Source organism: Loxodonta africana, chromosome 8 (genome assembly GCF_030014295.1).
Source record: "Loxodonta africana isolate mLoxAfr1 chromosome 8, mLoxAfr1.hap2, whole genome shotgun sequence".
Classification (NCBI taxonomy): Eukaryota; Metazoa; Chordata; class Mammalia; order Proboscidea; family Elephantidae; genus Loxodonta; species Loxodonta africana.
In genome coordinates this window covers 56,547,688-56,669,583 of record NC_087349.1, presented here as the reverse complement: position 1 = coordinate 56,669,583, position 121,896 = coordinate 56,547,688, and the positions used below count along the sequence as shown (strand labels likewise).

Sequence of the window (121,896 nt, the reverse complement as noted above, 5' to 3'; positions counted from 1 at the left end):
TCTTTGCTCTTTAGAAGCTTACCACTGTGAAAGTTTGCCAAGTCTCTGGAGATGTTCAGGAAGAGAATAACCCATCACCTGCCCTTGGTGATTTAATCACCTACCCAAAGGCAAAGCCAGATACTTTCCTAAGTTTCTCTTGTAGTTCTGGACTCAGTTATGAATATTGATTAGCAAATGATAAAACTAAAGCAAGTGAATTGGTTCAAAGTTAATTAGAATGGATTTAAAAGCCTTCTCTCATTGGGGCTTTTATAACATTGCTAAGATAACTGGATATGCGGATAATATTCCATCTTATATACAGACCCATTTAAAGTAACCATGTAGAAGTACAGAATATTAACGCATAAAAATAGCTTCAGCATAGATTCTTGAGCCCTGAGACCGCAGAGTGTCATCTGGTCCATTTGCATGTGTTCAGGCAGGATACACCTCAATCTTCAGACATTTACCAAACCCTGTTTTAAGACTTAGTTGCTGAGCTGTGAGTAACATTTAGAATTCCTTTAACGATTAGTGGTTCAAGAAGCAGATCTTCCATTTCCTTGAACAAAATGTCTCAGTAAGGCTTTTAATTTGCCAGAATTTTCCTCTCTTCTTATTAATGACTACCGAAAAAGCTCTGTCTAAAATAGCTTGTGAATATTGGTAAATTTGGGTGGGAAGGGCAATATTTCCTTTGTCTCAGATGACAGATTTCTCATTATGCTTGGTTGGGTTTTAAATAAGAGAAAAGTCGATAGAAATTATGCAAATCTAAACCTTTTGTCAAAGAGTAAGACTTTATTCATTGCTTTATTCACGGGTTTGGATGAATGAAGAGCCGTGGAGGTTATAATCCACACTTCCATCTTCCTGGCACCTCGCTTTTCTTGGCTTTCCCATGCTTACAGCACTTTGCTGAAGAACTATGGAGCCCAAAGCTCTCAGGCTTGGCAAGTAAGTAGGGACTAGGCAAGAGAAAGTATGAAATTGAATGTTGTTCAAGTACACTGACTGAATTACTTCCTTTCTCTGGCCTCTGCATGGTCTGCTAACCAGTTTGCCTCATAGCTTTAAGTGGGAACTGTTTTATTTTACCATGATAAACCTGGGTTGGGCAAGAGAGCCTATTAATATTTAAACTAGAGAAGACTCAGAGCACTTCAGATGCTGTAAACATTGAGAAAACCAGTGATAGTCAAGCACACTATTAGGCTCTGATATATTTTTTGTCATTCTGGCTGGGTTCCTTAGATTCCAGAATTTTTTGCAAAGGTGGATAAGCTCAACCAGCTATATTCTGGAAGGATGAGATGTTAAGTTAGTGTAGTAAAAAATAAATGAAAAACCTATCTGTTTGAAATGGCTTATGTAAAAGAGATTTTATAGCTGTTATTTTCCATACATACTCTGAATGATTTTTTAAAAAAAAAATTCTCTAGGATCACATGTTAGATAATGCATTCTCAAATTGGCAACAGAGCGTGTGGTGAGGAAAGAGAAAATGACGAGAGCTGCCAGTTAATGCATTTTCAGTGTAGTTGCAGGGCATGAAATACAGAGGCTGTAGATCCAAAATCCAGCTCTCAAAAAGAGTTTTCTCAAGACGCATACACAAGCTTAATTGTCTTGTTTTAAAAGATCTATGATCAATTTGATTGTTGGAGGCATCGGCTGTATCTCTGAACCACCTTCCTCGAACTGTCACATTCCATCAGTGGGCTTGAGTTTATTTTCTCTCCTCTCAGCCTTGCCTCAGCCTTTGTCCTGAACAGATGCTCATTCTAAGCATACTTAGCTAGCACTCCTGCCAGTTTCAGTCACAGCAAAATTCATTTCTGTCATCTAGTGCTGTTCAATCTGCTACCCAATCTACCCCACCTGCCCCTCAGATTTCAGGTTCTTATTTGAATATGAGAATTCAGGGACTGGTGAGCACTGTTGTCTTGGAGTATCTGGTGGATTTTGGAATGATTGATTAGGTTGCTGACTCAAATGCACGGAGAAAGAAGAGAAGCATTTCCAACACCTGACTCCTCACTTTATTTCCTTCAAGGCCAGCCCTGTTGGCATTTGTGCGTGTATTCATTATTTTGGAATGTTTTAAAAATAGTATCAGTATGTCTTGATTGTCTAGGTCCTGGTAATTCAGCCTGTGGGTTCCCTCATAGTCTTGATTCTCCTTTTCGTAAAGGCAAAAGCTGTATCATATTTATCTTTCTCTTGGTAGCGCACTGACCAGTGGCCCTCAAACAGGTATGTCCATATCTTAATCCCTAAAGCCTCTGAATATGACCTTATTTGGAAAAAGGATCTTTGCAGACTTAATTAAATTAAGGTTCCTGAGATGAGGAGATAATCCTAGATTATCTGGGTGGGTCCCAAATTCAGTAACAAGCGTCTATATAAGAGACACATAGAGAAGACAGATACAGAGAAGGTGATGTGAAGATAGAGGCTGAGATTGGAGTGATGTGGTCCCAAGCCAAGGAAAGTTGGTAACTACCAGAAGCTCCTAGGAGCATGGAACAGATTCTCCCCTGGAACTTCAGTAGGGAGCGCTGCCTTGCTGACACCTTTATTGTGAACTTTCGTTCTCCAGAGAGACTAAATTTAAGCGTTCAATTTGTGGTGATTTGTTACGGCACCCACAGGAATGAATGCACTCTATTCACGGCTCCTGGCACAGGACCTGGCAGATTGTTTGGTTCTCAGTAAATTTTATTACATTAATAAATGACTTTTGACTAAAGGGTTTACAGGGAGAAAATAAGACTGCATTGGTAAGAATAAGCCTTTGCAGTTTTAGCTTATCCGTGTTTTCCTGTTCACGCCTTTATTTAGTTTAGTAAAATATTCAAGTTTAGTGACCAGCCTCTGTGCCTGAGCATTGTTCCTGGGACTTTGGGAAAGCATAGGAAGATAAAGTGTTCAGCACTTTTATTGCTTCATTCAGCTATGAATAGTGAGAGTGATTTTCCAGTGGAATGACAAGACACTTTTCCAGCGTCCTTCGTAGTAATTAAGATTGTATTTGGAAATAAGAGCCATCAGACCTTCCCTGGCAGGTTCTGCATTCAAGATATAGGAATTCTCTCCTTCTTGCCTCCAAGCCCTACTTAGGCAAATTCTGGACTGCTGTACAAATGTGGCTTAGAACAAAGAGTATCTGTGTTGTCATCTGGCCGCTGAGATGGTCTGATATTTATGGTGTTGCCAGTCAGTCTCTGGTCATTATGACGTGCAAGGAAGTGTGGATCTGGTAGGGTAACAACTTGTGGTCAAAGCATGTATAGATATAAAGGGAAGCACAGTTAGACCATTTCTTTCAACATTAAAAGTAAAAACGATTTGAAATCAATATACCCGAATTACCTTCAGCGGTTCAAAAAGAACAAACCATTATCCGCCGTGCTGGAAAACCTTGAAGGTTTTATTGTCAATAACTTTTCATTAATACAGATGCATTTTATTTTGTGCTGAGAAAAAACAATCTGTTACACAGAAAGTAACTTTAATATACAACATAGAAACTCATCCTAAATTAGTTACAAGGACCTACAAAAAACTTCATAGGAAAAAAAGTTACCTAATATTGCCACCATGTTTTTTAGTAGACTGACCCTGTCAGACCCTGTCAGCACTGCTCAGCTCTGTAAACAATGGTTATTTCCATGTTCTTGGGATTTGTTAATAATAGGGGCACTAAAATCAGCCTAAAAAGTTCTAGCACATCACTATTTACTGTACAGTCCTCAAAAATAATTTATTGTACTGTTTCTAAAAAAAGGTACTAGGGTTCTTTTGCTCTGTTTCCATATTCTGGAGCTGCACGTGAGCACTTCTGTCTAAAAGTCTAAAAACACGATAACTGAACTGCAATTCACAATCACAGAGATGAGGTGGTGGAGTCAAGGACTTCCCGCCCGTTGCACACCGTTGGGACATACGTGCTTGCAGAGGCTGGAAAACACAAGCGGGACAGAAAACTCAGTTTTGTGGGCCACATGGGTAATGGCATGGATAATCTCAGAAGCTAGTTAAAATTAATTAAAAAAATCATTTTAACTTGGCTTTGGAAAATGCCAAATGATTTAATGATGTAGTAGGTAAACTTTCTAAACGTGTTCTGCTAAAAATTAGTTTGCATCCTGGAACACACCTCAACTAAAAGTCTAAGTGTCTTCATTGTTGAAAAAAGTGACTTGTGGCTTTAAAATTAGCTTTGGTAATCTAGAAACTGGTTAAAATACGATTTGTAAAATTGAAAGCTCACTGTCCTCTTCTTATAGATTGTTACCTTAATGACTATTTTCAATACATTAATGAATATTCTGGTCAGAGATGACTTTTAGGTAACCCTATGAGTCATCTGTGAATTCCACTGCATTGGAAAACGTGCTGATATATTTTCATTGTTCAAGTGGATAACCTTAGTGAAAACATTAGGGAGGGCTGGGGCTGAGTGCTTTAATTTCATGACAGTTCTCAGAAAAGAGGACATTTGAAGGGATGATCCTCTTGTCAACGACAATACCGATAATAGGGTCGTGGTGTAAGTTTAATATGAGTATGTACATTCTTTTTTCTGACATTTAGTTTTCCCAGGTATAATTCTTAGCTATTGTTGTTTCTAAGGTTTTGTTTTTATGAAAAGTCTAGGTACAGACAAGTACCTAGGTGTATAAATGTTTGCATTTCAAGCAAAGTGGGAACCAGGGGAAGTTTCAAGAAGGAAACAATTTTTTTAACCTGAAGAAACGCCAGAAATTGTAAGGCTCGTGGGCAGCTTTGTTCTGGGGCAGGTGGACTTTCTGCTTCTCAAGCCACCTTGTGGCAATGACCATTATCTACCTCTGCAGAGAGAACTTGGCTCAGGTTGCGAGCTCCATATGACAGGCGTACTTACTGCCTTTGACATTTTGACTAATTTATCTTCTCCAGGATCAAGTTTTATTATGTCTGTGCAGGTTTTTCATTTTCAGAGACTGAAGAATGATGTGGCATGGAGGTAAGTCTAGAAGAACTGGTATGTTAAGGCCCCTCTCTCTCTACCTTGCACTAGTCTAATACCCTCTCTATCTACATTCCTTAAGATTGTATCAAAACCTACTCTGGTGTTCCCAGGCTATTGTGGAACTTGGTGGAATGCTGTTGTCTCAAGTGTGCTTTTACAGCCTGCCTGTTCATTGCATTCTAATTTCTTAAAGATTGGATGTGTTTGGACTAGGTAGGTAAAAAGCATAGGGACTGCATGGGAAACCTTCAAGTTCTATTTTAAAACAGTCTTTTACTTACAGCATCCCATGGACATCATTATGGAAGTTTACAGAATAACTTTGAGTCATTGTGCTACTTCATTACAGGGAATGTCCTATGTCAGAGTATCTACATTCTTTGGGAGGAAAATAATACAAATTCAAGGTCTTTCTATAAGGAATGACACCACCAAACACATAAGACTTTTTCTGCAGCTAGTTTTTCCCTAAACACTTTTTAATGTGTTGGGGGGACTGTAACTTGTATTTTTATGCTTCTTTTTTACTGTTTCATCTGTAGCTTTTGCCAATATACTTTATTATGTAAAAATTACTCTCATTTTTGCACACATAGTAAAGGAAATTATTGTTTTATGAGTTTACTATCTCAGTTACTTTGCCTTTCATAAATATTTCACATATGCCTCCCATAGTAGCCCATCTGTTATTCCCCAGGGTAGTAAAATATGTGGAAGAGCAAAGAACTATCATTTTTGTGTGTGGATGTGATGAGCTTTTGTTATTATTTGCTGAAATTCTCATGAGAGTTTTAATGGGGTAACTTTAGCCCATTTTCTTAAGTGCGGTTATGAAGATTCCTATAATCACCCTTGCTGCCAGAAATAAGAGGCATGCAGGCTTATTTTTGGCTTTCCCGAAACTTGGGGTGAGTAGCATCTGTTAGTTTACTCTAGGCTAAGGTGGTGTTTTGTTTTTTTTTTTTTTTCATTCAAAGTGAAAACTTGAAGCTAGCTGAAAAAGACCTAATAGTTCCACCATTGATCACAAAAGGGCAATTCACACCCATCAAAAGGCATATTTTGCTTCACAAGCTTGGCAAAGCATTGGAGATCAATGCGGCCAAGTGGCAGCTTTGTCTTGCTCTGTGAAATCTACTTCTCTTCCGCCAGTAATGCATAGGCTGGCCAAGTTTTGGAGAAAATGACCCTATATTTTCAGGTGACGGGCTGTCAATCAATGCTAAGCATATTCATTTAATAGATTCTTATGGATGCCAAGTCTGTTATTCAGTTTAGTGGCTGAAACTTGGTTCCTGAGAATCAGTGTGTTACTATAACTGTGTAATACATCAGACTCAGGGAAAAAAATAAACATTTAAACAGAACAGACATTCCAGTTTGCCCCAATCTGTTTCATTTCCTTGCTCTTGGTGACCCCAAATAATTTTTCCCAGGATGTTTGCTTATTTAAATGTTTTAATGTCTGGAATCCAGTTTCCACTAGCTGTCCACTGCCTTGTCTTTCCGAACCCATTTTAATGTTTTAATGTCTGGAATCCAGTTTCCACTAGCTGTCCACTGCCTTGTCTTTCCGAACCCATTTTATTACTCTTTACCTTATTTTACTTGTGCTAGAGCCCCTTGGTCCCATTCCAGAAGTTCATCTGGTGATTACTATGTCAACCGAGCAGATGATGACATTACTAGCCACTGGTTTGATAGCCTGGGATGTCAGAGATTTCATGTGGAAAACACAGACTCCATTATTAAGAAATATGGACTATTTTCTCAGGAGGGTGTTTTCCCTTTATGGCCCAAGTAATGGTCTCAAACTGTTAATAGTAGATTTGAGATAAAATTATATTCATTATAATGTAGAATAAAATCTGTAAGCCCAGGATTTTGTTCCCAAATATGGAGTAAGGACAGTATAAAAGCAAAAACTTCTTCATTCTGTGATTCATTTCTTGTGAGACAAAAGCTGTGGAAATAGAAATGAAAATACATCACGTACCTTTTTTATAACCCATGGTATAATGTAATTACCCTAGCAAAAATTTCACTATGTGCTTTACTACATTTTACTAAATTTCAGCTACATGCCTTACTACATTTTTACCACTGTATGCCATCTTTCTAATGTTCTTCCTCTCTCTCCTCCCCTCAGGAAGTATGAAAGTGGATGTCCAATGGATAATTGCAAATGAAGGGATTCAATAATTTCGTGTTCTATTCTACACATTCTGTATTCTTCTCTTTTCCTCTTAGTTACCAAACATTTCTGGTTTCTCCTCTCTTCTGTCCAAATGTGTTCTCAGACAAAGATCAGAAACTCATTCACCCTGAAGTTCAAACAGCTAGTCTTAGCTGCGTGTGCTACTTTGCTTAGAGGTTAATTCTGGAGTCAGAATGTTAAACTCTCATAACATAATGGCAGGCATTAATCATCTTCTCTAGTGGAGCTAATCCTGCTCACTTCATCTTCGAATTATGTACCTTATCTGAACACTTCATTAGCTTCCACTCCTACCACCCGGTCTAAACCATCAACACCTGAACTGTGCAACAGCAACCAAAGCAATCTTTCTGCCTGCTCTCTATGTTGTTTTCTACTTACAAGGCCAAAATTAGGCTTTAAAAGTCAGATCATGCTACACGTCTGTTGAAACCCTTCCAGTGATTTCCCATTTCTCTCAGCAGGAAAGCAAAAATTCTTAACAATGGTCTCTAAAGTCCTACATAGTCTTCTCCCTCTCTGTCCTCATCTCCTGCCACTTTTGCTCTTCTTCATTTCCATTCTAGCCACATTGGCCTCTTTGCCATTGTTCAAAATCTGGACCTTTGTATTTGCTATTCCTCTGCCTGAAATGTCTTTTCTGGAGAGATTGGCATGGTTCACTCCCTTCATTTCTGTCAGGTCTCTGCTCAAATATCACCTTATCAAGGTCTTCACTGAAGACCCTATAGAAAGTAACCCTCACCTTCCTAGATGCCTTATTTGCCTGTGCCCCATGTTATTTTATCCGTATCACTTATCACCGCTTGATATATTATGTATTCTTGGTTTGTCTGTTTGTGCCCTCCTCCCACATTAGGATACAAGCACTATGAAAGCAGAGTTTGTCTGTGTTGTTCATTACTACTTGCCCAGTGCCTAGAGCTGAGTCTGAGCCCAAATTTTTCTTCAGTGAGTGAGAGAATCATCCATCAGGTTGGTCATATTTACTTGATAAGGGGCCCTCTCCCAAAGCCTCTGAAATTATGCCAGGTAAGGCAGGCATCTTTACTTTTTTGCACATGAGTAGGGATCTCTCTGCTAAAAGCATATAGTCCTCTACACTTTGGAATGTTCTCCAGAGAATTCCACTTAAGCAAATGAAAAGGAAGTACAAAGGAGAAATGGAGTATAATAAATTGATGTTAGACCCTTTGTCTGCTTTGTTTTAAAGTATTGACATCTGAAATTAATATACAGGCAGCTAGAGCTCTCGTGGTGCAGTGGTTAAGAGCTCAGGCTGCTAACCGAGAGGCTGGCAGTTTGAGTCCACCAGCTGCTCCTTGGAAACCTTACAGGGCAGTTCTACTCTGTCCTATAGGGTGGCTATGAGTTGGAATCGACTTAAGTACAGTGGGTTTTGGGTTTTAAAGGAAGTTAATAAATAGAAATGTATATGACTCTTTCTGGGCTATCGAGTTTATTATCATGTTCAAGCATGTGGGGGGGCAATACAATGATACTTGTTTTTAAAGCACTGTTTAGATGGCAGCAATTATGCCTTTGACAAATAGTCACCATTAATAATATTCCTTTGTCTTCATCAAGTTACATTTCTGAGAACCCTTATGGGTAGCCTGTCTGGAAGATGTCTCCTCCGTGTACAGCTTGGTTGTGTGAACCACTGAGGTTTCCTCCCATGGACATGGTCTATGTCTTGAACTCCCTGCAGTGAGACTTTTGAGAGGAATACAAATCTGCATACATGCTGAGAGAACAAGATGCTGTCAGGTGAGGGGCTGAAAGGAAAGCATCTAACTTTTTAAAGAAGTCACTGCATTTGTAGATGCTAAGGCTTTCAGTGTCAGAATTATCTCTCAGATGAATACTGTAACTGAGCTGAGGCAGAAAAATCCAGAAAGGCCAGAGGAACCATATTGCAGCTTTTGGGAACTTTATCTATGACATCAGTTACCCATTTCCTTAAGGTATGTAATAGATAAGGTCCTAGTTTATTCACCTAAATATGAAGCTATTAGATAAATGATCTTCAGGGTCCCTTCCAGATCCAGTCTTTGTGGCCATTGCTATTAAAGAAGGTGGGCAATATTTGGTTGGGGGAAAACCTAGGGTAATATTAGAGGCAAAGGGAAAATGACTCAAGGATTGGAAAAGAGCATTTGTGAGACAGATAAACAATGGAAATATGAACATGGAAGAAAGAAGAAGTAGCAAACATCAATTCTCTAATATATGTAGGGTTCTCTGCTACAGCTGGAGACTCGCTGTTCTCCAATCCTCAACAAGGAAGGGAGTGAAAGAGAAAGGGATGAGGTTCTTAGGAATGCTATGGACATTCCTTTCCAAAGGGAAAATGGATTGACATCTATCTGATTTGGGTGCACTGGATGCGTTCTGCCTGGAGCAGAAGGCCTAACTTGCTGAATACTCCAGGCTCCTCCTGCGTTGTCCAATGAGGGCTTATGTTTATAATATACTTATGCCTGTGGATTGGAAGACCATCAATTCAGTCTGTGTTGCCAAATAGCTTGCTAATTTGTGTTGCCAGGCTAGTCCACAGTGTCATTATGGGACTCCCTGAGCTTACAGTATAGGCATATTACACTGTTTTTCTGGACTTGCAGTGTACAGGGAACTTGGGCATTATGCTTCAGTTTTTTTCTTCTATAAAGTCATGTTCAGACTTCACTAGGGGCTTGCTCCCTTCTCCTTGGGTGTCTTTAAAGGCTCGGCCACTGATAGGTGCAGACTCTGGCCATTATGGACTTGCTTTCTGTTGCTGTGGCTCTGTGAAAAAATTACGCTTTCTGTGACTCTGGGAGACTGTTCACTTGATCTTTTTATACTCCAGCTTCCTTTTTGTAATGTGAAAACACTTTGTAATAAAGAATAATTCTATTAATTGAGCAGTTCGTGCATCACCACCTAAACAAGTGACTTTTTGAAAAGGTTTTGGCAGAGAGAATCAATTTCCATATGCCTCCAGTTCCTCCAGGACCCAAACTCAGGCATCATTAGTTAGCAGAAGCCTCTTGGCTGATCATAATTGTAATGACATACATACATCTGAATGATCACCATGAGCAAGAGAAACACATTTCCCAAGGACCAAGTATATAACAGCTCTGAATACTATTGGGCATACTTCATTCCATATCTCTCTCCCCAGTCTAAGCTGATACAAAACCATCTTAGTGCCAACAACATTCTGACCTGCATGAATCCTTTAGGGTTCTATGGTGAGTAACCTCCTGTGTACACCCAGCTGTCTCCTTCAAACTGATAAAATTCCACTTACATTCCCAGAATATGTTCTTGATTGCCTATAATTGGGAACCAGCTCTGGGAAGCCCCTTTGCTTCTAAAGCTGAACAAAGGAAAGAAATGACCCCTTTGCTTTCTCATCCAAACACAAAGGATGTTTGCTTCTGCATGCGGGTGTGGGAGCACCATTACTGTATGAGTTTAGAATTTCAAGATCTCTGAATTTACCCTGCCATTGGAAGGAGCATTCCCACTTTCAGTAAATGTTTTCTAGTGGCCAGGTGCTTCTGTGTATATGAAGTCCACCACTGGGCATGCACTCTCAGCCTGTCAGTCTTCCCCCTCTTTGCTGGGGAAGGGCTGCCCTGTTACATTTTGTGCCTTGCTGGAGAAATTAGGGCACTAACGTGATTGCTCACCCTGTGATGCTATTTTGAAGTATCCTTCCTAATCGACTCAAGGCAAAATTGTGAAATAGTCATTTGTCTCTGTCATTTGCAGGCTCCCTTTCCTCTGTCATGATTCCTCTCCCCTTTTTCCCCTTCGTCCTTCTGTCAGTTAATTTCTTCTACTCCATACTACAGATTAGTTGAAAATGGCTTAAAAGGTTGTCCCCTCCAGGTACGTTTATGCTTTAGAGGACTCTAAAGAATTCAATCAATGATTCTTTAAGGATAGTGTTTCAGACATTTGCAGGCCAACAAGAGAGAGCATTTTGTACTGGGCCATTATCCTGGGATCCTTAAGTTCCCACTGCCCCTCAGCTGGTTCTCTACTGAAAAAACATTGTGTTGTTGATGTAGGGGGAAGAGCTATTCCAGTATTTTCCGAGGTGTGTGCCATGGGATGTTACCTGGTTTTACTGACGTCAAATACCGCCGTGAATAACAAAGTTAATTTTTTTTTTTTTTTTAATACAGCAGGTCTCAAAACCTTTAACATGCAATAGGTGTTATGGATTTCCAAGGGAGTATGCAGAATATAGCATTTTCCATCTCATTTAATTATCTTCCTCTTTTAACTTTTCAAGAAACACTTTCAGCACTTGTGTGACATACAACATACGCTGCAGAACACCAACCTATTCCAATTCTCTAGTTTAATGAGTAAATGGAGACAGGGGGCAATGAAGGGATTTGCTCAAGGTTACCCATTGAACTGGTTAGTCAAGATTAGAGACCAGGCTTTCTGATTCCACAACATGGTTGAAAGTCCTAATTGCAGTCTTATGGTTTAATGTCTTTCTTCCCTATACCTAGCACTTAGTGCCGTCGAGTCGATTCCTACTCATAGCGACCCTATAGGACAGAGTAGAACTGCCCCATAGGGTTTCCGAGGAGCGCCTGGAGGATTCGAACTGCCGACTCTTTGGTTAGTAGCCGTAGCACTTAACCACTAAGCCACCTATATAAACCCCTAAAACAGAAACTGACTCTTTTGTGTACCAGTGTATCCCCAGCACTCAGTGCAATACCTGGCACACAGTTGATTCAGTATTTACTATAACTGAATCAAGATTTTTCATGGAGATGTGTGTTGCCTGTGTCCATTGCTTCCCCTCCGAGCCTCGTCCCTACTACAATGCTTTTTATGAATGAGTCAGTGATGAGTTCTATACTTACACTGGGAATATGTGGTCCCAGTTCCGCTGACACTGAACCTGTTGAGGTGCAGTCTGTGTGTGACCACATTCTTCTGGGGTTGGAACAAGATGATGTGCACCTTGGGTGCAAACAAACAGCCCAGAACCACGAAGCCACTCAAGCTGACAGAGATGCACATGGTTGTCGTCTGCACCTACAAGAAGAAGTTGCCTAGTAAGTGCCCAGCTGTAAATTCAAGAAGGTATCTAACTGAAGAGGACATTGAAACAAGACCAGACCCTGAAGAACTGTGAATCATTTCTGTTCTTATTACAGCCAAACTGAGACAGCCATTACACTGAGTCTTCTGAGTTTGAGGTGTTCATGGAAACATTACTTAGGATTTGTAAGCAAACACTATTTGTGTGGGGTGTTCCTGGGTGCTTGCCAAGACTTCACATGGGTTTTCGTGTTATGTTTATCTTTTTATTTTTGTATAAAGAAATTTCTGCAGAACCACTGAAGTCAGAATCCTAAGCAGTAAAACCAAAATATTCAGTGATGAAGTGGCTAGATTGCTAATGGTTTTAGTAAGTGACCTTGGCCTTTTATATGTTTCCATCTGCCCTTTTTGCTGGGAGCTCTGCATATCAGCAACTGGTTTATGTATTCACATTTGGGGGGCACTACCACATTCTTTGGAGCCTTGGGTGGTGCCAGAGGTTAAATGTTTGGCTGCTAACCAAAAGTTCGGCTGTTCAAATTCACCAGCCGCTCCTTGGAAACCCTACAGTTCCACTCGGTCCTACAGTGTCGCTGTGAGTCAGAATCAACACAAGGGCAACATTTTAACCAACTTTCTTCTGGGGTATCTTCTCTTCATTATTTCATTGGCATCTCTCTGGAAGTTTGATTCATCAGGTACTCATTGTTCAATCTTTTTGTTCTCTAAAAACTAAAACCAAACCCGTTGCCGTCAATTCAATTCTGACTCATAGTGACTCTGTAGAACAGAGTTGAACTGCCCCATACATAGAGTTTCCAAGGAGTGGCTGGTGGATTCGAACTGCCAACATTTAGGTTAGCAGTCATAGCTCTTAACCACTGTGCCACCAGGGTTTCATTTTGTTCTCTAGGCATCTATAAAAGGTGTCTATAAACCCAACCTTGGTAGGGAATTTTCACTTTTTCTCTCTTTGCTTTCTGTGAAACTATACCTTGGAACTAGGAACTCCTCATTCTCTCCCTCTCACTCTCCATCTTCTCGGATCTGATAATTTGTCTTGGCTTCAGTTCCCACAGATTAGCTGAAATATCCCAAATTTATCACTTTCTATCGGATACTGAAAAATGGAAATTAATTATTTCCTCTAACAGTTTTGTGAAAATTTACCCTATTTACTCAGAGTCCCCTGGAATCCTAGTGATTTTAGATTTCTTTTTCATTTCCCCCCAGACAATGCTGTTACCAAACAGTGCCCTCAAGTCTCCGACCTTCCTTTTTAATTAAGAAAAGCTGAAGTCTGAACAATTAACTGGAGAATCCACAAGACTTTAGAAAGTTTCATTCTGTTTTTTGATTGAAAAAATTTCAGGCTACAGTTCAGCCCTGAGTTTTACTTTAAATGTTGAAGACATAATCCCTCTCTACTACTTTAAAGCTCTTGTCTCCCTTAACTACTCCAGTGCCCTCCTACTTGGAGCCCGGAATTACAAACTCTGTTCCCTTTAGTCAGAATCTCTCTGATACTGGTTCCAGTTAGTTAGTTTACCAGGGAAAAGGCTACTATCTAATTCTATGATGTAAAAGCTTTGATAAATTATAACATATCTGTAATAAATTTGAAATCTTTATATTATTTTTACAAAGCCCAAGTATCAGTCTCATAGTTTCAATTGTCCAGTTTCTTCAGTAAGTTACACTCTTAAAAGTTTGTATTTTCTACGATTCTCTGCTCTGATTCTAGAGAGACTACCTAAAACTTCCTAAAACTCCCAGTAACACATGACAATCAGTTAATCACTTCCTTCTTTTTGGCTTCCTCAACACGTCTTTCCGCACTGGCTATTCTAACTCTTAGTTATCTTTTCTGCGTTTTTCTCCTAACTTAAAGTGCTAGAGTATCTTAGACCTCAATTTTAGATTCTCTTCACTATCTCATTGAATTCCATGGCTTTAAATATCTCCTATGTTGATGTCCAGTAAGGTAAAAATTTGACTGACAGATTTGGCAATGAGGATGAAATGCTGATAAACACACATGGCTTTCTCAAAGAGGAAGTATGAAGCTTCACCAGTTGATTAACGGGATTTGAAAGAAGTCCACGGCAAGCGGTGGAAACATGTTAACCAAATTGTACAGTCAACTGGGCAAATAAATGGTGCTCCATTTTTTTTTTAATGAGGCAGAACTGGAGAGGTAGTTGCAGGCTGAGAAACAGGAAGTAGGTTCAAAGAGAGCTGCTGGAATGGTGCCCTGATTGTTGCTAACTCTCCTTGAGGGTTTGGGATGAGGGGTGAGCTGGGGTGGAATTCTTTTCCAATTGATTCAGGCCCACTTGATTGTAACAATAAGTACTAGGATTTGTCCGGAAAGGGCAGATGGTTCTCCTTTTCATATAACAGCTCCAGGGATGTGTACCTACACTGAGCATGAAGACAGGGACATTCACCACCACCACTAAGGCAGAAACCAGGAGAATAATTTGAACTTTGGTTGGTTGCCTTGGGGAATTGAGGGGGCAGGGCGCATAATGCTTATTAAGGAAAAGTGGCAACAGGTGGACCTTCATGCTCTGTTTAGGGTGCTTGTAATAGCTTCAATTCTTATTTAGGGGCTCTCCTTCAAATCCATCCTTCAGATCGAGGATAGGTAAGCTTGTGGTATAGTATGAAAAGTATAGATTTGGATCAGAAAAACTTGTTCTGTTATTTCTTAACTGTGCTACCTGGGAAGTTGATTATCCTGCGTTTGTTTACTCATCTCTCCTGTGGATATTATTTACTTTCCAGGGTGTTAAAGAGGAAAAAAGAGATCAGGTATTCTAAGTATCTAGCAGATTAAGGTCTCAGAAATGTTGATCTAGAAGGGCTATCTTTTTTTCCCCCACTCTTAGCTTTCGTCATGTCACTTTTTGCCTAAGCAAACAAAAGAAAACTAACAAAAAATTCCAAGATCTTGAAGCTCTTAAACATTATCTAATGAATTAGTCTGCCTGGTTACGCGATCATGAGTAATCTGGCCTGGTTTCCAATTTCCATTCATTTCTCGCTAGATCCTCCCCACACCTACCACTGAGTAAGACTCATATCACTGCCTTCTGATGGTTTCATTCCTGTCTTGCCTCAGGAATATTCCCTGCTGCCTCAAATGCCCTTCTCTTCATTCTCTTACTACCTTAATTGTACATCAAGGTACCCGGTAAAATCCTACATTTTTAGGGAGCATTCCTGGAAAGAATAAACTTTTCCAATTTAACTTTTCTTTGCAACCTTAGGCATTTAGAGCCTTTCTCACCAATTTAATTATAAACATTCTGTGTTAATCTTGAATTCTTTCATGTTTGACACTTTTTTCCCCCTGCTGGGATATAAGACTGGAATAGTGCTTTATATTTATTTATAACTCACAATAGGTGGCAAAGTACTGAGCCATAAAACTTTTTGACTGATAACCAAATTCCTTCCGGCAGCTCTTGAATTATGGGATGCTTTTCTAATTTTTTTTTTTTTTTTTCTAATACTGCTGATTCTATTTGCACTACGTGGTTTCCCTCTGGGAAACTTTAAATACCAGACTTGTTCTGGATGTACGTAAGTCTTTCAAAATAAGGGTTGGTCCCATGTTCAAATGCTTAGAGGAACCACACAGGTTCATAAGTGAAAGGAGACAGGTGTAAGAATTCAGGGAGATGTGGAGGCCATGAGGAATAGTGTTCTGCCTTGAGGGGAAGGCACTAATAGGGTCTAGCTGATTGTTCCATGCAGAAATTTGAGCCCGTGTCTTTCACTTTGCTAAGCTAAGACTTTGGATGTTTATGAGCAATTTCTCAATTTTCTAACTCTGACAAATTTGAAAACAGTGCAGGTCAGACTGTGAGACGAACATATCTGTGAGACAAGAAGGGTACCTAACGCATGCATTAGAGCAGTGGTTTTTGACCTTAGCTGCAAATTAGAGTCACCTGGGAAACTTTGAAAAATCCTGATGTCTAGGCCATAGTCCAGGCCAATTAAATCAGAATCTCTGGGGGTGTGACCCAGGCATTAATATATATTTTAAGGCTCTCCACTTGATTTCATGTGCAGCCAAATTTGAAAACCACTGTGTTGGAGGCTTCAGTTTACCTTTTTTTTTTTTCCTTGTACAAATTTGGGATTGGCATTACCGGTAGGGAGTAAATGAGGCCTCAGACAGCCTTACTGTGACTGGATGCCTAGTATGTGTACCTTAAAAACTCAACTCTGAAACTTCTGCCCCGTCTGCCTTACAACTTACGTCATGTGATGAAACCTCTGAAATCTTCAAATAATTGCATCGAGTCTCTCTACTATATCATCATGTTATAAGTCATTTTTTCTGTTTTAGAAATAAATGCTAATTTGTCCAGTGAAGTTTAATTTTTATAATGTTATGCTTACTCTCAGCAGTATTTTCTGCTCTATTTTTTTGCCAGTTCTTTTGACTGGTAGTTTCAAATCATAGGCCTAAAAGCAAAAAAACCAAATTGATTGCTGTCTGGTTGATTATGACTTATAGCGACTCTCAGGGTCAGAATAGGACTGCCCCACAGGGCTTCCATGACTGTAATCTTTATGGGGGCAGACTGCCACATTTTTCTGGATGGTGGATTCGAACTGCCAACCTTTGTTCAGCAGCCGAGTGCTTAACCACTGCACCACCAGGGCTCCTTAATCAAAGGCCTAGGGCAAAATAATTACCATTTTAACTCGGCACTCCAAATCATGTCCACTAAGAATGGCTACCTAAGAACTTAAAAAGAATCCTTGCAGATTTATAGGCATGGATGTGTATATAAAGACAAAAGATAGAACCCTCAAAAAAACCAAATCTGGTGCCTTGGAGTTGATTCCTAGCAACCCCACAAGACAGAGGAGAACTGCCCCATAGGGTCTCCAAGGAGCAGCTGGTGGACTTGAACTGCCAACCTTTGGTTAGCAGCTGTAGCTTAAATACTGCACTAAAGATAGATAAAACCAAAAAAACCAAACCCGTTGCGTGTCAAGTCAATTCCGACTCATAGTGACCCTATAGGACAGGGTAGAACTGCCCTATAGAGTTTCCAAGGAGCACCTTGTGGGTTCAAACTGCCAAGCTTTTGGTTAGCAACTGTAGCTCTTAACCACTGTGCTACCAGGGCTTCCAAAGATATAGATAGAGGGGTATTAAAATACATCGACTCTGCTGTTGTTGTTAGGTGCTGTTGAGTTGATTTTGGCTCATGGCAACCTCACGTGACAGAGTAGAACTACCACATAGGGTTTTCTTGGCTGTGATCTTTACAGATGCAGATTGCCAGGTCTTTCTCCTACGTAGGCGCTGAGTGGGCTGGAACCACCAACCTTTCAGTTAGCAGCCAAGCACTTAACTGTTGTGCCATCAGGGCTCCTTACATTGCCTATAGTTCTCCATTTTAATCCCCAAACTATAAAGGTTCTTTTAATCTAACCTTGGATTATGCTGATCTAGTTCTGACGTTATCTTTTCTTGCAGATTTCCAAATTTTTTATATGTAGTTTTAGAAAGCCTGATCATTACCCTAACATTAAACTTATGTTCATTTTATTGTTCATCCTTTAATGTAGCATTGATTTCAGTCACATGGTTATGTATAATGTAATAGACTAAGTACATTAAACTTTCTCAGTCTTTTGGTTCCACGCTTTAAATAGCTTTCTCTTCTTTTTAAGCCGTAATTTGCTAGATTTTGGCAATGTAGGAATTGCCAACAAAAAGATTTGTGGACTATTACAAACTATGGAGGCATTTTGTGTAACTGTGGTATAACAGGGAAATCATTATGTCTCCGGGAAATTTTAATCTATGACTACTTAGCAAATGCAGAGGATAAAAACTAACTGCCTCAAGAGAAATAAATTCTTACATTTATTCATCAAAGCTGCTAAAATCAGAGTTTAAATGCGATAACAACTGATGAATAGTTTCAACAATTTGAGAAACTATGAAGAGATGACGAACTCTTTCTTCCAGAGGAGATGGTAATTACGTGGAAGCCCAGAAATTTGAACTATTTATTACTAAGGCTATTTGATTAATGCCTTAATTAGGTTACTTAGATATGTACAGTAAAACTTTTAACTAGTTCAAAGGACTTTTAACTAGTTTAGTAGGTATTGTATTTTATATAAGAATGTAAATTAATATATATATTTTATTAATATGCCATATCCAAAGAATATATATATATTTTCCTTTGAACTAATTAAAAGTTCATCATACCTTATATACTGTATACGTCTAGAGCAACTCAAATTGAAGAAAGGATATAAGACAGTAACGTTGAATTTTTATGTTTTAGAGAAGTAATGATGTTTTTCTTTAAGCCGTAAATGAAAGTTTTTAGATCTTTAAACCAATCCTGGCTTAATGTTGTGAGTGTGTTTTAATTTACAGGTTGATCTGTGGTAGCCAGATCCCTCTTGCACCTAATTTGAAGTATTCTCACTAGGTTCTTAGTGGCTTAAGTCTTATTCTCTTGTAAATCATTTTTAAAATTTAATTAAACATTATATATATGTGTGTATGTGTATAAATCATAAATATATATTTATGATTTTTCTCCCACTAGATTATAAATCGCTTGAATGGCTATGCCATTTATATTTATTTTCTTCTCCGTGTTTAGCACTGTGTTTTGCACATAGTAGGCACAGTGTTTTGCACATGCTTTCAAAATAAACTAATTTCTACATTAATAGAGGTTGATGATGGCATTTGTAATTACCCAACTAATTGCTGAGATGAAATAAAAGGACCGTGTTTTAAATCCTGGACAACAAACACTGGCATGATGAAAGAACAAGGAAAAGAAGAAACCATTCAAAGACTTACTCTGTAGTCACTAGATGTCACATAAAATATAGGGAGGAAGGCCAACCAGATGATGCATGTGGTGTACATGGTAAAACCAATGAACTTGGCTTCGTTGAAATTTTCAGGGCATTTCCGCGTTTTGAAGGCATACACAGTGCATAAAATCACTAGGAGCACATCGTAGGTAAGGGAAATCAACATGCTGGAATCTTTGACGTTGCATTTTAAGATGACTGTTTCCCGTTTCTCTGGAAGGGTGTGTCTCCTGGTACCTGGAGCCTCCAGAATAAGCCACACAGACACCACAACAATTTGCACTAGTATCAGACCCAGGCAGATGAAAACCTGAGAACTGGGGCTAATAAATTTTGGCCTCTGAGCGCCATTTTTGACTCCATCAAAAATGCGAGCAATGCAGTTTGTCTTGGTCAGCAGGGCCGAGTAACAGACAGCAAAGGAGGTCCCCAGCCCTAGTCGGCGCAATGCGCAAATGACTGACGACGGCTTCGCAATGAAGAAGAATGTCATGCAATAGGACAGGCCAACCCCAAACAACAAAATGTAGCAGAGCTCCCGGCCTGATGCTTTGACCAAGGGTGTGTTGTTGTGCTTGATAAAAACAGTCACAACCATGCACGTGCACATAAAACCTAGGCAGGCTATGGTGACTGGGCCAATGGCCCAGGCATCTTCCCACTTGATGTAGTCCTCAGGGAGGTCAAAGCAGCCAGATAGGTCTGCAGTGGGCCACTGCCCAGGCCCGCAATCCATACAGGTAAACTCATCAGCCAGGTATTCGTAGGGCTCGCAGGGGATGCAGATCCAGCAGCAAACGTCCCCTGGTTGCATGTTCTTCATTTCATTGGGGGCACAGGGGTCACTGCACTGGGAGGTGGGAATTGCCTTCCGGGACCAGTGGATAGAGTCGACATCTAGTGATAGGGTTTCTGCCCAGTGACCAACCTTCAAGTAGGAATACTTGCCACCCACATCCTGAAAATTGAACACGTTGTATCGGCCCATTCCATCTCCGAAAGTGTCAAACTTGACGATGCTATCTGCATCTTTATTTGGGTTGAATGGAGCTGTGACATATAAAGTGAAAGGAAAACAAAAACAAGAACACTGTTTAGGTGTCTTACATGTGATCAGGCAATTTATGTCATACTTAACAAAATTTAAATAACGGAATGGGGATTGCAAGGCTGAAATAATTTACCGGTTATCATTGAAAGTTATACAACAAAAGCTACTAGAATACACGTGCATTCATAAATCCATTCATTCAGCATTACTGAATGCCTAGTGCCAGAGATAATCATGAGTACAATACAGTACCTGTCATCAAAGGTGTTTACAATGTAACAATGAACTAGAAAACACAGTCACAATTCTATGTGATGTGTAAAGATTCTTTCCTTGAACGATTTCACAATTGGAATTGGGCATATCTTTGTGTCTCATCATCATAAGAAATTTATTTATGTACAGCCACCAAAAATGTTTCCCATCTTAAATATTTTAATGAAAATATTAATACGTTTTCTTGTTCAAAATGAAGAAAAATTTTATCACTATAAACACTTGATATGCTTCTCTTAAAGAGTTCAAATGATACAGGAAATTAAAAAAAAATTGAAATCCGTTCATAACCCTTTGACCCTAATACAGCCACTTGAATGTTTTGAAGTAAATTTATTCTGACTATAAAAAAAAAAAAAACAAAAACATGTGTCTATACATAGCTGCCCCTGTCTACATAAACACAGCATATCCTGAAGTCCCTAACAGTTTGTAGAATCTAGGTCAGTTCGTAGAATCTAGTAAGTATGCTTTAATGTAAATTCTTAAGTGTACAGGATCAGTAGCCCCTAGAGAGATGGCCTGATCTCAATCTTTTCCTTCCTTACAGCTCTGTGAGTTCCTAACAGTAGCACAGAAAGGAAAAACAAATTAATCTTATATGAAAATATCCTCAATATCATTCAAAATAAAGAAAAATGCAAATTGTAGTAGACAGAATAATAACCCCTCAAAAGTGGTTATTAAGTGCCCACATCTTAATCTCCAGACCTGTGAATATGTTATGTTACATGGAAAGTGTGGATTAAGGTTGCAGACGGAATTAAGGCTGATAACCAGTGACTTCAAGATAGGGCGATTAACCTGAATTATCCAGGTGGATCCAGTGTAAGAACCGAAAGCAAACCCAAACTCGTTGCCATCGAGTTGATTCCAGCTCATTGCGAGCCTACAGGACAGAGTAGAACTGCCCCATAGGGTTTCCAAGGAGTGGCTGGTGGATTCGAACTGCTGACCTTTTGGTTAGCAGCTGAGCTCTTAACCTCTGCGCCACCAGAGCTCCTGTAATATAATGACAAAAATTCTTAAATGTGAAAGAGGGAGGCAGAAGAGTCAGCATTTGAGTGATGCAGTATGAGAAAGACTCGACCAGCCCTTGCCAGTATTGAAGATGGAAGGGGGCTATGAGGCAAGGAATGCAGGCAGCCTCTAGAAGCCGGAAAAGAGGAGAAAATGGTTCCTCCCCTAGAGCCTCCAGAAAGGAATGCAACCCTGTCAACACTTTGATTTTTAGCCCAGCGAGAGTCATTCTGGAGTTTTAAGCTCCGGAACTGTAAGACAATAAATGTGTGTTGCTTTAAGGTACAAGGTTTGTGGTAATTTGCTACAGCAGCAATAGGGAAATAATACACAAATTAAAGATATTTTGTCTGTAACAAATATTAATGAGGCTGTAGGGAAGCAAGAACTCCCACACACTGTTGGTGGGCGTATAAACTGACACACCTCCAACAGAGGGTAATTTAACAAAATCTTTCAAAATCACAAATGCATGCAACTTTTAATTTAGCAACTTCAATTTTGGGAATGTATCCTGCAGATAGTATACAGATACTACAAATAGTACTTTTGGTGGAATTTTGTATTTTACTATAAGTTTGCCTACTACTAAATTTGTTTTGTTAGATTTGTTAAGTAGGTAACAAAATATGGTTTAATGTCTAAATCCTTTAAATACATAAAACACGTTAAAGTACTTCCAATAAATATATTACAAATTCTAAATAGAAATCCACTGTTAGACCGAGTGTCCTAATTTTTAGTTTGGATCTAGAATGAGAAAGAATAAAAAGAGATCTTAGAAGAAAAATCTGGACTGTATCTGTCAAATAGTCCACATACGGGAAAAATCCTTTCCTTGAATGGTTTATTCCAAACAAAACTCTCACTGGGGTAGTGAGGAGGCAGGTAAGAAAACCAAGACCTTTCCCTCCAGGTGCTGCATGAGTGATTTCAAGTGACACAGCAGCTTGAAGCCCTAGTGTATTGATCTGTTGCCTCCTAATGCATTTACAGTTGCATCTAAGTCAGATGACTCACTTGGGAAATAGTTTAAAGTCCAGTGAACAGAAACTAGAGTCAGTAAACTCTGGGGAGTTTCTTGTTTCTCAGGTTGAGTCACACGAAGGGAGCAAGCATCATTTAAAATAGAAAAATAAATCACCTCTACCCTTTGTTGGTTTTGCAACAGCACGTATAGAGCCCAAACTAAATGGGGAGAAAACAGCTACTGGCAGGTAACAGATTTTTTTTTTTTTTTTAAAGACTTACAATCTTCTCCAAAATCTAATTCCAAACCCCTCATCACTCTAGTGCCCCAAAACCAGGTCCTCATTTTCAGAAGAAGCCTGATCTGGCCTCCAGCCAGGAGAACAGCTTCTCAGGTTTAGCTTCTTATTCAATTAGTTCTGACCTTGGTTTTGAATGGATTTATTTGAAAGGTTTAGGACCAATGTGACTAGTCCTCCCAGGGCGCATTTGGTAGAGATGAGGCAAGTCTATGTCTCAAAAATATCATTGGTCAATGACAAAAGAGAATTAAACTGGCCATTATTTTCTTCTCAGACAGAAGTCCAATTAAGGCCATAATGTGGCTCTTAGCAGTAATGGGAATATTACTGCCACTGTCTGGGTTCAGGTTCATAAATACCAGTGAAGATTTCAAAAGCTGCTAGCAGCAACCTGGCTCCAGTTTTATAATCGGGGCTTCACTAAAGTTTCTGTGAACTAATTTGGTGAATTGCAATAAAGACGCAGATGAGAAGACAGAAAAAGCCATCTCCCTTGAGAGTCCTTGTGATTATATTCATATAAAATTTGATATCAGGCAAAGCTAGTCCATGGTATTAAAAGGTGTGATGGTGGTAGATGAGGAGGAGGGAGAGCACAGTGTTAGGGACAGGAATAGGGGTACAGGGCCAAGAGGGCAAGAATCCAAAATCCTTTGACTAGAGCAACAATTTTTTTTTTCTTTAGAACGAGAGTTATTTAGCAATAACCAAAACCATCAAACCCACTGCCATTGAGTTCATTCTGACTCATAGCGACCCTATAGGAGAGAGTAGAACTGCCCCATAGAATTTCCAAGAAGCACCTGGCGGATTCGAACTGCCAATCTTTTGTTTAGCAGCCATAGCACTTAACCACTACGCCACCAGGATTTCCTATTCAGCAAGAAGATTGGAAAAAATAAAATGAATTTCTACCTGTCAGTAAATAATTTGCCTACTGATTAGAAACAATATCATTGAAGCATTTCTCAACAATTATTTATCAACTGAGACCAACAATTGGACAAAACACCTCTTAGGTGTCCTAGGTGCTCAGTCTCACATATAACTGATCAGCAAGTATCTAAGGTGCATAGTGAAAGTGAATTTGTGATATTGAAGGTATTTTTTCAAGGGTGTTTATGGCTTTTGAAAAGGACTCTTCAGTTCTCAAAAGTTAACAGGGTTAATGCTTCATTATATACTTAATGGTTTTCCCTTTGTAGCTTCTACATAGTATTGTTGAACTTTACAGCACTCAAGAAAACTCAGAAAGGAGCAAGGTACTCTTAGACTAGGAATAAAGAATAGGGATGCAAGGCAGAGAAAAGATCAGTGAATGATCTTTTATGATCTTTATGATTCCAATCTCCCCAGCTCCACCCCCAATTCAGGGATCATGGTTCAGGGTCTGCAGGTTTTTTTATTTTAGCAGGTAGTCTCAGGTGATTATTGAATCTGGTTGGAGGTCCTGTTAATGTGAGTTAATGTTACTACCACTTAAAAAAAAAAATCCTCTCTTCCCCAACTCCTGCCCTCCTAGTTACATATTTTTCTGCTTTTCTCTCATCCCCTATAATTAATGTTTAGATTAAAAAAAAAAACTTTCTATTGAATTATATACAAAGTGAACACAGGCAGATAACATTATGGGTATTAAAAACAGAATATTTCCAGTACCCTTGCTCCTGTCCCTACCACTGTGCTCTTCCTTCTCCCCATCTACCACCATCACACATTTTATTACCAAGGACTAGTTTTGCCTGATACTGAAATTTACATGAATATGAAAGTATGTATTCTTTTGTATCTAACATTTTTCTTAAATTAAGTTTTGTGAGATTCACTCATGCAGTCAGGACACTTTCTTATTGGTTCGCTTTTATTGATGCATAGTATTTTACTCTAAGACTGTCACAACTTATTTATCCATTCTTGTATTGTATTGATGGACATTTTTTTTCCCCTTTCTTTTCTTTAAATTTTTTAAGTAATGCTGTGTCTTTTAGTTGGATTATCCCAAAAACAAACTCTGAGACTTGATTTGAGTTTAAGTAGTTGATTTGGGGAAGAACTACAGCCAGAGTGCTCCTTAGAAGCAAGGATGATGAGACTCCTCTCACATACTTCAGACATGTTATCAGGAGGCATCTGTCTCTGGAGAAGGACATCATGCTTGGAGAAATAGAGGGTGAGCAAAAAAAGAGGAAGACCCTCAGTGAGATGGATTGACACAGTGGCTGCAACAATGGCTGAAGCGTAACAACTATTGTACATAGGGTCGCTATGCGTCGGAATTGACTTCACGGCACTTACCGACAACTTAAGAAGTTGATCTGGGAGTTCCAGCTGCTTCACATCTTTAATATTGTTAGCTTTTAATTTAAACCATTTGGTGGAAATGTATTGGTATCTCATTTTTTTGATGGTTAGTTTTCAGCTTCCTGGCACCTAATGATGTTGAGTCCCTTTTAATAAATTAATTCCACATTTGGATATACTCTTTTATAAAATGCCTTTTCGTTCTTACCTATGTTTGTACTGGATTTTTCTCTTTTAAAAATTGATTTGTAGGAATTAGTTATATATTTCTGCATATAAGTCCTTTTTAGATATATATATTGCAAATATCTTCTCTGACTCTGTGCCTTGCCTTTCACTCTTTTAATAGTGCTGGCGTAGTGGTTAAGTGCCACAGCTGCTAACCAAAGGGTCAGCAGTTTGCATCCGCCAGGCGCTGCTTGGAAACTCTATGGGGCCGTTCTACTCTGTCCTATAGCGTTGCTTTGAGTCGGAATCGACTCGAGGGCACTGGGGTTTTTTTGTTTTTGTTTTTGTATTTGTCCAGCAAAAGAAATGCTTAACTTTAATTTACAAATTTATCAATTTTTTCCTTTATGTTAATGTTTTTAGAGTTCTATTTAAGAAATCTTTGCCTATTGCAAGATTATGAGCATATATCTCTCTGTTATCTGTTGTTGGCTTTATTGTTTTATTTTTTGCATTTAGAAATAAAGTAATCTGGAATTGATTTTTGTGCATGGTTTAAAGAAGCGACCAGGATTCATTCCCTCTCCCCATTTCAATATTTAACTGGCCCAGTACCATTTATTTTAAAAAATTGTCCTTTCCTTATTGCTCTTCAGTGTAACATTAAGTCATAATTTTAGTATGTCTATATGTGTGGAATCTTAATTCTCTTTCTGGACTCTATTCTGTTCAACTGATCTATTGATTCGTTTTTGCACTAATACTTTAATAATGGCTATATCTTTTTAACAAATCTTGATATTTGGTAAAGTCCTCCCACTTTGTTTTCCTTCAAAAACTTGTTGAATATACTTAGCAATTTGGATATATATATATTAGAATTATCTTATTAATTTTTATTTTAAAAATCCACCGGGATATTGTTTGGAATTTCACTGACTGTAAGGATTAGCAAAAAACTGCCATTAATAAAATATTGAGTCTTCCAATCTATGAACATGGTATTTTATTCCTTTTATTTAGGATTTTAACTTTTTCTCAACAATGTTTTATAATTTTCTAGATACAGCCCTTTAGGATTCATTAGATTTCTTCCTAGGTAGCTCATTTTTTAAAAAATGTTGTAAGGGGTATACTTGAAAAATTTTCAAGTTATCTATTTTTGAGGGCACTTTGGTAGTTTGTGTCTTTCAAGGAATTTGTCCATTTTATCTAAGTTATCAATAGGTTGAAATAAAATTATTCCTATAATTCCCTTATTACATTTTAATATCTGAAGTATCTATAATGATGTCACTTGTCTCATTCCTAATGCTGGTAATTTGTATGTTCTTTCTTTTTATCCTCATTATGCTAGCTAGAGATTTATCATCTTTTATTGCTCTTATCGAAGAATCATTTTTTAGTTTTATTGATTGTCTCTATTGTTTTTCTGTTTTACATTTCATTACTTCCAATCTCATCTACTTTCTTTCTTCTGCTTATTCTGGGTTTAATTTGAAGGACCAGGAACTTGGTGAGGTTAGTGAGGCACTCACCTTTGGCACCAAATTTAAGAGGTGCCAAAAAACTCAGTAATCAAGATAAATAATATTAAATGTAATGTTTTAAAAAGGAAAACTTAATGCAAAAAATCCATGAGAAAAATTATTAAAATCTTAAATAAAAATAGAATCAGTATTACTGGTTTTTCCTATTGTCTCAGCCTACAATAGGTCCTTGTTGACTAATTTTTTTTTTTTTTTTTCATTTCTAGGTCTGTTTCTATTGACTGATTTTTTTCCTCATTATGGATTGTACTTTCCTCCCCCTTTGTATGCCTGGTAATTTTTTTACTGGAATCCAAGCATTGTCAATTTAAATTGTATGCTAGATATTTTTGTATTCATATTAATATTCTTGAGATCTGTTACAGGATGAAATTAAGTTCCTTGGAAGCAGTGTCATCTTTTTGAGACTTGCTTTTAAGTTTTGTTAGCAGGACTGGAGCATAATTAGTCCAGGGTTAATTTTGCTCTCTAATGCCCCATGGATTACGAGATTTTCCCTTTTGGCTGTGGGAATAGGAACTTTTCCCAGCTTTGTGTGAACTTTCCAGGTTGTATCCTATAGTTCTTTAAGGTTTTTTTTTTTTTTTTTTCCCCCTTTTCCCTCACCTTTAGTAGTGTCCTGATGCCTATGTTCTGATCAGTACTCATCCAAAGGTTCAAGGGGACTCTGCAGGTTGTTCTATATTCTGTGGTACTCTGGTATATGAACTCTAGCTATCTTGGCCTCACAGTTCTCCAAGCTCCATCTCCTCAGCTCAAGGAGATTTTCAGGCTCCACCTGTGTTACCCCTCACTGCACTGTGCTCTGGAAACTTTATCCAGGCAGGGTGATGAGGCAATCATAGAGCTCATCATACATTTTCATTACCTAATGCCCAATTGTGAAAAGCATTGTTTCACTTATTTTGTCCATCTCTTTTAGTCGTAGGTTGAATCTGTTGCCCTTTCCTATGTCTTGACTGGATGGAGAAGTCTTTCATCTGTTTGAGGAGTGATCAGATAAGCTACACGATCATTTTATTTTGAGGGAAGCTGAATTAATGGGTTATTCCCTACCCTCAGACAACTTGTTATCAAAATTCTTTTTGTGTCAAAATGCCTTGCCACAAGTGACTAACTATAAAATGTGAGGATTTCAGGTACAATAAGTTTCAGAAACATATTGTGCCATTAGGTACACTGCTCATACTGTGTGCTAATATGATGTGCTGGGCATTTAACTTTCAGGGGATTTACTACAATATATTGGAAAAGTATCATTGTGTGCCCATCTCTTCACTAGATCCTAAGCCTCTGTAGTACAGGGACAACGTCTCATTCATCTTTGTATGCTCAACGTCTAAGGCAGTACTGAGCACATATTTTTTAACTGATTATTAGAATGCTTAGACTGATTAGAATCATCTCAGTGACTTAAACATCATCTCAGGCTAATGGCTGAGCCATAAAAAAAAAAAAAAAAAACAGAGACCAATTAAATATGAATCTTAGGAAATGGGCCCTGGGCACTTGTATTTTGACAGTTTACTATTTTATTATGTGGTCAAGATTGAGAACTACAGTCTAGGCCAGTGGCTCCCAATCAGGGGTGATTTTGTCCCTCAGGGCACATTTGGCAATGTCTGGAGACATTTTTTTGCCATGAATTGGGGAGGGTGTTGCTACTAGCACCTATGGGTAAAGGCCAGGATCCTGCTAAACGTCCTATGGTGCTCAAAATGTCAGTAGTGTCGAGGGTGAGAAACCCTGATCTAGGGTAATGAATATTTGGATTTCTACAAATATTTCTATAATCTCAACCCCTCTTATAAATTGAAAACCCCTATGCCAGATAAATTCTTTATGGTATTATTAGATTCGAGGTTCATACCATCTAGCCTTTATTTCTATCTAGTCATTCCCAGCTTATACACACTCTTCAATATTCTCCTTCCTACTCCTCTCCTTTTCCCATTTGTCAACAGTTTTCCTTACCTCTACTCTCACCTTGCCCCCACCTCTATCACAGACCTCATTGCACAGAGATCTCCATAGTTTCTTTTTTTCCCCCTTTTGAAAAACAGTCAGCTCAGCAGGATGTCTCCTTCCTGTCAATCACCTCCTAGGAAAGAAGCAAATTCCTGTCTTTAGCAGGAGTAGGTGACATACAGTCTTTTTATAGTACACTCACAGCAAGAATAACTATCAGTGGGAGAGAGCTAAGTGGGGTCTCTGTGGGAATTTGCTCCCATTTAATGTAATTCTCCCAGCACTAACCTGAGGATGGAATACTGTGTGACTTTGCAACCCTCACCAAAGGTTTTCAATTTTGTGAAAAGAAGTTGTGAATTCTGAAGACAAATGTAATCTATCCCCATGTTTTTTAATGCACCTATGTCAAGTAGAACATAGATAAAAAACAAAAACAAAGGCTTTCCCCAAAACGAAGCTGGATAGAAGTACATATGCAGGACATTTCCTTAAAAAAGAAGGCATGAGCTTCCCATCCTTCTCTCCTCAAATCGCTTCTCCACCTGCTGTGCTATAGATATAAATGTTGCAGAAGAGTGAAACTTGATATGGACAGAAGGTGAAAATGGCTGAGAAAATCCCTTTCAGAGAGTTTCTCTAAGTCAACAGTGCAAACTAGAAAACAAAAAACAAAAAATCCACATTTGAACCATGCTAGCAGAGCTAATATTTTTGAAAGACATACCCACAGTAACAAGAATACTTAATAAAATGAGCTTGTCCGTTTTTAAGCAAACAATATTCTTCTTTATATAAAAAGCAGAACAGCAGCAATTTTATTCAGGCTTCGAGGATGAACGTTCAAAGATAAGCACACCAGCTTAGCATGCAGTAGCTGAGATTTCTACAGGTGAAGGAAACTAGTTTCTCTTCTCTTGCCTTTTACATGCATGGGCATGCCTTTGACTCTCTGTGTAGTATCATGTACAGAGAATAAAAGAGAAAATAAACTACTTCTGCTCCCAGCATGCTGGTCTAGTGTTACATTGTCATGTTTTTCCTAAGCCACTGTAGCATAGCCTAGTCTTCTGCCTTCACAGAGAGGATTGCAGTATTGAGCAACATGATTTGAAGTGACCTTGTGAGGTCATCAAGCACATCCACACATTGTTAAGAATTTCCAAGCCTACATTGTTCTGAAAGGATTTCTCTCTCCCTCAAAATAATTAAGGTGACAAAAAAGAAAGTAATGGCTCTAAAATTTTCTTCTCTCTTTTTGCAACAATTTCTATTTTGTATTATTCTAAAAATAATGGTGTTAAAGGTCTCCCAAATCTGGCTATTTTATCCCTCTTTTGGAAATATTCTTGAAAATTTCTCAACCCCAGGAATCATCTTAGCTCATATGAGCCTTACTTTCACTCCTCCGCCAATTGTTTTAAATTAATAAGTTTGATAAAACTACTTGGTGAGAGAACTCTAACATATCCCTTAGGCATAACAATTACATATGTTTTAATTATTTTCCTGCATAAACTCCCATGTTTTCCATATGACATTTTTACTGAAAAACCATGGGATGGGGCATTGTTAAAACCCAGGACTCCACCCCAATAATCCTTGAAATCAATGAAGAAAGTTAGTAGTGGTGCATGTGAAAATGATAGTATTTGCATGTCAGTATCCAACCAGATGTGTAATTGTGAAGTAAACACAATTATCCTTGGGGATCCTCTACGTCCTTTTTCTCTTCCCCCTTTTTGTCTCAGCATACTTTCTTGTTCCTAAAACCCAAACCTCCTTGTAGCCCCATTCCCATCAAAATACTAGATGCTCCATACGTTCCCCTTTTAGGGATAATCATATTAAAAGAGATCATAGTCAAAGAATAACATCAAAGGACTTCACAGATAAACTGTTGATGATGGACTCTGGTATCTCAGTGGAGAAAGAAATTTGGGCAGAGGGTCTGCCCAACTTTCCTAAAATGATATTCTTTGAGGGAAGGAGGAATGCTCTTATTCTCAGAACATGTTTTAGCCTCCATTCTAAGAAAAAGGAACTTCTCCCTCTAGTTTCCATCCCTTCCCACCATCCTATTTTCCAGGTAGGAGAAGCAGCAGATCTGATTGATAGGCTCTAATATTCACGGGGCCATCATTTCCTAATGGGCAGGATCACTGTAATAAAGAGACTAACATCAGTAAGGAGGTGTCCTTCTGCCTCTAGAGGCAGGCTGACAGAGGGTCCAGTCTCAGCCATCTTTGTGCCCATCTTTGCACTGCTAGTCTCCAGACTGTAAGACCAGGTATGACTTGCTTCAACAACTCTGATCCTCCTCAGGCTCTCTATTTCACTTGCAGCAGGTGGGGAAGGAAGACCTGCCATTCACTCCTCACACATACGGACCTTTGGATAAATAGACTTGGAATCTGCTTTAACTATCCAGCCATTTAGATGGGGCTTGTGGGAAACCAAAGCCTTTTGGCTTCTGGTCTATGCCCAGTGCTCTAGCTATAATACCAGAGAAGTCATGTATGGGGGTTGGCGGTGAGAGGAGATATTAGGCACTTTCTCAGTTATTAATAAAAGTTGAAATTTGTTTCCTCTTGGCTGTTGATCCTTGTTTGTTTAGAATCCTGGCAAGGAAGAAGGAGAAGAATTTGGGCACTAAATCCCATCCCACAGTCCGCCCAAGCCCCACACAGTTAACCATCCACTTTTCCTGTTAGTTCTAGCTAATACTGTATCTTAAAGAAAACGGCAGAGGGAAATGAAACTCAGTTATTTGAAAAGTGATTTAACGATGGCATTCAAATTTCAAAAGTTTGTGTTCTTTCAAAGTTATAGAGCCTATATGCCATTATTGGGGGTGGGGGGAGGGGGCAGGGCAGTAGAAAAAGGAGAAGAAAACAGAGGAAACTGGGAAGAAGGGAGGGGGTAGTGAATACTGGCTCAGGCACCTTTGTCCCTCAACTGGATATGGATTGCTGCTTTTATCCCAAATCTGGTTCTTATTATGACCCGTTCAATAGGAAAAGCACCTTAAAGGTGTCTGACATATGGAAAGTGCTATGAAATAGTAGTCCATTATTATTGCTATGGACTATTCCAGTAGCCTCCTGTGAAATTTTTTTGTATCCAGTCTCTTTCCTTTTCTAGTTCGCATTGCTCTTAAAATGTCTTTAAGCCACCGAAACCTCCAGCATCTCATCATACCACTACATGAAGGCCTAAATGGCTTTCCTGTTGCATCCAGCAACATTGATGACATTTCTGTTTTTCTTGGGATAAAAATGTTCTATGGCAAACAAAAGGTTCTATGATCAAACAAAAGCGTTTCTTTATTGGATATGGGGGTTAGTTCTTGAAGAATCTAATTTGTGAATATGCCTTGTGAATCATTCAGAGAGTGACATGTTATATAGCCTTTCTTCAATATTTGGGCTGTCAAATTTTATTTATTTAAGGCTGCCTAACCTTTTGTGAGGAAACCCTGGTAGCATAGTGGTTAAGAGCTACGGCTGCCAACCAAAAGGTCGGCAGTTCGAATCCACCAGGCGCCCCTTGGAAAATGTATGGGGCAGTTCTACTCTGTCCCATAGGGTCGCTATGAGTCGGAATCGACTCGATGACAACCGGTTTTGGTAGCCTCTTGAGAAGGAGCCCTGGTGGTGCAGTGGGAAAGCTCGGCTGCTAACTGAAGGGTAGGCAGTTTGAACCCACCAGCCGTTCCGTGGGAGACAGATGAGCCAGTCTGCTTCCGTAAAGATTACAGCCTTGGGAACCCTATAGAGCAGTTCTACTCTGTCCTATAAGGCCGCAATGAGTCGGAATCGACTCCATGGCAATAGGTTTGTTTTGGTTTTTGGTAACCTCTTGTGGGGAGCCCCAGTGGTCCAGTGGTTGAACTCTCCGCTGACAACCGAAAGGTCAGTGGTTCAAACCCATCTGCTGCTCCTCAAGAGAAAGATGTGGCAGTCTGCTTCCGTGAACATTATAGCTTTGGAAACCTATGGACAGTTCCACACTGGCCTGTAGGATTGCTATGAGTCAGAATCGACTCGATGGCAATGAGTTTGGTTTGTTTAACCTCTTTTGTATTGCTGTGTCATGGAATTACACCCTCTACAGAGTGAAGGATCACCAGGGATATCAAAGTTCTACGCAATCTGGCCCACCCTAACCTTAATATTTCTACCCTGTCCCTTCACAACCCATGACTAAACCTCCCTTTTTGTCCAGATCCAACCTGTACTTTTCTACCTGTGAAGCTTTATTCATATCATTCCAACTGCTTTCTATGCCCTTTCTTTCCCTTAACCTGTTCTGTTGGTCTATTCCAACTCATAGTGATCCTATAGTAGAACTGCCCCATAGATTTTCCAAGGCTGTAATGTTTACAGAAGCAGACTGCCACACCTTTCTGTCACAGAGCAGCTAGTGGGTTCAAATCGCCTAACTTTGGGTTAGTAGCTGAGAGCTTAACCACCATGCCACCGGGGGTCTTACTCCCCTTTAAAAAAAAAACCCATAGCCATCAAGTCCATTCCAACTCATAGTGACCCTACAAAACAGAGTAGATTTGCCCTGTAGGGTTTCCACGGAGTGGCTGATGGATTCGAACTGCCAACCTTTTGGTTAGCAGCCCAACATTTAACCACTGTGCTACCTAGGGCTCCCCTCTTTCCCTTAACACCTGTAAAAGTATTCACATCCCTCAAGGCCAGCACATATACTGCTTCTACTGCCCTTGCTGTATCTCAACCAAAAGTGTGAATTCCCTTCTGTGAACTTGTGTGTAATGTTCTGTTTCTCTGGCATCTATCACCTTTCCTTTTACATTATAGACTTTTTCCCCTGTATGTCTCTCACCATTACTCTTTTATTGTCACTACTATGTTATGAGCTCCTCAACAGCAGAAACCAAGCTTCATCTTTCAAAAGAAAGATTATAACCCGGGATCTCTAGGCTAAATTAAGTTTGCAGAAATATCTTGTTTGACGTGTACTATACTTATTAAAATACTGAGAGAAAACTTTAGATTCCCTCTTCTCTTGAAACAGAGGTATCTGGTGACACTAGGACACAGTCACACTTGCCTGGTGTTCTACTTTGGCCTATCCCCACCTGGAGCAGGCCAGCCCACTTGTTGACACATTTGAATTTATAATCAATAGGTTCTCAAAAAACAATTGCATTAAACCAGGCGTAATTACTTCACAAATATCAAGAGAGAGGAAAAAAATTTCAATAGTTAGAAAATTATGGAGGAAAAGATTTCTTTTCAAAATGTGGAGAAAGGGAATAAGTTAAGGAAGTGTGGTGGTGAAATATGCAAGTAAACAAGCCATGCTTGCCCATAGATGCCATCTCTTCTGGGTCCCACAGTCCTGTGTGTACACCTCTACCAGAGTATTATTCAGCTTCCATAAATTGTTCATTTGCTCTGGGTCCCCATCTAGGCTGTAGGCTCCTTGAGGGCTGGGACTGTGTCATGCATCACTTTGCCGCTGGAGTCTGACAAAATCCAACCTTTCTTCACTACAGCTAGCTTCTTAACGTTTTTTTTTTTTTTTTTTTTTATTGACACCCATCTCTAGCAGAGGTAGCCAGCAAGATTGCAGGTGGGGTGGGACTCAGCTAATCGTAAGTGATTTGCAAAAGCTGGAGAACAGGACAATATTGGAGACAATATACTCCAATATTTATTCAGGAAACAGGCTGAATAAAGGGCAAAGCCTCTTCTAACTATAAAGAAATAGAATATATAATAAACATAGTCTAATTTAGGTAAATGAAGTCTGCAATATAAAGAACTGCTGTAGTTCATACAGTAATTATATGAACACACCTAAGTCATTTAACCAAGGCTCAGAAAATCAGCTGTCTGACAATACAGTGGGTACGTGATGGCAGACAATGATTCACTCATTCATTAAACAAACACTTATTAAATACCTACCAGATGGCCGACACTCTAACAATCATCAAGCTCTAAGCCAACAGTTATCGAGCACTTTTCTTTATATGCTAGATACTGTGCTAAGCACTCTCAATGAAATGTTCACAAAAACCACATGGATTAAAAAGCCCATTGCTGTTGAGTCAATTCTGACTCATAGAGACCCTATAGGACAGAGTAGAATGGCCCCAGAGGGTTTCTAAGGCTGTAATCTTTTCAATGTGCATCAGGGTTGTATCCTTTTACCACTCTTATTTAATCTGCATGCTGAGCAAATAATCTGAGAAGCTGGAGTATATGAAGAAGAACATGGCATCAGGATTGGAGGAAGACTCATTAACAACCTGCGATAGGCAGATGACACAATCTTGCTTGTTGAAAGTGAAGAGAGCTTGAAGCACTTGACTGAAGGCCACAGCCTTCAGTAGAAATTGCACCTCGACATAAAGAAAACAAAAGTCCTCCCTACTGGACGAATAAGTAACATCATGATACACAGAGAAAATATTCAAGTTGTCAAGGTTTTCATTTTACTTGGATCCACAATCACGTCCGTGGAAGCAGTAGTCAGGAAATCAAACAATGTAGTGCATTGGGCAAATCTGCTGCAAAAGACCTCTTTAAAGTGTCAAAAAGCAAAGATATCACTTTGAGGACTAAGGTATGCCTGACCCTAGCTATCCCAGTACCCAGTGCCGATGCCTGACCCTAGCTATGATATTTTCAATTGCCTCATACGCATATGAAAGCTGGACAATGAATAAGGAAGACAGGAGAAGAATTGATACATTTAAATTACAGCGTTGGCAAAGAATATTGAATATATCATGGACTGCCAGAAGAAAAAACAGATCTGTCTTGGAAGAAGTACGGTTAGAATGACCCTTAGAAGCAAGGATAGCAAGCCTTCGTCTCACATACTTTAGACATACTATCAGGATAGACCAGTCCCTAGAGGACACATGCTTGGAAAAGTAAAGGATCAGCAGAGAAGAGGAAGGCCCTCTACGGGATGGACTGACACAGTGGCTGCAACATAACGACGATCGTGAGGATGGCACAGGTCTGGGCAGTGTTTCCCTCTGTTGTATGTGGGGTTGCTATGAGTTGGAACCAACTCGAGGGCACCTAACAACAGCAACAATCTTTTTGGAAGCAGATTGCCGCATCTTTCTTCCATGGAGCAACTGGTGGGTTTGAACTGCCGACCTTTCAGTTAGAAACTGAGTGCTTAACTGCTGCACCACCAGGGCTCATTTCCCTGTGGGTTACTGGGATACAAATAAGTCCTCCAGGGATATCTTTGCTCTGGGCATTGGGAGATTTGAAGAGGAAAGAAACAGGAAGGTTTTAAGCATTTGTTTGGAGGGTTTCAATCTGGTCTGCAAAAAGCATGGATATGCTTTCCTGTCCTTTTCTCTCAGGAAACCTTGAAGCATTTTGAAGGCAATGATTTAGTCTCATTAATTACTGTAGGCCTAGCACTCAATAAATGGGTGCTGGTGGAATGAATGAAGGAATCAGGGAAAGAATGAATAATATAAAACAGAGAACAAGGAATGACCCCAAACATCAGCCAACATTGTAAGGAAAAATATAGTCATAACACCCTGAGGGAATGTGGTATATTTGGGTTTAATAATTCAAAGCTTTTATCTGAAAACTGAAAACGTTTGGCAGTGAAGTACATTGTCTGCTTGTATACTCAATACATACTACCTGCTGATTTTATTTGAAAAATCCAACTTAAAGAATTCATTTCTGTTATCTGTTTAAAAACAGTGACTTAAGAATGACAGTAACTCCTCCTCACCTCTCCACCCCAAGCACCATGGCTGAGGTCGTTATGCAAGTCAGAATGCACCCTGCCCTGCTATAAATGGGTCGGTTCTCTTTCAGTCACGACAAACCTCACTCATGGCTATTTCTAGGAAAAAGCATTAAATGCTTGAGGTTTGACTACCCAGCCTCCTTTTCCATAACATTTACAACCTTTCCCTATGGTATGAGCCAAATGCCTTCTCACATCAAAACTTGCTCACAGAAAAGGACGTGATTATTTGTTATCGAGACTAGAGTAGAAATTTCAGCCACATAGAGAGCCTGTGCATAAGTTCAGTTTGTAAAAGTCTGAATTCATATCGTAGAATGAAGGCTTTGCTCTAGTTAGTGGTCATCTAGATTACTTTTGGGAAAGTGGGAAGAATATATTCAAGGGCAGCAAGGAATCTTTCCCATCTCTAGGTTCATCTAGAATTTGGCTGATACCATCCTCACCACCTACCTTCTATTCCCATTTTATTTTGATTTCAGAGTATCTTCTGTGAAATAGGAAGGGGAGTTTGACTATTTTCACTGTAGCAAGTGCTCTTCACTTCGGACTTAATGACAGGCAACTATGGGAGGAGGTGGAGACGGTCTGTGATTTTGGCATTCAGGGGTTATAGCATTATACGTTTTGCATCAAATGCCCCCGAGTAATTGCACTGCAGAAATTGCAGTTTTTAGGCAAGTCCATTCTTTGGTTGCTGATCATAGCCATTGTGATGTGTTTGTGCCCCTAGGCCTGCAGGACGGCCCAGCATTAAATTCAACTCAGCCTCCCCATCTCTGATTGTGGCTGCTACCACAGTTAGTTTCCAATACCTTTCTTCAAACAGTTTCAAAATCGACCTTGAAGCATTTCCTTTGTCTGCTCTAGGGCGTATGATTGTCTGTCTTGAATGCACTACGTGGTAACTCATTTGAAGCATAGGCAATAACAGTTTTAAGGTAGCAATTGGAATACAGTCCTTTTTTCAAAACTTTTCTTGATAATGCACAATTTGAGAAAGAAGATATTTGCAACAACAACAAAATTTGTTGCAGGAATGGGGGAAAAGGTGAAAAAATTTTTCCCCCCTTAAATGTACTGCTTTCCACACATGCATAAAGAACGTACAAACTATGAAAGCTATTTCCTTCTTTTTTATTTTCATTCTATGAATTCAGAAAATGGCAGCAAGCATACTAGCTGTGATAATTGCAGTGTAAAGTGAAATGCTCTTTTCAGTGGAGTGGTTGGAGCTGTTCAAGCAGGCTCCATGGGGATACATTTTACAAGCAGACACATCTTAGAAGGAGGAACTCAGACAGACGGTTGGAGATCATTGTCCTAGGGCTAGGATGGGAGTGGGGAGTCTAAGACTTCTTTGTCCAGTTCTGATCAGAGGTCTGATCAGTGAAATCAATGAAGAGAAGCCTATGGTTAAGAGTGTGCATCTTCATGCCCAGGAAGGTAACCTACATCATGTGGCCTTGTTGGGTCAGGGCTTCCTCTTTCTTTGCTAATTATTGTATTTAGTTTCTGAAATTTTAGGTGCTGCAGGCATTTGCTGGGCAGTGAGACATTTGGTATGTATGCACCTTCTTTATTGGGTACTTTTGCTCTAGTCCACTCAGCATCCGTTCAGCAGTTCTTTTTTGAGAGTTTATATTTATGATTATAGCTGTACATGCATGCATTCGAGCACCTAGTATGTATCAGCCACTGTGCTTTACATATACATCTTATTTAATTTGACCCAATAAAGTAAGTCCTTATCTACGTTTTACAGATGAGAGAACTCAGTGTGAAAAGGGTTGAGCCATGAAACTGGTAAGTAAAATTCCAGAATCAAATCCAGACCTGTATTATATCAGAGGTTGTGTTTTTAACTCTAGGTGGCACAAACGATTAAGTGCTGGACTAGTAGCTGTGAAAGGTTGGTGGTTCAAACCCTCCCAGAAGTGCCTTGGAAGACAGGCCTGGGGATCTGCTTCTGAAAGGTCACAGCCTTGGAAACCCTATGGAGCAGTTCTACTCTGCGCACACAGGGCCGCCCTGAACTGGAATTGACTCAACAGCACCCACCACCACCACTACCACCAATACTCTATCCTATGGTATTCTGATTCTTGAATCCCCCGGTCTAATTTAAATATTTGTTCATTGTGCTTCCATAAGCACTAAGTAGATTCATCTGCCATAATCCTTATCACACACTAATTGAATTGTCATGAAGGCAGGTCTTTAACATAGTAAGCATTTCAATAATTGCTTGGTGAATGGGTGACTAGGGGTTACATGCAGGGCTGGTCTTACTTTCAGGCAAAATAGAAACACCTTCAGCGGGTGATCTGAGAATTTCTATAAATGGGTCTTTTTAGAAGGAATTCAGTTTTCTGCTGTTACTGTGGAAAGCAGTGATCCAGACTACGAGGAATACCAAGGTTCCCCGAATATGAGACAGTGTCTAAGGAGGCAGGCCCAGGGCGTGTCTGTGTATATGTGTACGGATTTAGTGCATGGACTACTTCAGTAGACCCAAATTCCCTTTCTGGCTCTAGGCTGCATACTAGATAGTTGCTTCTAGGGCACAAATGACTTCTGAATAAACAACAACAACAACGAAAAACCAAACCCACTACCGTCGAGTTGATTCCGACTAATAGCGACCCTATGGGACAGAGTAGAACTGCCCCATAGAGTTTCCAAGGAGCACCTGGCAGGTTCGAACTGCCAACCTCTTGTAGCACTTAACCACTACGCCACTAGGGTTTCTGACTTCTGAATAGATTTGTGTTATTGCTTTGAACATCTCATTTATTGATGAGAATTTTTGAGCTCATATTTGTGACTCTTGGACAGAGGATAAGCAGGAGATTGGAAACCTTATAAAAGAGCTCTGACCTATGTAATAAGCTAAGGTGGCATAAGTTAGAAAGTTAGAGAAGATGAGATTTAAATTTAAACAAATTACATCTTTTAAATTAGGATGAAGGGGGAAGTTGAGCAACTTTGTTGCTGTTGTCAGCTGCCATCTAGTCAGCCCCTGACTCCTGGTCACCCCATGTACAATGGAATGAAATTCTGCCTGGTCTTGCGTCATTCCCATGATCAACTTTAGAAAGCTCTACATTCTATCCATTTCCCCTGATTCACACATATTAATTCTTTTACTTTTCACAGCAGCCCCATGAGGTAGGTACCATTATTACCCCATTTACTAAAGCAGTTCAGAAGGATCACATTTAGGTATTTCCTGAGGAGATTTTTCAGCCTGGTAATTGATTTCCTTGCCTGCAGTTGAGATCCCCCAAAATCTATACCCCATAGTGCATCTGGAACAATTTTCCTGAAACCAAATTTGCAATACCACTATCTTGATCAAAACCCTCCAATGGAGATTTTTCTTCACGAAATGTAGTTTAAACTTCTCAACAGAACACTTGATGTCCTTGATAATGTGTGGGCCTAACACACACTGGGTGCTCAATAAGTATTTATTGAAAGAGTGAGTGAATAAATGAATTCCAAAGCCTAACAAGGTGACAGATGAACTCTAAGAAGTCTCAGAAAATCTGCAGAATGTTCCCTGTCCCCTGACCTCCAGCCTAAAGGGGTACTTTAACATTTCTGTAATAGTTAACATAAAAAAATGATCAAAAATATGTCTCAAAGAGCTCATTGAATAATGTTCATTAAAAATAGGTGGACAGCATACTAAAGTACACTATACAAGAGGGAACTGGGATGAATGACTGAGATATATTTTGAGTTAATTTTATACTCATAAATAAGATTGAAATTGTAGCTATGCTGTGATTTACCTCATTGAAAGTAAAAACGGAGAAGTGAGTATCTCCCCATCAGAAATCTAAAACTGAGTATAGCATAGATGGTAATGGTATTTTTACTTAACTTTCAATGATGGATCCTTTATAATTTAATAACAATCCTGGGAAGACATATTAGAAATTCTAGGACACATAAAGCCTTTAGGATTCCCTGGAGAAAGGTATTCATAATTTTAAGATTATGCTAATAACGATTGGATAATGAGAAAGCTTAAAGTTACATCTACTCTACACCTTGACAAGCTTCATTTCCTCTGAGCTCTGCCTATATTCTCAAATTGGAGAAAAGAATAATACATTTTTTTCTTTTTGTTTCATTCTCACCACACCAGCTGTGTTTTTCAGTGTCCTTGGCTGAAACTTCTTCACCCTATCTCTAACTATTGGAGCAACTCATTGTTGAGTTCTGTGTCTTTTCCCCTTTCCCTAGTGATCTTATGTATTTCCTGTCAGCTTAAATATGTTGTTGATTCTCAGATTTATTTCTAACTCAGAAATGGTTGCTGAAATACAGACTCTCAAATCCTACTGCCTACCAAATGAAATATTTGAAGGTAGGAACTGGTGTCTTTACTTATCAGTATATTAAAAAGTGCTTGGCTCTTAATATGCCTCAAGAAACATTTATGGAAGGCAATATGAGCATTATGGATGGGCAACATTATACTTCTCTTGATTTGTTTATTAATCACCGAAAGCTTCTTCCTTTGTTGGAGTGCCCATTCCCAGATCCTTCCTCTCCTTCAGTGCTTAACTTGCATGTTGCTTTCTACATGAAAGAACATCTTCTTCCAGCTAGAAGTGATTTATTCTCCTTCTAGGTACTCGTGAAATTTTATCTGACCTTTCTTATGGTATTTAGCTATGGATGAAATAACATATGAATAAGAGATTTAAATAATTTCAGTGCTGAGCAGATTCATGATAAAAACCCAAGCCTTCTCCTTGCTGCCCCAGCTTGGAATCTCTTCACTACCCTGGATCATCAAATCTTTTTGTTTGTTCTTCTCTAAAATAAGTTGGCTGTAGATATAAACTGAGAGGTGGAATTTCTGTTTGTGAGGAGATTTAATTATTTGTAATTAGAGAGACCTTATATCCATTTTTTCTATTGGGCCGCTATAAGTTGGAATCGACTGAATGGCACATGGCAACAACAATGTATGCTGGTTGACACAGTACAGTCCCTGTTTATGTGTGTTGTTCTTCTCTAACTATTCATAGTGCTCCTTTTCACGCTCAGAAATGTTCTGGGTGGTTAATAAACTATAGGTTCACCCAACTTCTAAAGATGTATGAAAGCTCAGTCTTTGACAATTTCCAAAGTGCTTTGTATACAGAAAGAATAGTAACATGGAATAGTAACATGATATTAGATATTATGTAAATAATTTCTCCCAGAATATACATTTGCATATCATGGTAGAAACTTAACTTCCCTTGATTCTTTTTGCTTGGTGGTGGTGGTGGGAAGCTGTTTCATTTTCTTAGGATCAATTTTGCTTATCAACAAACCATATTGTTACATTTGGATAAGGTACATAGCACAAAATCGAATGATCAACCAAAGACCATCTCTTTCGGGGTATTGAACAAATTATCAAAGGGGACTATTGACATTTAGATGTGATCTATGGACTTACTTTGTGGACTAAGGTGTGCCTGACCCAAGCCATGATATTTTCAATTGCTTTGAATGCATATGACAGCTGGACAATGAAAAAGGAAGATCAAAGAAGAATTGATGCCTTTGAATTATGGTGTTGGTGAAGAATATTGAGTATACCATGGACTGCCAGAAGAACAAACAATTCTGTCTTGAAAGAAATACAACCAGGGTACTCCTTGGAAGCAATGATGGTGAGATTTCATCTCACATACTTTGGACATGTTATCAGGAGGTACCAGTCCCTGGAGAAGGACATCATGCTTGGTAAAATAGAGGGTCAGTGGAAAAGAGCAACAACCTCGGTGAGATAGATTGGCACAGTGGCTGCAACCGGGCTCAAACATAACAACAATTGTGAGGATGGCATAGGACTGGGGACTGTTTCATTCTGTTGTACATAAGATCATTATGAGTTGGAACCACTTGACAGCACCTAACAACAACAACTATGGATTTCATGTGGGTGAGCTCTCATGTACATCTCATCTCCCTAATCGAGCTTGTCAAATCAAAAATTCTTAGTCCTTATGAGGATTCTAAGGAGCCTGGTGGCAAGATGGTTAAGCACTTGGCTGCTAACAGAAAGGCCGGTAGTTCAAACTCACCGGCTCTGCAAGAGAAAGTCCTGGCAATCTGCTCCTGTAAAGATTAAAGCCTAGAAAACCCTATGGGGCAGTTCTACTCGGTCACATGGGGTCATTAGGAGTTGAAAACTGACTCGAAGACACCTGACAACACCACGAAGGTTCTAAAGCATGTTCCTAATGTGAGGGCGAGCTCTTACAGGCATATACACGCTCTGTCCAGCAGATGGTGTGTTTGCTGCAAATTGCTCTTTTCTCTTCCTCTCAAGAAATTAACCACCAGATTTCTGCCAGAACCTGCCATATTCAGCATGACATATGATGCTGTTAAAATAAAATATAAAGGTTAGAGAAAGACCAGTAATAAGTCCTAGACTGAACATAGATTTCAAGAAACCACCTCTAAAAGAATCTAGAAATTAATAGTCCATAATATGATGAAAAATCCCAGCTGACATCAAAGGAACCTCTTGCCTTCTTTTTAAAGAATTCTGTTTAATGCATAATTCACTGAGCCGATGAAATATTCTGGGAAACTTTTGGATGGATATCAGCCTTTTAATTCGAAATTATGCACTCTGGGAGATGGCTGGCGCTGAAGGTGGCAAGCCTACTAGGTAATTTACAACAGTGATCAAACTGAAATTACAAAGGAGATTAAGACATGACTATAAACAGCCTAACTCCACCCTCAGGGCTACTAGCTGTTTGGTAAACAGAACAAGGGAGCCTGTAATTAAGAAAACCTATAATTAAAATTTTCAACCCTCTTCAGCTTTGTTAGGGTGACACTATGAAATCCTAAGAGAGGGAAGAAAGCTTCATTTCAAGTAGTCTTGGATGAATAGCTCTATATTTTCAAGGGAGCATGTCTCTTCTGATATTATCTACTCCATCCTGTCCTAGCTGTTTTTAAAATTTATATTACCCTTGGTTTCTGAGGATAGCTTGAAGTATTTTTTAAATCAATCACTGGAGGCTGAATGTAGAGGAGATAAGTACATTCAGACTGTGACATTGACACGGTCATATAATTTGGCATCCTAATTACAAACTGTAGGTTTTACACAGCATCAGTGACATCTGCACGCATCTTTTGTTCAGGCTAGACAGATATATATTTTTCCTTGAAGATTTTTTAAAGCCATCTAGTCTAGATTTGGAGGCCTGGTGCTGCGGTGGTTAAGTGCTACGGCTGCCAATTAAAAGGTTGGCAGTTGAAATCCACCAGCCACTCTTTGGAAACCTTATGGGGCAGTTCTACTCTGTCCTATAGAGTCCCTATAAGTCGGAATTGACTCGTTGGCAAGGGTTTTTTTTTTTTTTTAAGCCTAGATCTACGGGGAAGTCCACAGTAGGGAGCTAGGCAGAATGATGTAACAGGCAGGATTGCTTTAGCCTTTCTTCTAGCTCCTGGCTGCCAATTCCTCTAGACCCTGTCTTCATGGGCATTCCTTCAGAATATTGCTCTCAGCAACTCTGGCTGACAATGTAGCATGTCTCTTGGGAGGTTTTGAATTGCCAAGTCCTTTTCCTCAAGGGAAGAATGAAGTTAACACGATGGTTTGGCAGGAAATGCTGCTCTTAACCTGCCAAGTAGTCCTGGCCGCCATGACATGTACATAAACATCCTATCTAAAATCTGGAACTTTAATAGGGACCAAGGTGCAGCCTGTTAAACAACAACACATTTGTGTAGCACTATATACTTCCACTGTAATACTTCCTTCCGTGTCTGACTTATGCTTTGTTAATGCCTTTGATTTCAACAAAGCAAATATCCTAAGCTGACCCCAAAGGAATGGTCACTGTAATGTTAACAATGCTTTAAAAATGAGGTTGGTTAAAAATTCAACTGGTGTTATTGACTAAATGATGAGAATGTATAGGCCTCCTTTAAAAGACACAACTCTGCTTCATGTAGCAACTTGACTTGACTATAAACAGATTGAGAGATTAAGATATTTTGGATGGTGCCCAAGATGTTTCATTTCTAAAGACCAACGAAGCTGGAAAAGTGTTTCAGAGACTCTCAGAAACGTAATTAATTACCGAGTCAGGCCCTTAGAGACGTGAACTGCTTAAAGCCTGATATGGACCTTTTATCTAGTTAATTAGCTTAATAGTGAGAATTCTGCACTTTAAGCTGATGAATATAGATTTTATTACTTGAAACACAGTACAATGTATTTTTATATTACACTTTTAAACTAGGAGAAAATAATCTTGAACTCTGAAATAACTTTAGAAGTTGTAAGAATAATGAGGGGTACTGTGGTTAGACATCATTTTCTCAACCAAATTATACCTCCAAAGGAAAATAAAAATTTGAGTATACTGCCCTCCCAAAAGATCAATTTATTAAAAATAAGGGTCTTTTGGTGTTACTAAGGAGCTTAGTTTTTTATTATATAGAGCAAACTGGTTCTCTACATACTAATGAACTAGACTTCCCAAGATTGCTCATAAATCCCTTTGTTCCTAAGTCCAGAGTGACTGAGAGGAGTTTATGCCTACCTTCACTGCCATATGAAGTGGTAAAATGGTCATACTCTTCTCCTCCCAAATAGAACAATTTTTCACATCAAATCTGCTGAGGTAGGCTTGCTCTTGATGATCCCTGCAAATGTTGTGAGGAATTTCTCAGTAGATACATTCTTCTCAACAACCTCTTTGCTCACTTTGATACTGTTTAGAGTCTAATGAGCTTTGAAACCATGGAACCATCTGTGGCTTGGAACAAAAGTTTCAACAGTAACTCTTTTGCTGAGTGTAGCTTTTAAATTCTTGAACATAAGGCTAACCTCTTTTGGAATTAACATAAAGCCAACAGGTTTCAGGGAGTCCCTGGGTGGTGCAAATGGCAAATGCTGCTGAAATGCCTGGTGATATCCTCCCAAAACATCAGCCATGGAGCACAATTCACTCTGCCACGCATGGGGTTGGCTCGACAGCAACTCGTGGAGGTGGTGGAACAGTTATCAGAGGTAAATACTGACTCCTTAGCCATACGCTCCGAAGTTTCCCAGATAGTTGCTTTTACACTTCAGCACAATTGCTTAGGCTTCCCCATGTTGTGAGTCACTGTCATTGTTAATCCACTGAACCCTCCAATGCTTGCTGTCATACCCACATTGCAAATTGGTCACTTTTTTCAACACTTTAAAAAAAATCATCTCACTTCTCCTTTCTCTTATTGTCATACACATCTTCTTACTAGCACTTTTATTTATTTTTTTTATTGTGTTTTAAGTGAAAGTCTACAGCTCAAGTTAGTTTCTCATACAAAAATTTATACACACGTTGTTATGTGACCCTGGTTGCTAACTCTGTTATGTCAGCACACTCCTCCTTTCCACCTGGGATTTCCTGTGTCCATTCAACCAGCTTCTGTGTCTTTCTGCCTTCTCATCTCGCCTGCAGACAGGAGCTGCCCATTTAGTCTCATGCATTTATTTGAACTAAGGAGCACACTCTTCGCATGTATCATTTTATGTCTTACTAGCACTTTTAACATTCTCACTACCTTTCCCTTTCAAAATGGGGTAAGTAGATTTCATAGAAATAGTTCAACCTAACAAACTGCCATGGCTGTGAACATGATGACTGCATGCAATTGGGACAGTGTTTTAGGTCATAGTTTCGTTAATCTGAATAAAATTAGTAAATTTAAAGTCTAGTATACAGAAACTTCAACTGTTTATCTATAGATAGATATGTGCCTCTAGTTTCCTCATCCAGCAAATGAGTATAATGGACTGAGATGAAGGGAAGAGGAGAAGGGAGAGGGAGAGGGAGAGGGTTAATGAATGTCGGAGTCTCCAGTGCCTCCTGACGTCAATCAGAGTGACTCCACTGTAATCTGTTTTAAATATTGCAGTTCTTAGTATAATGCTGTTTAAGAAATAGTTCTGTAACATTATTAAAAATGGTGGAAAATTTTGACAAAATGATCTCTAAGTTTCCTTCCATTTTTGTCAAAAGGATCCACTCAGCGAGAAGCTCTTTGAAAGTGTCTTAGCATATGGGGTTAGACGGATGTGCAATAGCATCAAGGACATATTGCATCCAAGGAGATATTTTCCATGGAGGTAGCAGAGTGTCATGCAAACTATTAAATCTCTATTCATCTACCTTGAAGGGTCCTGGGAAGTGGGGGCATGGCAGGAAGGGAATATGATGCTCCAAGAACAGAGAAGGAAAAATGGCCATGAAGTCATGTAGCTGTTTTTATCATTTCTTTTAGGACCAGGCTAAAAATGGCTTAAAGTTCGAAAGTTGATTCTGTATATTAACAATCTGAAAAAATTTTGGAAAGACATAAAGCTAAATGTTTTTTTCTGGCTCTCAGCAGACCTTTACTGTTGTAGCTTATCATGAACTTTTACTCTAATGACAGCTTATGAGCGATGAGGTGGCATCTCATGTGCTGTAAACAAAATTTATGGTTGAAATGAATTGCTGTCAAATACTACTCCCTTCCCTACTTTTCACCTGATGTTTCCCTTATGGGGAAATTCACATGAAAAAAGATCTTCTGGACAATTTTATTATGAGCTCCAAATGAACAGGATAAAATGGCATTCTGGCCCATGTCAATTGAAGATGCTCTCACAGGACAAGAAATAGTATCGACTAGATGAAATTTTGATGAAATGGGGAAAAATGATTCATTCTTTTAGTGTTACTGAAAGATAAAGTGAAGAAATTTATTCAATGGTGATTTTGTGAAGAGAGATGGGAACTAATTCCAAACGGGTGTATTTGGATGTTGTTTGTGGGCAGACGTGTCTATTACAAATGAGTGTTTTAATTCAAAATTTCCAAGAAAAAGGAAGGTTCTTTTCAAGAAAGATTCTTTCATTTGATATATGACATGACTGAGGCCCAGAGACGTTGTGTGAATTGCTCAAGGCCACAGAGCCAGCTAATGATGCAAACTGAGAAAGCCTTCACATCTGATTCTCTGTCCGGTGTGTTTCATTTAGATCACAATGGTTGGCTGTATCCAAGCTACCTTGAATTAGAGTTACTTTCTACGACAGTCATTAAGCAAAGAATTGCTTCAGAAAAGAAGATATTTCCAAACTTACAGAGGGAATATTTTCACATATGGTGAAGTGGTTTCCAATTTGGAGGAACCAAGGAAAATTACCTTGACATTCTTGGTGAAGTGGGACAACACAATATGGAACTCCTGATGACACGAAATACATCACCATTGTTTTTCCTCAGAAAAAAAGCACTGACTATTCACAGGCTTCTAGTAGACAGCCATCTTTTCATTTCAGATCATACCCATGTTATTCCTGAAAATAAAGTTTGTGCTTTCCAGGTTTCCAAGTGATGACAATGACCACAATTATATGGTGGGTTTTAATATATCCTTTCTTAAGAAATATTGAAATGTTTCTAGTTTTTTGACCATCTTTTGACAAGAAATATGACCGAGTAAACCATCACAGGCCAGAATTTGTGCAGTTTTCCCCGGAATAGAAGAATCCAAGGTCATCACAAACCCAGGAGCAGGAGACCCCCGCTTGAGTTACAAGGCACTGGTGCTAGTTTTGGGGATCATTAAAGTGTCTTACATATTACACTTATACAAGTCACAATTTTAAAATGGTTTATCCTTCAAGTTTCTCTCAAGAGGCTTTGAACTACTCCTGCCCCTTCTCAGTCCTCAGTTGGAATTTGCATTCCTTTCAGTTATGTTTAAGAAGCACAGTTTTTTGGGGCATGGAATAAAAATCAACGAGATGCTGTATGTGAAATTAAAATGTAAATTACCAAACAGGTGTATAGCACTTTGTTATAGCCCTTAATGTATCCTGCTTATGTTATATTTCAAGGTATATGCTTGCCTTTCCAAGAAGACTAGTGGTTATTTGAGGGTAGTGATCACATTTCTTTGTCTGCTCTCCAGTGTCTGGTATAAGAAAGATCTTCCAATAATTTTTGCAGAAATGACTTAGCACTTTGATCAATGGAGCCCATAACATTTTACAGTGGTCATATCATTAATAATAAATCATTGTGGGGATGGAAGTGGGCCAACTTGTATCTCTGTTAGGCATAGGAAGTGCAAGAGGCCAGAGCAACCTGAGGATTGCCTAAAGTCACACGAGTAGATTAGGGGCTTTCTTCTGTGGGAAAGGCAGGTTTATACAGAGAAGAATATTATCACCATAATATTTAGGGCTAAGGAAATATGACTTTTTTTCTTTTTGTAGACACGATAAAAAGGGAAGTCTGGATTGAGAGTGTTCAGATTTCTGTAGAAACACACTGTCATTTTGTTTCGAGTACTTGTGTCCAGTCTTGAGTCTCAAGTATAAAAATTACAATTTAATATGAGAAGTAAATTAATCTGTGCTTAATTAGTATTGTACAATAGAAGGAATGGATCCTGGTTATAGGTGAGTGCCTTAGAGATTTAACAAAAGGTATACTCTTCTGGAAATTAAAATGGTTAAGAATCCTCAGGATTTATAGAAGATATGTATTAGGATGTCAATAGTAATAGGGCTCTTTAGTTTTTTCATGAGCTTTTTTGATGTGTGCCCATAATTTAAAAATGTACTCTATTCTAAATCTTTGATTGTTCTTGTCAGGTCTCTGCCCTGAGCCTATTAATGGTATCCAGTCTCATTCAGAATAAAAGCCAAAATCCTTACAAGGGGTCCTACGAGATCTAGATCCCACCACCTCTCTGACTTCACCTCCTCTATTTCTTCTGTACTAACTCCTTTCAACCACATTGCCGTCTTAGTTTCTCCTGGAACATATCAAGCAAGCTCTTACTTCAGGCCTTGCTATTCCCTTGCTAGGAATACTCTCCTTCTGTATTTCCACATGGCTTGCACCCTGTCTTACTTCAGGTCTCTGCTAATATGTAAATTGTCAGTGAGGCCTCCTCTGACCACTTTATATAAAATAGCCTCCATTCCCTCCCCCATCCCAATGAGACTCCCTAGTCCTCTTACTCTGTTTAATTTTTCTCCATGGCATTTATCACCATGTGACATGCAACGTATTTACTAACTTACTTATGGAACGTAAGTTCTATGAGAATGTGGCATTTTAGGTTTCACTGCTGGATTCTTAGGGCCTATAGCAGGGCCTGATGTAGAAAAAGTACAGGTGAAATTTCCCTGGTTCTTCAAAGTCCATTTTAATACCATTTCCCTCAGAAAGTCTTCACAGAGTGAGTGGAATGTAGACTCCCATCCGCTTTAAATACAACCAGCAATTCTAACCTTCCCAGAAACTGGAACACCTTAGTCAGGTAAAAGGTAAGGAAAAACATACCACGTCTACTAGTTCTATTTGACACTCAGCATATTTGGAGCATTTCTAAAATATTAATGGATGAGAACCTGGAGTGGCTAAGTGATATGACCCAAGCCACAGAGCCATGAAGTGGGGTTGATCTAGATTACAAATGAACTTTGTTGTTTCAGTGTCCTTTGCTCTTATTAGTGCCAATATCCTCTCAAGGCTCTTCAACAACAACCATAACCAAGCTGATTTTACCTCGCATTTTTCTGCTTTATTAGACAGGAATCATTAGACTATCTATTACCTTTAAGGGGACACAATCACTAGATAATGATCAAAGGACCTGAATTCTAATCCAGGAGAGATTCATTCTCTGTGACCCTGGATGAATGACTTCTCCTCTCATCCTCCACTTTTTCATCCATGAGATGGTAAATGATAGCATCTTCCCACCCTAGTTCACAGGTTGGTGCTAAGGATAAACTGACAGTGTGTTTGAAAGTGATTTAAAAATAATTACAATGATTACTAAGATTTTAGGGTTCTGAAGTTTTGGCAATGTCTTCATTTTAGCTTCTTTTCTGATGGGTCATCAAATGTAAGGGACGAGAAAATAAACTTGTCACACTGTGGCTTGAGATATGGTGAAAAGGGATGAATCTACACATTTAGTGAATCATATTCATTAATTCAGTCCCTGGTATAGTAGCTGGAATGACTAAACTTAAATTGTACAACGCCAGCAAAAAGAAGTGGAAGGCTGGAATATCAACTGCTTTTCTCAGTTCTGTTGTTAAGTTGATTGATCTTACTTCACTTCTAAAAGTGTGTACTGATCCTAAATATCACTACAATATTTTAAATACCAAAATTATGATATAATGTTTTCAGGAAAAATAATACAAATAATGTTTTTCTTTTCCTTTTCCACAATATTTAACCAGTGGATTAATTCAGCAGCAGAAGAGTCTTTCAAGGCAAAAGGCAGAAAAGAAACTTGATAAATTTTCCTACTGAAAAGGAAAGACTTAAATGGAGGAGGGATTATCTACAGGATAAATTCTTGGAAAGAATTTTGGTAGACAAAAGCAGTGAAGAAATCTATCTCTGGAAGCCACCCTTGGTTTCCTTTGAAAAGATTTTATTTATATTTTAACTGTTTAAAATATCGCTAAGATGACACAGTTCTTAATGAATAAAAATGAAGAGGATATAAATATCTGCATTATTCAAAGACTTGCTTTTTAACGACTGGAGAATGATAAGCTCTCTTTGTTTTCAACTTTTATTAAAATTGAGATAATCAGGGTTTAAAGTTTTATTGGACTATAAACAATTTAGGGACAAAGAAGATGTCTTTTTTTTTTTTTTAAGTTCTCCAAGAAGCTGGTATAGGGCTACTATGTGATTGCTGGTGACTTAATGGCCTACAGACAAAATTTTGTGATAGAATTCTGAAGTTCTAATTCGGGAAAGTACCAATGGTATTTTTAATTTTTCTTTAGAAATAAAACTGGATTTGTGATGTGTGCTATAAAACAACTACCAATGCAACCTAACAACATGAACACAACAAGAAAAATTTTCAAACACACCAAACAAACCCACAAAACTATTATTGTCTTGGATGGAAATTCTGAAAATTTCAGACTCAATATTTTTTCCTTTTCTTTTATCAATTCACTTTTAATTAACTCTGGAGGCTTGTAATTAGAATGAGAGAATGGGGTGATTGGGAAGACAAATGCACTCTTAAACAACATTTAAGGCATGGGTGACCTAGAGCATAATTATTTATTTTCTTTGCAATTTACTCTTGATTCTTGGAAATAACAGTATGATATTGCACATACTGATCTCAATCCGATGCTGTCAGAGAAATGAGTGAAGTATATAACTGTAGGCCTTGGCAATGAGTCATTCCTTATTGACTACACCATTATGGCAATTAATGAGAGTTAACAAATACCTTTTTGGATAATGAACATTTTGGGGCAATCATTTATCATGACTGTAACCACACATGGTAAGGTCAGCCAAGTGACAATGGTACTGTTCCCCTTTCCTAGGTACAAACCCATTTTTTTCTCTTCAGGTAGCAGCAGTGGAAAATAACATGTGATTAAGAAACTGATAGACTTAAGTTGACTTTGGAGGCCACTTATTAGTTTTGTGTCATTTAACTCCTTGAGCCTCATTTAAATCTATAAAGTAGGGAGAAATAAGATCTACTTACCTGACAATTTTTGTGAGAATTAAAGGGGAAAATATAAAAAAATGGCTATTGTCAAGCAGGTAGCAAGCAATAACGCTGATATCTTCTTTGTACCTACATACTATGCTACCTGTGCCTACTTCTCTTAGTATACCAAGGATAAACTGCTGTGTGGTGTAGTTATCTTATTGTCCTTACTAGTTGCTAAGCTACTTGAGGGCAGAATTTATTGTTTTAATCATATTTTTGCATGCTTTGTAGTACCTGGCACTGAATTACACTGAAAAACAAAGATTCTCTGAGAAGTTTCATAAATACAACACGATATGTTGCCTTCATTTATGTGCATTGTTTCCAAATCCCCTCCATGTTATTTTTTAAATTTTCCCCTAGCAGCACTATGTTTGTAACAACCAATTCACAGTTCCTTCTTTGCTTTATCATGAAGAACAAATTATGTAAGATGCTCGTTATGGTAAAACTTGAGATCTGCGGCTAGCCAACTGGTTTATCACAGGGAGAAAATGTGCAATTTTATCTCAAAAGGGATCTAAATAACCTAGGCCAATGGCTCTGAAGCTAATCTCCTATGCTTGTGTTCTATATGATGAATTCATTCTACAGCTAGAACAGAACGATTGGAATAATTCCCAATGGGTTGACTAATTAAAGTAATACACAGAATTGTCTTAATTTTGAGATCTTCTACTCTATTATGAAGACTTCTGTAAACTTACTGGGTATCTGAGAGGGATGAATAAATCAAAAGACACTTAGCCTGTTAGTATTAATCATCAGTCTTCGAACATTTAATTATTCTTGGTTCAGCAGTTTAGTGTGTGTATGGACATAATTTTGTAGTTGAGATGTTATTTTGAAAATTTATCATATGGCCAACTTTCTGCTAGTTATATTGTTTACAGTTTTTTTGGTGGAATTAAGTCTTTGAATATTCTGAAGTGTTACTCAATTAGTACCGTAACTTCTGGGACACTGGCACTTGGACAAGTGGATTTCGACTCACAGCGAACCCATGTGACAGCGTAGAACTGCCCCACAGGGTTTTCTTGGCCATAATCTTTACAAAAGCAAATTGCCAAATCTTTTACCAAGGGGCTGCTGGTTGGCTTGAATTGCCAACTTTTCAGTTAGCAGCTGAGCACTTAACCATTGTGCCACAATGCTTCTTGTAATTTAACTTGATGGAATGAATTATTTTGACTATCATGGTTTTGGAATGAACTAGACACACATAGTGTGCTTACATTGCCCCAAGGGTTTGATGTGAAGGATGACTAAGTAACCTTCCCTGCTATTGTTACATATACTGCCCAAAAAGTACTCTACCAGAAAAAACCCCTGTTGCCATCGAGTCGATTCTGACTCATAGTGACCCTATAGGACAGAGTAGAACTGCCCCATAGGGTTTCCAAGGAATGGCTGATGGATTCAAACTACTGGCCTTTTGGTTAGCAGCCATATCTCTTAACCACTGAGCCACTTGTAAATGTTTAAAGTAAGAGAGAGATGAGAATGGTGAGTAGTCATACCCCAACTTTGAGAAGGATTGGCCATACTATCCTGCTCCATTAGATGACAACCTAATCTCTTAAAGCTCTTTAGAGAAAATCGTCTTATTTGAGTATAAGATTGCCCTCCTGGTCAGGAAATTCTTTCCGAACTGACTGAAAATACTTCTTTTCTCTATGCTGGCTTTTCAGTGTGCCGTTAAGGATGAGTAATGGCACAAAGGTATATGAAAGTAGGAAAACACGTGTTTTCAATTCAACTGCGACAATGTGTCCAGAGATTAGAAACTGTTAGAAAAATATTGTTGTTCTGACCAAAAAGTCAAGAATATAAGCTAAGCTTATTCTTAAACAGCATACTAGCTATATTTCAGAAATACGTTCAAAATATTTTTCTTCAATCTCTAGACACTTTTGCAAGGGAAGTTCCTATAAATGCACCACAGTGTCCAAGTCTAGAAACATAGAAGAAGTAGTATAATTATTGTACTTTTTTCAGATTAGCAACGAAGTAGAATCCACTTCTTTCATACTTCGTTAGGAATGACTACTTTTTTTCTGACGAGATAACTCTCCAAATAAAACAAGATAAATTAAACATTAAGAAACAATAATAATAATAATTATTATAATTATGATAATAGTGATGATAGTCACAAGGAGCAACAGTAGCAGAAAGCACAGGCCAAAGTGGAAAATTAGGTTTCCCAAAGGTTGCTGTTCTCCACTGTGCAACCTTAAAATGGGAATCATTTCTCAAGCTTCTAAGACACCAAAGCACAGATGCATGGTGCGTAAACAAAGAAATAACCACAATTGTGGTGCCCTTTGGGGTTTAAATCTTATCCTTGTGACCCCAGGAAACTGACCAGAGAGAATGAGAAAGAAAGAAGTACAGGATATTTATCTTTACGTTTTAGAAATGCTTTTGATCAGCAGAGCTGGAACAAGTTTCTGTGCTTTTGTGAGAACTACAAATGTTCCAGGGGAGGAAGCAAGGTCAAGAGCAGTTTGCTCTTTCAGGGACTTCAAAGCCCATTCATCTAAAGATGCAGCCATTACCATTTTGGCGTCCTTGCTGTGCCTTGGATGGCTGTGTACTTTTCAAGAGAAGAGCCTTGCTGAGTTGGGGCCAGCTAAAATGTATTCCTTGTAGTGCAGTGTCCCAGAAAATACACCCTTCCTGGCCTGTGCTCTGTGATTACAGTCCCAACCAAGAGTGATTCTTGTCCCTGGTGGATGAGTCAGATGCAGAGGTGAGTGGGGCAGTAAGGCTGGACTACCCATTTTCTGCCTCTGCTCTTCTTCCAGGTGTGGAGAATTGTAAACATAAGAACAAGGTTGGACCGTCTCCACCAGGCTCCAGGTCTCTGATCTCAGTAGTCTGTCTCTTTTCTATTACCCAGAGATGAGTGGGCAAAAGAGATAAAACAAAAGAAAACCAATCAACCAATCATAGCTGTGTGTTCTATCCATCCCTATTATGACTACCAGACCAGCAGTAACAGGGAGCTGTCCTCTTTGCTTGTGAGTCAAGCCCTGGAAGTAGAATTTGTTTAGTGAGTTTAGATCTCTTCTGGGCATAAAATACATAACAGCTTTCCAATCCAAAATAGAACAAAACAAAACTAAAAACAAAATAGAATAAAAAGCTAAGGCAAGAATAATCTTGCTTCTTTATTTTGGGGTTGTTTTGGTGACTACATGCTTGTGTAAGCTCCATAAAGCAGTGAGTACATCTGTCTGTCTTGTTTACTCTTGGGTACCCCAGGGTCTAGTATAAAGTCTAAACATATCTATGGGATAAATGACTAGATTAGGACCTTGATGGTTTGCTCTGTCACCTGTGTTATGTTGAGTTGGTTCTGACTCACAGTGACCCTATGCACAACAGAACAAAACACTTCCCAGTCCTGCTCTATTCCCACAACTCTTGCTATGCTTGAGCCCATTGATGCAGCCACTGTGTCAATCCATCTTGTTGGGGGTTTTCTTGTTCACTGACCCTTCACTTTACCAAGCATGATGTCCTTTTCCAGGGACTGATCTCTCCGGATAACGTGTCCAAAGTATGTGAGATGTAGTCTCACCAACGTTGCTTCTAAGGAGCATTCTGGTTTCACTAAATTTCCCATTTTGTCAAGTTCTCAATTTCTCCATTCTCAACCATTCTAACTCACCCCTGTGAATCACACAGAGGACTGTTATGAATGCTATTCCTGAGATAAAATCTATTCAACACAGGGAGTGTCTTGGAGCACCTCTAGCAGTATGTTCAGTAAGTGGGAATTTTTGCTTTCTTCTTCTGAATTGAGTGTACTCTGGTTATCCCTTCATCTTGACAGTTGAGTTCATTTCTGTGTGCTTCAGTAAGTGAAGATAATAATGCTGACATCCTGAATTTCCACTTCTGTCAAGTGAGGAATAGGGGCAAGCTCATCTTTGAGGAAAGCCTTTTGTAACTCCATGATTTTATTCTAATCTACTTTCTGGAATGAGTATCAGAATAAATGGTAAAAGAGACTGTACTATACTATGAACACACACAGAGACAATGATATTGCATTTCCTTAATGTTTAATATCTGTTGCCACTGAGTTGATTCTGACTCATAGTGACCCCATAGGGCACAGTAGAACCGCCCCATAGGGTTTTCAAGGCTGTAATTTTTATGGCGAGCACTGAAGGTGAAGTGGTTAAGAGCTCAGGTTGCTAACTAAAACGTTGACAGTTTGAATCCACCAGCCACCCATTGGAAAACCCATGAGGCAGTTCTACTCTGTCCTATGGGGGCGCTATGAGTTGCAGTCGACTCCACTACACACAGCAATCTTTATGGAAGCCGACTGTTGCATCTTTCTCCTGTGGAATGGCCGGTGGGTTTGAACCACCAGCCTTTTGGTTGGCAGCCAAAGATTAACCATTGCTCTGCCAGGGCTCCTCTATTTCCCCTATTCTGTTTTGGGTAGTTTAAGCTTTTCTTATCCAGTGATGAGGATTGGAATTTTATTCAAAGTAATTCTGAAAAGTCACATGATACCAAACATAATTCTCAGTTAATATTTATTTTAGAATTCTCAAGACTCTTTCACATGGAAAATTCTTACTGAATGATTTAAAGAAGATGCTTGAAATTAAAAAAAAAAAAAATTCTAAGGTTTGGAATCTAAGGCTCAGTTTCCAAAGTTTAGTGTTTGATGAGCCACCTTAGCTCCAACTAATTGAGAATGTGGCCCAGGAGCACTAAAGAGGTCACAAAGAGGAGCACAGAAAGAAACATATCTTAAACCCCTTGATTGTTTCTTTCATTGCTTTAATAAATGTTGCTACAACTCTTAGTGTGTGCCAGAACTGTTAGGTATTTGGAATCAATGAGCTTAACTTCTTGGAGTCTTTGCATACTTACAAAGGCCGCACTGCATCAGGTGACATGGATGTTAGCCCTGGCCCCTGCCACTAACCAAACGAATAACCTTGGGCAATCACCTACAGTCATGGGGCCCTAATCAATTCATTTGTAAAATGGCAGTGGATCTTTTTTAGCTCTAACGGTATTTGGTTTTAAATTTATCTCAAATAAGGTGATAGAACATACTTAAAGAAGAGTCCTTTGGTAGAAACAAGCTGTTTTAGAACTCATGTACTTTTCTTTTTACATTTCATTTGTTAATGAACAGAACACATACCTTAAGTTTTCACAAAAGAATCATTTTACAAATCTATTGATTGTAATAAGCATTTATTCCTTCAACAAGCATTTATATAATGCCCGCTCTGTGCTAGAAACTGTGCTGAGTGTTTGGATTTGGAGATGAAACATATGTTCTCTGCCTTCAAAGAGCTCAGAATCTAGTAATGGAGATATAGAAGAAAATATGACTATGGGTATTAAATACTACTCATAATTCAACAAATATTAACTCAGCCCCTATTGTACTTGTTTGTTTGGGATATATCAGTGAACAAAATTAATAATGATTTCTGTTTTCATAGCGCTTACAGTCAAGTGTGAGGCATGAACAATAAAGAATAAACAAAAATAAGAACATATTAAACATAAAAAATAATGTGGTATGTTAAAAAAAAAAACAAAAAACCAAACCCATTCCCATTAAGTCAATTTTGACTCATAGAGACCCTATAGGACAGAGTAGAAGTCCCCCCTGGGTTTCCAAGACTGTAAATCTTTACAGAAGTAGTCTGCCGTATCTTTCTCCCATGGAGCAACTGGTGGCTTCGAACCGCTGGCCTTTTGGAAATAAGGGAATTAGTCACAGGGATATCTGTGGAAAGAGTATTACATGCAGAGAGAACTGGTAGTGCAAAAAGCCCTGTTTGGAAGCCAGGGTGACAAGAGAGCAGTAAAGGACAGAGAGTGGGCTGATCAGGTAAAGCCTTGTGGGATGTTGTATTTTGACTTTTACTTTGAGTGAAATGGGGGAACTCACTAGGGGGTTTTGAGCAGAGGAGTGACTTATGCTTTAAAAGAGTATCCTGGCTGTTGGGTAGGAATAGATTGCAGGGCTGGGCTGGAGGTGGGTGAGAGTAATCAGTTAGGAGGCTACTACAGAAATGCAGGTGATCGTGGCTTGGACCAAGGTAGTAGTAGTAAAGATGGTGAGAAGTGGTCAGATTCTGGATCTACTTTGAAGGTAGAGGCAACAAGATTTTTTGGTGGACTGGATGTATGTAAGCTATTAAAAAAAAAAAAAAGGAAAATGCCAGGATGGTCTGGAAAAAAGAGGAGGGGCACTTATCTCAGTTTGGGAAATTGAAGGAATGCTTCCTAAAGCAGGTATCATTTGAATGCTCAAAGGGCACAGGAATAAATGAAAGTGCCAGATAGGGCAGATAAAGGTGTGTGAGAGTGTTCTAGGTGGAGGAAGTAGTATGTGCAGAGAGCACAGAGGCAAAATTAAAGACACGATGTGTTTTGGAGAACTTTAAGAAGTCTGAATGGATGGAAGGGTGGATGCGGGTGTATGGCAAAAGATGAACCTAGGGAAGTAGGCAGTGGTCAGATTCTACACCCAGAAATCTCATTATTTAGAAGAATCTTTAAACAAGGTGCAGTTCTGCAAAGTCTGTTTTGCAAAAGAAGTAGTAAAACTGGATTAACTTCAAGCAAGACCCACTTTGGCCAATGCTGGAGCTAGGTAGTAGGAATGTACTGGGGAACCAGGGAGTATTTTAATCTATGTTAAAATTCTCAGAAGGCCTAGCTCCTTCATCCTTTAAGGATTAGAGCTTTTAGGGAATCAGCTACAGCTATCTCTTGTCAGAATAATCTTGGAGTAATTTCATTGAGTACAAGCAGATGGCCAGAAGAGGATTTTCTCCAACTGAATTGAGCAAAGATTGATTCAGTGTCTGCTAAGAGCTTGCTCTTGTGCCTAGTCCACTGCCTCAATATTCAAGTTAGAAAAACAGATACTATTTCAGAAAAAAAGGAAAACAAACCTGTTTTCAATAGGTAACTAGGAAAAAAAAAAAGACTTTACAATATCTTAAGGCAATAACATAGTATACAGGCTTATCATCTGTTACCTATTTCCAAGATAAATGTACATAAACTAAACCCATTGCCGTCGAGTCGATTCCAACTCATAACAACCCTATAGGACACAGTGGAACTGCCCCATAGGGTTTCCAAGGAGTGGCTGGTGGATTCGAACTGCCGACCTTTTGGCTAGCAGCTGTAGCTCTTAACTCCTGCACCACCAGGGCCCCACAATATATATACATATACATATAGTCATAGATTACTGTAAGTTCAAATTTGCATTCTATTCCATTTATTTGTTTATTTATATTTTCCTCCCTGGAGAGTGCTGGATTATCATAGTCAATTCTTCCATTAATTTTTTAAATGTACATATTTAGCTAATTCAGCATCTTGATATCTTCGCATAGTAATGCATTTTCTTGTCCAATTCTCACTGCTAAGAAATGTTTACTCTGTGGCTGGTCTAAATTCCCTCTATTTTTTGTAGTTTAAATCTGTTTTTCACCCTCCTAGTCTCTTCAGAGCTGGAGAATAACTGGTAATGTCAGACAAATTGAGAAGGCTAAAACAGTACTTTGTGGTTAGATCTGTACAGTCAAACCAAATTGGAAAATTGAAGCCCGTGATTGAACAAGACAGACAAAAAGAAAATACTTTTGTTTTATTTATTCAAATAATGGCCTTATTTCTTCACTTTTCTTAGCCATTTAAGACCCAACAGTCAGTAGAATAAAAGAAAATGTTTCGTTACATAAAACACTTTGCAATAGCTTTCTGAAATCCAGTAGTTCCCTTTATTTTAGCTGCTCACGTGTGGATATATTTGCATATTTATATGTCAAGGAGTAAGAAATGAACTAGAATAACAAAGTTAATTAACAGATGTTGTGAATAAAGATAAATGATTAGCCAAGGGTAGTCTGAAGGAGGGGGGGCAGGTTGATGCATTTTATTCGTCTTTAAGAATTAAGTGCATAGTAGATACTATTTGTGGATACCTAATCCTTCATTTATTTTTAGAGTAAAGATATTCAATAGGACTCAGAAATACTTTAACCATTTTTTTTTTACTGACTCCAGGATCCATTCTTATTTTCTGGAGATGTCAGACAAATGTCGATTGGTTGTTACTTTTATATTTCTTGTAATTTCTATATGGAAGGCACATGTGGGGATAAAGAGTCCCCCAATTTTTAATCTTTACCATTTTCAGTAGTCATTCCAATAGTAAGAGATGGTATCCAGCACATGAATAGAAAGCAATACTGATGTAATTGTTTTCACTACTTTTTACCCCCTCTGGGGAGAATGAGGAAAAAAAGATGTACACATATGCAGGCTGGTAATATTTGTGCTTATGTTCAAGGCTAGCTTAGGGGTTAGAATTCTGGAATAGGAGCCAATGGTCCTAGGTTCCCCTCTCAGTGCTACCAGTGATTTTGCAGGCCATTTGACTTCTGAATAACCACCTAGAAGGGAGATGTGAGAACTGCTACTTGCTGCAAATAGTATAACTTGAGCGTACAAACTTTTAGGTCTTGGATGGCAAGTTAATTGAAACACACTGCGCAAACTAGAATATGTCCCAGTGGCATGAAAGATTATTAGCAATTTAGGCAAATGAAAGCATTTTATCATTATAATGTTTTCATCATCAATGATCTTTTGTGACCAATAATATTACTTACCATTTTATGATTTGGGATTAAGCTATAGTCCCCAGAACCAATGCTTTTATGAGCTGATACCAACCGCACCTTAGTAGATACTGCAAGCCTCAAGATTTTGTGCTTTCTATGTTAGCAATGCATTGAAATGCAATGCTATATTTAGAAATATTTAGACCATAGTTAGAAATAATTGAGAGGTAGCAAAAGCCACTTTGAATGCATCTTTGTGTGTTCATTACTATGTTAGAATGATTCCCACCAGTCTCCAAGTTGCTTACACTCAGGCTTACAGAAAAACAGAAAGAGTCTCATTCCTTAAAATAACTTGAAAAAAATCCACAACTTTTAATACCTATATGGAAATGCTTCTGTATAGCAGAAGTAAACTTAAATGACTGGAAATCACCACAGTCTGGGTATTTTTCCCTTTTCACCCCTAATTAGGCTCAGGGAAAGCAGTGCTTTTTTTCTCCCACCCACTGTGAAAGTTATGAGGTTCTTTTGCTCAAATCACCCTCAAGGAAGTCTTGGAAGTTCACATTCCTTAGACAGTCACCAGTTCTGCTAAAGAAGATTAAATGCCCATATCGCACGTGTCATATCCTGCAGCGAACAAGAAAGAGAGAAAATGTAGCGTGGCCTACATTTGGAGGCTACCACAGTGGGGCGATCAGCCCAGCCCATGCCGCCTTTCGTTTTCATAGAACGTATCAGCCAAGATATTTACTCAAAAATTAGTAAGAACATCAAAAGCCACCCCATTACATCTTGGAACATTTGCTTAACAGTCTGAACATTTTTTTTTATGGCTCAGAAACAATGGTTTCTGGGCTGGGGGCAGAGGTATTTGATTCCCATATATAGATATAGATATAGATATAGATATAGATATAGATATAGATATAGATATAGATATAGATATAGATATAGATATAGATATAGATATAGATATAGATATAGATATAGATATAGATATAGATATAGATATAGATATATACATACATATTTGGGGATATATGTATTATATATATTTGGATCTATCTATCTACCTATCTCTCTCTATCTACCTACCTATCTATATCACTAACTCTATCTCTACCTCTCTCTCTATATATACAGGTGCCTTCCTGGTGCAGTGGTTAAAGGATTTAACTGAAAGTTTGGTGGTTCCAATCCACCAGCCATTCTGTGGGAGAAAGATATGGCAGTGAGCTTCCCTAAAGATTTACTGCCTTGGAAACCCTGTGGGGTTGTTATGAATTGGAATCCACTAGACACTGGGTTATATCTCTCTACCTATATTTGGAGATGTCAGTGAAACTGATCTGTGATTTCCAGATGAATGCAAACTGGTGCAAAAATGCAGACTGGTAATTTTTATGCTTATCTTCAAGGCTGGCTTAGGGGTTAGAATTCTGGAATAGGAGCCAGTGGTATATATATTTCCACCAGTGTGCACCATAGAAGACGATTAAGGCTGTTTACTTACCTGTGAAGTTGATTTTCAGCAAATAATCCTTGTACAACTTCTTCCCGTCCAGGATCTTCATAGCATCACAGAGCTTGGTGGTATTGGGGCAGAGGGTGCGTTGCATTTTGTGCAGGGCGTGGGCCATGGCATACACAGCATTCACCACAAACATGATCTTGGATTCTTGCTCATAGTTGCTGCTGTCAATAGCCAGGTGCTTGTCACAGGCGCGCCGGTGGTTCCTCTTGTTCTGGAGGCTGCACTGGAACTTCTGCTCCCAGAAGTCCCGGAACCAGGGGTTGCGGTGGTTATTGTAGGGGTTGAGGCTCTGGAAGTAGCGGTCGAACTGGCGGATGGGCTGCGAGGCCAGCTCCAGGGTGATGGCGCCATAGGCCACATGCTCACTGCCCTTGACGATGCTCTCCTGCGCACCCCAGCCATCGCTGGCCACCCAGGTGAAGGAGGTGTTGGCACGCCTGGCTGCAGCGATGAGCTCGCGGGAGTCGTCGCTGCGCATGAAGAGGACCACGACGCGCGCATTGGGCTTCTGCAGCAGCTCGCGGATCACACTGTCATAGGACTTGCGGATGTTGGAGCGGCCGACCTTTTCTGCTGTGGCGATGCAGATGTTGCGCAGGCGAGCTTCCTGCTCAAAAGCCTCGATCCCAGTCTCCCCATAGTCCCCTTCGGAGGCCACGGTGGACACGTAGGTCCAGTTGAAGAAGCGCAGGATCTCGGCCATGGCTTTGGCCTGGTAGAAGTCGGGGGGCACTGTCCTGGCAAAGTAATCGTAGCGTGACTTGTCGCTGAGTTTGGCGCTGGTGGACGCATAGCTTATCTGAGGAATCTGAAAGAGCCTTAGCAAGTTTGCCACCTGGAGGAGGGAAAAAAGAAAAGGAGGTTTTTTAGAAACTCAGAAGCAAATGATTGGATACGAAAAATGAATAACGCTCTACCTTAAACCCAACTCCTGTTTCTCGATAGTTGTTCTTGAGATGCATCCTTGAGGACTATATTTTGAATATTTGAGAGCAGGTTGCAGCAGGCAGTGCATGGTTTGGGAAAGGGCATAGTGGAGAAATAAGACGGTTATCCCTCCTCCCTTCTAAACTAGGGTAAATCCTGTTCAGGTGTCCTTAATTAGGTTGTCTTGCTGGTGAGTTACTGGGGTCCTGTACAGCTCAGCCAAACAATGAACTACAGTGAAATGGCCAAACTCAGTTTTCAGGCTATTTGGCTGCAACTGTATAGAAAGAGCCTGGGTGTTGTCTGATTCTCACTTCCCCCTCTTTTGCTAAATATGGCAATCTCTGAAAGCATTTAATTTGGGAACTGTATGCCACATGGACAGTCCAGATTAGACATTTATTATCTAGGTTAAGCAAAAACAAAACAAAAGACCAAAACAAAACCCTGAAATTTTATTTGGTCCACCCCAAATTTTGGGCATATACTTGTCCAAAGTCCTGAAAAGCTTGACTAACATTTTATTTATTTTCCTTTTCTCTTTTTTTAAAAATCTGTCTTTTCTTGGTCTACATGAAAGTACACAAATGCTATTTTATGGTATTTTTTTATTAAAAACAAAAAAAGGATGTATTGAGAGTCTTTTCAAGAAAGAACCACCTACCTGTATGTGCTCAAAGCGTATTCCAATTCAGAATTTAAAATTTCTTGTAATTTACTTGTCAGTATTTCACTGTTTTTATTTATTACAGAATAAAAATAGAAAAGTGAAGTCAGTTTTTCAAGGAGCATTTTATGCACCATTAACAGGATTTGCTTAACTATATTTACAAATATTTGGGTATTTAACCAGATTGTATGTATATCTAATGATAAATTAAAAAAAAATTCCATGCTACCTCCAATATCTGAAAACATCTATCTCTATATCGATTTTTGTTAAATTATGTAATGAACTAAGTGTATTTTAATCAGAAACTACACTGAATATTCCAGCTGTAATTCTGAATACTTTGGAATTTTCCTTCTGGAAATTGTGGTTTCAGGTTTATATTTGACATGTAGGAAGCACAGCTTGAAATAGGCAGCTGTTAGCAAAGAGCACAAGCAACATAAAACAACTGACATCCGAGTTCCAATTAATCATCATTTCATCTGACAGTGACACCAACAGCCAAGTTCATACACAGCCGCACAGCATGTTCTTGGAGATCGGGCCTGCTATTAAAATCAACACTGATGTAGCACAAAAATGTTTTCTATATCTTTTCAAATCCCGGTGGCTCTCACTTAATCACAAGTGGAAGAGCTGGCAAATATGGCACTTAACATAAAATATAATACAAATTTAGAAACCAAATCTTTCTTGTGTTTGGTAAAGACTTCTTATATTCTAAGATATGGATGATTTTGGTTGAATGGGAGTGGTTGGATAAAGTCTAGATAGAAAAGTCTCTCTCTTTTTCTCTCAGGACTAAGAGACCCTGGACAAAATTGCCTTTACTGAGTTATTTGAACATAAAAGTATTGCTTCTTTACTCAGCCTGATTGAAATTGAAGGTGGCACCAAGGTGGTACTGTCATTACTTCAAGAATGAATACTTGTCTTCCATTGGATTTATGTATCACTGGGTTTTCTGGGTGGCAGGTTTAAGGAGCCCTGGTGGTGCAGTGGTTAAAGCTATCTACTGTTAACTGAAAGGTTGGTGGTTCAAAACCACCAACAGCTCTGCGGGGAAAAAGATGTGGCAGTCTGCTTCTATAGAGATTTACAGCATTGGAAACCCTATGGGGTTGCTATGAGTTGGAATTGAATCGATGGCAATGGGTAGGTAGATGGCAGGCTTGGTATTGACAGCCCTGTCTGTGTCTGGGCTTGGCTTGATTATGGAGTTTCTGGGTAGCACTGGAGACTCCGTCTCTTTTTGATGCCAGTTTTCTCATCTTCAAGTTACAGTCATCAGGACCTGAACCCCTGAGGGAGACAGAGTATGAAAGGATCTGAAAAATGCCCGGAGACATTATTTTATGGCAGCGAGGAACCACAGTGAAAAGATCCTAAACTGCTGAAACTTTTTCTCCCTGAGGGGTAGGAGTAATGAGAAGCTGCTTAAGAAAATTTTTGTGTTTTGACTGATAGTATCCTGTGGCTTCATGTCTACCTCTCCAGGAAGTCTAGAACAATTTACAAACAAGGCAGACTATACAGGAGAATGAAGTAGGCATAGAATGATGGCAGTATGGAAAAAGATTCTCTGCACGAAGAATATTGAATATACCATGGACTGGAGGAAGAATGAACAAATCTGTCTTAGAAGAAGTACAGCCAGAATGTTCCTTAGAAGTGAGGGTGGCGAGACTTCATCTCGTATACTTAGGACATGTTATCAGGAGGGACCAGTCCCTGGAGAAGGACGTCATGTTTGGTAAAGTAGAGGGTCATCAAAAAAGAAAAAGACCCTCAACAAGATGGATTGACACAGTGTCTGCAACGAGGGGCTGAAACAGAGCAATGATTGTGGGGATGGTGCAGGACTGGGCCAGTGTTTTGTTCTGTTGTGCACAGGGCCACTATGAGTCGAACCAACTCGATGGTACCGAACAAAAACAACAACAACAATAACAACACACACACACACACAAAATAAAAAAATAAGGATAGTTAACATATCTGTGTGTATGTGTGTGTGTTTAATGAGAAAACAACAACCTACTCTAGAAAAAGGACATGTTTGCGAGGTAAACATGAGAATGTAACACTAATAAGGAAGTAAGTATGAGCTCGATTGTATCCCCTATATTGACTTTCCTGGCCTGTCACTTCAGGCTGGGTCGTATGTGCATTCTCTGAGCCTCTTTACTCCTTTACGTATTTCTATCATGACACTAATCAAAGTGTGTGGTAATTTCTAAATTATTTACTAATTCCTCCACTGGAGCAAAAACTTTTAAGGGCAGGGAATATGTCTCATTAATCTCAGTATCCCCAATGCCTAGTAGAGTAGAAAGTGCTCCAATAGTGCTTGTTAAATGAATGAATTGATAGTTTGCTGCTCTACAATGTACTCTTTTCTATTACAAGGATAGATTTCTGTGCAAAACAAAAATCTGGCTACTAACAGGCAATGTAAAGCTACTCCAAAACACTCTGATAAACAATTTGCTGTGCAATATGGATCCTTCACTAATCATATGTCAAAATGAAGTAACATATAAAATAAAGAATTGGTTTAGATATCTAGGACACTACAACCAAGGTTTTCATACCATTAAAACCAATTTCTCCAAATTAATTGGGAGGAAATCAATATTATACCAATTGGATGTAGCCATTGAATCAATTCCCTTAAGGCTATAAAATTGCCTTCTTGTTTTAAGGAAAAAGAAATATAGGCCTTATGAGTGAAACCTTAGTTCTCATAGGTGTTATTTAGATATTTGTTATGGATTGAGGATTGTGTTCCCCCCAAATATGCATTGAAATCCTAACCCCTGTACCTGTAAATATGATCCTGTTTGGAAATAGGCGGTTTTCTTTTGTTATGTTAATGAGGTCACAGCAGCATAGGGTGGGTCCTAAACCTTATCACTTATGAGTTATAAAAGGACCACAATAGACATAGAGACACGCAGGGGCAAGAGGAGGACAGATGATGGAGACAGATGCATCTACAAGCCCAGGAACTCCAAGGATTGCTGGCAGCTACTAGAAGCTGAAATAGACAAGGAGGGAACTTCCCCTAGAGCTACGCCTGAATTCATACTTTTAGCATCCTGAACTGTGAGAAAATACATTTCTGTTCTTTAAAGCCACCCACTTGCGGTATTTCTGTTCGGGTAGCACTAGGTAACAAAGACAACAGGCCTCACCAAAGGAACCGGTACTAAGTTCTGCTGGAAAGAGAAAGTTTTCTATAGACAAATACATTATGTACAAGGCACATAAGCAGCCAAGCACTGAGAACTCCCGTCAGCTGCTAACTTGTTATTAGTCTTGCTTTGAGTTTGTCTACGAAACATTTTCTTTCCCACAATCAATAGCTGACTATAGAGTGACCATACTGTAGGCATCCAAATCATCCTCATTCCCTGATGGGAATTTTGAGTTAAAAACCAATTTATTTGGAAGTTTTTCTCTTCTGACATTTTTGAACACTTCCCAAGGACTTTTCTTTTTAGGATTCCAGGTGTCATGCATCATTCTATTGATGCCCTGATCGTGGGAGCAAAAGAGTATGAGCTATGGAAAAGACCTCAGGTAGTCCACAATTATTTTGATGTTCTGAGTAAAAGAGAACGTGAATAGGAAATTTCAGTTCACCTTGGGAGTTCTCACATCAATGCTGTGGTTACTCTCCCCACTCTGGAGAGGGCAAACAACATCCATGATGTACCTATTTTAAATGTGAGCTTCCTGCCTTTTATGGTGACACAATGCCAAATAGTTTTTTCAGTAGAAGACAAAAAAGACTATGTAAGTTTAGAGTCCACTAGAAATAAGTTTCCCACTAATGTGATTGTCTACCATGAGGATACTTTTCAAAACCTTCAAGGGTGTCGGCTTCTGAGTCTTAATTGCCTCAAAAACTGAGTTTTAATCACATTAAAGTGAAAACAATAACTGTTGTTTTTATGTGGACCTATGTTTAGCTACAAAAATTCCAGATGGCAAAGAGGCATCAAATGCTTACTTTCCAAGAACAATGCTATTCACAGAGCTGAAGTATATAAATTTGAAAAATAAGCTGTTGTTCCTGGACTGGAATTAGGAGACTCAGTAATCACTTACCTGGCTTTGCTTTTTGTATTCTGTGCTGTTCACATATCTCTTTGGGGCCTTTTCTGAGAATAAGCCTATACCTTTAATTGTTTTATCACACATGCAGTGCTGAAAGTTTTGTTTAGTTCATTTAATTTAATGCTTATATAGAAACCTGAAAGCAAACTACTGAGCGTTGGCACTTTGGTCTGCCTGCTACCTCACAGCCCTGGTTATTACATAAAGCAAATTCTGGAAGTTGTGATGTTTAAGAGACCTCAGTGACCCTCCTATTCATATTGATCAAGTTGTACTATTAGCTGTACAAATCCCAGATTGGCTTGTATTTTAAACTGGAACTGGAGGTGGCGTATAGTTGAGAAACTGCCTAAGGAATTCAAGCTGTTCATATCACATGAGTTGTCAGCCCATAAATGATGCCAATCATATGGTTATTCCAGAAAAAATTAGTCACATATTTTTTGGGCACACTACCTGCAGCACATCTGGAAACATTTTGCCATAAAATAAGTGACTGGAGCTTATGTCTGAAGGCCAGTGATGAATCTTGATTTAGGAAATCACATAACGCAGTGTAATACATGCCAGTTTACTCAGCATAATCTGCAAAAGTCACCAACACTTTACATGCCAGGGGACCAAAAACTCTGGTCAAAGATCCATCACTATTGCCATTTCTATTCAACAGTGTGACTCAGTCCTAATGATTTTACATCAGTATTCCAGCAGAGGACTCCTTAGTCAAGGCAGAAATTTTTCAAAAATGGCTTGAAGGACGTAATCGCGGTTTCTGTCCTAAACCTCTCCTGGAATCATTGCACTAAGCACCTGTTTTTGCAACCCAGATCATCTTATGCTTTCGTTTTTTTAAATTTCAGACTAAGGGATTTACTATTCGATCTGTATGCTGAGCAAATAATCTGAGAAGCTGGACTATATGAAGAAGAATGGGGCATCAGAATTGGAGGAAGACTCATTAACAACCTGCGATATGCAGATGACACAACCTTGCTTGATGAAAGTGAAGAGGACTTGAAGCGCTTACTGAAGAAGATCAAAGACCACAGCCTTTGGTATGGATTATACCTCAACATAAAGAAAACAAAAATCCTCACAACTGGGCCAGTAAGCAACATCATGATAAATGGAGAAAATATTGAAGTTGTAAAGGATTTCATTTTTTTTGGATCCACAATCAACATCCATGGAAGTAACAGTTGGGAAATCAAACAACATATTGTATGTAGCAAATCTGCTGCAAAAGACCAGTTTGAAGTGTTAAAAAGCGAAGATATCACTTTAAGGACTAAGGGGGACCTGATCCAAGCCATGATATTTTGAATCCCCTCGTATGCATGGGAAAGCTGGTCAATGAATAAGGAAGACCCAAGAAGAATTGATGCCTTTGAATTATGGTGTTGGTGAAGAATATTGAATATACCATGGACTGCCAGAAGAATGAACAAATCTGTCTCGGAAGAAGTACAGCCAGAATGATTATTAGAAGCAAGGATGGTGAGATTTCGTCTCGCGTATTTTGGACATGTTATCAGGAGGGACCAGTCCCTGGAGAAGGACACCATGATGGGTGAAGTAGAGGGTCAGCAAGAAAGGGAGACCCTCAACGAGATGGGTTGATACGGTGGCTACAACAATGGGCTTAAGCATAACAATTGTGAGGATGGTGCAGGACCAGGCAGCATTTCATTTTGTCGTACATAGGGTCATTATGGGTCAAAACCAACTCAACGGCACCTAACAACAACAAAGGATTCATAGATAGGAAAAGTTATCCATTTTGACACTCTCATATCTCATCATTGGGGCTGAAATCACATGCAGACCACAGAGGATTCCTTGAATCACGTTATTTCAGGAGACCAGCATTATAAGACATGTCAGGCTTCTCATCATTAAAATGCCCCTCTACAATCAACAAATATCTGTCTTGCTGCCTTACTAACAAGGCACTGTTTCAGAAATAACTTTGATTGTTTCCACTCAGATTTAGCAGGCACTTACAAGACTAACAAGAAGGAATTTTGCTCACTGCTACGTCTGCATCTGCTCTTTGTTCTCTTTTCTTCCCCGTGACTTAAATTTAAAGAGAAATCATGGAACGGAACTTGTCTGGATTCCAGTCACTAACAAAGGGATCAGAAGGTCTGTACCATACCTGGTCTGTGTGCATTTGTATTTGCTGAGAACATCTGCAAAAGCATGACTCCCAGTGTGACTTGACTCCAACAGACCTGCTAGAAATACCTCCTCTAACACCTGGGATATTTATTTTTGACAATGCCTCTTAAGGATTTAACAGAGCCACAAGCTGAACAAAACCATATTTTTCTGTGGCTCCTGAGGTCACCTGTATAACAATAATACAGCAGAGATAGCCTTAACAATTAAAAAAAAAAAAAAAAAGCATTCCTATCCTGGTCGGTTTTTAACCAGAGGTCAAAAGGCATTGGGCACACCCGGAGTAACTGAAAGCTGTAGCCTAATTTTTTTTTTTTTGGTTTTTAATGATTATAACTTACTTCTGAGGTTGGGACAATAATTTAGGGAAGAGGGATACAGACCATATTATTTTAGCAAACACAACTGTTTTATTCATGACTTCCTTGTTAACTGCTCATTACTTCAACAAAGCTGTCAGGCAGACATTGAAGAAGCAACTAGTACAGTAAGTAGTTCAGTGCACAGGGTTGAATCAGACAGGCCAGCCTTGGAATCCCAGCTCCTTTTTTCACTAACTCTGTGACCTCACCTTAGGCAAGTTACTTAAACTCCCTAAATTTCAGCTTCCTCCTCTGTAAAAAGGGGATAACATTAGTCCCTGGCTTATAAAGTTTTGTGATGATTAATTGATAACACATGTGAAACACTTAACAAAGTAAATGTTCAACAGTGGTAAAGACGGTGATAATTTCTAATTCGGAAGTCACTTATTCAGAGAACTTTGAATTTAGGTTGACAAGATAATCTCCAGGAATTTATAGCCTGGTTGGGTACAAAGAAATACAGCCAAGGGTAAACTTTTGAGATACATGTATACGAACTTATACCAAAAGCATAGGTGAGGGAACAACTAATTATACTCAGGTAAGTCATGGCGGGGTTCCATGGCAAGGCAGTGTTAGGCTTGACCTTGAAGGATAAGTGGATGTTTGCCAGGCAGAGAAAGGGGAAAGTAAACTTTTAGGCAGAAGTAAGAACACAACAACATAGCTACGGGAAAGGGCACATTTGTTTCAATAGCATTAGATAATTCAGTATTACCAGGGTACTGAATCGGAATCGACTTGATGGCAATGGGTTTTAATGGAATGTTTGTAGGGATTGGTAGAAAGTAAGGAGGAATGCTAGATTGTAAAACATTTTATGTGTTAGCCTAAGGATTTGAACTTTGTTCTTTAGGTGACGAAAAGCCACTGCAGATTTTTAATTCAGGGAATAACATGGCCAAAATCATGTTTTTTAAAAAAGACTATAACGCATGGCATCAATTAAAAAGAAAGTCAGGGAAGAGTAAGCAAATGAAAAAAATACTCATTCTGATCTAGGCAGCGAGTTCTTCAATCCAGGGACTATGTAACCCAAATAACACTGAATAAGTAATAATAGGAAATGTCAAGATTGGGGGTTTAAAGAAAAGGATATTTGAGCCTATTTAAAAACTATTTTATTTGGTTGCTACTAGTTATTCAAGTACCTATGTTTTAATTTTTTTCTCCTGTTTATCACCTTGAATCTATCTTGGAGGGAGGCAGACAATAAACAATAATAGTTGTTAGAGACTGTAGAAAGACCGAATGACGTTTAAATTCCTAGAATTATCTTAGAAAATGTAACAAAGACTTTCTTCAATGAGAGTTAGTTAAATAGTGATTGATAACAGTTGAAATTCACTGGCTGGGACCAACCTGTGTTTATTGTTGCATTTCTTTAAATCTCCTTTAAATGATACTTCTTAAAACTATTGGGTAAACATAGATAATGTGTGCTTAACACATATGCGTATTTTTTATTTCAATGGAAAGTTACTTTTTTATAGAAACATTCTCAACAGATTGTAGGTCATGTGTTCAATCACATCTGTTTTTCACCTTAAAACCAAAACCAAACCCACTGCCCTCAAGTCGATTTGGACTCATAGCGACCCTATAGGACAGAGTAGAACTGGCCCATAGAGTTTCCAAGGAGCGCCTGGCAGATTTGAACTGCCAACCTTTTGGTTAGCAGCCGTAGCACTCGACCACTACACCACCAGGGTTTCCTCTGGTTTGTATTTTACGGGGCCTCATTGTGAACCTGACGGCAGCTACCCAAATTGAAGGCATAGTGCTTCGGTGGTACCAAGTAGTCCCTGGAATGCATGGCCTGAAAATTCAACCTGTTAATGATGGCAAATGTCTCTAGATGCTTTGCCTCCTGAGTGAATTCATGACCACTTGGCAAGAAATCTGGTCTATGTTTGGAATATAATTTTAGAAGACGTTGCTTCTCTTGCATTCCTCACCCCCTCCCCCTCCCTGTGTTGCAGTTCACTCTATTGGAATATAAAGCCAAATAGCCAGCAAGAATCAAGGCTTTGTCACTAGTAACAGAGGGATTTCCGTAAAATACCAGGTGGCAATGTCAAAAATAGCAACACAACAATTGTAGTGTTTGAAGTCCTGCTGATATACTGCCTGGAGTATCAACGTTAGCTTAGCGTCTAACTGCAGGTGTTTTTGGAACACTATTTTTAAATTCCCAAAGTCCACTAACTAGAAAAATACTCTGTAGGTTTTCAACTGCATTTTTTCATAGATCAGTAAAAGCACTTCTATTATATTAAATCAATAGGCCTTCATTATTACAAACTGCTAAGAGTAGGCTCTTTCCATATTGAAATACTGAGCCTTGCACACGTTGATCCATTAAAAAGGCACATATTTAATGGTCATTTGGAAAAAGAACTTTGTGTTGTGTAACTAAGTGTTAGAATATGTCAGGAATCTTATTTCAATTGGCTAACTGATTAATCTACAATCATAGTATAAAACACTTGCTGATACCTCAGAGTTGTCTGTATTTCTTGCTTCTCAGTCCATTACCTCCATCATAGGCATGTAACCTGCAATATAAGTCTGGTTCACAGCCACGGAGCCATTCTTTACCCTATGAGCTGATGCCCTGTCAACAGTGGTCCTGGTGGCACCCTCTTGTCTTTCACAAGAGTAGGCTCCAAATAAGTCACATGACAGAAGGGGAATTAATTAAGGAACAAATTAACCCCAAAGCAAAGGGAGTTAAAAAAGTGCATCTCGGATAATCACCTCTGGTGAGATATTTTGACAGTGAAATTTAATGTTAACAAAAGCATTTCTTAATTGCTGTTGTTGGTGTCTCTTCCCTGAGATAAAGTCCTTGAATAGCATTGTCCCCTCTGGGAGGAGGGGAGACAGGGGCTCGATGGCACTGTTTTGTTTTGTTTTTTTTTAGAATGAAAAGTCTGGGAAGGAAATAAAAATATTCTATCTGAGATAACTTCTGAGTCAGGTTTTTCTGAAGCTTAGACTATGTGAGGGGGTGATCAGAACAGCAATGTGTGTGGCAAACTATCTGGATTCTAATGCTGACTCCACTACTTATAAAGTGATAGAAACTTGAACTTGGTATTTGCCCTTTATGAGTCTTAGTTCCTTTGGGAGCTATTTCTCTTGGATTGGAAGTATAGAAATTAAAAAGAAAGGAGACAAAGAAGAAAGAATGGAGAGAAGAGAGAGCTACTAAAATGTTGAATGTTTATTGTGTGTGAGGAAATTTTTAAAATATATACATATTTTCTCATTTAATTCCCATAATAACCCATTTTAGACATGAGGAAAGAGGGAATGAGGGATTTTATGAGTTGCACTCTGTCCCTCCAAAAGATATGTTGAAGTCCTAACCCTTGCACCAATGAATGTTTGGGGAAATAGGGTTTTCTTTGCAGATGTTATCAGTTAAATTAACAAAGTCATAATGCAGTAGGGCAATTCCTAATCCTAATTCCTTCTGAGTGATGTTTTATAAAAGAGATGGACAGACATAGAAACAGGCACAACAGGGGGAAGACAGACGCCATGTGATGACAGAGGCGGATGTATCCATAAGCAGAAAAGGAACGCCAAGTATTGCCAGCAGCCACCAGAAACTACTATAGGAGAGAAACATGGAACAGTTCTCTCAAGGCTCTCAGAAGGAATCAACATGGCCGATGCCCTGAATTTGAACTTCTAGCCTCTGGAACTGTGAGAAATAAATTTCTGCTCTTTAAAGCCATGTATGTTTTGGTATTTTGCTGTAGCAGCCGTAGGCACTAAGACAAAGAGTTAGTTAAATCCTAGCCAGTTTGAACCCAGAGGTTTTAACTGCTGTGCTGACGATTTTCAGAAAGCCTACTCTGAAAATTTATAGTTGTAACTTATCCTTGCTATAATCATTGTATTTGCAATGTTAAGTTCTCTAGTGTATTTTTTCCTACTTTTCCAGTGATAGAGACACTAGTGATAGAAAGATTAATAATGGATTTCCGATATCGTCACTGTGCTTTCTTTGGGGACAAGGTGATATTTCAGTCTCTTGTGTTAGTTCTAAGCACAGAGTCTGGCATATAGTAGGTGCTCTGCATATTCTTTACACACAAAGACTGCATAGAGCTGGATTAAAGACAGGTTCTAACCTTGTCTGCAATGGGTGCCCAGCTGTTTTGAGTTTTGGACAGCTTTCTCTAGGATAGTTGATTTTGGGGCCCTTAGACCAGCTTGAAGGAACCCTGGTGGCACAGTGGTTAAGAGCTTGGCTGCTAACCAAAAGGTTGGCAGTTCCCCCCAGCCACTCCTTGGAAACCCTATGGGGCAGTTCTACTCTGTCCTGTAGGGTTGCTATGAGTTGGAATTGACCTGATGGCAATGGGTTTGGTTGTTTGGTTTTAAACCCTGGTGGTGTAGTAGTTAAGAGCTATGGCTGCTAACCAAAAGGTCGGCAGTTTGAATCCACCAGGAACTCCTTGGAAACCCTATGGGGCAGTTCTACTCTGTCCTATAGGGTCACTATGAGTCAGAATTGACTCTACAGCAATGGGTTTTTTTTTGTTGTTGTTGTTGGGGGGGGGTAGACCTGCTTGAGCCTAAGAACAAATGGAGTGGAACCTCTAGAGCTGCTCTCAGATCATCCATCTTTTGTGGCACATGGAGGCAGTGGAGGTGGAGAGGATGGGAGCACCTTTGTCCCACCTGCTCACCTTGCTACTTCATCTGTCTTTTGTATTAAGCCCAGTTTCCCATTATAGGAAAAGGCTTATTTCTCATTTATGAACATCATACTGATCTAGAATGGGTGGGTCTTCATTCTGAGTCTCAACTCAAGACTCATTTTAGGTATTCCAGCCTTTTAGAAGTGTAGCAGGTTATCATCCTATTAATTCTTACAAGTCATTCAAAAAGTATTTATTCTCAACATGGTAGAGGCATTATTCTAAGTGTCAATATTACAAAGACAGAAAGACGTGGTTCCTGAACTCAAGGAGCTTAGAGTTTGGTGGGGAAAAATAGATATGCAAATGAATACTTACATTTAATAAGATAGTAAAGGAGCTATGCATTTATGCAGTAGAAACTTGGGGAAGTCTTCTCAAAAGAGAAAGACCTGAGAAATGGAGAGTAGGATTTGGCAAGGCAGACAGACAGGTAGAGGACATTACATTCCAAGTAGAGGAAACACTGTGTTTTCTTTTTTATGAAAGACTACAGATACCATCCAGTAGGGTATAAGAAAGCAACTTTCTAGTTAGACTTTAAAGGCAAGTGTGCTATTTACACAGGTCTAAAAATCTTTTTCCTGTTCAACTCCACTCTTTTTTGCTCATTCTGTTGTTCTCTATGATCTCCTAGTAATTACTTAGTCAAGTGATACTCAGGTCTTATACTTGCACCTGTTTTATGTATGGATTTGATATTTCCTAATTTCGTATATATGCCTCAGGGGCTGGTAAGATGTCTACTACTTTTAAATTTTATTTTACACTCTCTTTGTCTACTCAGACTCCACACAAGACTGTTCTTGCTGAATTTAAAATATGCATGCTTGATAAATTCTTATTTTCTAACTGAAAAAGGATGTCATATGAATGTCCTAGTTGTAATACGTAGCTAATTGAAAAGCTCGATTCACCAAATTAACACAATTACTACCATAATCAAGTGAAATAACAATTGCCTGAATTTCTGCTTTAAAGCAATCTTGCTAGAAAAGAGCCTGTTATTTATTTTGCTTTCTGTTTTAGATGCTTCCTTTGTAACCACTCATACCCTAATAGCATTTTGCTTGAGCAACATGTAATTATAAAATTAAGACAGGCCTTTAAATGTCATGTGGTTCAATTATTAATATATTATTTCAATCTCTCAATAATATCTCTGTTAAAATTTAGGCCAGCTTTTCCTTGAATACCTTCAGTGACAGAATACTCACTCCCCTTCATTCTCTCCTCCAGGCCACCCGTTTAATTTCTTAGAACTCTTCTTTATGTTGGCCCTGAATATGCCTTGCTCTAGATCAATGATATTCAGTGGAAGAAGGGGGATAACATTGCAATTTGGCAATGTATGAACATATTTTTGGCAATGTACTAGAGATTCTGCTGCATTTGGTGGGTAGAAGCCAAAGAGGCTGCTAAACACTTTACAATGCACAGAGTTCCCCCACCGAAGAATGATCTGGCCCAAAGTGTCAGTGGTACTGAGAGGTTGAGAAACTCTGCTCTAGATTCAACTTATTTATCCACATAAAAAGCGTAAATTTTTCTATTCAGCAGTCCGTCAGATACTTGAAGACAACTAACTATATGAAGGCCTTCATACCCCTAAGTCCTTCATTATTTTTCCAATGCTCCTACAATAAGAGGAGCAATTAATGTGTGACCCATCCCAAAAGCATTTGAATTTAAAGAAAGAATCAATCATTGAGGGAGGGCAATATTGAGTACAAATCAACTAGTGGTGGACTATTTTAAAACAAAACAAAACAGACCTGTTGCCTTTGAGTACAGGCTACTTTAGCACTGTGGAATTTAGGTGGGGGATATTTAATAAGGGGTGTCTCCTTATGTACTCCTTCCCTCATACAAGGTAGAGAAAAATCAGTGAAACTTACAACAAAGGTTTAAGGAATTATTTTTCTCGGGGTCGTGAGGTGAGCAATGCATTTTTTTTTTTTTTAAATCCACATCCTGATAAACTATGTTATAATGATCATCTTCAATTCTTAGGGATTTCTGGGATGTAGATATTGCTAGAAATTTTGAAAAAGGGCCTGATTATACCAGGAATGTGAAAGAGATAGTAAGGCCTTTTTTTTTTTTTTTAATTTATTTTTTATTTATTGTGCTTTAAGTGAAAGTTTATAAATCAAGTCAGTCTCTCATACAAAAACTTATCACACCTTGCTACGTACTCCCAGCTGCTCTCCCCCTAATGAGACAGCACACTCCTCCTCTCCACCCTTTATTCCCCATATCCATTTTACCAGCTCCTGTTCCCCTCTGCCTTCTCATCTTGCCTCCAGACAAGAGCTGCCCACATAGTCTCATGTGTCTACTTGAGCCAAGAAGCTCACTCCTCACCAGTATCATTTTCTGTTGTATAGTCCAGTCTAATCCCTGTCTAAAGAGTTGGCTTCGGAAATGGTTCCAGTCTTGGGCTAACAGAGGATCTGGGGACCATGACCTCTGGGGTCCCTCTAGAGTAAGACCTTCTTAAGGCTCTCTTCTTCTATTTCTATGACCTGAACTTTTAGATCCATCTCACCCAAATCTCCATTTGTTGCTGAGGTTACATTAGCACTCAGGGGCTAAACAATAAGTAGGTCAATTTATACCTAAAATTTGCTCCTGCTTGGGAATAAAGACTGAGGAAATGATACATCCTCTGAATGGTGTTCGAGGAACATTTTTGGCTGAATAACTCAGGAGCTCTAACGACAGTCTGTTTGAAAAACACAAGCATAAACACTGCTTCAAAACAAGTACCATGTAGACAATTGCCTAGCTAAAGGCAACTGACATGATTCTCTTCTCTAATAAATACTTATTATTTTCCCTGAAGTGGGTGGATTACAGACTTACAGAGAAAGCAGAATGGAGTTTTGAATATGCTTTGAAAATAAACTTATTCACCCTATGGGTTTGACTAGGCCCCATGTATATTTCCTAATAAAGTAGGATTTTGATGCTAGTTTTCATTGATTACTGAATTAACAAATCATTACTGTTGTTTATAAAAGGGACCACCACAGAGTGGTTTGTCTTACTTAATAAGAGCATTGGGAAAATAATTATCCAGATCTTCATCAATGGTGATACAGCTTAACCCCCAAATCATTAAGAATTCTATCTCTCATGCAGTTTTCGCTATCTGCAAACATTGCTCATTGTATGAACTAACATAGCAGGGGATATCTCCTCTGCTGTCTTCTTGGAGGATTTTCCTTCAGTGGGAGGATAATGAAAGAAGAGGAAGCTGAAGAGAAAGCGCTTTGTGAAGTAATTGGGGTGATAAAGCAAACCAGGGTAAAATGGGGGAGATTATAATGTCAAAACTCACTGAACCACAAAAGAAAGGATGCACAGATATTATCATTGTCTACAGTTCTCTCAGAGATCTCATGATAGAATTTTGTAAGACCAATGACTTCTTCATTGCAAATAACTTTTTCAACAACATAAACGGCGACTATGCTCACGGACCTCAACAGATGGAATACACAGGAATCAAATTGACTACATCTGTGGAAAGACATGATGGAGAAGCTCAATACCAGCAGTCAGAACAAGGCCAGGGGCAACTGCAGAACAGACCATCAATTGCTCACATGTAATTTCAAGTCGAAGCTGAAGAAAATTAAAACAAGTCCACGAGAGCCAAAATATGACCTTAAGGATATGCCACCCGAATTTGGAGACCATCTCAAGAATAGATTTGACACATTGAACAGTAATTACTGAACACCAGACAAGTAATGGAATGACATCAAGGACATCATACATGAAGAAAGTAAAAGGTTATTAGAAAGATAAAAAAGAAAGAAAAGACCAAAATGGATGTCAGAAGAGACTCTGAAACTTGCTCTTGAATGTAGAGTAGCTAAAGTAAAAGGAAGAAATGAGGAGGTAAAAGAGTTGAACCGAAGATTTCACAGGGCAGCTGAGAAGACAAAATAAAGTATTATAATGAAATGTGCAGAGACCTGGAGTTAGAAAATCAAAAGGGAAGAACATGTTCAGCATTTCTCAAGCTGAAGGAACTGAAGAAAAAATTCAAAACTCTAGTTGCAGTATTGAAGGATTCTATGGGGAAAATGTTGAATGACACAGGCAGCATCAAAAGAAGATGGAAAGGATACAGAGAGTCATTGAACCAAAAAGAATTGTTTGACATTCAACCATTTCAGGAAGTAGCATATGATCAAGAACCAATGGTACTGAAGGAAGAAGTCCAAGTGCACTGAAGTCATTGGTGAAAAACAAGGCCCCAGGAATTGACGGAATACAAATTGAGAAGTTTCAACAAACAGATGGAATGCTGAAAGTGCTCACTCACCTATACCAACAAATTTGGAAGACAGAAACCTGGCCAACTGATTGGAAGAAATCCATATTTGTGGCCATTCCGAAAAAAAAGTAATCCAACAGAATGAGGGAATTTTGGAAAAATATCACACACAAGCAAAATTTTGAGGAAGATCATTCAAAAGTGATTGCAGAAGTACATTGACAGGGAACTGTCAGATAGTCAAATTCATAAGAGGACGTGAAATGAGGGATATCACTGCTGATGTCGGATGGATCTTGGCTGAAAGCACAGAATACCAGAAAGCTGTTTACCTGTGTTTTATTGACTATACAAAGGCATTTGACTGTGTGGGTCATAACAAATTATGGATAATATTGAGAAGAATGGCAATTCCTGAACACTTAATCGTGCTCATGTGGAACTGGTACTTAGACAAAGAGGCATTCGTTCAAGTAGAACAAGGGAATATTGTGTGGTTTAAAGTCAGGAAAGGTGTGCGTCAAGGTTGTATCCTTCCCTTCACCTTATTTACTCAATCTGTATGTTGAGCAAATAACCCAAGAAGCTGGACTATATGAAGAAGAATGGGGCATCAGGATTGCAGGAAGACTCATTAACAGCCTGTCACATGCAAATGACACAACTTGCTTTCTGAAAGTGAAGGGGACTTGAAGCACTTACTGATGAAGATCAAAGACCACAGCCTTCAGTATGGATTATACCTCAACATAAAGAAAACAAAAATCCTCACAACTGGATCAACAAGCAACATCATGATAAACAGAGACAATATTGAAGTTGCAAGGATTTCATTTTAATTGAATCCATAATCAACACCCATGGAAGCGGCAATCAGGAAATCAAACAATGTATTGCATTGGGCAAATCTGCTTCAAAAGATCTTTTTAAAGTATTGAAAAACAAAGATATCACTTTGAGGACTAAAAAGGTGCGCCTGACCCAAGCCAAGGTATTTTCAATCACCTCATATGCATCCAAAAGCAGGACAATGAATAAGGAAGACGAAAGAAGAATTGACGCCTTTGGATTATGCTGTTGGTGAAGAATATTGAATATACCATGGAATGCCAAAAGAGTGAAGAGATCTGTCTTGGAAGAAGTACAGCCAGAATGCCCCTTAGAAGCGAGGATAGAAGACTTCATCTCACATACTTTGGGCATGTTATCAGGAGGGACCAGTCTCTGGAGAAAGACATCATGCTTGGTAAAGTAGAGGGCCAGTGAAAAAGAGGGAGGCTCTCAAGCAGATGGATTGACACAGTAGCTGCAACAGTGGGATGGTACAGGACTGGGCAGTGTTTTGTTCTGTTGTACATAGGGCTGCTATGAGTTGGAACTGACTCAATGGCACCTAACAACAACATTTCCTCTCTCAGCAGCAATTTTGTGTCTGAAAACTCTGGGATCTGGCTTGGGACTGAATGCTACAATTAGGTGCTAGGGATTTCAAAAGTTATATGGTGGATTCATATTAGTATGTTTCTTCTACAGCTTCACCTTCTTTTTCCCCTGCTCAATTCAAGCAAAGACACTTTCCAGTAGATATCCAGCAAGTCAAAATTAGTTAAAATAAATGCAGTGCTGGCCGATTCGCATCGATCTTTGCAGCTGTCAATTACCCCCTTTCACCTAGGTTATCAGACACCAGGGTGTAGGACCAAATCAAAAGAGCAGGAATGGGTAATTTTGAGAGGCATCCAGGAAAATCTTTTCTCCTAAGATGTTTCCCTCCTTAGTATGTATGAATGCCTTAAATTCACCGTTAGGAATGTATGGCTTTTGATTGCTAAAGTTTCTTTCTTTTTTTTTAGAATTCTCATTAAAAGATATTTTTGGAGGGATACCAAAAAACAGAGAACCAAACTTGTTGCCATTGAGTCGATTCCAACTCATAGTGACCCTATAGGACATTGGGCTTCCAAGGAGAAGCCGGTGGCCCCTTGGTTAGCAGCCCAACGCTTAACCGCTGGTACCACCAGGCTCCTCTTTGAAGGGATAATACACCTTAATTCTTAGATATACCCAGTGCCGTCGAGTCGATTCCGACTCATAGCGACCCTATAGGACAGAGTAGAACTGCCTCATAGAGTTTCCAAAGAGCGCCTGGTGGATTTGAACTGCTGACCTTTTGGTTAGCAGCCCTAGCACTTAACCACCACGCCACTGGGGTTTCCAATTTTTAGATATATGAGGCCCTAAGACCTGTTTTCATTCATGATGCCTAACTGAAAGCAAGGTCGGGTGGGGAATGGATCTTTGGAAGGGTGCCTGGATTCAGTGTATAAGACAAATTGTCCCAGCACCCAGTTTTATCTTGTCCTGGGCCAGTATGCGTCCAAATCAGAGCCTGAGCAGTCAGGAGATATGGGGGTGATGGATGAGGGAGTGGGGCCTCCCTGGTCCCTTGTTCTTCAGCTCACTCCCTTACTCCTGTCAAGGTTTTTGTCCCCTTGCACATGGACATCTGCCACAACTCTCTGATCGGCCTCCTTGGGTCCAGCATCTTTCTTCTTTAGGCCCCCATTCACATGGTGGCCCAGTCAGGTTTCTTCCAATGAAACTTTCATTCTATCAGTCATCCTCGAAACTTTTCTAAGTGTTGTTTCTTACCTTGTGAACCACGCAAGCATATTTTGAATTGTAATTACTGTTATTTCACAGTAATATATCCACAGCCAAATTTTAAGTCCTTTGTGGTCAAGGCTATGTTCTATATTACTTTAGTGTTCTAACCCCTCTCACAGTGCAGGACATACAGCAGGAGCTTAAAATAGATCAACTTGTCGATTAAGGGCTTGGGGGACCAGCAATAAACTTCAAGGGAATGTTCAGCCACTGGGAAGGCCACAGAGTTGGTTTTAGATGTAGCTTTTCCACTGACTTTTTCTGTAATTTTGGGGACAAAATAGTTACCATTTTGTGACCCTGTTAGTTTTTCGGTGAGGCATTTTCCAAAAATTCCCTCAGTTTGTCCTCTCAACAACTGTTTTGAAGTAGATGCTATTTTCTTCATTTTACAGATAAGCTAGTAAGTGGTGGAGCTGGCATTCAAACCCAGATCTTCCTGTTGCCTGCACCCTTTCTAGCATTAAAAAAAGAAATTTTTTTTTTTTTTTTAGCATAGCCTGATATTTTTTGGTTTCTTTATTTATGCCATGGAAAATTAAAACCATCTCAGCATTTGTGACTTCATGGTGATGTTGACCAAATAAATAAAATAATAAGTAAAGTCCTTCAGTGATTACGAAGCGGGTTCTTCTCTTATGAACAAGCACAGACTTTTAATAGGCCACATTTTTTTTAAAAAAAAAAAGAAGAAAAAGAAAAAGTCTGATTACTTCTGAAGAGTACATGTTTAGTAAAAGAGTGAAATTAGATTAAAAGAGTCTATTTGCCTGCCATAGTTTGTTGGTTACTTTGGATAAACCCGTTGCTGTCAAGTTGTTTTTGAGTCATGGTGACTCCATGTGTTAGAGTAGAACAGTTTTCTTGGCTATAACCTTTACAGAAGCAGATCAACAGGGCTTTATTCCATGGCACCACTGGGTGGGTTCAAACTGCCAACCTTTAGATTAGTAGTCGAGCAAAAACTGTTTGTACCACCCAGGGACCTAGTAGATAAGTAGATACTTACATACCTGCTCTAGAGTGTCATTTACTACACTGGGAGAACCTATGGTCAAAAGAAAGCATATACTCAATCCTTTATTAGTGGTAATATTGGGAATAGTATGAATATTTGTAAAATGATTGGCACTCATCTGGTGAAATTATTGCTGAAGTATGATAATATCCTTAATTTTCTCTTCTCAAATAGCAAATTCCATTTCTCCTGATGCAAGTATATAAATCACGGCATAATTAACATGATGTGCTTTAAGATGTGCAATATTTTCTATCCATCTAATGAAGTCAAAGGATGTTTATAAAAAACCAATTATCCTAATTACACATAATATGAGTGTATGTTCTAAAGAAGGAAAGAAATTTGAAATCGCTCATTTAGAATACATGGAATTCTAAATGTCATGAATCTCAGATAGAAAAATTAGGTTATTCTAATGCAAACAGACAATTTAAGTGGTTCGTTACCACTTAAAGGCAACATGAGTATAATATGGCTTCCTTTAGTGCTTGGGGCTTTGATTATAGTAACTAGGTAGGAGTCATAGTATATGACTCTGAAAATCATGGGCTTTTATTGTTGTGACATTAATGCTTTCACCAGAAAAAATATTGAACTTCAACTAACATGGTAAAGAGCACAAAAGACCTATGTGAGTTCTAGTTCTTGTGCTATCTACTTAAGGGATTTTTCATGAAACCAACATTTCTGGGGATGAGGAAAATCAGAGGGTTGAACTAAATGATTTCTCAGCTCTTTTCTATCCCTGAAATTCTGTGACCCTGTAAGTGAGCATTGCAAGAGTTTGAATAATCTGTTCTTCCTTTCTCTAACAAAATTATGAAAGCCAATTAGCACCTTTTTATCTAGCTTTAGTTATGTGCTAAATGATTCCTTTTTTTCTTTTTGGTAGTAATCATCTGGCTTCTCTGCATACATTTTCAGGTTTATACCGCGAGACACTGTTGTAATTTATCTGTGAACAAAAAGGTGCTTTAATAAAAAAGGGATGTAATAAAATAAAGTTCAGTGATGGTGGGTGATTGTATCTATGACTTCTAATTATCACTCCACCTTATATCCACACGCTTTGCCATGTAACTTGGCAGCACTCATACTGAGGGAAGGACACACTTTCCTCTTCCTGGACTCTGGACTAAGCCTTGTCTGTTGCTCTGGCCAATGGGACATTAGCAGAGGTAACGCAAATAGAAGTTTAGGAAGGGCTTGTGCAGTTGAGTTTGCACTCTTTTGCATCTTTGTCAGCTTTCTGGGAAGAACATGTCTGGGCTAGCTCACTGATTCCAGGAGAAGGATAAGAGGCAGTCTGGAGGAAAATCATCCACAGTTAACCCAGCCTTGCTCATTCCACTCCAGCCGATATTCAGACTTGTAAACTTTAATAATAAATAAATTGTTATTTTAAGCCACTCAGTTTTGGAGTAGTTTGTTATATTGTAATAGCTAAGTGATATGGTTCTAAACAATTTTCAAATGTTATGTATGCAAGCATATATTATAAAATATCCACAGAATTAACAAATACATCTTAATATCATTCATTGATGAAGTCATTGGTATATCCTCCCTTTGTTCCCTCAAGACATAAAAGCATAGAGACACAGTGCATCAGACACAGCATTGGCCAATCTTACCTGTATGGAAACACTGCTGTAAGAGCCGCCAATGACCCCTGCAATGAGTAGTGGAATATTTTCTTGAATGGCATAGGATCCATCAGGACACATATACTCAGCTTCATCCACTTTAGTCAAAGACGCCCTGACAAATTCCAGTGATTGCTCTAGGGCATAGGTGTCCCTTGAACATGTATCCAAAATGTGAACACCCAACTTCACTCCTGGCAACAAGTAATCGTCTTTGTTGATTTCGTCAATAGCAAACAACATGGCTTCCAGGCGTTGGATCCCTCGGTCTTCATTGATTCGCCCACATTCTTCAGTTCCAGTGCCTTTTTCATTAATAGGAAATAGGCCCCCTAAAACCAGGTCACCTTCTATTTTAATCTCCCTCCTCAGAAAGTTATGGTCCCCTAAAGAAAGTAAAAATCCCTTTGAAAACAAAGCTAAGGTAAGTATTTGGAGTCTTGTCAACATCTTCATGAATCCTGTTTCTGTGCCTCTGGGAGAGATCAATGGATGGAGCCAATGCTGCCTGCTAGTCTTCCTCTCTCATTTCCAAACTGGATCTTTGGCCTGTCCTTCAAATAAGGGAGGAACAGACTAACAGAGCCTGTCACCAAATTCCTAAAGAGATAAAAATTATATGAACAAAAATGGTAAAGAAAACAATAGTGATTACATTGATGGTCCTAATAAGACCTTTGATAGGACATCAAATCGCCATTTACTAACCACATGTTGCACCAAGCACTCTCCCACAGGTATTCTCACCCAGTCCTTATAACGCACTGAAATGTAGGTATTAGCAATCCCATTTCATAAAAACGGGCACTAAAGACTGAGTTGTTTACTTTGTAATTGGTAGGGCAGCAACTTGGCTATAAGTCTTTATCCCTTCTCTTTCAGCTGTATTTGAAAACCACTTCTTTTCATCAATTCTTCCTTTTTTCATTTGGAAATGAAATAAAACACTGTTGTAGGCCTGCCTTCATGTCTGAATTCCTGCTACCAAATGCTGCCTTTCCCTTCATAGATGGGCTCTTCAAAAGACTAATCTGCAACATTGTCCTCACTTTCTCTTACCCTAGATGTTCTCAGTTTACTCCAATCAAGATTCTGTGCTTACTACTCATGAAATGCCTCTGGAAAAAGCTACTACTAATCTACAGTCACTAAATCCAATAAGTGCATTGAAGTCCTGATCTCACTTGATCTTACTTGAAATCTTGACTATTGCTTACCAACTTCTTTGGTTTTGATTCTCATTCTTCATTTCTGACCACGTCACAATTTCCATTGTTAAACCCATTACCCAGTTTTTCCCACCCCTATACCTGGGCTAGCTCATCCATTTTCATGATTTCAGCTATCACTTAAATGAGCTCCAGACACCTGAGTCAAATGCCTGCTACACAGACACCTCAAGGTCTACATATCACACTTTTTTTTTTTTAATCTCTTTGGATGGATCCTCTTTCTATCCAGACTCTCAAACCAGAAATCTCAAGCATCCGCATTTCATCCCCTCCTACACATTGCTAATTAGCCACCAAGCCCTGCAGAGTCTACCTGCTTTACATCTCTAATAGGACATCTTCTCTTTTTATCCTTACTGGGCTCTTGTTATTTCTAGCACAGCAGTAGTTTCCTATAGAGCTGGTGCCCACCTCCAATTTGTGAATTAGAAAAAGATGCCCCTCCCTGTAGTACAAAACCTTGAAATTTACCATTGCAAAACCTGGACAACTGTAAATGGTTGGGAAAGTGCAATTGCTGGTGGCGGCCTCCTCCAGCCAGCGTTAGGCAACTCCTGGCATGGCACCCACATTTAAAGGAGTGCAGCGAGTGCTAGTGCTGGGTTTGTGCAATAGATTGTAGATTGTGTGCCTACATGAACTCATGGACTCTACTGTTGTGTTCTCTGACACCCAGCACCCTAACGCAACAGCAAACACTTGGTCAGCACAGTCAGTCTGCTTAACCACCCTCTGAATCTCAGACGAGATGAGTTTATTATTTTAGAGTAGGGAAAAAGAAGTGACTGTAGGGGAATCTTGGAGTATGTTCCTGAGAGGGTGCAGCGCATGCCTCTGTGTGTGGAGGTGAATAATAAGGCTGTCTACTCTCCTGCATTTTGTGCATGGTTTTGTGTGTGTTCGTAGCATTTTTATGAAGGAGAAGTTCTCCTAGTCACTCCCTGACTCAATCAGAGTGCCTGAAAGCCAAACCACCTAAATGCTCTCAGAAAAGTAGCATATGTTAATGATAACAATGCTGCCTCTTTGGAGAAGGTGCTCTGTACAATGCACTGTTATTGAATTACTGTTCAGAGTGCCCATCTCCTGCTAATCTGTCCTCCACACCATCATCTGAAACATGATTGGGAACATATGTTCCCTTTGCTTAAACATTATTACCAACTTCTCGTTGCCTACAGGTTGAAGAATAGACTTCTTTTCATAAAGTTCTTCTCAAGTGCCCTGTGATCTTATTCCTGGCTAGCTCTCAAGGCTTACTGATCACCATATCCATCAGCTTTTCTCCACCTCTTCCTCCAAGCTTTATGCACGATGAACTATGACCACTTCAGTAGACATCTAGGATGTTGATGACCTATGCTTCTACCCGTGTTGTATCCTCTGCCAGGAAGGGCCTTCCACACTCATTTGTCTGGCAAATACACCATTATCTCTAAGACTCAACAGTCACTACCAGGAAAATCTAAAAATCATTTCCTATTTCCCACCCCATTTATTTCCTGCTTTATATTCCCGTTGTAGCTTATCCAACAGATGTTTGTTATTACTATTATACTTCATATATGTTTCCTAGTGTGTTCATTGGAAATAAATGAAATAGCACAGCATTTAGAATTTTTAAGGTACCAAGAAAAAACAAATAAACCTCAAAAAAATCAAGACAGGAGCTAATCCAGTGTTCACTTCAATATTTTTGACATTTCTTCCTTCCTTTGTTAGCAGTGCCCTTTAAAACCCAGCTTTCCGTTTGCTTTCTGTTCCTTTCACATGGAGCAAGGGATGGGTTGTTTTTTTGAGATACAAGTCAGCTGGGTTTTGTTTTGTTTATTTGTTTACACAGAACCTCAGTAGTGATGGCAGCAAAGTCACTGGAATGCTTAATGTTAACCCAGAGCCTTGCCAGGAGATCTGCCTCAGGGCACCAGAAAGTCTAACAATAATAGTTTTTTTAAGCTGATACTGTAGTAGATTTTTTTTTGTTGTTGTTTTATATCAATTTCTAATCTCTCTTTGATCTTTATGTGCAATTCTTTTTTGAAGTAAAACTGCCACGGAAGGCAAAAGACACTGTGATCATTATCGCTAATGATAAAAAAAAGCAGAAATTGCTCTATAAAATAATTGTTGTATGTACCTAATGAAAGAGAATAATTAATTAAAAGAAGTTCATCAATGTAAGCTTACTACGTATCTTTATTAAAAACTATAGATATTTATCGAATGTGAGGCAAGTTTGACTATTGAAAGAGTAAAGATGACCTTATAGTCTATGTGGGAGTCCTGGTGGCATAGTGGTTAAGAGCTACTGCTGCTAACCAAAGGGTCGGCAGTTCAAATCCACCAGCTGCTCCTTGAAAACCCTATGGGGCAGTTCTACTCTGTCCTATAGGGTTGCTATGAGCTGGAATCCACTCGATGGCAGTGGGTTAAAAACAAGTTGACTAATAAGAATGTCATGTAGTTTTCCTTTGAGTCCTCTACAGGACATCTGTAAGTAATATTTAATGTAGTCTTAGAGAATTACAAGTCAAAAATTAAGATAATGTTTAAATACAGTCTTAGTATTATATTTACCTTTTCATTAAAGTGGAATTTATAATGATTAAGACTGTAGGACCATGTATAACTTAGAAACACTGAGAAGAGAAAATTAAAATTTAACATTGAAAAACAGACAAACATTCTTAATTCAATACAACTGTTTATCTCTGTGTAAAAGCTTATCAGATTGTAGGAAAGGGCATCAACCACTTCTTTTCAGGTTCCTTTCATTCTACATCAGCCAGCAGCACATTCCCCTGATAAGCAGGTTCCCTACTGAAGGCACATTCATATGCAGCTGGAGAATTGCGGCTCTGCAGAAGTTCTCCATTTCAAGGTTCTCCATTCAAGGATGATGAGTGATGTGTCAGCTATAAACAAGCATGTGTAGTCCTCTCTGTATGTAGGCAACCTGCTCACCAATGTTTTATTAATCGGTGCATTAATAGAATCCCAGAAGTTTGCGGTGAATATAAGCCCTGGAATATATGGACAGGAAGCATTTCTATATTCTGCGTATGCTCGTGTGTATTTTCCTTTCTCTCTTCATTTTACCCAGGGAACTGGTGTTGGAAATAAAATGTAGTTTGACTCAATGAACAAGTAGTTTATCTAGATGAAGGAAAGGATTTTACCTGGGAAATAACAATGCCAAAACCTGCACTCACCTGGAGAGGGGTATTCACTAATTAGATGGTAGATAAGAACTACTTTAGGTGAAGGGAAAGACAACACACAATACAGGGGAGGTTAGCACAATTGGACTAAACCAAAAGCAGTTTCCTGAATAAACTGAATACTTCGAAGGCCAGTGTAGCAGGGGCAGGGGTTTGGGGACCATGATTTCAGGGGACATCTAAGTCAATTGGCATAATAAAATCTATTAAGAAAACATTCTGCATCCCACTTTGAAGAGTGGTGCCTGGGGTCTTAAAAGCTAAAAAGTAGCCATCTGAGATGCATCAATTGGTCTCAACCCACCTGGATCAAAAGAGAATGAAGAACACCAAGGACACAAGGTAATTAACAGAAAGGGCCACATGAACCAGAGACTACACCATCCTGAGACCAGAAGAACTAAATGGTGCCCAACTACAACCAATGACTGCCCTGATAGGGAACACAGCAGAGAACCCCTGAGGGAGCAGGAGAACAGTGGGATGAAGACCCCAAATTCTCATAAAAAGACCAGACTTAATGGTCTGACTGAGACTGGAAGGACCCCGATGGTCATGGCCCCCAGATCTTCTGTTGGCCCAGGACAGGAACCATTCCCGAAGCCAACTCTTCAGACATGGATTGGACTGGACAATGGGTTGGAGAGGGATGCTGGTGAGGAGTGAGCTTCTTGGATTGGGTGGACACTTGAGTCTATGTTGGCATCTCCTGCCTGGAGGGTAGATGAGAGGGTAGAGGGGGTTAGAAGCTGGCAAAATGGACACGAAAAGAGAAAGTGGAGGGAGAGAGTGGGCTGCCTCATTAGGGGGAGAGTAATTGGCAGTATGTAGCAAGGTGTATATAAGTTTTTATGTGAAAGACTGACTTGATTTGTAAACTTTCACTTAAAGGGCAATAAAAATTATAAAAAAAAAAAAAAAACTTGCACTCACCCTTTTTCAGAAATAAACCCTTAAGTTTCTGCAAGGCTTCTTATAGGGCTCAAAGCCTGCATACCCAAATGATTGGTAGGAAAGTTAGGGTTAGCATTAGTATATGCAATTTGGCTCTGACTGTATCATTTTCAGCTGCCAGAATTATAGACAACAAAAGGCATAACGCTTGGAAACCCTGGTAGCATAGAGGTTAAGAGCTACGGCTGCTAACCAAAAGGTTGGCAGTTCGAATCCACCAGGTGCTCCTTGGAAACTGTATGGGGCAGTTCTACTCTGTCCTATAGGGCCACTATGAGTCAGAGTGGACTCGACGGCAATGGGTTTTTTTTTTTTTTTTTCGGTTTTTTAAACTGACATTTTTAATAGCAGAACATATCATTCATTGCAAGATTGTAATCTGTTTTTTTCTTGACTAGGGAACAAAAATCATTTTTTTCCAGAAGCTTTTAAGACACCAGTATAAGGAGCTGACTATTTAAAGTCCAACCATTCCTAGCGGGTTTAGTTTTAAAATTTCTCCTCTGTGAAGCCTCTCATGTTACTCCAGCTGTATGGGTCCTTCAGTTTGCTGAACTCTCCTACACATTGTGTTATTTTTATCTTGATGGTCATATTTTGCTTATAATTTATTTGCATATTTTTTATTGAAAAATATTCTTTCTTTCCTATTAGATTATAAGCTACTGAGTATCAAGGACAATGTCTCAGACTTCGTTGTATTTTCCACAGTGTTTCACACACCGCTGTCAAATGTTGCTTAAATGGTAAATTCCAAGTAGTGTGTAATTTTTGCGAGATTGGTCAGGAGATTGGAAAAATAATTTGAAAATTCCACTCAGAGAATGAAAACTATTGCTGAAAAGCCATGTCTTTTTCAAAATGATGTTCTACTAGGTCAAGATTCAACTTTGGCACTAGAGAAATTTGACTCAAATATCTCTGATATTTCCTTTGGCTTTAAATTGTTTATGGGTTTTTAGAATAAACAGTACAAATTAAAACTGGAAAAGTTGAGAGTATTTAGAGAAATTAGAAAGATTAGAACACACATTGTTGATCTGAAAGAGATTCAAAGCAATGGAAAGCAGCACACCAAGGGGCAGGTTAAGTTAAACATGAATGACAGGGCAGAATAAGGGGGCCAGGCCAATGCAGTATGACTCAAAGTTAGGGAGGACGGTTCTGCTTTCACTCAATTTTTTTTTTTTTTTTTCTGGTTTGAGGCTATTTGAAATCCCACAATGTATATGAAATTTCAAATAATCAAAAACTTAGGTCAAGTAATGACAATGAATTGACTGAATCCTTTTCTATGAGTCTGCTTTATTCGTAAAGAAGATAAAAGAAGTCCAAGAACCATTGAAGTGGGGTGGGGCACTGCTAATTAGGATGATAGAAACAGAAAGCCATGTTGACAGTGGGAAAGGAAGAAATGACTACTTCACTATTTGGCCTTGGGGTAAAAAAATCACATCTATCTCATTTATCTTCTGAATTTCAAAGAGGGTGTTTTTATGAGGTAGGCAAACTGTGTTACGATAGTACTAAACTTTGGTTTTTAGGGTAATTGCTGATAATTTATTTCCAATCAATTGTATTAACTTCTTTGGTTCGATCAATACAGAGTAAATGAATTATTCACTTCCCTTCAAAGTAAGTCTTCATTTTTCTAAACACTAAAGTACACAGTATTTTCCTGTGTGTGAGCGTGATTGCATGTGTTGCCATTTTAGCTATTTTTCATCTTTGCGTCTCCTAACTTCATTACAAAACCTCTGAATTGAAGCCTCCCCAAGTTGCCTGCAGTCTACCTTTGTCCTTATTCCTCTTAGAAGCTTTCATGTCTAATAGAAGTTACAGGTTTGTCAGCATCAACAGAGAAGAAACTGGGCTTGTCAAAAGCTTTTCCTCTCGTTCTAGACAAAATGGTGAAGGAAAAGAAACGGAGGTGTATCATTCACAGGAAAACATTTCTATCTGTTCGCAATATGATCCATCAAGTGGCTATTATTAATAATACCCTGTGTGCAAACAATCCCTTCTCCTGTATAATTTCAAAATGTTTTGCACAGTAAATTAACTCTTACTGCTTCCTGCTGAGAAAGCATTATATTATCTATTGCTAAAGATATATTAGATATTATCTATTGCTAAATATATATTAGATATTATCTATTGCTAAAGAGAGAGAGTAAGAAAAGCAAATTGTTTAAGGTGATTGTCAGTAGTAAAGATAGAATTTGGATATAGGAAGACTTTTCACCATTATTACCCAATTAAGTCTTATAAAAGGGAGCACATATGTCTTGGTCATCTAGTGCTGTTCAAACAGAAATACTGCAAGCAGATGGCTTTAACAAAGAGAAGTTTATTTCCTCACAGTAAAGTTGGCTAAAAGTCCAAATGCAGGGCGACAGCTCCAGGGGGAGGCTTTCTCTCTGTGTCAGCCTTCTCATCAAACTTCCCCTGGACTAGGGCTTCTCCACACAGGAACCCCAGGTCCAAAGGACGCACTCTCTTCCGGGCACTGCTTTCTTGGTGGTATGAGGTTCCCCCTCTTTGCTACTTCCCTTTCCTCTTTATCTTGAGAGATAAAAGGTGGTGCAGGCCCACCCCAGAGAAACTTCCTTTACATTGGATCGGGGATGTGACCTGGGTAGGAGTGGTGTTACAATCCCACCCTGATTCTCTTTAACATAAAATTACAATCACAAAATGGAGGACAAACACACAATACTGTGAATCATGGCCTAACCAAGTTGACACAAATTTTTGGGGAACACGATTCAATCCATGACATCATATCATACATATTTCCACAAAAATATCACCTCCTTCTCTCAATTTTTCCACAGTACACAAATAAATGGTAAATTTTTGAAACAGCACTATCTTTGCCTTGTGCTAAATGAAGTCTAAGGAATATCTGTATCTGGCTTCTGCTCTGGCCATGTCATAGTAACTGATATTGGACTTGCTTTCCTGCTGAAAATAACTATAAAACTGGACAAAACTTATGAGATGAACCATGATCCTTGAGGGAAATAAACACACAAGGGAAACCCCATGATGACCCAATGAACTCCCAGTGTTTTGTCGGGGGGCACATTCCAGCCATGGAGTAGTGGCAGTCTTGTTGATATGAAGGAGCAGAGATTAGAGTTCTAGGTTGTTGAAGTAGCTACAATTTGTGGGACAAAAAGCTGCACAGGGATTGTGGACTGAAATCTGTGTGGTCTAAGGGCTGGGTTGCTCACATACAGGGTGAGACTCAATGAGGCCAGGAAGAGATAATCTGTCAGAAACAAGCCTGAGAGATATATAAGGATATTGGAGATCATGTAGGTGTGAAAGGTATTGGAGTTTCAATGAAAATGGAGTGCACAGACCTTACTAGGCACTTTGTACTTTCACATAAAACTCCAGAAATGTCACAGCCTATGAGTAAGGACCAAGCTGTACAATAAGGAGTGCCATAGAACTAAGTTCAAAACAAAACAGACCTGCCAAAACAAAGAATAAAGCCAAGCCTAATAGGATTGAAATGATCCACTAGTTATTTAACTGTCTACCAAGAGAAAACATAAAACTCTTAAAAGAGGATGATATAATTGAGACTACCTACAATGTGCATTTCACAATAACCAGCACACAATAAAAAAACTGTATGCATGTAAGAAAACACGACATGAGGCCCAAAGTAAAGAGAGAAAATATTCACTTGAAATAGGCCAGAAATTATCTGTATTCTGAAGTTAGCAGATTAGGACTTTAAATTGAGTGTGTATATATATATATATAAAATGAATATTATAAATGTATTCAAAGATTTAAAGATATCAATGAAAAGATGCGGAATCCCAGCAAAGAAATGGAAGATATAAAAAAAAAACACTATATGGCAATTCTAGAACTCAAAAGTATAGTATCTAAAAAATTTCACTGGATGTGGGCAAAAGATTGGGATAGCAAAATAAAGAGTGATTAAAGTTGAAAATAGATCAATGGAGAAAATAGATAAATGAAATTATTCAATTTAACCAGAGGAAAAAAAGATTAAAAAATCGAATAAAGCTTTAGTGTTTTGTCAGACAGTATTAGTGGCCCTGGTGGTGACATGGTTAAAAGCTCAGGCTGCTAACCCAAAGGTCGGCAATTCAAATCCGCCTCTTGCTCCTTGGAAACTCCGTGGGGCAGTTTTACTGTGTCCTATAGGGTCACTATGAGTTGGGTTGGATTCCATGGCACACAACAACAACAACAATAGATGTGTTTTGTTCTGTTGTACATAGGGTTGCTGTGAGTCAGAACTGAGTTGAGGGTACCTAACAACAACCACAATGTGTGTGTAATTAGTATTTTAAAAGGAGAGAATGGAAGAGGAAAAAATACTCGAAAAAATAATGGCTGAAAATTTCCCAAATTTTGTGATAAACATAAGACTACAAATCCAAGAAACCCAGCAAACCCTCAGCAGGATAAATACAAATTAAATCATATATAGGTAAATCAGCCAAACTGCTAAGCCAAAAATAAAGGGAAAAACCTTGAAAACACTCAGAGTAAAACAACACTTATATACAAAATGACAACAATATAAATGGTGGCCGACTTTCCTCAGAAAGAATGGAGGCCATAACCCAACAGAATGACATTTTTAAAGTTCTGAGGGGTGGGCGGAGGACTATCAAGCATCCCAGAATTCTATTTCCAGTTAAAATATTCCTCAAGAATGAAGGTGAAATAAAGACATTTTTCAGGAAACTAACACTGAGAGATTTCTTCACCAGCAGAGTTTATACTATGAGAAATGCTAACGGAAGTAAAAGGAGGAAAGGAAATGACACCAAATAGAAACTCCAGTGTTCAGGAAAGAATGAAGATCACCAGAAATGGTAAATGTGGGATAATATAGAATATTTGTAAATCTAGCCACTAGGTATTGTCAAGACAATTTCATGAAAACTGTATTTGTCACAAATAATAAAAAAAGAAAAACTGTAAGAAAATATGAACTCTACGCCCATTTTTTTTTCTATTTTATAGTTTGAATTTACTTCTGTGTATATATGTATGCATTTATCCTAAATTCTGTTAACTGGAAACCCTTTCGTGCCTTCTACAGCCCTCCTGCTGTAAGAACAATCCCATAATTCAAAGGCCATGCTTCTGAAAGTAAGATAGGTAGCAGCCAATAGTACATTTTTCTTTAATTGTATAACTATTAATAGATTCAGTCAGGGCTGAAACCCAGCTGGCATACACTGATACAACTGTACTAGTTGTTACAATATTTAAATACATCCATCCAGTTGGTAAATACCCAATCCATCAAGCCCTCTAAATATTCCTCTACTTTTCTGAGTTCTCTTGCCCCTCCTGTGGCGTATCTTCGCTGCCTGACCTCCCCCAGCCCCCACCCCCTATGATCCCTTCTAATGATCCAGCAACTAAAGTGTTAAGTTCTGAACCAGCAGAGTCTTTAGTTTTCAGCTTCAACTTGATACCTGTTGTTAAACCTTTTGATATCAGCCCCAAACTGATTTGCTGAATAAGATGTTGAAAATTTGGGAAACTTTCAGTTTTAAATAAAACCTTCATTAGCTGAGACAGATTTGGATTTTCCTTTGTTGTTTGACTGATTAGCATCTATTTCTTATTTTTCTGGAAACTACACTGCAATTTTCCTTTGGGAACCAAGACATGTGTTTTTAGGGAGAAGCAAATCCATCCCTGACTTGACAGGCGACTGGTGACATACCCTCACTATCTGGAATATCAAATGGCCCTGGCCACAGCAATTGGTTCAGATCATTGCCAACGAGAGATAATTCCAGAACATTTTTTAGGACCACTAGGAGAAAATATTTTTCTTTCTCTCGGAATGGCTTAGAGTAATGATGTGAGCTCAGAGTTGCTGGCAACCATTTTGCAGCCATGAGGCAAGAGCCTATCTGAGAATAAACACAGAGGATTTCAGAGCCGAGAGATGGAGAAATTTCATCTGACAATGTTATATGTGCCCCTCAACCCAGCTAAGATTTTCATGTTATATGATAACAATAAGTTTCTCTTTTGAAATCTGTTTAATGTTACTTGACACTAAAAGATTACTGGATAACATCTTTCTGTTTTTCTCATCCTCTTTCCATTAAAGATACAGGAATTTTTCAAAGATTAGACACTCTTACAAAACAAGCAATAATGAAGGTAGCTCAATCACACGTATGAGACTAAATGGGCACACCAGCTCAGGGGCAAGGACGAGAAGGCAGGAGGGGACAGAAAAGCTGGATAAATGGAAATGGGGAACTCAAGATGGAGAACGGGAGAGTGTTGACATGTCCCAGGGTTGGCAACCAATGTCACAAACCAGTATGTTTATTAATTGTTCAATGAGAAACGAATTTGTTCTGTAAACCTTCATCTAAAGCATGCACACACACACACAGATTCTAGGAATAGAGTGAAAAAGCTAAAAAAAAAAAAGATACAGAAATTTATTGAGCACCTACTCTGATAGAAGCTATGAATAGTGCTTTATATAGAATGTTTATTTAATTCTACAACCTTCTTCTTATCCAGTTATGCCCTTTTACAGGTGCCTGATGCTGTCTGAATCTCAGATGGCCAGGCCTCATGGTAGCTCCCATTGCATTACCTATTTATAATAGATCTTTCTAGGAATGCAACCACTCCAAAGTTAATCCTTTTCCCATACTCTTATCAGATCCTCGTTTTCTCAATTCTCTTATTTACCCATCAGATATACTAAACCATCAATTCTTAGCACATCAATGCAAGTTATGGATGTTTGAATTTTTAAATGGGCCAAAATATTGGCTTAAGAAAAGAAAAAGGAATATTTTTACTCATGTAATTTTAAATACGGCAGTGTACAGGTAATTAAATATCAGGGCATAATTGATATTCTTCGGGTACAGTACTTCTGAGCCCTGTATTCAAATAGAAGACATTTTGCGTATATCAGACACCATGAGATTTGGGGCTTAGAATAATCCTGACCACCTCAAATAGACAGTTAAATGTCATTGGCAAGTTATCTCTGGCAAGTTATCTCCAACTATTCTAGTCACTCAAAACCCCGTTGCGTCGAGTCGATTCTGATTCATAGCGAACCTATAGGTCAGAGTAGAACTGCCCCATAGAGTTTCCAAAGAGCGCCTGGCGGATTTAAACTATTGACCTATAGTTAGTAGCTGTGGCACTTAACCACTACACCAGCAGGGTTTCCTCTGGTCATTTAGATTCTCTGGTCACTTAAGTGACCTTAAAACATAGTTTTCTGCTCCTGCTTTGTTGAAAAAAATGGGGGAAAATCGTCGGTGTGGTGGTGTCAGCTGGTACGATCTTTTAAGAGCTACTCACGCACATCTTTTTGCAAGTTTGCATTTACAGACATCACGTTGGTATCTTGGAACTGGCCATGGTGGGAGTATTTACATCACAGAAATCAGTAAACACTACATATCAGTCTCCCAAAACCCACCAGAGCTGGCTGTTAAACATTTACCAGCACCTTACTCGTGGTAACTTTAACAAAGTCATCTTAAAATCCATTCCTAGACAGTCAAATAGGAAAAGCCTGAGAAAGGAATACAGAATAGTCCCTTAGATCAGTGTCTTTCTGATTGCAAAACCCAATCCTTTCTTGTGTCACGAAATGCATTTAGTGAACTACAACAGCATTTTAAAATGAAGTAGATGATTTGATCCCCATATTTTGGTAGATAATATTGAAGGTTACCATGTAGTTAGGGCGAGTACTGTTTGAAAAAAATTTGTGTGTGTGAGTGTGTGTGTGTGTGTGTGTGTGAATGTGTTTTTGTGTATGTTCTTGGTCAAAATGTAAAATAATTTCTTACTGTGAGTCATGGTTAAAAAAAAGTTTGATAGTCATTGTTTTAGTGTGTGGCCTCTGCAGTCAAACAAATGTTTGAATGTACTTTGTGAACTCAGCATATAGTCACCTCCCTGTGCCTCATTTTAAATATGTGCAAAATGGGAATTATATTAGTATGTATCTCATGGGGTTGTTTTAGGATTATATGAGATAATATATTATATTGATTCAATAACTTATTAATTATTAACATTGTTGGTACCAACAAATCTGGGCTACATTTTCCCTCTTAACTGCCTCTGCAAGTGTTTGAGAGAGAATTGATCCCTACTGTTTTAGTACACGTCCAAATGTGGGAAGCCAACAACATATAGCTTTAACTTGAGACAGATTTTCAGCTAGCAGAAGTAACATGTTTTTGTATAGCTTGAGCTTTTAAACTTGTTTAGACTTTATCTGTGCTTTAAAAAGGACTAAGTATAACACAAAGCCCTCATATAACACAGCCTCAAGGTTTACTTTCCTTTGCTTGTATTACACCCAAGTTGTTGTTGTTTAGCTGCCTTCAAGTCAGTTCCGACTCATGCCCTATGTACAACAGAACAAAACACTGCCTGGTCCTGCACCATTCTCACAGTTGTTGTTATGCTTGAGCCCATTGTTGCAGCCACTGTGTCAATTGATCTCATTGAGGGTCTTCCTTTTTTTCGCTGACCCTCTACTTTACAAAGAATGATGTCCTTCACCATGGACTGGTCCCTCTTGATAACATGTCCAAAGTACATGAGACAAAATCTCGCCATCCTCACTTCTAAGGAGCACTCTGGCTGTATTTCTTCTAAGACAGACTTATTCACTCTTCTGGTCTGTGGAATATTCAATAATTCAAAGGCATCAATTCTTCTTCAGTCTTCCTTATTCATTGAACAGCTTTCACATGCATATGAGACAATTGAAAATATCATGGATTGGGTCAGGGGTAACTTAGCCCTCAAAGTGATGTCTTTGCTTTTCAACACTTTAAAGAGATCTTCTGCAGCAGATTTGCCCAACGCAACACCTCATTTGATTTCTGGACTGCTGCTTCCGTGGGCGTTGACTACGGATCCAAGTAAAATGAAATCCTTGACAAGGTCAACCTTTTCTCTGTTTATCATGATGTTGCTTATTGGTCCAGTTGTGAGGATTTTTGTTTTCTTTATGTAATCCATACTGAAGGCTGTAGTCAGTCTTTGATCTTCATCAGTAACTGCTTTCAAGTCCTCTTTGCTTTTGGCAAGCAAGGTTGTGTCATCTGCATATCACAGGTTGTTAATGGAGTCTTTCTCCAATCTTGATGCTGTGTTATTCTTCAAATAGTCTAGCTTCTGTGATTATTTGCGCAGCATACAGGTTGAATAAGTGTGATGAAAGGATACAACCCTAAGGCACACTTTTCTTGATTTTAAACCATGCAGTATCCTCTTGCTCTGTTTGAATGAATGCCTCTTGGTCTATATACAGGTTCCTCATGAGCACAATGAAGTGTTCTGAAATTCTCATTTTCCCAATGTTATCCATAATTTGTTATGACTCACACAGTCAAATGCCTTCGCATAGTCGATAAAACACAAGTAAACATCTTTCTGGTATTCTCTGCTTTCAGCCAAGATCCATCTCACATCAGCAAATATATCCCTTCTTCCATGTCCTCTTCTGAATCTAGCTTGAATTTCTGGCAGTTTCCTGTCAATGTACTGCTGCAGCCACTTTTGAATTATCTTCAGCAAAATTTTACTTGTGTGTGATATTAATGATATTGTTCTATACTTTCCACATTGTGTTGGATCACCTTTTTTTGGAATGGGCACAAGTATGGATCTCTTCCAGTCAGTTGGGCAGGTAGCTGTCTTCCAAATTTCTTGGCATAAAGGAGTGAGCACCTTCAGTGCTGTGTGCATTTGTTGAAATATCTCCATTGGTATGCTGTCAATTCCTGGAGCCTTGTTTTCTGCCAGTGTGTTCAGTGCAGCTTGGACTTCTTCCTTCAATACCATTGATTCTTGATCATATGCTGCCTCCTGGAATGGTTGAATGTTGACCAACTCTTTTTGGTACAGTGATTCTGTGTATTTCTTCCTTCTTCTTTTGATGGCCACTGCATCATTCAATATTTTGCCTACAGAATCCTTCAAAATTGCAACTTCAGGCTTGAATTTCTTCTTCAGTTCTTTCAGCTTGAGAAATGCCGAGTGTTTTCTTCCCTTTTGGTTTTCTAACTCCAAGTCTTTGCACATTTCATTATAATATATTACTTTGTGTTCTGGAGCTGCCCTTTGAAATCTTCTGTTCAGCTCTTTTACTTCATCATTTCTTCCATGCTATTTAGCTATTCTGCGTTCAAGAGCAAGTTTCAGAGTCTCTTCTAACATCCATACTGGTCTTTTCCTTCTTTCCTGTCTTTTTAGTGACCTTTTGCTTTTTTCTTATATGATGTCCTTGATGTCTTCCCATAACTGGTCTGTTTTTTTGTCATTAGTGTTCAATGTGTCAAATCTATTCTTAAGATGGTCTCCAAATTCAGGTGGAGTATACTCAAGATCATATTTTGGCTCTCATGGACTTGTTTTAATTTTCTTCATCTTCAACCTGAACTTGTATATAAGCAATTGGTCAATGGTCTGTTCTGCTGCTGGCCCCTGGCCTTGTTCTGACAGATGATACTGAGCTTTTTCATTGTCTCTTTCACAGTTGTAGTGATTAGATTCCTGTGTTTTCCACCCAGTGAGGTCCATGTGTATGGTTGCTGTTTATGTTGTTGAAAAAAGTATTTGCAATGAATAAATCTTTGATTTTGCAAAATTCTATTATGTGATCTCCAGTGTTGTTTCTATCACCAAGTCCTTATTTTCCAGGTCCTTCTTGTTTCCAACTTCAGCATTCCAATCACCAGTAATTATCAGTGCATCTTGATTGCATGCCTGATCAAGTTCAGACTGCAGAAGTTGGTAAAAATCTTCAATTTCTTCATCTTTGGCCTTACTGGTTGGTGTGTAAATTTGAATAATAGTAGTATTAACTGGTCTTCCTTGTAAAAAACAAACAAACTCATTGCTGTTGAGTTGACTTCCACTCATAGTGACCCTATAAGACAGAGCAGAACTGCCCCATAGAGTTTCCAAAGAGTGGCTGGTGTATTCAAACTGCCGACCTTTTGGTTAGCAGCCAAGCTCTTAACTAGCATGCCACCAGAGCTCCCTTGTAGGTATATGGATATTATCCTATCACTGACAGCATTGTACTTCAGGACAGATCTTGAAATGTTCTTTTTGAAGATGAATGCAACACCATTTCTCTTCAATTTGTCATTCATAGTAGACCACATGATCGTCTGATTCAAAATGGCCAATACCAGTCCATTTCAGCTCACTAATGCTTAAGATTTTGATGTTTATGCCTCCCATTTCTTGTTTGATAACTTCCAATTTTCCTAGATTCATACTTCATACATTCCGATTATTAATGGATGTTTGCAGCTGTTTCTTCTCATTTTGGGACATGCCACATCAGTAAATGAAGGTCTGGAAAGCTTAACTCCATCCACGTCATTAAGATCAACTCTACTTTGAGGAGTTAGTTATTTCCCAGTTGTCTTTTGAGTGCTGTCCAACCTGAGGTGGTTATCTTCTGGCACTATATCAGACAATGTTCTGCTGTTATTCATAAACATTTCACTGGCCAACTTTTTTAGAAGTAGATTGTCAGGTCCTTCTTCCTAGTCTGTTTTAGTTTAGAAGCTTTACTGAAACCTGTCCACCAAATGTGACCCTGCTGGTATTTGAAATATCAGTGGCAAAGCTTCCAGTATCACAGCAACATGCAAGCTATCACAGTATGGCAAACTGACAAACATGTGGTGGTACACTCAATTTATCAGCATGAAATTATGGCAGTCATTTGTTACACAAAGACCCATTTCCCCAGGCAATAAAGGCAGGGCTAGGCACAAAATAGTTCATACCACATAAATCTGTTCATATAAAGCCCAAAACATGCAAAAGTAATCTATGGTGTTAGAAGTCAGGGTAGAATTTACTCTTGGAGATGAGGGAGGCTAGTGCCTAGAAGGAACCTTTTTTTAAATCTACATTCTGGTTTCATGGGGGGTGTTCAGTTTGTGAAAATTTATAATAATTTTCATATGACACTCATTTTTTATATGCATATTATACATTAATGAAATTTTAAAATCGAAAAGCAGGGTTGAAGTGAAAAAGGATCACTAGCATGGCTGTGTATTTGTTTTTCAGTGGTTTTATATGAGAAATTGGTGACAGGGGTATTGGCATGGGCTTGCAACTGTGAGTTTATTGATGACACTAACCCTGATGAAAGAATCCCTCAATGCCTGGTGCGAGGCCCTGGTGTAAAATGAGGTAGGTGTCTTACCTCACTGCAAGTGAGTGATGGCCAAGCAGAGGTCTCCTTCTCATTATAATGGGAAGCTAGCCATTTTGTTTTCCTTCCTGCATTTAAGAAGAAACCAGGAATCTGAGTGTACATGACAAATACACCAGTCATATGCTGTCTGACAGTTGGTACCTGCGATTTAACAGCTTAGGCTGGGTGAGAATTGAAAGGTGAAGGGCAAGATACAATCAGAAGAGTTGAGCTTTAGGTGTATTCTGAAGTGAGGCAACTACTGTTTTCATAGTTTGAGGTTCGAAAAGCAAATGAGATAATTTTTTGGCTTTATTATTTTCCAGTGAACATAAACTGTATTCAGTAATTTAAAAAAAAATCACTTATTGTACTGACTATGTACCAGGACTTAGTTTCTAAGGGTGCAAGATGAATAGAGTGGCCACTCCAGACAAATGCAGTAAAAAAACGGTTTCTTGAGACTCTGATAACAATCAAAAGTGAAGTGTGAAATATAACAGTAATTCGTCTTGGCAGAGCACTCCAACCTAACCAGCCTAGTGAAGGCCCAAAGACTCCTCCTCTCATTGTAATAATTTGTTGTTTCTACCGTGCAGATTGAGATAGATTACCTTTGCAAGGTAGGACAGGCAGAATTCCAAAGGCTGCAGGTTAATACCGCTCTTTCCAGATGTGGTGAGCCTTTGAGTGTGCCTATCTTGTTCTTGGTAATGCCTGGGAAACTGCATGCCCACAGGGTTTCACCCACTGGCCCAAGATCAGCAGGTGGCAGTGCTGAATATGTATGTGTATATATATTTATATATATACACACACGCACATACATATATTAGGCATCTGCTTCTATTATTTTGCTTATGTTCCTCATTTATGGTTGTAGTGAATTCTTATCCTTCCTACCACATTCTTTTAGCTACACATTCTTTTCTCTAAACGTAAGCTTTCAACCAGTCCTGCTTGCTCCAAAATTGGCTTTCTTTTCTTTGTCTCTTCCGTTAGATTGCATCAACCTTTTATTGATCTTTGTTTCTGACTGCTGCAGCATTCTTCTATTCAATTTCACACACCTTTCTTCCTTCCACTTCAGTCTATTCGACATGCTGCTCTAAACTTGTATTCTTTATTTGCCCAGTTGAACAGTTTCAAATATCTTGTCATTCTAAATTTAATCTTAATATCACCAGTTTCTATCACTTCCCTATTCAATTCTTTTCTTTTATATCCCATTTTGTTTAGCTCCTATGATACACAAAGATAATTCTTGATGCGCTTCCTTTTCATTCCTAGCTGAGCATAAATTCCCAAGTCTGAACAAATTAATTCAGTTGGTTAGCTCACGGAACTAGTAAAGCCTACATCAGTTAATTTGTCCAAGTTGGATTATCTTAGAGAAAAACTTGTGTTACACATTTGGTCATAGTATGTTTTGTGAAACTGTGCTGTTGATCATAAAATAAACTGTGATACAAGTTACCTGGCAGGTTCTGCACAAATCAGTTATTATAACTAAGCTCAAGAGTTGTAGCAGATCTGTGTAGGTTACTGTGATTTTTCCTTGTGACAGATAATGCATTACCAGGCACATAGTAGGTATACAATAAATATTTGTTGGGTAAATAAATACAAAATGAGCATTTTTTCCTTTGTCTTCACACTGTACAATAAATCCCAACTTTCTTTTTCACTAGATCATTCCTGAATAGGAAAAGCAACTAGCATTTTTTGAACTCATATGCAAGTTGCTGTACACATGCCTATTTACTCTTCTTGAGCTTTTTTTTTTTTGTGTGTTAACAGATGAGTAAATAGGTTTAGGGGAAAACTTAAATACTTCTTGCTGGGACTCCTCAGTCACTGAGTTGTGGAACAGATCTGTGTGATTCCCAGTTCTTTCACTTTTGTTTTATACCTCACTGCCTTTGAGAATTGTGTCCTAATGTTCCAGAGGACTCTGAAAGGCAGTTAAGAACAGCATGATACATAAGGTACCGTCAGTGTTTGTTTTTCTGCTGCTTCTCTTTCATTGCATATATTTATGTAGGCTTCAGTTGAGTTTCTATAGCATTGCTGCCTCAAGAATGTATTATCTCAGTCATTACCTGTTTCAATTTAGCGTCAGGAGGTTTTTTTTCTAGGGCATGACACAAGGAGATGATCCTGATGCGGGAGAACCTTTGAACATGCATTTGTTTCCACATCTGGCATCCATTAGCCTTCTTATCAAGGCTACCACTGTAGCCAGATCCATTCACCGTCCAGATGTATCTTTAACTTATGGCTTAGAACAAGACATTTACGCCTTACTGTTTAGCATACAAATGGGATAATAACCTCAGGGAATTTTGAAATCCCTGCACTGCAATTCCTGTGAAATTGTAGGAAAAATTATCCCAGTGGTGTGGATGCTGAACTAGCCAAGCATCCCTCTCCACAGCCAACCAGTGACCTATTTCACAACGGGATGCCTGTCACTCTGTAAGATCTGCTGTGAGGCACACAAAATGTCACCCAGAGGAAGACTGAATACCAGAGGGAAAGCAGATTTTGTTTAAAAACATCTAGTCATTAGGTAGAAATATTGTATTGGTACTAAGAATTAGAAAATGAGCTGTGATTTTTCTGAGGAGAAATTTCACCTTGTATTTTACTTAAAACTGCACAAAGAAGGGACACATAGATTTCTTTAAATACTACTGGCGTCGCACGGACTTTGCATACAATCCCTTGTTAGAACATGAACATCTGACAGTGTTAAGTGATCTTTGTGCATTGATCTAAAGAAATTCTTAAACATTTGCCCTGTGGAATGCATTATCATTCGAGCTGTAGAGGCTTTCCATACTGGATGTACAGTGACACTATCTTTGACATGGATGAGCCAGACAGAGAGAATAAGGATTCTTTTTGGAGTTTTGAGTTGATTTTATGATAATCAGTGCACAACAGGAGAGTAGCCTGTGTCTATGACAAATTATTGTGTACTTCTTAATGCACTACATCAGCTGTTTCATTCTCCAAACAACCAGCATCCCCTGTACCACAACTAAAGCCATGTCGTTATTTTTAAAATCTGAGTATTTGTAGATCATAGAATGTTTTGGTAGTAAAACATTGGAAATCATATAGCTAGCTAGACCCTTGATCCTCCCAATTTTCATATGAAGAATCTGAGTCATGGGAGGTAAGGAGATTATTCAGTATTCTTATGTTATCGTTAGGTACCATCGAATTGATTTCTACTCATAGTGACTCCATGTGGCCAAGTGGAACTGCCCCATAGGATTTTTTAGGCTGCAGTCTTTATGGGAGCAGATTGCCAGGTCTTTGTCTTGTGGAGCCACTGGGTGGGTTTGAACCACCAATTTTTAGTTAGCAGTCCAGTGCCTAAATGTTGTGCCACCAGGGCTCTTTATCCCTATGTTAGGGTTGTGTTTTAAAACCTGTTTAAAGGCCCTTCCCTGGATTTGGTCAAGTTTACACAGGGCACATATTTAGAAGCATCTGTGGATGTGATACACAGGGCTTGCTTCTTCAAATGTACGTTCCTGTTCTAGCTGGAGACCTGTTGTTTTCCTGCAAACGATTTGGAATTTCTGCTGACATGTTCCTTCCAGTAGATTCTTTCCTAAGGGGACAGGTAGCTAAGGAAAGAGTCTGGGATACTAGTGTGGGTGAGCAAAGACAGAAAAAGAGGTATTCTATTGTTTAATTAGAGGGATTGATGGCAGCCAACTGTAGGAAACATAAAGTGTGTATTGGCCACGTGCTGCTGCTCAGAGAACAACGGTGAGAAGTTAAAACAAAAGCAAACAGCAAAATAATAGGTGTATCCACAAGCTATCTCCTGCCAGATGATGAAAAAAAAAAAAAAAAAGAATAGTTCCTTGAGGAAGGCAACTACATCAGTCCACTGAGCTTTTGAAAAACGAGAACTTAACCACAATGTAACAGGAAAAGCAGCAGTGGAGAGGACAGAACAACAGAATGTTAACTGTTCCCTTGCACAAACATTAGCTCTGCTGTGTTGTTAAGTGGGGTGGAAATCACAATTAACAGAGCAAGGGTTTGTAAGTGAGCTGAAGCTGCTTCAGATTACATTCTGCTTTTAGAACAACCGCAGTGAACAATGCTATGTTTATTAAGCTGTAATATGTTCTTAAGAAAATCATTAATAAAAATAGTTGATTATAGTTATGCTTACCATACTGGTATTTTAGGTCTTATCCATTTGAATTTAGAAGCAGGAAATGGGTAGAGTTTTGATGGCAAACAGATGGTACCAAGATATTCCTACAGAGTCTTCCTGAGGTTTTTATTTTTCAGTTTGTGGAAACCCTGGTGGCGTACTGGTTAAGTGCTAGGGCTGCGAACCAAAGGATCAGCAGTTCAAATCTGCCCGGTGCTCCTTGGAAACTCTTTGGAGCAGTTCTACTCTGTCCTATAGGGTCACTATGAGTTGGAATCGACTCGACGGCACTGGGTTTGGTTTAGTTTTTTTGGTACTTTTGTTAAGATTACACCTGGTAATATAAATGTGGTTTACCTGATCATATAGACAAATCAGTGGGCAGTGAACACACCATATCTGTAAGGAGAACAGAGAGTTGGTTTACGTAGAAGATTAAAGATATTAAATATCACAACTGCCCATGTAATAGGCTTTTTTACGAAGTAAAAGGGGCTGTCTTAGTTATCTAGTGCTGCTATAACAGAAATACCACAAGTGGATGACTTTAATAAACAGAAATATATTCTCTCACAGTCTAGTAGGCTAGAAGTCCAAATTCAGGGTGCCAGCTTGAGGGGAAGGCTTTCCCTCTCTGTTTGCTCTGGGGGAAGGTCTTTGTCATCAATCTCCTCCACAGTCTAGCAGCATCTCAGTGCAGGGACCCCACAGTCCAAAGGACTTGCTCCCTCCCGGCTCTCTTTCTTGGTGATATGAGGTCCCTATCCTCTCTCTGCTTGCTTCTTTCTTTTATATCTCAATAGAGACTGACTCAAGGTAAAAACTAATCCTGTAGATTGAGTCCTGATTATTAACATAACTACCTCTAATCCTTCCTCATTAACATCATAGAGATTAGGATTTACAACACACAGGATAATCAGATCACAAAATGGTGGACAACTACACAATACTGGGAATCATGGCCTAGCCAAGTTGACACATATTTTTTTTGTGGGGGGGGGGACACACAATTCAACCCATAGAAAATATAGCATAAGATATGAAAAATAAATCCCCTGCCAATTTTCTCCTAAAACAGTGGCTATGAAATTTTTTTCTAAAAAAAAAAATTTTTTTTCTTTTTCTTCAAGGTATTGGAGGGTCCATTATTATTTCTTTTGATACATGTTAATGAGAGTTTAGAAGCTATTATGGAGACCACATATATGGATAACCTTTCTTTGTTCAGTATAATGAAACTTGGTTAAGCTGATGTGGCAGGTAACTTTTCACCACATGGCTCAAGGGTGCTCATGCGTTTAAATTTTTCTCGGGATAATTGGATGTATAATGGAATTAGGGACACTTATGTGTAAAAGTGAACTTATAAAATGTTTCTTCCAACTCCCCTGAGGGCCTGGAACAATGACTGGCCTTGTCCACACTATTAAATCAATTTGATATCAGAGCCGATACTAGAGCCAAGTTTATGACTTCAAAAAACCTTGTTAAACATGTTGTCTGCATTGAAGGGTGTTGTGGCCTTTGTTATACTGGATTGCAAAACCAGTGCAGAATTGACATTAAATCTAATGCCAGTATGAGGCACTTGGCTCCTTTCAGTTTTTTTCAGAACAAAATTGAGTGATATTTGCCAACCCTATTATCCAAAGAAGCTGATTCCAAATGGTCTGCTTTACCTAAGAATCACTAAAAATACTACTGGGTCTCTGTCCAACATTCCTTTTGAGTAATGTGATATGAACCCTGTGAAATCAAATTTCCTGATTTTAGCAGATGTATCAGGCTTTTTTTTTCTTATCAGGCTAGGAATTCATACTGGTTGGAAGGTGAGATAGAGGCGATGAAGCAAATGGCTGATCTCTAATGTGGCCTTGAAATCCTCTGTCCTTTAGTTTTGTAAAATAAAGAGGTTGGGCTGAATGATCTTTAAGGTATTCTCTAACTTGCACATTTTTTTTTTTGTTGTTCTAAATTCAGTGTTGACAAATATTTCTGGAAATCTAGCACTCTGTTCAATTTCATAATACTCTCCTTTCAAATTCAGCATAGATTTCTATTGAAGTGATTCAAAATATACATTTTTTTTTTTTATTTGTGGTCTACCCTCTCCTAGTCATATATTTGGTTTGGTTTCCCAGCAGTAGGGACATATTTTATCTATCCTGTCATTCATTCTTTCTCCCCTGTTCCCCACACCACCCACCCCAATTATTGAAGCTGTGGCATGTGGCCAGACATATCCATATAGCTCTAATTCAGTCCTCTCCATCATTCACTTGATTTAAACAAATATTAATCAGTGTGCTTACACTCTAGATATGGGGTGAACAAGGCAGATATAGTCTTCATCCTCAGTGAGCTAACCTAATTGGGTAGGTATTTTATCCTCAATTTTACACAAAAAGAGAGATTTGTATGCTTTTGTAAAACTACCAGTTTATTTCAGAAAGTTCAGGAAATGTGGTGCTTCTTTATTCCTCCTGGCCATGAATGACAACAACAACAACAACAACAACAACAACAAAACTGGGTCTGTATACATTTTACTATAATAGATGATAGAGCATATTTTGTTCAATAAACTCCTGCTGAAGTTGTCCCATTTCTTACTGTCCTAAACTCTTGGTAAGTAGCTCTGCAGGAAGGCATTCACACCATGATTGCCATGTTGGAATTGGAGGCACAGCCCATCATGTGACTTCTTCAAGGTCATAGAGGGAAATGACAGTGAGCCCTGCATCTAAGATGTCTGCAGGTATCTGGGGGAAGATTTCTAGTTATTTTGTTTTCACATTCCAGATTGTTGAGTCATATTTTCTGGTGCCCAAGTTTCCAGGTTTGGAGGGTAGCTGTGGCGTTCGAGACCCAAGCCACCTTCTCCATAGTGGGCCAGTGCTAAGAGGAAAGAGACTTCTCTATCTTTCTCTGCGTCTATGCCACTTTCCACCCCCAGAAGAATGGTTGTGAATAATTGGATAAATAGCACCTCCTGCTGCCCTCAGGGGCTCTGGTACATCTGCCAAATGAAAGAGACTTTATCTCAGTCAAGCAATGCCTGCCCCTCTGCTGTGGCCAAACGCCCAGACATTTTGCTGCTGTTTAACAAAGCCAACTGGAGAAGCAAATGACCCACATGCCAGCACTGGGAGAGTTATGAGATCGAAGGGAAATTTCCATAAGGTAAAAAATGCAAATAAGAAAGTCCGACTTTTCTTCTACTCATAAATCAGCCACTTATCACATTGTACCATAACTTGGCAAGACAACCAGCGCACCCAGATTGGCTGCAGTGAAAGGAACCAGCATGGGCACGTGCTTAAGAGTCCAAGGGCCTGAGCATGGGCAGTAAAGCAGAGCACATTTCTGCTTCTGTGGTCATCATTCTGTGCACTTCCAAGAGTGCTTCTCTTGCACCTTTTGTAAGGCACATAATATTCTGTGTCATAGCAAACCTATCTCTACACTTGTCTCGGTCTCCAGGCTGGAGTTCCTGTAACTTCTTAAGAGTGTATTCAGCTCTTTATTCATGTTTGCATGCCAAAATGCTGACTCAGCACTTGGCAGATAGTAGGAGCTTGACTCTTATCTCTGAGATGGTGGTGTCCACCCATACCAGCCTCATACTGCAGGGATGGCAAGAAGAGTTTAAAAGCCTCCCTGCTGCTCTAGTGGAGACTCACCATGAGGATTTTTCTGCTCCTGCCTCTGAACCTCATGCCCCTGTGGGCAATATTTTCCCTTGGTGGGGCCATTGCAAAGTAGAATCAACAACATAACCCTCTGCACTTCTTTCAGGATCCCAAAATAATCGGTAGAGACACCAATCTTAACATTAGGCTGCAGCAGAGGGCAACAGTTTTTGGCACCACATGTCTTCTACTGTACCTCTTTAAGGAAAGTTTTAGCATTTTTAGCACAGTGTTTGGGTCCATCTGAGCCACAAGCATCCTTTTAGCAGGAGGGTGAGTTTGTTGCTGGTGAGACATATGGGGACAGTTTCCTGAAGAGGGAAACTTTTGTAGTGAATTTACAGAGAGAAGAGCTAGATTGGAGAGCCGACATTACCAATTTGCTTTATAATCTTAAGGAACTTTCTTGTTTCAGTTTTCTCATCTGCTCAAATAATGCTAATAACACCTAATTTAGACTATTGTTTGTGAACCTAAAGGAGATAATGCTCCATTTTTGAGGAATTACATGTGGAAGTGATTTAGGCCAGGCTTGACATTAATTAGTTCATTTAGTTGCCTATATGATGAGTTTGGAGGAGAGGCTGAGCACTCCCTTCTAGTTCCCCAGTCTCTCACCAGGCTTGCAATCCTACTGCTAGATTTATTCTTTATGCTCAAGTTTCTTTTTATAATAAAAATTCAACCAGTAAGAGTAATCTATCACAATTTTTTTTCAGTCAATAGAGAATGGCTTAGGAGCCTAGGGGTGAATAGCTGCTATACTCACTGTTGTCGAGTTTGTTCAGACCCATAGTGATCCTCTGAGACAGAGAAAAATTGCCCCATAGGGTTTCCAAGGCTATAATCTTTGTGGAAGCAAATTGCCACATCTTTCTCCCACAAAGCAGCTGGTGGGTTCGAACTGCCGACCTTTCAATTAGCAGCCTAGCGCTTAACCACCACGCCACCAGGGCTCCTAATGTTGCTATAGCTAAAACCAAACCTGCTGCCATTGAGTCAATTCCATCTCATAGTGACACTAGAGGACAGAATAGAACTGCTCCATTGGGTTTCCAAGGAGTGGCTGATGGATTCAGACTGTTGACTTTTTGGTTAGCAGCCGAGCTCTTAACTACTGTGCCACCATGGCTCCATGGTTGCTATAAAAGGTCTAAAAACAAATGTTGCTGTTACGGATTGAATTGTATACCCCAAAATTATGTGCTGTAAATCCTAACATCTATGCCTGGGAATGCATTGTCTTCATTATGTTAATGAGACAGGATTAGTTTAGGGTGGGCCTTAAGTCAAAAGCCGAAGAGACAAGAACCTTCCCTCTGAGCTGACAGAATGACAGAGCCTGAATTTGGACTTCTAGCCTCCTAAACTGTGAGAAAATAAATCTGTTTGTTAAAGCTATCCACTTGTGATATTTCTGTTGTAGCAGCACTAGATATCTAAGACAGTTGCCAACCTTCCAATTTTTCCTTGGTCACAGGAATGAGGGTGGTGTTAGAGTTGCAAATTGAATCTCAGAATAAAAATAATATATGTGTCTTCAAGGGAGAAGAATTATTAGGTAAAAAGTGAACACCGTTTTTGATAGAAAGGGAAGAGTGAAGGACCATAAAATTACCACAAATTCACTCCACTTTATTGTAGTTTTCTTTCAGTTCTTCAGAGAGTATGCTTCCCTGAGTCATTTAGGTGTGTGTTTGTGCATCACTGGGTGGAAGATGTATCACAGATAGTGGTGTCGTGGAGTATGGCTCCTACGTTTTCAATTTCTCCGCAAAAGTTCTTATTCCAAGCTCAAAGCAGAGACTTTCAATCTTTCTGTTGCTTTCATTTTCCATTGCCTGACATTAAAAACATATAGACAGGGGATATTACATGATTTATCATTTCACATAAAACACAATGTTATACAATTTTTATCTTCAAAATGATAAGCAGTGTAACAAGACATAGGTAGAAGAACCTATGCTTCATAGCTAGACAGACCTGAGTTTTAGTCATGGCTCTATGAATTAATTACAAGTTGTTTAACTTTGGGCAAGTTATTTAATATTTCTGAGCTTCAGTCTCCTCATCTATAAAGTGGAGATTATAATGCTGACCTCTGATTGTTCTTTTCATTTTTGAATAAGATAATATATTCAAAATATCTGACATATTAGATACAGAACAGTGTTTCTATTCTTTCTTTTACTTTACAGGTATAGAAATGGTGAGAGGTTATAGAGAAGAAATAGAGCTTAGTTCACGAGGTCTGCAAAACTCTTCCCCTAAAGTTCTTGGAAAAGCTCATCTTGATTTAAAATACACATCCCTGTATTGGGATGGATTTCAATAAGACACAATCTTTGCTCAGAACTCTTCAGTGGGTTAATTTCCTGTGTAAGCATGTCTAAGTTCATCTGCTTGCTTTTTAAGTTTCTTTATTATCTTTGTGTATTGTACTTATCCAGCCCTATTGCCTACCACTTTCCACCATTCCCCCTCATATATCTTCTATTTGATTCAATGATATGACAGGTTGTATTTTCCAAAAATATTTTTGGTCCCATATGCAGTTCGAGAAACTTGTCACTCCGCACTCAAAAGATAGAATCTATGTCCCATCCCCCTGAACCTGGGCAAGGCTTTGTAACCTCCTTGGTCTCTCTTGGGATGCTCACCTTTCGAACTCAGACACGTTACTGTGAAGAAGCTAAGCAGCTACATGAAAGAACTATGTGTAATTGTTCTAGCTGTTAGCACCAGCTAGGAATATTATCTTACTTTCCTCCATAATACCATTATCTCTGCTTCCTATCCTAGACTCTATTTGTTCAAGGGATTGAAATGTTTCCTTGCTTTCAACAAGGTCTGGGGTAGAAAGAGTTCCTGAAAATATTGTAGAAGTGGAGAAATGGCAGGATAATAACGAAGTGTTTTCTCTTCGCCTGACTGCCAAGGCCAATCCACACATATACATGTGTTTGCTCCTTCATCTACCTGCAAAGGTTGAATTAGACATGAACTGTACAGGCTGATCTCTACATCTCCAGCTGACATGCTCCACAATGCGCTATAGAGCACCACAGGGAAAAATGAATCAAGTGAAAATCATTTTCATCACTCAGAGAGGAAGATGACAGGTCAACCAAAGTAGGTTCTGGATGAAATGAAGTCAATGAGTTGGAAGTCCTTGCACCATGTTCTTTCTGCTTTTCTAAGTCTTTAGCCAGCTATCAGATTGCTTTTCTTAAATGATCCAAGAATTTTAAAGAGGGTCTTGCTTCACAGAAATCGCTTCTCAGCTTGCCTCTGCCATAATTTGATTCTTAAAATCTCAATAATCTCTTGAAAGTTCTTATGGGAAATGCTTGATATTACTTGTTTCAAAATTATGTGTGTGTATTTTTTGGGAGGGGGACTCAGATTTTGGGTTACAAACTTTGCCCCGAACCTTAATTTTGAATTGCCAGAAATTTATCTTTTTATTTTGGTTAGTTTTTATTTTAACATTTCACTGGCAACAGAACTTGCTGTTTGAAAATGTTCTTTTGTCAAAAACTTTTGCCTTTTAAATTAATTGACTTGGTTGCCTTTTTTGAATCAATAGAGTATTTCTGTGTGATATTTTATTATCTCATCTTCTGCTCCCTAGCCTGGATTCTCCAGGTTAAGAAAGCATTTCTCTCAGAATGAGTTACTCTAAGGGTAGATTACACTTACTGGTGCCTCCTCAAAATGGAAGTTGGACCCATGGAATAGTAACCAGATTTAATTAACTGTTGTCATTCACTTTTTTCCAAATTGTATATTTTCTCATTTATATTCAGGTTGCTTAAGTTTGCATATGCCTCTGGGCATTTTTGCTGAGGTTTGTATGTTTTGCTTTTGGTGTAATTTGAACTTATAATAATAGCTGCACTCAAGTTGTCTTAGTTCAATAGTTTGCAGACTTGAATGTGATCAGAATCACCTGGAGGGCTTGTGAAGCTACAGATTGTTCCACCTCCAGAGTTTCTGACTCAGGAGGTCTGGGTGGTGCTCCAAAATTGTATTTCCAATGAGTTCTCAGGTGATGGGGATGCTGTTTGTATGTCAGGACGCTTTGAGAGCCCCTGACTTAGTTCACTCTCCAGGTAAAAGGTACGATCCTTCTATCCATTTCATTCCACCAAAATGTGGTAAGTATCAATCAATTAAGAAATTATTTTTCTATTTTGCATTCTGGACACAGAATCATGCATGATTTACAATACTAGTTTTTTCTTTCTAAAGACTTCTGTGGTGTCACCCTCAGACTAGGACTTTTTTCCTCAAGTTTAAGTAGTAGTGCTTTTGGCTAAATTATGCAGCACAGTTGTACTCTGACACACATGGGATTACCACGAGTCAGAATCAACTCCACGGCAACTAGTTTGGTTTTGGTGTTTGTTGACTGGGACTACAGGTAGCTTGTTTTCAGAGACCAGAGAGTAGTGATTCTTCCGTGTCTGTGATCAGGCACAACAATCAACAGCCCCTCGATTCCGGGGAATCATCTAATCTTAATGGTTCAGAAGCTACAGGCTGCTGCTCTGTAGAATTAACTACTTTCTAGCTCTTTCATTCAAAAGCAGCTGCAGCAGTACATCAACAGGGAACTGCCAGAAACTCAAGCCAGAGTCAGGAGAAGACATGGAATAAGGGAAGTCATTGCTGATGCCAGATGGATCATGGTGAAAAGCAGAGAATACCAGAAAGATGTTTACCTGTGTTTTATTGATTATGCTAAGGCATTCAATTGTGTGGATCATAACAAATTATGGACAACATTGAGAAGAATAGAATTCCAGAACACTTAATTGCGCTCATGAGGAAACTGTCCACAGACCAAGAGGCAGTTGTTCAAGCAGAACAAGGGATACTGCATGGTTTAAAGTCAGGAAAGGTGTGCATCAGGGTTATATCCTTTTACCATACTTATTCAATCCGTATGCTGAGCAAATAATCCAAGAAGCTGGACTGTATGAAGAAGAAGAGGGCATCAGGATTGGAGGAACTTATTAACAAACTGAGATATGCAGATGACACAACCTTGCTTGCTGAAAGTGAACAGGACTTGAAGCACCTACTGATGAAGATCAAAGACCACAGCCTTCAGTACAGATTACACCTCAACATAGAGAAAACAAAAATCCTCACAACTGGATCAATAAGCAACACCATGGTAAATGGAGAAAAGATTGAAGTTGTCTAGGATTTCATTTTACTTAGATCCACAATTAACACCCACGGAAGCAGCAGTCAAGAAATCAAATGACCTATTGCAGTGGGGAAATCTGCTGTAAAAGACCTCTTTAAAGTGTTAAAAAGCAAAGATGTCACCTTGAAGACTAAAACGTGCCTGACCCTGGCCATGGTGTCTTCAATGACCTCATATGCATGTCAAAGCTGGACAATGAATAAGGAAGACAGAAGGAGAATCGATGCCTTTGTATTATGGTATTGGTGAAGTATATTGAATATACTATGGACTGGTGAAGTATATTGAATATACTATGGACTGCCAAGAGAATGAACAAATCTGCCTTGGAAGAAGTACAGCCAGAATGTTTCTTAGAAGCAAGGTTGGTGAGACTACATCTCACATATTTTGGTCATGTTATCAGGAGGGATCAGTCCTTGGAGGAGGACATCGTACTTGGTAAAGTAGAGGTTCAGCGAAAAAGAGGAAGATCATCAATGAGATGGATTGACACAGTGGCTGCAACAATGGGCTCAAGCATAACAACTATCATGAGAATGGTACAGGACCAGGCAGTGTTTCATTCTGTTGTACATGGGGTGGCTACGGGTCGGAACTGACTCTACGGCACCTAATTACAACAACACAACACCTCTTTCATTATGGCCCTTAGTTATAGACATTTATAGGTAGCATGAGTCTGATTTTGCTATGAAATAATAACTTACTAAAGAGTTTCAATTCTTTCTTTTCAATTTGTTGACTGTTCTCATTTTTGGCAGTCGATTTTCATCAAAGACAGCTATTTTTGGTTCACTGTCACATTGGGTCTGTTGATAGAACATTGAATTGATGTCTGTTGAATGATTCATTATGTGAAATCTTCAAGAAAGATGTGAGGGGTAGATGAGGAGGACCTTGGGAGTTCCAACTACATTGCATATGGGTGGAAGAAGCAACAATGATACAAGAGATGGGCAAAGATACTCAAAGGGCATCGTAGAATGAAAAGGGCTGGATTTATCTCCGAAGGAACATTACTGCCCTTCATTTACAACTCCACCATTTGATAAATGTGGGGTCAGGACATGATGATATGATTTAAACCATGGGTATATTCTGTAGCTCTCAGGAAGTCGTGGTGTTCCAGGCTACTAACATGGATCATGGAATTATAAGGCATTTGAATTGGCATCAGAAATCATCTATTTAAAAATCTGTCATCTACAGATGAAATGCTCTGCACAAGGTCTATTAAGAAAGCACCTGGGATTAAAACCCCAATTTCATTTTCATTATACAAAGAATCCCTACTTTCACCAAGTCAATATAAGCTTAAAAACTTTCCAAGGCATCCCAATTCCTACTGCATCCGGAGACTGGCTTCAAAGTAAAATTATTTGTGTTGAATCCCAGTTTTGATGCTTACTAAGTAAGTAATCTTGGACAAACGCTTAACTTCTCTGAGCCTCAGTTTCCTCATCTGTAAAATGGAAAAGAGCATCTGATTCACAAGGAAGTTGTGAGGATTAAATAAAATTAAGTGAGAAGAGTGACAGGCTTCTTGTGGACTTTCAAGCTCTGGCATTATCAGGCCTTCACAATTTTTCCAGTTTCATCTCACACATCCTAGAAAGTGACCTCTGCCCCACTCAGACTGGTTTCCTTACACTTCCCTGAACATGCCATTTTATTCTCCTTGACTTTGATCAAGAACATCCACACACTAGTATAGTTTCATCTTCTGCTCTTTCTGGGAACAGGGAAGTCAGTTGAGAAGGGGGAATGATTGTGGACCCAGAATCAGTGTGAAATCTCTATTATCAGCTTCTATTCCTCCACTCTCTGTCCAGCTCTGCAGTGGGCACTGAGCATCCCAAAGCAATAAATATATGTCTCTTTCCTGTCCTTAGCTCGTTGCAGTTCAGGCAGGGATGCTAACTGGGTTGCCACACTGCTGCCTACAAAATGTTGCCAGCAGAGGGAAACTTCTAAATCTGGGAGCTGTTCTTGTGGCAAGGGAGCATCTAAATGGCAGAGAGAATGTGCACCATAGATTTCATATAGAACTAAGTGGAGCATGCTGAAATCATAATGAGAGTATTTATTCTTCTTGTCTGCCAGGTTATAGATTGGCTGGTCCTAACTCTTCCCTTATGGATTTGCCATTATATTTCATCTTCTTTTCTTCTATAGCTGCTTTAAAGATTATATTTATTTGCTATTATGGGTGGCTCCTGCAGGGGCTCTTTGAACCCTTATTAACTACTAACAAAACTGCCCCTTGGTAATTTCAGAATCTCTGTGTCCAAAGTGGATATGTTACAAAGAATGCTTTTATTAGATTCTTTTCAGATGTATTTTTGAAAGGTGAAAAAAGTTAACTATGGTAGAAGGAAGCTCAGATTGAGGAAGCAGTTATTAATGTGTTTAATAATAGCTATAACAAACTGAGTACTTCATTCTGTGCCTGGCCCACTGTTACGTGTTTTCATTCCTACTCTCATTTACTGTTTACAGCATAACTGTGAGGGACAGATTATTATTCCTGTTTCACAGGTGGAGTAGCCAGTGTTCAGAAAGGTTCATTAAGTTCTAGAGTAGCACAGGATTGGAATTCCTCAGACACAGGTTGGAACCCAGTTCTGTAATTTGCTTGTGTCCTTGGGCAAGTTTATGCAAGCTCTCTCAGCTTGATTGATCATCCATAAAATTCACTCCCAAAGTATTACTGTGAAGGTTAACTATGATAATTCATATGAAGTGCTAAGCATTGGGCTTGGGCCTTAGAAAAGAAAGCACTGATTAAATGAGAGCCCTGTGGCGCAATGGTTAAAGCAATTGACTGTCAACCAGAATGTTGGTTGTTCAAAATCACCAGTGGCTCCGCGGGAGAAAGATGTGGCAGTTTGCTTCCCTAGAGATTTACAGCCTTGGAAACTCTCTGGGGTTGCTATGAGTTGGAATCCACCTGATGGCAGTGGGTTTGGTATTGGGTTACTCACCAAGAGTGAGGTCTGGTGGCTCGGTGGGTAAGTACTCAGGTGCTAACTGGAAGGTTGGCAGTTTGAACCCACCAGCCGCTTAGCAGAAGAAAGATGTGGCAGTCTGCTTCCACAAAAATGTACGACCTTGGAAACCCTATGGAACAGTTATACTCTGTCCTACGGAGTCCCTATGAATGGAATCGACTTGGCAGCAATGGGTTTGTTATTCACAAAGAAAAAGCACGGTCAGGATCTATTTATCTCCTAAATTCATCCTCTAGTCCTGGTGGTGCAGTGGTTAAGCATTCGGCTGCTAACCAAAAAGTCAGCAGTATGAATCCACCACCTGCTCCTTGGAAACCCCATGGGGCAGTTCTATTCTCTCCTATAGGGTTGCTTTGAGTTGGAATTGAATCAATGGTAATGGCTTTGCATTTGATTTAAGCCCAAAGCTACATTTGCTTCTGTTTTCATACTAAATTAAAATCTAATCTAGCAGGTGAGTTGGAATCAACTCAATGGCAGTGGGTTTGGTTTTGGTTTGATTTGCGAGCAGGCGAGTTTTGCTATTTCTGAAGGAACTGCAGCAGAAATTCCAAACAAAACCCACTCCGTCAGTTCTGACCCATAGTGACACTATAGGACAGAGTAGAACTGCCTTTCCGAGGCTGTAAATCTTTATGGAAGCAGACTGCCACATCTTTCTCCCACAGAGCAGCTGGCAGGTTCAAACTGCCAGCCTTTTGGTTAGTATCTGAGTGCTTTAACCACCACGCCACAAGGGCCCCTGTAAATGAAATTAGATGGTTTCTATTCTTTATGTGCTTCGGTAATCACAAGAGTAAAAATAAGTATTCTTCTGATGAGTCATTCTTTTTTGAAAAAATTGTATTGTGTTTTAGGTGAAAGTTTACAGTGCAAATTAGTTTCTCATTCAAAAATTTATACACAAATTGTTTTGTGACATTGGTTGCAAACCCTGCAATGTGTCAGCACTCTCCCCCTTTCCTTTTACACCCCGAGTTCCCCATGTCCATTTGTCCAGTTTTCCTGTCCCTTCCCGCCTTCTTGTCTTTGCTTTTGGGCAGGTATTGCCCATTTGGTCTCCTATACTTAATTGAACTAACAAGCACATTCCTCATGTGTGTTATTATTTGTTTTATGGACCTGTATAATCTTTGGCTGAAAGGTGGATTTCAGGAGTGGCTTCAGTTCTGAGTTAGCAAGGTGTCTGTGGGGTATAGCCTCAGGGGCTCCTCCTGTCTCTGTCAGACCAGTAAGTCTGGTCTTTTTTTGTGCATTTGAATTTTGATCTACATTTTTCTTCTGCACTGGCCGACACCCTCTATTGTGATTCCTGTCAGAGCCATCGGTGGTGGTAGCCTGGCACTATCTAGTTTTTCTGGGCTCAGACTGGTGGAGGTTGTGGTAGTTGTGGTCCGTTGGTTTTCATCATTCTCCTTTGTTCCAGATGGGATGGCACTAATACATGTATCTTAGAAGGCCCCTCGCAAACTTTTAAGACTCCAGACTCTACTCACCAAAGTAGGATGTAGAACATTTTCTTTTATGAATTATGCCAATTGGCCTTGGTGTCCCTGAGACAATGGTCCACCACCCTCAGCCCCAGTAACTCAGTCTGTCAAGGTGCCCGGATTATCTAGGTGCTTCTATGACTTTGCAGTGGTCAAGCTGTGTTTTCCCCAATATTGTGTGTTTCCTTTCCCTTCACCAAAGTTAACACTTGCCTACTATTTGGACTGCCAAAATAAAGAACAAATCTGTCTTGGAAGAAGTACACGAATGCTCCTTAGAACCAAGGATAGGGAGACTACTTCTTACATACTTCGGACATGTTATCAGGAGGGATCAGTCCCTGGAGAAGGACATCATGCTGGGTAAAGTAGAGGGTCAGTGAAAAAGAGAAAGACCATCGACGAGATGGATTGGCACAGTGGCTGCAACAATGGGCTCAAGCGTAACAAGGATTGTGACAATGGCCAAGACCAGGCAGTATTTCCTTCTGTTGTACGTGGAGTAGCTATGAGTCAGAACTGACCTGATGGCACCTAGTACAACAACAACTATATAGCTAGCGATTTCCCCTCCTTGTCCTTCCCCTCCCTTGTAACCATCAAAGATTGTTTCTTTCTGTGTGTAAATCTTTTCTTGGGTTTTTATAATAGTGGTCTCATATAATATTTGTCCCATTGTGATTGACTTACTTCACTCAGCATAATGCCTTCCAGATTCATCCATGTTGTGAGACGTTTCTCAGATTCATCATTGTTTATCATTTTGTAGTATTCCATTGTGTATGTGCACCATAGTTTGTTTATTCATCTGTCGATGGGCACTTACGTTGTTTCCATCTTTTTGCCATTGTGAATAATGCTGCAATGAATGTCTATTCGTGTGATGGCTCTTATTTCTCTAGGATATATTCCTAGGAGTGGGATTGCTAGAATATTATGGTATTTTTATTTCTAGCTTTTTAAGGAAGCACCATATTATTTTCCAAAATGGTTTTACCATTTACATTCCCACCAGCAGAGCATAGAGCTACAAGGTCCCTACAGCCTCTCCAACATTTGTTATTTTCTTTTTTTTGATTTGTGCCAGTAATGTCTGGGTGAGGTGGTATCTCATTATAGGTTTGATTTACATTTCTCAGTGGCTAACGATTGAGAGCATTTCCTCATGTGTCTGTTAGCCACCTGAATGTCTTCTTTGGTGAAGTGTCTGTTCATATCCTTTGTCCATTTTTTAATTGGATTATTTGTCTTTCGGTTGTTGAGGTGTTGAAGTATTCTATAGATTTTAGAAATTAGACCTTTGCTGGATATGTTGTAGCCAAAAATATTTTCCCAGTCTGTAGGTTCACTTTTTACTCTCGTGGTGAAGTCTTTTGATGGGCGTAAGTGTTTAATTTTTAGGAGCTCCCAGGTATCTACCTTATCTTCTGGTGTTTATGCATTGTTAGTTATGTTTTGTATTCTATTTATGCCATGTATTAGGTCCCCTAGCATTGTTCCTAATTCTTCTTCTATGATCTTTATCATTTTAGGTTTTAAATTTAGGTCTTTGATCCATTTTGAGTTAGTTTTTGTGTATGGTGTGAGGTATAGGTCCTGTTTCATTTGTTTACAGATCATCATGCAGTTTTGCCAGCAC

General features: G+C 39.0%; 1 protein-coding gene across 3 annotated transcripts; it reads right to left on the bottom strand.

The window, feature by feature from the left end:
- Positions 1-3,730: 3,730 nt before the first annotated feature.
- GRM3 (glutamate metabotropic receptor 3) lies at positions 3,731-85,429 on the bottom strand. 3 transcript variants are annotated; one of them, XM_010587306.3, is made up of 6 exons: positions 84,962-85,410; positions 62,333-63,188; positions 19,162-20,228; positions 12,109-12,281; positions 7,791-7,798; positions 3,731-3,948 (listed from the first exon to the last, which is right to left on the bottom strand). In XM_010587306.3, exons 1-6 carry the CDS (start codon positions 85,214-85,216, stop codon positions 3,875-3,877), a joined length of 2,433 nt encoding a protein of 810 aa, XP_010585608.1. In that variant the 5' UTR covers positions 85,217-85,410; the 3' UTR covers positions 3,731-3,874. The 3 variants fall into 3 exon arrangements, with proteins under 3 accessions (XP_010585608.1, XP_003407220.1, XP_064146008.1); XM_003407172.4 differs by lacking the exon at positions 7,791-7,798 and having other exon boundaries at positions 12,107-12,281; positions 84,962-85,429; XM_064289938.1 differs by lacking the exons at positions 7,791-7,798; positions 19,162-20,228 and having other exon boundaries at positions 12,107-12,281; positions 84,962-85,429.
- Positions 85,430-121,896: the final 36,467 nt, after the last annotated feature.

What these genes read in the sequence shown, in the direction of transcription:
- GRM3 (XM_003407172.4), bottom strand. Translation starts at nt 85,429, where the DNA reads ATGAAGATGTTGACAAGACTCCAAATACTTACCTTAGCTTTGTTTTCA. An exon ending in ACAGCAGTGTTTCCATACAG is followed by an intron (nt 63,189 to 84,961) that starts GTAAGATTGGCC and finishes TCCCTCCTCCAG; the next exon opens with GTGGCAAACTTGCTAAGGCT. An exon ending in TGACATCTAGTGACTACAGA is followed by an intron (nt 12,282 to 19,161) that starts GTAAGTCTTTGA and finishes TTCTTCTTGTAG; the next exon opens with GTGCAGACGACAACCATGTG.